This window comes from Vipera berus (genome assembly GCF_964194415.1).
Source record: "Vipera berus genome assembly, chromosome: 1".
In the NCBI taxonomy this organism is placed as follows: domain Eukaryota; kingdom Metazoa; phylum Chordata; class Lepidosauria; order Squamata; family Viperidae; genus Vipera; species Vipera berus.
In genome coordinates this window covers 264,681,345-264,825,523 of record NC_138202.1, presented here as the reverse complement: position 1 = coordinate 264,825,523, position 144,179 = coordinate 264,681,345, and the positions used below count along the sequence as shown (strand labels likewise).

General features: G+C 37.7%; 1 protein-coding gene across 2 annotated transcripts; it reads right to left on the bottom strand.

Annotated features, from left to right (window-relative positions):
• Positions 1 to 32,695: 32,695 nt before the first annotated feature.
• L3MBTL3 (L3MBTL histone methyl-lysine binding protein 3) lies at positions 32,696 to 123,105 on the bottom strand. 2 transcript variants are annotated; one of them, XM_081313819.1, is made up of 22 exons: positions 123,020 to 123,105; positions 102,116 to 102,226; positions 96,323 to 96,434; positions 91,832 to 91,991; positions 87,060 to 87,189; positions 86,129 to 86,213; positions 83,635 to 83,726; positions 80,037 to 80,141; positions 79,303 to 79,438; positions 76,884 to 76,975; positions 75,112 to 75,263; positions 72,660 to 72,736; positions 70,980 to 71,065; positions 69,278 to 69,388; positions 67,577 to 67,691; positions 66,490 to 66,592; positions 53,405 to 53,554; positions 50,796 to 50,924; positions 41,856 to 41,944; positions 39,882 to 40,045; positions 35,634 to 35,696; positions 32,696 to 34,120 (listed from the first exon to the last, which is right to left on the bottom strand). In XM_081313819.1, exons 2-22 carry the CDS (start codon positions 102,215 to 102,217, stop codon positions 33,977 to 33,979), a joined length of 2,397 nt encoding a protein of 798 aa, XP_081169945.1. In that variant the 5' UTR covers positions 102,218 to 102,226; positions 123,020 to 123,105; the 3' UTR covers positions 32,696 to 33,976. The 2 variants fall into 2 exon arrangements, with proteins under 2 accessions (XP_081169945.1, XP_081169946.1); XM_081313820.1 differs by lacking the exon at positions 123,020 to 123,105 and having other exon boundaries at positions 102,063 to 102,139.
• Positions 123,106 to 144,179: the final 21,074 nt, after the last annotated feature.

The following is a 144,179-nucleotide window of genomic DNA, read 5'->3' as shown; positions in this document are numbered from 1 at the left end:
GATACTTTAATTTTCACTTCCAATGATCCCAAATATCATCCCTAAGATTTCTTTGAATACTCTGAGGGAAGGCAGACTTGGTCCTTGAAATGGAGAACAAATTATTAGGGGAAGAATTTCTGAAAAGATTACTCAGTCCTAGAAACTCAAAATAACCAGGCCTGGTTTGGTTTGGTATAAGCTGTGGTACTGTGATACAAAGAAGCTGATCAACTTTCAAGATTCTATTATTTTATAGCCTCAATAATAAGCAGCCCATCATCTGAAATCCCTGCTCTTCCTGTTTCTTGACCTTGAAGGGACCTTTATCTGTAGCCTTCGGAGCTCAAGTGATATTAGAAAACCAAGAAATCCAAAACTAACAGAAGAATTCTCATTTGAAACCATCTTGTGAAAGATCTCAGAAGGTGGGAGAAGCCAGGGAAAGATTAGAGAAGAATGAAAATCTCCAAAGGTTAAGACAGAGCCAGCATTCTTATTCTTGTCTTTACCGAATCAGAAGCAGCATAAATGTCCAACTCTCTGAAGGATAAAGTGTGTTTGTACTTTCAACATATGCTTTGTGTTTGCATGGGAAATGTCAGCAAGCATCTGGAGCAGGTATGTGACATTAATTTTGACATACTGAGCGCTGTCAGTGAAAGAAATAAAGGTTTATCTTGCTTTTCTAGAAAAGGTAGAAAATGTATTGTGTGATTATTAATTTTTTTTACAACCATAACAACAGAATGCGCACACATCAAAAAGTCACGAGCAGTACAAAGTAGGTCTCTGTGAAGAAAAGAAAATCTATCAGGAGCTTCCAATTGGACTGATGAATTGAGAAAGAAGTGAAATATTTTCTCTCTGGGAATAGGTATTTCTTCATGAATTTGAGAAGCGTGGAGATTATTCTTCTCTTCTCTTAGTTCTTTATACCTAAATCATGTCATCGTATGGTATTTGTTCCTATTAACTCTTTCTGAGTGCAGTGCAGCAAATTACCTACAAAATTTGCACGACTCGAAATAATTCATAGTGTTAAGGTTTTTTTTAAAGTAAGAAATGCTGACTTCAGGCACTGATTTAGAACTGCGCTGTGACAGAAAAAGATGTTTTTGTTGTTGCTGTCATGAATATTATTTCCATAGCTAAACACTCCTCTTGAAATAAAACACTACAGTTTGCAGTTTTTTTAACGACAAGGTACTATTGCCATATGACGAAGCTCCCAATGCAAACATCTTTGAAGATGACTGCAAATACAGCCCATTCTGCCCAATTCATTTCATTTGGAGGTGTCATCCGACCATTACTAACAAGTCTCAGGATGATTCTAGATCCCACCAAGAAACAAGTTTTCCTGAAAAAAGTGAAGACCAGCTGATTTGAGCCCTACAAAACATACATTGAGAACTACAAATTAGAGTGTGGTGCGAAAATTGGGAAAGCATTTTGAATTAGGCATTTTTTTGGAATAAGAGAACCAAACACAGCTCACAATCCCTTTACACAAAATCGATTTCTGATTACTGCACGCTTTCTTTATCTCAGTGGTTCAATGGGATCATTTGTTGCTACTATACTTACTAACAATCAAATTCCTTGCTGATTTCCTAAGAATCACCCAGATCTCTGTCAACAGAATAAATAGCAACCAATAGATTTACCGTTTACTGGCCTTGTTCTAGAGTAGTTTGGCAGTTTGAAACATAGAATGGATCCCACTTGACAAAATGCATCCATGAAAGAGACCTAAAACAAGATGGATCAAGAACATCAGCAAGAATTGCGGGCCCAATTGGCAAAAGAAGGCTCAGGACTATTTTGTTTGGAAACATGCAGAAGAGTGGATAGACAATGGCTAAAATGATGGTGATGATGATGATGATGATGACAACATAATTGTTCTCAAAAACAAGTGTAGCACAAGTAAAGAACTTTTATAAAGTAATGGGTAATTGTTAATGAGAAGGAAGGACTCACTGGAGAAGAGCCTAATGCTGGGAAAGATTGAGGGCAAGAGAAGAACGGGACGACAGAGAATGAGGTGGCTGGATGGAGTCACTGAAGCAGTAGGCGTGAGCCTAAATGGACTCCAGAAGATGGTAGAGGACAGGAAGGCCTGGAGGAATGTTGTCCATGGAGTCGCAATGGGTCGGACACGACTTCGCAACTAACAACAACAATTGTTAATTGATTAAGTATGCCTAATATTGCAGTTTGTTTGTATATTCCCTCCCTTTATTAATATTACAAACAATCCAAGGTGGTGAACAAATCCAGCCCATCTTCCTCCTCCTATTTTCCCTACAAAAACAACCTTGTGAAGTGGGTTGAATTGAGAAAGTGACTAGCTCAAAGTCACCCAGCTGGCTTCCATAGCTAAGGCAGGACTTGAACTCACAGCTTCTCACTTTCTAGCCTGATGCCTTAACCACTGGACCAAACTGGCTCTATTTGTTGCTTGATTATCTTGGCTTGTTTGTATATTTTGTAATTTTCATAGCCACTTGGGGGTTAATTTTAGAAGTTTCAATAAAACAAACAAGAAAAAAGCTCCTCCAAATTATAGTGTCCTTTGTTTGATCAGTAAACAAGGCACAACATTTTCAGGCCTCCTGGCTCATTATAGAGATTAATCAAGAGGGAACAAGCCTGTTGTGATCACAGTCATCCCACTGTTGTAAATTTTTACATGAACAGGCTAAAAATCTGTGGTGCTGTTTTATTGGCCGACCTCCTGCTAGCACAATTCTGAAAATGCTTTTGATTACTTCATTTGTGTATAGACATACCAACTGGGCATGTGTTTGCTGCTGGCTAAATATTTTAGGTTTGGTAATCCAAATACATTTGGGGCAGGCAGGTAGAGATATATATGCTATTTGCCATAAGTTTAAGAGAGCAAAAATGTATAAAGTCAGCAGAGATAGATTATATATCTACTTCTAAAATCAATTACTATAGGAATAGCAAAACTATTTTAAATGTATTTCCCTCCAGTAAAGAGTCTAAAATGATTTTATTTTTTAAAAAAACTAATTAAACTGATTAAACAGTATAATATAGAAGCAGAAGAAGCATAGCCAGCACGGATCTGTTAAAAAGCTTTGCTCCAGCATCCAAACATGCAATATTAATATGTTGAAAGGCTTCAGAGAGTAGATAGAAGATAACCAGTTGGTGTCAGGCTAGGGAAAAGCATTCAAAACCGATGCACCAGCTGTTTGCCACACTCAGTCTGGGAGTGACAGAAAAGAGTGTTTTAGGATAGGGTTTCTCAAGTGCAGTTCAAAGTCCCCTGAAATCCCACAAGTCCCTCTCAAGGACCGACAAAATCAAAACTATTTCCCGGCCTATGTTGAAAAATAATTAAATATTAATATCCCTTCAAACAGTTGTGATAGGGGGGTAGCAGCAGAAGATGTGTCATTTTTTTAATTTTTAATATAGTAAATATTAATAAATATAACTCAAAAAAACAAAAGCCATTTGGGATCCTCCATAACTTTTAAAACTGGGATGAGAATCTGGGGGAAAAATATTTAAGAGAAGCTGTCTTAGGATATAGATAGGAGCATATGGGAGAAAGCATACACAGTGGTAGTTGGCTAAGAAGAGCTTTATGCCTTGAACTGGGGCAAAAAAAAGGTAACTTCAAAAAGAGCCTTGGTGGAGCAGTGGGCTAATGCCTCCTTAAGTAACACCAGCTAATTAGTGCAGGTTCACATCCCACCAGGCTCAAGGTTGGTTGACTCAGCCTTCCATCCTTCCGAGGTAGGTAAAATGAGGACCCAGATTGTTAGGGGCAATAAGCTGACTTTGTAATAATGCCGCTGGGGGGGGCGAAAGCCCTAATAAGCAGGCATATACATAGAATGAAGGCTATTGCTAAGCACATTGGTTTGTGCTTAAATTGTAAGCCGCCCTGAGTCTTTGGAGAAGGGCGGGATATAAATGGGATTAAAATAAAAAAAAATTAAAAAAAAGATTGTCATTCTGATGTCATGCAATTCTAATGCTCCATTCAAGTCAGTATGGGATGTACTTTTTTTTTCCAGAGTTCACGGCTGATGACCAGCAGTTTCTTGTTTCGTGTATTATTTTTGAGCTACCTTGAGAGAATCAGAAACTCAGTACTGTAAATGTCAGGTAACTTACTGCTGAGGAATTTTAAAACCAAAACACCAGAACATAGGCTGTGCCTCTAATTCCATCTGCTACTCACCCTCCTCATCCTTCCTTTCCTAGACTGGAGCTATAGCGCTTCATTAGATTTTTAATAGTGTTGATTTGTTGACAGCCCTAAATATAAGAAGTCGTAGCAATTTTCTTCCTTGTGGTGCCAAAGAAAATACTGAAACCCTGCCAGGACAGTCTTCAGTGATGCCACACTGAAGCGATGTGGGAGGTGAGGCGTCACAAATGTCTGCTTGTGTGGAGTGATTTCAAGTTCTTTCTTATAAGGTCTCTCTAGAGGTCTCAAGCAAATATCACTCTGCATAGGAACTTGCATAATTAACTGAACCAAATTGGAAATGTTGAACTCTTATGAACAAACTTTTTGAAAAGTCAACCCTACTTAGAGATATATTAATGCTCTTTGTCTTCCTATCAGAAAAGGTCATTAAAGCGAGTGCCTAGAGCAGGGCTTTTCAACCAGTGGTATGGGTACCACCTGTGGTACATTGGCACCTGGCCGGTGGTACACGACCATCCTAGGAAAGTGGTAACAGAGGAGGGGAATCAGCTGAACCGGTGGCAGCACCGCACCAGCCTGAGCGAGAGAAGGCTGGCGCTGCAGGGCTGTCAGGGCTCAGTGGAAGCACCAGGATCAGCGCTAGGCCCCAGCTGGAACTTGGTGCTGATCCTGGCGCTTCTGAGCCCAGAAGAAACACCAATCAGCTGGAATGTTGTAGCATCTCCAGGGTCTTGAGATTTACATTCAGATGCTTGGCAACTGATTCATATTTATGACGGTCGCAGTGTCCCAGGGTCATGTGAAGTGACCAAAACCTGCTGCAACTATCCAGCAGACGGGGAGAATAAAAACCAAAAACCCACACCCCACCCCGCTGCCAATCCTCAACAGAAATGCTCACAACAGTGAAAACCTCGGACAGGAGGAAGAGTGCCGCCGGGCGGGCAGGCAGGTGTCTTGCTCGGCTGTGGCTTGGGGGGCACTTTTTTCAGTGGCATTGTAACTTCAAACTGTCACTAGGCAAACTGTTGTAAGTCGAGGACTACCTGTACTTCATCACTTTTTTCCTTTTTTTTTTTTTGATCATCAAGTTTTTGACACCTTGCTAGGCGACTGGTGGTACTCCGATGTTGCCATATCCTAAAAGTGGTACAATGGGTGAAAAGGTTGAAAAGCCCTGGCCTAGAGAGCCATCCAGGTGTTGTAACTGGTATTGGTGGCTAGTATTTGGGACAAGAAGTATTAAATAAAGTAATTTGATTCATATTCTCAAATGTGGTATTATGAGTATAGCTGAACCCAAAGTTATTGTTTCTTTTGATGAGTATTCCATGGCTTAGGAGATTGCCCTCTCTATTTATTATTACATGTAGCAATAAATAAATCAGCCATTGCTTCTAACCATTCACCAACAGCAGCATCATATAAAAATAAAATGTCTATGAAACTAAGTAAAGGGTGTGTTTACATACAGATTACCTCTCCTCACTTATTTGTCATTGAAACACACTAGAATTTATAGGCTGCTATTTGGTCACCTACCATCTTTCCAAGCTGGTGTCTTCTCCCCAACACAAATGAAGGATGAGTGCTGTTAGCGTGTGGTCTCAGAAAAAGATCCCAAGTACCCAGGCAAATGAGTTTGTTTTATTGCCAAGGATAACCCCTTCTCTTTATTTAAGTTTAAATTAGTTAAAAATTCAAATGCACATCCCTGAAGAAAGTGTCTTTCAAATTCTCAGATTCCCAGCTTTAGTTTAGAGAATAAACTAAGACTTTGAATTGTATTGAAAGTCTATTTGCAATCAGTGTTATGTAAAATTGGCAGCTGTTATTTGTTTTGTACTAATTGCAGCTTCTGAGTAATCTTCAAAGGCAGCTCCATGTAAAGCACATGACAGTAGTCAAGGATAAGACAATGGTGGTGGTGGGGGGTTTGGTATTGAGAACTGTTGTCAGAGCATCATGGTCCAGGAAGGCTATAAATGATGCAATTGAAACAGGGAATTTTATCACTCTTCACGTTTCCTTTTCTTTCCCATCCTTAAGCAATAACAAAAGACACTCCAAGATTTTAGTTACCTTATCATGTTTTATTCTTTCGGGGGGGGGGGTGTCTTTTGGGGAGTTTAAGGATAAAAAATAAAACTGAGACATAAAGTGCTCCCACTCTTAAGCCCCTTAAAGCTCTGGAAAATATCCAAATGTCAATTTTAAAAATTGTAATTTTCAAGTCACTTTTTAAGGTTTTAATAGCGGAATGGAAGTGGTCTTACTTTTTTTCTCTACTATTAGTTTCCCCGCTCTTGTTTTCACCAGAAACCAAACATTATAATTCCAGCCACAATTCTCACAGTTACATTCATCTGTCAACCAATGGAAGCTTAGAGGTTTGAGCTTTTCCTCTTAATATTTATGATCCTCTCAAAAGTGACCCACCCATCGTAGGGGAACGTTACGAAGTTTTTACTGAGACCATATGTTGTAGAAGGGTAGGGCTTTACTTTTTGCTCCCTGAAACTTTCTTCAAAAAAGTTTGCTCATTTACTCTTAATAGCCAGAACTGCAATTCCAGCTGACATTTATGCCAATTTATCACTCTTTTTTTTTCTTCAAGAAGTGGGAGAAGCATCAGCTCCAAAAAGCATTTATTTTCAACTTTTAACTGTCAGAGGAAAATTCCTCCTGCAAATTGATGGATTAGTGACCTCTGCCATCCTTCTAATCTTTACCATCTCATCTAGGCAAATACTGGTGTATTGACTTTGGATTGCTGCTTAAACTCTTTGGGTAATTAAGCGTCACTCAGCAAGGTTTCATCAGTGATTTTAATTTGCTGGTGCTAACAGTTCAGCTCAGCATCTTATGTCATTGGAAGAAAAAAACATTTTTTTAGTAGAGTGGCTCAGTGGGTTAGGACGCTGAGCTTGTCGATCAGAAGGTCGGCAGTTTGGCGGGTCGAATCCCGAGTGCCGTGTAACAGAGTGAGCGCCTGTTACTCGTCCCAGCTTCTGCCAACCTAGCAGTTCGAAAGCATGTAAAAATGCAAGTAGAAAAATAGGGACCACTACGGTGGGAAGGTAACAGCATTCCGTGCGCCTTTGGCGTCTAGTCATGCCAGCCACATGACCACGGAGACGTCCTCGGACAAGCGCTGGCTCTTCGGCTTTGAAACGGAGATGAGCACCGGCCCCTAGAGTCAGAAACGACTAGCACGCATGTGCGGGGGAACCTTTACCTTTACCTATAGATATATAGGTAAATTATTGATCTTTCATTGTGTTACAAATGGCCCTCTGTACAGCAATGTTATATTGTCATTGAGCCCTATTGGCCTGCTTCATGATAAATTGAAGACAGGCATATAGCAATAGCACTTAGACTTATATATATAGACTTATATACTGCTTCAGAGTGCTTTTACAGCCCTCTCTAAGCGGTCTACAGAGTCAGCATATTGCTCCCAACAATCTGGGTCTCATTTTACCAACTTTGGAAGGATGGAAGGCTGAGTCACCCTTGAGCCGGTGAGACTTGAACTGCCGGCAGCCGGCATTCAGCAAAAGTAGCCTGCATTCTAACCACTTCACCACCATGGCGCTATAACCTGTAAGATCTTACAATGGTATGTTAGAAAAATCTTGGGAGACAGGGGGAAGAAATGCTGCCCAGGGAACAGTCAGATAAGAGAGGACATAGCCTGCAGCTGCATAATGGGTAGAGAAAGAGGCTTAAAAGGGATCCTCCCTAACTTCTCAGGCTATAAAGGAGATTTCAGGAGATCTGTACTTTCAGACTTTCAGCAAACGTCTGTTGAAGTAGCCTTAACCAGGTATCGTGATAATTTTAATACAGGTAAGTCCTTAACTTACGACCACAATTGAGTCCCAAATTTCTGTTGCTAAGTGAAATATATGTTAAGTGAATTTTGCCCCATTTTATGACCTTAATTGCCACAGTTGTTAAGTCAATCACTGCAGTTGTTAAGTTAATGACATGATTGTTAAGTGAATCTGGCTCCCCCCATTGACTTTGCTGGTCAGAAGGTTGCAAAAGGTGCTCAGTGACCCTAGGGCACTGCAAACGTCATAAATATGAGTCAGTTACCAAGTGTCTGAATTTTGATCACATGACCATGGGGATGCCACAACGGCTGCATGAAAAATAGTCATAAGGCACTATCTTCAGTGCCATTATAACTTCAAATGACCACTGAAGGAACTATTGTAAGTAGAGGACTACATATATAAGTAGAGGACTACATATATTCTCCCCCCCACTTTAACCATGTATTTGTCTGAAATGTTCTAAAAGCTGAAACGTTTTGAAAACATGTTAAATAAACACCAGAATCTTCAAAACATCACACATAGTTTGCCTTCCTAGGCATAAAATAGAATTAAGAAGTTATATAAACAAGTAGAGAGCCTGGATCCCATTGCGGTTATGAACAAAGCTATTTACAAGGCACTGTTACAGACCTTTCGTTATCCAATTTTGCTTCCTAGCAGGATAAAGGAATATATCATCCCCAAATGAGCAATACCATAATTTAATCAGGAGATCTGGCTGAAATGATATACAGTGCAAGGAGAGTTCAAATAATGTGCGACCAGCAGCAAATCCCTATGATTAAATATCAGGACCAGATGTCATGTGGGAAATGAATTTAACCCTCAAAATGTTTCTTTAATAATGAAAAGGAGGTATGAGAGAGACAGCAAATGGGGGCAGAATATTTAAAATCCATACAATGTGGGTTTTTTTAAAAAAGGTCAAGAAGCACATTTGTTTTTTATGGGAAAAGAGGATGGATCTGTTACACGCCTAGAGGACTTCTTATGAAACCAAAGGGCTAACTAATAAGAAACATAACTATTAGCTGATTGCAGGTCTGGCAGAATAGGCAGCAAGAGCAAGCTGAGTTTACAGGCTGACTATTAAATCAGGTAATTACATTGCTGAGTTACTAGAGGGGAATGTTAATGTGGACAAGATGGAACTTAAAAACTATTATTAATAATTTAGGATTCAGAAAAATTACATGGCAAACATGGTCGCACTGAACTTGGTTCTCCTAAGGACATATCTTTTGTGAGACCAAACTGCTTTAGGGTGTATTGTTGTTACTGTTGTTGTGTACTGGGTTTCTTGCAAGCAGGAGGCGAGGCGAGACGAGAGAGTTCAAACAGGAACATTGCTTTATTGAATAACAGGAACTGAATTGGTAACCAAGGCTTCTACGCAGCTACTTATACTGCTGGCCACTAGGTGGCGGCCAATAGGTTTGAAGGAACCTATTCCCGCCCTAGAGCCAACCAATGGTCATCCTGGAGACTGCCTGTCTGGGCAGCCTGCGACCGTTACACAGACTCCCTGATTAAGCATTCAAAGACACGTGGAACAGTTCAAGTAAATGGGCCCAATACATTACAACTGTATTAGAATTATGTTTAATCCAAGTATGGACAAAATGTGCTTCTAAGAGAGGCAGAAACATTTTTTGGCCTCAAGATTGCATTCTTTTGGGGTTAACTTGAAATGGGGAATACCAGCTGTTGATGGAGCCAAACATAATGTGGGAGGGTTCAAGTGGAAAGGATCAACCAGTGGTGGGATTCAAATACCTGAACAACCGGTTCTCTGCATGGATGCAGGCCTGGGCCTCCGAGGCCTAGAATGGACTTTCAGAAGTGACATCCACGCACTTCCTGTGGGCCGTTCTAGGCCTGGGAGGCCTCCTCCAGGCCTCTGAGGCCTAGAATGGACTTCCAGAAGCAACGTGGGTTCAGCTGGTTCTCCAAACTCAACAAAGTTTAGCTACCGGTTCTCCTGAACCGGTGCGAACCGGCTGAATCCCATCACTGGGATCAACCCACACTCTTTCCACAGGGCATAAGGAGGACTCTTTCTATTTCCAGTTCCTGCCATTTCCCTGAATATTTCCTCCTCCTACCTTATGTCTGACCTACATACTATCCAGGAGAGATTGCATCAGAGAATTGTGGGGCATTGGGAGGGAAGGATGATCTCATTAGATGATTTCTATTCCCCAGAACTATATATGCACACCACATAACCATCTGTTTCCACTTCCACTGTTGCTGATGAAGCTTTCAAAATATCCTCAATTGTTAAGGGAAACTGAAGGAAACTTCTTTCTTAATTAATAGGAGTGGTTGATGGAGAAGCTTCTAAACCAGAGGATGAGCTTCTCCTCCTCACCCCAAATCTACAGGAAAATGAGAGACTGAATGTATGTAGAGAAAACCCTTTCTCAAGTGATAAGACCAAACTTTGATCAGTATTGATGGCTAGGTTATTCACAGCCCAGTTTTTGATTGATGAAAGTTGTCTTAGTGGAGACTTTTTTTTTTACAAAGCTATCTTTCAGCTCTGGCAAAAACAGATTTTATTTTTGTATTTATAAGATTTGTATGGTGTAATTCTGGATGGCTAGCAACAATTGAGCAAATAAAACTCTCCCTTTTTGTGACCCCATAATCCAAGGGTCTTCAAAATCGGCCCTTTTATGACTCATGGACTTCAACTCCCAGAATTCCTCAGCCAGTGTGCCTGACTGAGGAATTTTGGGAGTTGAAGTCCATGAGTCATAAAAGGGCCGAGTTTGAAGACCCATGCCATAATCCCTTAATTCAGGGTAAAGTTGGGGCAACTGGATGGAGCTGAGCATTTACTAGCCAGATGCCCTTCCCGACACTGCATGGATTTTGCATATTTTTTTCTTTGTGCCCTAGGAGAGAAATATCTGCCTCTGCTTAGGATTGAAGTCTCAATCTTCCTAGTGGGAGGCAAGCATCTTTACCACTGGGCCACCATGCTATTCAGTAACAATTAAATAAATAACAAATGATAAAACAATTTTTAAAAATTTTTCAAACCATCAAGGGCTTAACAATCCCATCCTAGTACCAAAACCTCAGCTCCCCTCCTGACCCAGTCCTTGAAAGAAAAGTCTGATCTTAATGGAGGATGAGGGCTCTCCTTGCTTCAGCCGAGACTTGTTCCACAACGTAGCTGCAGTCATACTTTATGTATTTCTTCCTTTTTTCTCCTGCATTACCAATATTGTTTGTTTTAATGAGGCCAAAATACACCACGGTGGCATGTGGTGTGGGAACAAGCACTTAAGTATGTATGCTTGCAGCTTAGTGTCAAAATGTTGGTGCATCATGAGTATGTCCTTCTATGCGCTGAGTTGCATGGGGAAAATCTGCAGGTTAACTAGATGGCAGCTCTGATCTTACGGTTGTAAATCACCAGAAATCAAGCTTAACTTGAAGAAGATTTTGCTTTTAATGAGCCCTATGGCTTTAACATTCCATATTAATTGTATTGCACCTAATTCAGTGGTTCTTAAACTGCTTGACCCTTTCCCAGGTTTGAATAAGGTGATTATCCCACCAAAGGGGGGGGGAGTCTCTGCTGTTTTCTTGGGATGACAGTCCTAAACTAGATCTCAAATAAGCAATTGCCACTTGCTCTATTATGACCAGGAAATGCCCAAATAATCTTCTTTGAGAACCACTGACCTAGTTCCTTAAGTTCCTGATAAATATATCTTATGTCCTAAGAGCTAGAACAGAATTAAAGAGACATGTGAAGGATGTTCTGTGTGGACGGGATTTCACAATAATCGATATTAATACCCAGAATTATAACTATAACTACATGTGTTCTATGATACCACCAGTAATATAATAGTAGAATTGGCAGCTCCACCTGCTTAATCTTATCAGACTCAAGGTTTAATTTCATGAGTAAAATTCAAGAATTTCACTTCTGACATGGAGACTGATAGTGTAAATATAACCTTCAAAAATGAGAGGGTAGGGAGGAGGAATCCAATCTTTTTTTTAACCTTTTAAAACTCTTTTAAAAAGACCCTTAGCAAGGGTATCTTTAATTTTGTTGAGAAGACAACAAAAGTCTAATTAGATTGCCATCTAGTGGAACTTTTGCACTTGAAAGACAGAGTACTCCATGTGGCTGCTCTGTTGTTTTTTTCCTTATCAGGAGCAGGAACAGCTTAATTTTTTGATGCACTTAATAACCTACTTTGTGCTAGCTATCAATATTTTGCAAAAAAAAATTCTTGAGGTCTCCAAATTTGCCCATTTTAATAATTGCGAACTTCAACTCCCAGAATTCCCCAGCCAGTCATGACTGGCTGGGGAATTCTGGGAGTTAAAGTCCACAAGTCTTAAAGTGGCCAAGATTGGAGACCCCTGTCTTAATGCACTGGGAGGATTTTTCCAGTTCCATCTTAAGAGACACTCTCGGCAGTGTTTTAACTATTAAATCAGAGGGACCTCATCTACAGCTCCAGGATCAATGGGAGCTCTAAATGCCTGGGTGGAAGGTTCCAGAATCTCTCCAAACATTGTCTCCAAATGTTCAAAGAGGAAAGTTATAAATGTATGAGTAATTGAAAAAAATCTGTTAGTAGTTAATTAATATTGACTTTTTTTTTTAGACCCTGGCCTATACTCTTTTAAGGTGTAACCTCCAGTACCCAATTGAAAAGCCAAGGGACTCTTAGCTTGGGGGGGGGGAAATGTGAGGGCCCCTGTTTGTAGTTAATAATGCACGAATCCTTGTTAATTTGGATGGAACCAGTGAATCATTAAAAACAAAAACTGGACTAAACCATTTACCCAGAAATAGATCTATGTAGCAGTCTCGGCCAATTCTCAGAACTAAGTTCTAAGCCCAACCTATAATGTGTGTAGGACTTGCTACTTTGGGAAGAATCCAGAGAAAGAAATATTTTGGGAAATATTAAAAAGGCAGAATATATTTCCCCGAAGGATTTTAAAAGCAGAAACCAACCCTCCCCACGTCTTTCTGCCCCAAACAGAAATCATGTCTGCAGAAATGCAGATGTGATAATTTTGTCAGAAAGATTAGAGTCTGTAAGCTGGGATTAGAAAGAAAAATCCCTAGAAGCAACAATCCCTTACACCAAAAAATCCAACAGTCATCAGCCACAGCCCCAGGGAAGCAGGATATGACCTTTGGGACATAATAGGATTAACCCACCACCATCAGAATACCAGAAAGGCACATTCAGACTCAGGTCAAAGTTCATGCCATAGGAAAAACTCCGGAAAAAAACCTCAAGAAGGTATAAAAACCCACCACTCTGCTCCATGTGGTCAGTTTTTCCAGAACCATCTTTCTGTCTGGCTCTCCTCTTCAATAAACTACAACCTTCTTTCTAAAGCAGTCTCCATGTTGCTTATTCCCTGCTTGGACTGGACCCTGATGAAGATTTTTCATTCAACACTATCCATTGGGAAAGATATTTTTTTTTAATACGAGGCTTGAAGATGGATTTTGTGTTTTGCACATGGCTCTTTCTACGGAGGTTGCACTCAACAAGGCTTCCAGTCTCTCTAATCATAATAGTTGAATTGAATGTGGGACATTGCATTATCTGAAAAGCTCTCAGGGAAAATTAAATTAGCATTTAAGGCATTGGAAGCAGAATGGCTTCTGCTTTTGTAACGATATGCCCTCCTTTAGTTTTTATTCATACAAAAAGAGCTTCTTGTCATATAACAGCATCTGTAAGTAAATGTAAGACAAGAACTATGGTTGCTTCTCAGTGACTAGAAATGTAAATGTTGCTCTGACATTTTTCAGGAAGAATGATGAAAAGAAAATACATCACTGTATTATTTTATATTCATTTTTCATATATATTGCATTTTATTGTCATATCTAATTTACATTGCATTTATCTTTTGCATTTTTAACTAAAAACAAATACCAGTGGCTGATCTAATTTTCTTGGGGATGGAAAAAGAGAGAGGATGTTTCAATACCACACAATCAAAATGTTAATGTTGAAAAATCTCTCTTGTAAAGGCAACATTTTTTCTTCTTCTTTTAGTAATGGTGAGGCGGGAAACAGGGCCTCGGTAGAAGTCAAATACATACTGGAGAATGGTCTCCTTCAAATATTTTGTCTTTCAACTGTTGGGACCAAGGATACTATTTTGGGCAAAAGTCACATTTGGAGCTTTTAGAACATGTGGTGGATCACTCATAAGATGGATGCCTAGAAGTCTAAAGTATTCATGAAATACCTGCATGGACATCAAAATACTTCATCAAAATGTGAGCTAACTTCCTTATGTTCTGTCTGGTGTACCAATGGGATGTTTGAAGGCTCCAAAAGTCTTCTTATAGATCATTATGACATAATTTCTTTCTCATTTTGCATAATCTTGGTTATCCTGAACGGGATTAGCAACAGAACATGGATCTGTCTGTCTTTCTGTCTGTCTACCTGCCTGCCTGCCCACCTGCCTAAATGTCTAGCATAAATATTTGAGTTCTTTTTGCAATCAGAAGATATTATGAATATATATACCCATAGGTTTTTACCTGAAATTGTATAAACATTTCCACCTTTTCAGTGCTTTTGGAAGTAATGTCTCCATCATATTTATTTGTACACTTGACACTAAGTACATGTGGCATGCATTTTTTCATGGTTCAGCAAGAATATGTTGAGAAAAGAAATCAAGTAAAAATTGATGCAATTATGACATTTATCTTCATTAGTTCCAACGTATCTACAAAATTTACTGCAAATTGCTTTAGCGCATAATCAATTGAGGCAAATCTATTGATGATGGAGGCTGATCATATTCCAAGGATATGTTGGCATAAATATTTGTAAGGCTTCTTTTTAGAAATAACAGTCTGACAGTCACTTGTAATTATTCTGCTTCCATATAAGAATGTTTTGAACAGACTGACCACAATCCCATAAGAACGGAACACCATTTAAATTTCAATTTATTTGGGAGACAATTTGCAGAAGCATCAAAATCATATGGGTATAAATATTCTTGGCTGAACTGTGTCCTTGTAAGATAGATTTATAGCACGGGATATGTAAATCACAAGCAGGTTTTGAGATTCCATTTTAGTATTATTTTTGTGGAAATGCATAGAATAAGTTTTGATATCTTTTGAATTCCCTATGGATCTTTATGAAAACGTTTGAGCTAAAATTACTAAATGGGTGGGGGGGTTAGTTTAAATTTGGACTCTGTATTAACCATTCCATATCCCACGTCCCAATCCCAAATCAGAACACCCAGTTCTCCTACAACTATAGTTCATTTTGAAGTCACTTGCAGAAATGCTAACTGCTTACTCTTACTGCCATTTTCTGAATGGATGGCAAAACATTCTCTTAAAAAGAGTCATGAGTTCCACTAGATCAGAAGCACTTTTCCCGGCAGATAAAATAAGACATAAGAAGTTGCTTTAATTTCATTCCCAATGAGGCATCTTGACAACAGGAAGTGCAGTTCTAAGTACAATATCTTAGCAGGTACATCCTTTACTGACTATGTCTCATGTCAGAAGTGAAGTAGGCACACACCAGTGTCTGGATTTATTTTTATTTTTATATTTTTATTCCACCTTTATTATTTTTATAAATAAGTGAAGGTGGTAAAATACCTAATAGTCTTTCCTCCTCCTATTTTCCCCATAATAACAACAAGCTTGTGAGGTGGGTTGGGTTCAGAGAGAGTGACTGGCACAAAGTCCCCCAGACAACTGAAGAACCCTGTCTCCTAGTTTCTAAGCCAGCATTCACTACACCAAACTGGTTCTCTGGATGCGGTTGACATAAGAATTCCAAGGCTGTTGGCCCAACCAGGAAAATGAAAAATCCCCAGAAGAAGACAGTGACAAATCACTTCTATGTTCTTCTGAAGAAAGTTACATGGATGCAATCATGAAGAGTCAAATGCAAATAAAAACGATGAACTCTGGGATATAAGAAAAAAATCTTCTTTATTGCTGAGCTTTCATCAACAAGCTGTTGACATCATCAGATGTCATCATCATGCTCTGATGATGTCAACAGCTTGTTGACGAAAGCTCAGCGATAAAGAAGAATTTTTTCTTATATCCCAGAGTTCATCGTTTTTACTGATTTCAAATGTCTACACCTGGGATTCCAGTTTTTAAATTTATTAAATATATATATATATATATATATAAAATACCTTCTTGAACTTCTTAAATAGTTGTGTTGATGATCAAACCCATGTCAATGATCAGATCTGAGGCTTCTGAAATAAAAGACTTCAGATCAGTGTAGGGAAGTTGAGGACTCAGTGTAAAACATATTTTACTCCATTTTCAGATTGTTCTGTTTTGACCAGGTATAATTCTTGAGAAGGAAATTGAGCCTGCATTTGTTTCAGTGATGGCAGGGAGTAGAATTCCATCATGCTTATTTTTCCTCCCAGCTGTGAATATTAGGCTTCATGCCAAGGAATGTGCAAAGTTTGGGAAGAAGGGATAGAAGGGGAACTAGCCCCCAGCATTATGTAAAAAAGGTTATCCATGCAATTTATGTTTATTATCTGAATAAAAAGGAACAGTTTTCTCAGTTCAGCTTGACTTCTGATTACTATGTTGTATTCTTGGTTGAATGAGGAAGGTTGATTGCAAATACCTTCTGTGATTTGCTTTCCAACTATCCTGCCTAGCCTGAATTCCTGTAATTTCTTAGAGGCCTCCCATCTAATTGCTAACCAGATCTTGTCATTATTATTACTATTAGGGAACAGCCAAGATTAGTGAGTACTGCTACTTAGCTAGGCAGAATCAAGATGTAGAGAAGCAATAACCATGTAGGGGATCATTTATATAATAGCTTGCTAAATTAAAACAATAATCAGAAACATCAGAAAAACAGAACAAATTAGAAATTCAAACCAACTAGCATTATTTGTCCAATGTATTAGTATCTGCAAAAATAACAAAGCACTATAGCCCATTATAACTAGAATGTATGATTTTTTTAACAGAATAAGAAACAATATGTCATGAAGGGTAAATAATCACCAGATTTTCTTACAATTATCAGTTAGCCTAACCGTCAAAGTTATTATTTTCTTTACTTGTTAACATCTCTCCCCTCCAATTCAAGAATGGAAATCTTTTTTCTTCTGATTATCTTCTGTTATCTTGGCTGCAGATGGCAGCAAATACATATTGTCACCCCAGATGCCTTCACACAGGTGAAATAATGCAATACATTTCTCTGCCCACTTTTAAATGTGTACATACATCAAAATCAGTGGAATTTACTTGTAAATAATAAGCACATATAGGATGTTTCTGTATAGGCAGAATGTTGTGATGCATTGCTGATTGAGGACATTTTTGTGATGGCTTTTAAAGAGGATGCTTAATATTGGTTTGTTTTTCTTTAAAGAGAACAGCTGTTCTGGATCTCAAGATGTAATTGTGATTTGATATTTCCAACCACATATTTATGATAAATGCAGGTTTCCCACTTTTATTTTCCCCAATTCCATTTTCAGTGAATAGTATGTGGACGTTGATTTCCCTAACTGGAACCTCGAAGTTTTTAAAAGGATAATGGTTCTTCTGAAATTATCAGGTTTTCATCAGACTAGAAAATTTTCTCAAATCCCAGTAACAGAAAAATGAAAAATAGAGACACTGAGACAACTGTTTCAGGAATTGTAGTAACACAGAACAGTTAATACTCAGAAGATAACCCTTGTTTCTTAACCGGTATCAAGAGTCTTCCTGGTAGATAGATGAGAGAGGAGGGTGGGTGGGAAGGTCTTAACATGTTGATTTTCAAATTCTCTTATGAAGAATCCTCTTGAGCCATCACAGACGATGAGGGGGTTCCAGTGGTGGGATTCAGCCAGTTCACACCACTTTGGCAGAACCGGTAGCTAATTTTTTGTTGCCCAGGCCCACAATGGATTTCCAGAAGCAGCACTCACACAGAGAACTGGTCGTTCACATGTTTGAATCCCACCACTGGGGGGGTTCTTAATAGTAAATCAGCTAGAGTGATCTCACTTCTACAAGAGACAGCAATATGTCATTCCCCCCCAGTAAAATTTGGCTGTGGAAGATTTTCTGAGTCTTTATTCTGCAGGAGCTGTAATTAGCTTGCATATCATTCTTTACAATGCATATACATTGTAGAAAGACCACATCTCTATGTGGCTTATAATATCAGTGGATAGTATGGTATACATTATGGGTAGTTAAAGTGTATGCATGCACAGTTGCAGATTTGAGGTACCTTAGGGGTGATCCAGACAGATGTAAATCAACACAGATATGATAAACAGATAAGCAGAATGTAATTTTTATTGTAGAACTTGTTTTGGAAATAAAAACATGAAATATTTCTCTGTGCCCGTGTCATCCTTTTGCATCGTAAAAACACAGTGAAAGAAGTCTATGTAAACTTAAGGATACCGACATGAAAAAGTGCAGCTTTTAAGTAAATTTGCATCATGAGCAGAAATTTCAGATTATAGGAGTGCTTTTCTTTGCATATATGGCATTGCAAATTATTTTGTCAGTAATTACAAATAAAGGCACTGACAGATAATACAGTTATTGTCCAGGAACTGTAAAATTTTAAATTTAAATAAAAGGAATTTGAAATATACTTCAAAGCAGTCAGCTGAGTTCCTTGTTAAAATAGTGCCCTAATATATTGGTTTATTATTTATCAAACCTAGCAATGGAATTAGACTCTCAAAGGCAACAGGCTAAGTTAAATAGTCATACAGATAATGTGTCGCATGCAGCCTAATCATCCAAGAAAGGAAAGTGCAGAAGAAAAATATATACTGAATTACCGCTGTGCCTCCTAGCATTTGTCACTTGAGGTGGTTGCCACAACTGATCAGGTGAAGACTGTACAGGAATGACAAAGCTGCTACAGGCATGAGTTAGAAATGCGCTGGGTGCAGTGTTACATTTCCAAAATGTGCTAGATGGCTAAGAGATTATATTTGCAACATGGGGATGGAGCAGACCTGTTAGGTGGCATTTGTCAATTGACAGAATAATAAATACTGCACACTTATGACTTCAGCTTACCCTCTTTTGGGGATCTGTGTTGTAATATTAAATCTAGCCACTCTACTTTTAAGAATGAAGAATTAAAATATACAGTTACTGTATTGTCCCAGTAAAATGCTGTTTTATATAAGGGTTTGGGTGTTGTTGTTGTTGTTGTTGTTTTTAAAAAAATCATTACCTATTCAAGGTAGCAAAGGGTATATAACAGTGAAGTGTGATTTTTTTAATTTGCACTAACATTCCCAGCAAATAATGATTTCTCACACCTGTTACGGCTTGTTCCTTGCAGGGCAAGTGTTGGCTTCTGTTGTCCCAACTAGTCAAATAGGCTGCCACAATTTTTAAGAAAGATATTGCATTATTTTAGATTTATAAAAGAAAGTAGTAATGACAGAGCAGAAGTATACGGTGTCTTTATACCGTGGGCCAACTTCCCTTTGGAGTGGCATTCATTTCTAAAAGTCCCAGGGGCAGGATAAACCTACAGTTTGGTGGAATGTAGAATCACAAGAGGGAGGACATATTTCCCAGGGAGCAAAGAGACTTAGAATCTTTGGTATGCGGAAAAAGGCCCAAGGCAGACCCTCCTTAGCAGTTTACAGAGTAGATCTAGTAGTTATGCAGATGAGTGCTTTAGTCCGGCAAGATTTCTCTCTATGTGCAAGCAACAATAAAGAAACTACTCTGAAATAACTCGTTGTGTCATTGTCTACGGATATTCTCAGTCACCCAGGTCATGGTTGTCCCAAAGGTGCTTTTGCAAAAGGCAACTGGATTATGTTTTTTTCCACTGAGGAAGAAGAACATGTTTTGCTTGTCATCCAAGATGCTTCAACAGTTCTGGCTGGCTGGTGGTGGTGATGATGGGATGTGTGGGGAATGGAGGGATTAGTTTCTGACAGGGTTAGGGTCAGAACTAATCCTGCAGTCTCCTCCACCATCCAGCTAGCACTGATAAAACTTCTTGAGAAGCAAAACATCTACTTCTTCAAGGGGGAAAAAAAATAGTCCAACTGCCTTTTGAAAAAGCGCCTTTGAGACATCCTTCTGTTGTTCTTGATTCTTCAAGCCTGACAAAATATACTGTAACGTGAAGTAAGCCAACTTAAATTGCCTGAATTCAGTTAGAATGATTGCTTCCCTTGTGCTTAGTAATTTCCCTTTTTCATCACAATAAAAAAAATTAAAAAATATTAGTTCCTACTGTAATTTTTCACTAATATATCACCAAACATTTTTTTAAGATGAAGAACTCTAAACTTTTATGTTGTTTTGGTGGGCACCAAAAGCAAAATAAAAACATTGACTATCAAATTTATCAGTTCTTAAAAAAACTATAATTGGAATATATGGGGGGGAAGGGTTAATGCTGCTGCTCTTATTTTGAAAGAAGAGCATCCAATTTATTTACCCACGTTTCCCTGAAAATAAGACCGGGTCTTATATTAATTTTTGCTCCAAAAGATGCAATAGGGCATATTTTCTGGTTAGGGCTTATATTCGGGGAAATACAGTACTAAATGTGTCCATCTGGCTGGTGATCTAAACTGGGGCTTATTTTTGGGGTGCGGCTTATATTAGGAGCATCCTGAAAAATGCTAGGGCTTATTTTCTGGCTGGGTCTTATTTTCAGGGAAACACAGTATTTAAAAGATTTGTATGGCTGCCCACCGGTAGCTCGCAACAACAGTAAGCCACAGAACCATAAAAACCTAAAAGAAAAACCTGTCATAACTACCAGACATACTCAGTCTAACCCTGGTTAAAAACCAGGTCTTGATAACCTTTCAGGAAGCTAAAGTAGGGGTGGGTGGATTGCTGACTCAACAGGGAGAGGATATTCCCCCAAACAGGGCAGCCAAGAGAAAGGTGCATTTCTGAGGTTCCACTTGACTGGACAGCAAGGGAAGGATTGGAGTGCACCCAATCTATCCAATCTGAATAAATGGTAGATTCCCCAAGGAAGATGCAGTCCTGCAAATAACTTATTCCTGTGCCATTTAGGGTCTTCAAGCACCTTGAATTGCCTCTGGAAGGAAAATGAGAGCCAGTGCACTTCATGCAACAGAGGTGCAACATGGGCAGATCTAGATGCACCGAGCCACTGTGCATGCCACTGTATTCTGGAATGAATTGAAGTACGAGAGAATGATCTGCATTTACACAACAATTAACTGAAACACAATTTGCTGAATTAATATACCGTTCCGAGTGGGCCTGATGCTCTAACCCATAAAGTAATCCCCCAGGCTAGGTTTGCAGAAACCATCAGATAAACTACAATTAACTAGTCTATTGCCTGGGATCAGTGGTGGGATTCAAATATGTGAACAACCGGTTCTCTGTGTGGATGTCGCTTCTGGAAGTCCAATCTGGGCCTGGGCAACAAAAAAAAATTAGCTACCGGTTCTGACGAAGTGGTGCGAACTGGCTGAATCCAACCACTGTCTGGGATGCCACGCAACCCAGCCAAAGAAACATTAAATGAGATCTTCTCCTCCTCCTGAACCATCAGAAAAGTTTATTTTCTTGCCAAGAGGTCCTCCCTCCTTTTCTCCCTAAGGTAACAACTCCTCTGAGCTACAAACCAGATAAAAATCTACTGCTATTTTGTTTCACTCTCCTTTTCTACTTTATCAGGCCAAAAAGAATTAGGCTGAGAAAGCTTCCTGCATGCCAAAGACAAAAAACACCACTGTATATTTGTAGACAGTCTTTGGACAACTGGTCACAGGAGAGACAAGTACCTCTGAAATGGTATAGAATCTCCTGCTTGAGCCCCTGGGCCTCTGAGGTCCCTTCCAGCCCTCTTCTGAGGCCAGAATTGGGCCCCAACAGCTCAGTCCTTTAAGGAACAAAAAGGTTGCACACAAAGATCCTTGTTTTTTTGAAATAGATCGTGCAGAAGATTTCAGAAAAAGCGCATGTGACTCTTTGTGATTTCTCTTTAGACCAGGGGTCTTCAAACATGGCCCTTTTAAGACTTGTGGACTTCAGCTACTGCTAACCTTAAATCACATATACATTTGGTCTTCCAGTTTTGCTAATGATTCCTTTGGCCAATGCATATTAATGACAGATGTACACTTTGTGATGTTTTGATGCATTCCAAATACCGGGGAAGTAATCAAGCAGAACATACACATCAGAACATACACTTCCAGAATTCCTCAGCCAGGTATACTGGCTAAGGAATTCTGGGAGTTGAAGTCCACAAGTCATAAAAGGGCCAAGTTTGAAGACCCCTGCTTTAGACCATAGTCACTTGACTAACGTCTTTATGGAGCAGACAGGGTTACTGTGCTAAGATTGTTATAAAGCACTACTGTACTTGAAAGACTCTTTGCGTGCCCCCCCTCTCTCCTTCTTTCTGTAAAATGTCAGTCATTTCCTAATGAGTATGGTGAATTTCACGTGTTTCTCATTTCTGCATAGAAGCCTGGGTGCTAATGATGTGGGCTTTAGGAGTGCTCTGTATTATGAAGTATTATGCTTCCTGTCTGGAACAGGCAAAAACAAGACTGGAATATTAAGAGCAAGTGAAAAAGGCATCGTGAAACCAGCTGCTTTCAGTAGGCATGATTGTACCATATAAAAATGAATGGCATGAATTATGTTAATGTTGTAGGATAGAAGCTTTGATTAGCCTTGCAAAAAAGAGTTCTTATGCAGATCCCTTGGAGAAAGGGAGAACTGAGATACTCAGAATAATATATATTATTCTTCAAGCTACCACGAAACTATCTGAAGATGAAAGTTGATCACAGTTACCAAGTCTGCAGTGAGATGAATTTGGGATTCCTGGTTCCTAAATTTAACAGTAGATTGGTATATCCTATTTGTTTCTCTTTGTAAGCTTGTATTTATTCAAGAATAGGTAAAGAGCATATATGGATGTATCCATAAATCAAGGAGTTCAATAAAACAAGATTATTATATATATTTAATGATTCATTGTATATAATCCTGTTTGAAATTATTCATTTGGAAAGTAAATATTTGCCTCCTAGCTCTCCTGCTGAGAGAATTGGTTTCTGAATGTAGGAAAGACATTTGTGCTTCCAAACCTGAATGGCGAATTAAGCAGAGAAATTATCCCAAAACCTTATTTTCTTTGCCAAGACGCAGCCATAAAATATTAAAGGTAAAGGTAAAGGTTCCCCCACACATGAGTGCTAGTCGTTTCCGACTCTAGGGGCCGGTGCTCATCTCTGTTTCAAAGCCGAAGAGCCAGTGCTTGTCCGAGGACATCTCCGTGGTCATGTGGCCGGCATGACTAGACGCCAAAGGCGCACGGAATGCTGTTACCTTCCCACCATAGTGGCCCCTATTTTTCTACTTGCATTTTTTACGTGCTTTCGAACTGCTAGGTTGGCAGAAGCTGGGACGAATAACAGGTGCTCACTCTGTTACGCGGCACTCGGGATTCGACCCACCAAACTGCCGACCTTCTGATCGACAAGCTCAGCGTCCCAACCCACTGAGCCACCGCATAAACATGATATTCGCCTTCATATACTTTCACTTTCTTTAGATAAGTGGAGTCTAGTGGTTATGATTGGGAGGAAAGAGTTCTGCAAATACAAAACGGGACCTTTGCCAGATTTCTGCCTCCTGACTCAAATTGGCAATTATGCTCATATGTCTAAAAGCTAATAAGTTTAAGAACATTGATCAATCCTCTGATGTCATGAATGGGTGCAGTATGTGGTCCAAAACCAATAGATTATTGCAAAGTTTACAGAGCCCTGTTTCTGAATGGCTGCAAAAAGACTCTTAATGCCTTTTGGTCTGAAACATCTGCCTACTAGAAGCAAAAGTGAATAGAAGAGTAATTATTACTTGATTCTTTCCTCAAGGGAAGGTAGGAGCAGAGGTCTTCTCTTCTGGCATTCAGGGATAGGGTGGTCCAACAGCTGGTCAAGAAAATTGGGCATCAGGCAGTGCCAATGGGTATGATTAAAACAACATGCAAAGAACAGATGAAGGGAGGCTGTTGGCTCTGAGCAGCTTTGTCCTGAGTCACCAGGAGCACCCAGTGGGGAAGTTTCTTATAAACAGTAGCTGAAATAATGGCACTGCAGGCAAATCACTTCTGGACTGTAGTGCTTATTCATTTGCCCTCATGGAATCCTCCCAAAGCCATATGTTTGAAAGCTTAGTGAAACATGTAATGAATATTCTTTGCTTGATGTACTTGAACACAGAAAAAAAAAGTTTTAAAAAGCTCCTTTGGTTTATAAGCTACTTTAGTAATGCTTTGTCACTGTTGTGGGAAAATTGCTGTAGATGAACTCCAGTTTAATTGACACCCAGCATATTCCTGACCAATTCCTGTATCTCAGGCATGTCAAACTGCCAGCCCGCAGGCCGGATGCATCACACCAAAACCATACCCACCCCATTGCCAGCAATGGGGAAAAAGTCACAATATGTCACACAACATCACGTGACATTGCAAGTTTGACATGCCTGCTGTATCTAGATCAGAGCAAGCACATGCCACTCAATAAAGCTAACAATCATCTATATATCTATACCTACATCTACTTTATGTTTATTTATTAAATGACAGCAAAATTAAATGTTTTTCCTTCTCTGCTGGAGGAGTCCTAACTTTGTAAAGTCTACATACCTTTATAATATGCCTTTTCCTATTGCAGTTCTCTTTGCATCGCTCAAAACATGTTGATAAGCCTCCGGGTTGGCAATTATATTCTTAAGAGAAATTTTATGATAAAATTTGATTAACTTCAAAGTACATTGGTAGTTTTCTGATAAATAATTTAATAACAGTTCCTTGATAAATTTACCAGAAAGGTTCACACTTTTTTACTATCTTTCAAATAGAAAAATACTCTGACATATAACAGAATAATAGAATAATGGAATGGTGTTAAATTAAGCTTCCAGTTGCTGATAATTTCAGATTCACAAGTTTTCTGAACTTTGAAATTTTTCTCTACAAGGAATATAAAGTTGGTTTATTTAATCAGGGTTAGAATAGATATGTTGTTCTCTCTGGTAACATGTAATGGAACTTTTGTGGATATCAATACAGAAATAACCAGGTTTTATGGATTATGTTTATTGATAAAAGATGGGATTTGGGAAGAAGAGATTATTTGTTGCACTTTAAGAGAAGATAAGTTACTAAAATTGTCTGTACTTGTGATGAAATTACTATATAAAAAGGTATATGGACATCACCATAAAAAATTAATATAATTACATCCCTGTGCTTAACTAGAAGTTATAAACAATCAGTATTTTATTTTCTTATAGGACCCTTGGCATTCATCCAGCTGTAGAGCAAATAAACACATCCCTTATTAATGAAAACCACAAAACACCAAAGAAAAACAAAAGTGAATTAATGAGAAAAGTCTACATATGTTAGATAAAAGTATCTGAATATTTGTAATATTGTCAAGAGGATTAACTTATAAGACCTTATGTTTAAATTATTTTAAACTTTAAATATCTGATGTTGCTGATCACTGAATAGTGACTGTTGACTCTAAGACAGTATGTTCCCAGCAGAATGAAATATTTATATGCATATACTTTGGGAGATAAGAAAGGTGGGAAAAAGACTCATTATAGCATTGTGCCTTGAATCAAGAGATATATAGTTTGGAAGGAACAGTCCTGAAAGAGCATTCATTTAAAATAGCACAAATGTTGGAAATTAAGGCCATCTCTGCACTTGACTTTAACTCTGGATTAATGCCTTTATTCGATTAGATTATACTTTGACCTCTGTGTGGTTCTTCTGCTGAATACCATGCAGAATCCATAATATGAACACCACAGTGCTTAAATAACTTCATGTCCAAACTCTACATGACAGGAAAGCATGATTTCTTATGAAGAACATTAAATTGAAAAAGAAACCCATTGTGTATTCAGATGACTGGGTAGAATCTGTGGAATAACATTAGATGCAGCTTACCTTTCTGCAGAAAAAAATATGGTAACATAAAGACCTGGTTTTATAATCAAGGTTGGTTTGTCCTTGATTATAAAGAAGCAATTGATAGGACTAGTTTTTAAAAATCCTCAGGTTGTTAATATTGAAAGAGCTATTAAGAGTTGTGTCCTCTTCCCTTAATAGAAAAAAAAAATCATGTTTTAGCAAGATAGCAAATATTACACTGAACCCATTCACATATTCTTCCCATGTTTCCTTATGATGTCAAATGTATTAGCAGAGGGGAACTACCCTGACCATAATATGGGAATTTGAATAATTGAATTCTTGCCAGCTGACATGATGAAGTACTGTGATGGATCACTGTAAGTATGGCTGTTTTTAACATTCTGCCTTGTGGGAGAAGTCTGGTGTGAGGTGAATTTCTATAAGGATGATAATAAATTGACCTCTGCCAGCTGTGAACTTTGTCTTGAAAGATGCTTGGCGGTAAGATGTAATTAATGCATTAGGAGATGCCAAGAAATGAATCAAATGGGGAAGCCTGGAGGAAAGCCAGGATCTATTCTGTTTGTTACTTTTATTCTTTTGCAAAGCCACTTGATAAATTCTGGGAGTGGCAGCCTACAAATTTTGGCTTACCGTCCTAGTCCTCAATGTATGTTGGGGAGGAGAAACAGGATTATACATCCTGGGCAGAAAGAAGGTAAGAAGAAAATGTTTTTCTTCACCTGTAAAATGGACAAGATATAGGTGCTATTCATAAGACGGTTGAAGGCTTTTTGCCCCTAACAATGTGGTGAATACATTTGGTTTGTCTGTGGCACAGAGCAGCAAGATGGAATAAATGGACATAGATTAAGCTAAGAGATCCTGATCAATTTGGTCAGCTTAATACTAGCAGGTAGAATATATTCTCTTTCTTTGGAAATGGGAAAAGAGAAGATGAACGACTGAATCTTATTCACCATTGTGTTATCATACTGTATGCAATAATGCTTCATTGAAACTAAATTTTATTTTATTTCCTGTTTATAAGTATAATGTGATTTCTGCAGCCATGGTACAGCAAGCATTTATAACCTTATTGCCAGTTTTTACAGCAGTAGGGTTGGGGGGGGGAGTATGAACCAAGGATGTGAAGAAAGTTTTCAACTGCTTTCTCTTTTGGAAGTGCTGAGCCTCGAAACACAAGGGTTTCGTTTGTACCCCAGAATAGGGACCTGGCTGCTAATTCCCCAGTAACTACCACATGAGGTGACTGTATTTAGATTTTGTTTCATTTGTTCATTTATGCTATATACTTTGAGTAATATAGCATACCAAGGATAATATAAGAACATAAGGAACATAAGCTTACCAGTTCTAAATACGTACTGTAAACTCAAATTCTAACCAGGATCCTTCCTTTAGAGTAAAGATATCAAGCTAACAGCCAGGAAGACTGGAAGACTGACCTAACCATTATCTATCACAGATGTTGAGATAATTAGCATCCTGCATGACATTCTGTAAATGTTCCAATTTGCCCTATTTTTAAATTTAGTAATGTCTTCAAGAAGAAAGCTGAAGGGTAGTATCTAAAATATTTCTGAAGAAACATCTGGAAATGTATAAATAATGATTCCAGAAATCAGTGAAAGACATATAGCCCGATAGGCAATATCATACAGTAAGTTCAGTGATAACAAATTTTATTCACAAGTGTTTCAGTTGATACCAAGTGAACCATAGGTAGTAGGCCCTTAGCCCAATGTTTCTCACCTACTTTTAATATATGTGGACTTCAACTCCCAGAATTCCCCAGCCAATATCTTAAATCAGTATTCCAAATTTCATTTTGTAGGAGCAATGCAGGAGAAGGGGGAGGGCCTCAAAGAGAAGAGGACATTCTGCCCCATAAACTTGACTTGTAACATTTTCAACATTCTTTATTAACTCTGCATGGACAGTAATTGAAGATATGTCTACCTCAGTTGTTCTGAAGAGTTGCATTTGTCTCTGGTGAGTACTCCTATTGGACACAACCATGCAGTTTTCTTGGTCACAGTGATTTGCCATTCATCTTTCCTAGCATGTTTTTCAACTTCCCAGCATATCCTATATTCTGGCATTTTCTGGAGGATTCCCACTCAGACACCAACAAAACCAGACTCTGCTTAGTTTCAAGCTCAGATGAGATCTAGCAGGTGTTGCCACATTCTGTGACTCTTAAATGTTTCCCAGTAGATAGTCATTTATTTATCAATGGCCTGCCTGTGACCTCATTTTATTTATAAAGGTGCAAATAAGTAAAGTGTCTGATGAATACATTATCTCTGAGCTGAGGGATGGGGTGTCAATGCAACCAATTTGAATGTTTAGAAATGATGTCACTTTCATAGAAAGATATTCTATGGAATATGGTCTGGGGGATAACGAATAGAAGAGAACCTAGAATTCCTCTACCTACTGATTTCCAGGTATGTTGAAGCCATAACACAATACTTCCCAAACATTTTCCTTTATTACCCAAGGCTGCTTATTAGAAAGTCCTTTTTACCTAGTGTGGGTAAAACACTTTAAGAATTTAAATATCCCTGTTATGGTTGGGTAATGGGTTTGTATCCAATTTTGGGTAATTTACTCAAGTTTGGGAAGCATTGCCATAATGGTTAAAATAACAGGGAATTCTGGAAATTACAATCTCCATCTGGAAGATACCCAGATTCTGCTTAAATATTCCTAATATATCCTCAAATATTGCAATTTGATTTATACAAAGAAAGTATAATGAAATCATGTTAATCATGTTGGTTTTGAATGAAATGTTGCTTTTAATACATTTGATCAGTTGCAGTGTAGTCTAAGAATCTATCTAAAGTCTTAGTTTATCTTTTGTTTTTAAAGTTTCCTCTAGTTTGAAGGAACTTAATCCTGTTTTTTTTCATGTATGCTAATTCACCTTTAAAGCTACTGTTGATAATTATTAGTTGTATTATCCTGTAGTTACTGCTGAGATTAGACTTAGTTAGTAACACTATAATAATCTTTTTTTTAGTAGATTTATCAACTGCTCAAACCAATGTTTAAATTACTTAATTGTGGTGATTATAAGGAGGGATTCTTTCTCCAGATAATTAAATACATAATAGGCACTAAATTGGCACCAAATAAGGCATTTTTGGTCCAGGAGATAAGTTTTTAATTCTCTAGAATGTATTAAGGGTTCCAGTTTTCCAGTGATGCTATGGATAGAAAAAATGCTTACAAAGGGATGCCTTTGTCTGCTAAGGAACTACATTTGGCAGGACCCAAGAGATGGGCCTTTTCTGCTGTGGTGATGGTGCCAGCCGTTTGGAACATCACACTGCCTCCCTAGTGACACTGGCACCCTCCTTGATGTCAACAGATTTGGAGGTTTCACCAAAATGGGGATTTAATGAGGTGGCCACATTGAATGTAACATCTATGCTATCCCTACCTTTTAGGGTTTTTTTAATTACAATGTTTACTCTTAATATTTTTCCAATTATTTTTATTTTATTGTACATTGCCCAGCGTCATGTTTCTGTGAAATGGGCGGTGTGTAAATATGATAAATACATAAATAGTGGATTAGAAGGGCGTTTTGCAGGAGCATGATCCAACTTTAGCACCTGTCCCTCTCCATTGCTTAGAGCAGCTGTTACACTTCATTTCGTAGTAAAGCTGCCTTTGATTTAGGGTTACACTGCTATTTTCTCACTTGTGACCACTTTCAAAAAATGCACTTTGGTAAAATTAAGTAATGCACAGACCAGTAAATTAACCATGTTCCAAGTGAAGAAGCACTGGAATAAATGAAGCCTTGGGATGAAATCCATGGGATGAAAGAGAGATGTACAGATGTGGATAATAGAATGGCCAAAACTAGGAATAAAATGATACATCCTCAGACTATTCCAAGTCTGCAAGGTCCCCTTCTTAATTATTACTGTACATTGTTCATGCTTCAGCATGTTTATAAAAAAAAGCAGCATTTGTACTTATTAGAATAATGTAGACTCCAACTGGGATTTTCCTAGCAGAAAACTCCTATTTGTTGCCCTGACATTTTACCGTAGGCAACATACCGGTAAATAGTTTGGGTCAGTGACCATTGCTTCACACTTCCCATTGATTAATGTCATGCAAAAATAACTACACAGATAACACAATTAACAATTAACTGGATAAAGAACGTTCAAATTGATGTTGTTGTAAGAAAAAAACCCAAGTCTGATATAATACATTTGGAAATGTATGAAAACATTTGGAAATGCTATCAGCAGTTCGGAAGTTAAAACTTTAAATGAACTCATTATTTTAGAAAATCTAAAATTAACTTCATCTCCAAAAGGCTATTGAGAAATAGCTTTTCATCCCAGATTCATTGTATTGGCTTCTAAGTAGAATCTAAACTTGGTAACTTTTAAGATGTGTGGACTTAAAACTCTCAGAATGCTGGCTATGGCATTCTGGGAGCTGAGAAGCACACATCTTAAAAGTTGCCAAATCTGAAAAACCTGGATTCTTTAGAATTTTGAAAAGAAGTTTAATTTTTCATTCTAAAGATATTGTCATGTTAACAATGTATGGAAACAAACTCCCATCTTTTTATTATATCAAGCACTAAGGCGAAATTCCAAATTTATCCTGCTTTGGTCACACTCTTGAAAACTTTTGACTACTGGTATAATCCTGGAATCATCTCTTCCCTTCCTCCTGCAAAAATCGTTGCCAGGAATGTGGATGACAGGGATGCCTTCACTTCTGTCTAATGTATTGCAGATTTGCTTTTGATAGGTGGTAATAAAAAGGACGTATGTAAATAGCTGATTACTTGGTGGATAGCCTACAGCAGTGGTCCCCAACCAGTCCCCTGGCATCGGGGACGTTTTGTAGAAGACAATTTTTCCACAGACCAGGGAGGGGGTAGGAGCTTGCAACCTAGATTTCTTGCATGTTTGTGCAGTTTACAGTAGGGTTTGCACTCCTGTGAGAATCTAATGCTTGATGATCTGAGATGGAGCTGAGGCAGTAATGCTAGCACTGTGGAGCAACTGCAAATTCAAATGAAGCTTTGCTCACCTCTAGTTGTGTGTGGTTCTGGTCCATGGACTTGGGGGGGTTGGAGACCTTTGACCTAGAGAACAATACACTATTTTTTTTTCCTTAGATAACATCTTTGGGGAAAGATGACGGTGCTCTTTGACAATTACATTTCTGAAATTCTAAGCAGTACGGTAATTAATTGCTTAGTATTAAATACAAGGGCCAGCAATTCAGTCTCCTGTTTGGAAATGTTCTTATTACTTACCCTGCTTTTTCAATTTGAATTCTTGAGCTGTCATTGCTGGGTTAAATGATAAGCACCAAGGAAAGAGCTGCTTTCTCTTGACATAAAAACTGCTTTGGTGTTGACGTTTCAGAACATAATTGTTCTCTCAGGGATAGCAATAGTTCATTAAATACAAAGCGCCAAATACAGTGCATTCCGAAAGTATTCAGACCCCCTCCACTTTTGTCAATTTTGTTATGCTGCAGCCTGATTCTACAGTTGTTGAAATTCATTTTCCCCCCTCATTAATCTATTTTTTTTCATTCTTCTAACAGTGCTTAAGGCACAATGCTAGAAATTGGGAGACAGTGAGTTCTAGTCCTGCTTTAGGCATACAGGTAGCTGGGTGATCTTGGGCCAGTCACTCACTCTCAACCCTAGGAAGCAGGCAAGGAGAAACCACGCCTGAGAAACTTCACCAAGCAAACTGCAAGGGCCATCACTGACTCAAAGGCACACACACACACACACCCAAAAAAAGAAAGATTGTACAGTTTAGTGTAGCAGTTAATAGCATCAGTCTATAAACTGGGTGAGTATGAGTTCTGATCCTGCCTTAAGCATGGGGCAAATATTCTCTTAGCCCTAAGAAGGCGGCAAAGACATTTTCATTTCATTTTGCCATGAAAAATGCAGGTGGTTGCCAGGAGTTAAAAGTGACTTCAAGGCATGCATCCAATCGATAAATGAGTTGGGGGACAAAGGTTGGATCCTGAATCGGCTGCCTATTTTTGTAGGCTGAAAATTGGCAAAATGGCAGAAACAGCAATCTTCATGCTATGCCCCTTGCCCTGAATTGTCTCATGCCAGTAGTTTTCCAGACAGCAGGGCAGGAGAAAACTGTGACCAATTCACATATCTTTGCAGACACACAAAGTAAATAACATGGGCTAAAGGTTTTGTTGTTAGCTGCGAAGTTGTGTCCGAACCATCGCGACCCTATGGACAACGTTCCTCCAGGCCTTCCTGTCCTCTACCATCTTCTGGAGTCCATTTAAGCTCACGCCTACTGCTTCAGTGACTCCATCCAGCCACCTCATTCTCTGTCGTCCCTTTCTTCTCTTGCCCTCAATCTTTCCCAGCATTAGGCTCTTCTCCAGTGAGTCTAAAAGAGTCTAAAGGCTAAAGAAGGGGCAGGCAAATATCTTTCTAAGTTTTGAGAGACTGATGATGTTCATAATTTTTCATCTATGCAAGTCATGCCAGAATTTGTGTAAGCAGATGTTTACGGATACTTTTCTAAACCAGGTGAAAGTGTGAAAACTCCACGCTAGAAATAAAATGCCCATTTAATATAAATGCATGTAGTTCTTTGGAAGAAGGGAGAAGCTCTGCCACAGCTCTTGCTGGTCTTCTTGCTTCCAATTGGTCTTTGGGACTCCATTTCCCCAAAAACTGTGCAACACACAGTTTTGGCCTCTTTCATCTTTGGAGGAGATTGTTCACCACAACCTCCAGTGAAAACTAAGACAAGTGGAAAAAATATGACTGTACTAATATTGATACAAATCAACTGCATGAAAAATGAGTCATACAAAAATCTTCCACATTTTGGCAGTTATGAAGCATAACAATTTTAAATGCAATTTTAAGTGTAAAAAGTCCAAACAAAATATAAAAGATGCAACATTTATAAAAAAGACTGAACAGAACAATGCAATATAACCCTTGGTGATCTTGTTTCACACTGTTTTCTATTGCACGTGTCAAAGTCAAGGGACCTAACTTACAAATTCCTTTTAAATTGGATAGAACTGTTTTAACTTTTCCCTTACTGCTATTTTTACATTATTGAGTTAATATTTCTGCTCAACTAATTTAATTCCTTATGAAAAGGTGGGGTTTTTTTTTACACTGCAGGATTATTTTGTATTCTGCATATGCACATTTAATTGGTATCTATTTTAACAGAATGAACTAAAGTAATATAATGCAACATGAAATATAATTACATTAACTTTTTGTAGTTCTTATCAACTTCATACCAAATATGCTACTGGAAGTATTTCTTTTTCTTTTAACCATGCAAAAATAATTTTTAAAAATCAGCACTGATCTCCAGCAATGTTTTCTTAGAATAAACCAACCAGGGTCAATAGCAGTTTTCAATGTAGTGCAAAATTAAAGAGTTAACCATTTCCATTAACTAATTGCACCCAAACTATTTTTAAGTTGCGAAAAATTTCTTATGAAAATGGTCAAATAGGACAAAGAGATTAAATAAGCCCAATGGGTAAATTCACAAAGTACATATTTTGTGACTCCTTAAAAAGTCTAATATAACCATGATTCCAATATGTTCTCTTCTTTATTTGTTCCCCAATTAAATTAAGGTGGCTAATTGTAGGAAAATTAAAACCACCAGGTTGGCAAACTTTATGTACCTGCTCTACTAAATTTTTATCTTGCTAAAAATCTTAAGCACTTCTCAGAAGTGTCCAGTTGCCCTAATTTTTGGAAAGCATCTCTATTTCATGCACTTAAACTTTTTTTCTTTGAAATGTTCATCCTAGGCTCCTCTTTCTGGATCTTTGTGCTTTGGGTAAAACATTGGCTGCAGTGCAGAGGTTGTCCTGGAGACCTTTTATCAGAGTTCATTATGAGAGTTTTTATCAGCAGCTTTGAACATCAGGATGGAATTGAAGATTTTTAGAGCTGGTCCCAGTTTAATACTCATTATTTTGACAATGTCTGCTTGGGTCATTAGAAGAAAAGCTTCCCCATCGATTTGCTGAAAGGAAAAAAAAATCTACATGTGAATGACTTCACCCAGTTATGAATGTACTTTCAACTCTATAACAATAATTTAAAATGGGACCTAACTATTCACTTCAGATATATCAAAATGGAATTTGTTAATCTTAAAAGTGAATTGAATTCTCCTTTGCTCATTGCACGAGAAATATTCCTCAGTGATGCTTATCAACTTTCACCCCCAAGACTGCCTGCCACGTCTTCGGTCTCTCTAGTTTGCATAAGTTATTCAGCTATAAGAACAGAGGTCAGGATGGCTTTTGTAAAAAAAAAACACACACACACACACACCACAAAACACTATCCAGAATTGTTTGAGCACCTATTCAGCTCATGCCAATAAATATCTAGTTAAAAGTTTCCTTTAACTTGTATCAAAGGACTAAAGGGAATAGGAATAATTTATCTCCTAAAATACAGAAGCAAACAAGAAACATGTTGTTTGCTGTATGAAGAAGGTGGTCTGTGTAAAGGCTTCAGAAGAAGTGCTCTGGAATATGCTGGAATATGTACAAAGCTCTTTTCACGTTCTTTAAAAAAGCTGCATCATTGATGCTGAAACTGCCTGTAATTTCTTCTGCATGTCTATGTGGGCATAATCACTTCAAGCAAATTCAAGATGAGATATTTGTGTTGGTTCCAAAGCCTCTTTTCAAAGGATTATCACAGCCTTCACATTTAGCTTTTGAAATCTGTCACAATGATTATACGCAAATACCTGCATACCAATTCTAAGCCACTGGTTGAGTTAAAAAAATAGGATACGCAGTAAAGTTATTATATTATATTCCATCCTTCAGAGAAATCCTGGTATTTTAAATTACAGTGGTATAGAAATATTTTTGTTTTCTTAAACGTTCTCTTTATATTAATCAAGACAACAATGGCATCATAGTCACTGATTTAGTTTAGTCTTCCTCTTTTTTTCATTTCTTTACAAGCAATAAATAGGGATGGAGGGATGAAGTCTTCCTGATAGCACTGAATTACAATTCTAAACACTGCTTACCATGCTGGTTGGACTAGATTAGCAACATTTAAAAATTCATAAGTGTGTTGTGCATGCAGTAAATAACACCCCAATATATTAAATAGGCATAATTGATTTTTAAAAAGTTGGTTAGTATCATTGCCCAATTTCTTTTTACTGAATCCCTTGCTTCCAAGAATAATTATACTGTCACATAATTTAAAGTAATACTTTAAATATTCTAACAAACAAAGCCTTTAAAAATGCAGCCTTGATTCGAGAAAGAAAAATTCCAATTCCACCTGGATTTCTAGGGCAAAATTAATTACACATTTTATTTCACTGAAGTCAGTTTTAAGACAATTTGGTGAAAACCATGCTGAGAGACTGTCTTCAGAAATGAAATTAAAAACAGGGCTGATTTAATGTACACATGTTATCTTTTGCCAGTTAAACATTACATGAAACCCTGTAAGAATACTGAACCTTGATTACCAAAGGACTGATCTGTTATACTCACCTCATCTTTGAATACTTTTCCATGCTCCTCACAACCTGGCAAACTCCGAATAAACTCTGAGACCTGCCAATCAACAAAATAAGAGAGTAAGAATAATAGAATAAATGTCCATTTAGCACATTATCTTGCTTCTAAGTGATAGGAATTGGGGGGGGGGGAATCAGCAAATGCTTGTTTCAAAATTGGCAAGGGAACTATGCCTTCTTCCAATTTTATAAATAGCAATGATCAAGTTCTCTAAATCCTATATTCCACTTAACCTTTATTAGTCCTGTATAAAGCCCTTGATTTTTAACTACTTTTTAGTGACCATTTGAAGTCACAACGGCAGTGAAAAACGTGACCTGTGACTAGTTTTCTCACTTTTAACCACTGCAGCTTCATGGTCATGTGATTGGTTCGGTTGGCAATTGGCATGTATTTATGACAGCTACGCTGTCCCAGGGTCATGTGATCACCATCTATAACCTTCCCAGCCGGCTTCTGACAAGCCAGGTCTATGGGGGAAGCCAGATTTGCTTAATGACCGCATGTTTCACTTACTTGTGGCAAAAGAGTCATAAAATGGGACACAAATCACTTAAAAATTACCTTGCTTAGTAACAGAAATGTTGGGCTCAGTTATGGTCTTAAAATGTTACTTACGACCAAGGCTTTTTTTTTGTCATAGAACACACCGGAATGGAGTTCTGGCACCTTTTTTTGATGGATTTTCTAGAGTTGCATTCTTTTCCTATTGTTTCTTTCCTATTGTTTTTTTTTTGAAAATGCCCTGCTGGTGGTATGGTGCAAGTGGGGTCCACTCCGGCACTGTCTGCCTCCTCTAGGAGGAGCCATGAGGCGCCGGAGCACCACAGCCAGAGTGTGGCTTGATTGGCTGGGTCAGACCATGTGGTGTGAAGCCAATGGTGGCGCTAGGAGACATATAAACATGGAGGCCTTCTTTCATGAGAGGCTGAGTGAGCCTTTTGATTTCCCTTACAGAAGGTGGGGTGTGAGGTTAAAAAGAGGGCGAAGCGAGAGGAAAGGAAGGCGGCTGGCGTGGAAGTTTGTCCAACAGCGAAACTTTGCTTTTTCAGTTCCCTGGGTAGTTCAAAGGCTGGGATGTCTACGAAAATCTCTTTTTAGTCTTTTATACTTTATATTCGAACTGCACAGGGGAAGAATAAGAATAAAGCCTATGTCTTGTGACTTGGAGGTATTATTATTATTATTAATAATATATATTAATTATGTATTGGTCAGATGTACAGGTAGACCTAAAGTATGATGTTTAATCAGATATATTTGGGTTTAACTTAAAGATAAATTAAAAGTAATATGTTCACTGACAAAGTTTCAACTTTAATTTGTTCCAAGTCAATATCCATATTAAACTCCAAATGTAAATTTTTCCACCTTGTTTGACAACTTCTTAAAAATAATTCAATCTTTTACAAGCAACTGAATTTTGTTTTATTGGGCCAATTTCATTCCACATAGAAAGCTGACATTTCCACTCATTAAACTAAATGGGTATATCAATGGTAAATGTCCCAAAAGATTAATAAAATGCCTTCTTGTAATTTAAAGCCACACAATGCATGGTAACATTAATAGTATTAGCTTACCTTGAACAAATCCTAGTCTTTTAGATACACTAAAAATTGAAGGGTGGTTTTACAACAGTAAACCTTGTAGGGTGGACAAGGCGGGTTGTATGACGTGTGTGAGTTCCAGCACTTTTTTTTTTTTACACAAACAAAGGACTGCTTACAACCATAATTGGCGAGCTGTAGATGAGCTAACTGTAACAGCATTTCATCTACAAATCATGCATTCTGCCTCTTCAATTTTACTGGCTGATGTAAATGATGTCAGTGAAGCAAAGATTGCTTAGCATTTAGACTCTAAGTCCCTCCCTGCTCCATCTATGCTGCTTCACTGCAGCGTGGTGGTATTCTTGGGACGAATGAGCAAAGAACAGTGGGAGTATATATTAAAAGTAAATTCTTAGCTAAAAGATATAAGGAACGGTTGCTGGAATTGGGTATGTCTAGTTTAATGAAGGACGAGGGTGACATGATAGCAGTGTTCCAATATCTCAGGGGTTGCCACAAAGAAGAGGGAGTCAAGCTATTCTCCAAAGCACCTGAAAGCAGGACAAGAAGCAATGGATGGAAACTAACCAAAGAGAGAAGCAACCTAGAACTAAGAAGAAATTCCCTGACAGAACAATTAATCAGTGGAACAATCTGCCTCCAGAAGCTGTGAATGCTCCAACACTGAAAGTTTTTAAGAAGAGACTGGACAGCCATTTGTCTGAAATGGTACAGGTTCTCCTGCCTGAGCAGGGGTTTGGACTAGAAGACCTCCAAGGTCCCTTCCAACTCTGTTATTCTATTCTTCTAGTGGGATCAGTCAAGCCATGAAGGTCATCCCTGCTGTCCAACTAAGACAAACAGGCACCTATATCAAATAACAGCAATATAGGAAGATGTTGGATATGGAGGCTCACTTTAGTGACAATAGCAAAGTCATAGTGAATGGGAGAAAGCAATAATAGACCAACCTGTATTTTACCAAGAATATTAAATTGATACACAAAATAAAGTGATTGATGAGATAATGCAGGATGGTGGCCTCCCAGGTTGGATGGCCCTCTCAACACACTATTGAGGAAGTGCTGAGGATCTTTTCAAGAATTAATGTTGATTGGTACATAGCTAGAATAAAGCCTTCAGGACTCTAGTTGCTGATGTTGACATCCAGGAAAAGAAAATTCAAAGTTGCAAAAAACTGTGGTGGGAATATGGAATTTAAGACGCAAGAACATAAGAAACCTGAATGCAATGAAAGGTGAAATGAATGGACTATATATATTGACATCTATGGCATCAGCAAATTGAAATGAACTTTCAGTCAGAAGATCATACGGTTTACTACTCGGAACATGAAAAAAAGAAGGAAATGTGTTGCTTTCATAGACAGGAAGGGAAACCTGAGTAAGTCTGGGAACAGAACACTGCAGAGAAACCAGCAACAAAACAGGCCTGTTTTGTCCAGAACACCACGTAGAGAATAGTCTGCATTGCTTCCAATTTGCAGGATTAACACATTCAGAGTAAAATAGTCTGGAGGAGAAATAGATCATTCCCATGTTCCCTAAAATATCTCTTAGAATTGTAAATGTTAGACAAACCTATAAAGAAGTTTGAATCTCCTGAAGAAGATACTTAATCTTTCTGATGTGTACTAAAATTATCCCAAGGAAAGGTACAAGATGAGAAGCGAAACATCTTCAAAGAAAAACAAGAAAGTCCAGTTGCCTCTTGAAAAAGCACCTTTGGGACAATCTTGACCTGGATGACTGAGAATCTTCATAGACACTTCTATGGCAGTAACAGATGGGGGGGGGAAATAGGAACAAGCTATCTTGAAAGCATATTTAGAAAGCTGGTGTGGTTGCAGAGGTTCTAGGAGGAGAGGGACACCATAGAAGATCAGTAGTGGAGTTGAGTGTGCTTGCTCACTCTCAGCCTGATCTAGTTCACTGGGCTGTATCTGAATGGGGGGGTGGGAACGGGAAATGCTATCTATGCCATCTTGACTGTCGAGAAGTAAATCTAGCAAATAAATAAAAAGAATAATACAAAATACCTTTCTCCTGACAAAGATAGAAAAAATACCCTATCAACAGATCAGTTTTCATTTTCACTAGCCTACATTATTAGATAGTTCTAAACAGCCAGACCTCAAAATCACTACTAAAATATAAAAAGTCAAAATTGAAATGGAAATATGAAATGAAATATATCATCACAATAATTACAATATATTTTGTTCTAATAGAACTCTATCAAACAATATTAGCTGATGGTGAATGATAATTCTATTTTTAAAAATAATTTTTATTAAAGATTTAAAAACATTTAAGAAAGAAGAAAGGAAGAGAAGGAAGGAAGGAAGGAAGGAAGGAAGGAAGGAAGGAAGGAAGGAAGGAAGGAAGGAAGGAAGGAAGGGAAACATCTAAAGAAACTAAAATAGATGACTTTTAACTGTCTCTTCAAAAGTTATTAAGAAACCCACTGTCTCCCCTGCCTCTTAAATCTTCCAGAAACCCCTTCAGTCCCATTATTTAATTCTTACTTTTCTCAGTAATTAAATCCATAAATCATTGTTTCGGGGTGGGGGTGGGGGGTTCTTTAGCAAAAAGTCTATAAAAGTTTTCCAGTTTTTTAATATGACAAATTCTATTTTAAGTCATACCTCATCTGTGCTCCATTTAGAAACTTTACTAGCAGGAATCCCAGCCACTGTAGGAAGGAGCTTACTGTGCTGTTCCCACCGCAATGGAAATGCAGGAATTGTGAGCTTGGAAGATAAAATGACTGGCTGCAGATGGGAAATTCTGCTGTTGGTTTCCTTGCTATCTGCAAGCAATAATGAAACAAGCTTTATTATTGTACACACAACATGACCACATGTGTAAAGAAAAGACATGTTCAATATAACTTATTTGGCCCATTTGACATTATTACTAAATAGCATTAAATAAGAAATACTCTAATGTGTACTAGTTATTTCTGGGCTAGATACATAACTATATTTTCTTGGGCACAAGTTTAAGCTACTTTATGTGGTTACCTGCCATGAAAAACAATGGGAAACGTTGAGCCATTATTTTCCCTGGCATTTTAAAGAAACTATACCATTGCTTCAGCCCCCAATGGCGGATGAGATGCTCCTAGTCCCTTCCCTTAAACATTGCCATCTTATGTCTTTTCGTTTCCTGCACTATGGAACACTCTGCTCCCTGAAGTCCTATCCTCCCAGTCTTTTGGAAAGCACTAAAAAGCTGGGTTGGTTCCCAAACTCTGGAATAAGATGACGAACTGTATATCGGAAGCTGGACTTGGTTCCACAATTTTATTGTTGTTTTTTGGTGGGTTTTTTTTTTAGACAGATAACTTTATTGTCATTTTTTACTGTGAACACATTGGCACACATTAAAAATGAAATTTAGTTGCTTGCACTCAAGTGTACACATACATAACACACATTTAAACATGCTATATACAACATATATAAACTTTCACTTTGCATATAAATAACATACGGTATAACTATTAATCACTGTCCATCTTGAATACATAACGGAAAGAGCAAGCTTTAGAGTTCACAAGGTTAATACTGTATGGAACAAAACTGTGACTGAATCTGGATGTCCTGCTTCGGATACTATGAAGCCTCCTCCCAGAAGGTAACACGGAAAACAGGTCGTGAAGAGGATGTGCCGTGTCCCAGACAATCTTATGGACTCTGCTCAGGCCACGCTTATGTGCTATGTCCTGGATGGAAGGGAGGGAACTGCCAATGATCTTTTCAGCCATCCTCACCACTCTCTGCACCGCCTTCTTTTCTGAAGCAGTGATGCTACCAATGGTTTTAATAGTTTTAATATGGCTTTTGTGTTATTTTAATTTTGGGGGGGAGGGAAGCCACCCAGAGTTTATTATAAGATGGGCGGCTATATAAATGCTGTGATTGTCACTGTTGTTTTTAAAAAAAACCAAACCTGAAATTTCTCACTGGGTAATCCAGTGTAATGTTTTCTTCGATTTATCTCTTTTTATGGTTGCCTATAAATGCCAGTTTCACAAACCCATCACAAAACCTTAGTCCTGGCTGAAAAATTCACTGCAACTTGTAGCTGGTCACTCACAACCCATCTAACACAAATGAAAGCTTTACTTCTACATTCTCCTATGTGAGACTGCTTTTCCTTCCATTTTTACAGATTGAACCTGCATTCTTTCTTTGTCTACAACTACTAGTTTGATGATGATAGCAATGATGATGACAATCAAACACTATTTTGTTAGCATGTCTTCTAATCTGTAAATTGCATAGAGTCCCTTGGGATTTTTTTAAAAAAAAACCCCTCTTAAAATAATAAATAAGTAAATGCCACCTTTAGTCACTTAGTTTTAATCATTATTTGTATGTTTACTTATATCTTGGGGTTTGTTTGTTTTTTGCCATTGGGAACTGCATAGTAGAATTCAGGGGGATATGGCCTATCCCCTGAAGGCAATTTAAAACAAAAAAGTTCTATGAAAGCAATCTAGTGTGGCTCTAGATTTTTCATAGAATGAAATTATTCCATAAAGCCAATTTAAAGTATTAATTTGTAGCCTTAGAAACTTTTGTACAGCACATATAGCATGAAATAACAGCTACCTTTGGTTTCGTTTATAGACAATACTTCATTTTCCGTTTTTCTTTCTTCACAGTCATCTTTCCCAGTGAGCTCCTTGGTCTGCTCTCCCCTAAGTAATACAAAACCTTCACATTTAATTATCTGGTAATGATAATAATACAGGATTTTTTTTACCTCTAGCTAAACATTTTATAAGATGTATAATACAAATTGTACTGTATCATATATAAAATAAATTATAGAAATTGAAATCAAATTATTTCTCAAAACAAAATGATAAGAAGTCTGGTTTCATAAACTAATACTAGCTTGTATAATCAACTTTCCTGTCTACTATATAAAATGGTAAAAAACCAAAAACCATCATAATATTTCCATCACCATTGTCTTCCATAAATAAAAAACCTGAAAACAATGATATTTTTAGATCTCTAGAAGGTGAGATGTTTTCTTTAGAGTGGAGCATCATATAAAGTTATTTTGAACTCCTACATTTTTTAAAATAACAATCTTTAGTGCTTAGTAAACAGCATGTTGTCTGGGTCCATATATTTAAAAACAATCAATAGTGATTAATTGCCATAATTCCATAATCAATGTATTAATAATATATTTCCTTGATCTTCTCTTCTTCCAATATTATTCTCCTTTGTCAACATTAAAGAAATATAATTCTTAATATTTTTGATACATAAGGTTGGATATAAACATTTTTTGTGTTTGTACAAATAACAATAGCATCCACATATAAAACATATTTTCTGGTTGGCTTATGTTTCAATTGTATTTGTAAAAGTCATCTTATTAAGTCACTATGTGTCCTGTTTTTAAAATTCTTATTTAAGCTTAATTTCCTCTCAGTCATAATTTTCTCAAAATTGATTACCTTTAAATATCCAAACTTTTCATTTACACCATCCTAATATTTTCACGTCATATATTACAAAAATACTATACTACTTATATATCTTATAACATCCACGTATAACACCGTTTCTGGTAATCATAATTTTCTCCAAATTAGCTACCTTTAAGTATCCAAGCTTTTCATTCACATACATCATCACAGTATTTTTACATTTCAGGTATTATAAAAATACTATACTACTTATATATCTTATCCCTCTTTATACACAAAATTTATCTATTCTTTTAATCATATTTAAACAAGTGTTTAATCATATAGTACTCCATCTGGTAGGTAGAATCAAATCTCTTGAATCTAGCTCTAGCCTTCTTCTTTTGCCAAGCAGCTTTCCAAATCAGTATGTTCCGCTTGCCAGAGGATTCCTGTAGTTTTGTAAATGTTGTTGGGAATAAGAGAAACAAGTACGCTTTTTATCTCCCAGACTCTAATGATTTCCCTGGCAGATCTACAATCCATTTTGTTAGTTCTTTCTTATCCTCGAATTTGTTTTGAAGTCCTGAAAGAAAATATCTTTTCCATTTTCATTGTTGTTGTGAAATATTGTAGATTTTCTTCTGTTTGTGTTAAGTTGTAATTCTTTTCATTGTAGCTTCCTTATTTAAGTCACTTTCTGCTGGTTTGCATTCTATTATCTGATTTGTTTGTACATTCTTTATCATCATTTCTGAGTTTTTTTTAATTGTAAGTTCAAGTTGAGAATATGCTCATTTATGTCATCAAAGTTGTTTTTAATCTCATCATGGTTTAAAATCATTGTCATTTGAATCTATCGCAGCATTGCATAAATTTCGTCCTGGAAAGTATTTGCCTTGTCTTGGGAGTCTTGGAGTATTGCTCCTGCAGATCTCTGATGTTCCAGGTTAGGGAGTATTAGGTGTGGTTTCTTGTCACTTTTAGGTAGGTATGCAACATCAATTTGGTCTCCCCCCCTCCAGACAGTCTTTTACTGATACCATAGTCTCTGTGATTAGCCTTATCAACCAGCCAAATCCAAGCAACCAAATTTTATGTGGTTCTTATCTTTATATATGGCTTTTGTAGTCTAGTGCATTTCCAATTGTCAAGGCATCATTGAAAGCAGTGTTTTATAACAGTTCTTCCGTTCAGGAATCTTAGAATTATCAACAATCCAAAATTGCAGTCCAGAATGTTTATCCAACTAAAAGCTTTTCAGTAAATTCCCCCCTAGAAGATTAGCCAAGAGTCAAGATATTTCTTTCTCTGTAAACAATTTTTGGGCTTAGAAATCACAGCTCAGTGAGTATTTATAATCCCAGAGGGTCAACAATTTTTAAAGCCAATGTTGTTCTCACTCTGTAGTAGATGGCCTTGTTTTTTCTTTCCTCTGTTCCCAGCTGTTATTTAGCTGTTCACTGGGATTCAAAGGAACAGGTTTTTTTCTATTTCTGGGCGTCTTGCCAATTTCTGAGAATGCAGCTATAGTTATGTTCTGATCCTCTACTCGGTGTCAGTGTCTATTCATTTTTCAACTTTTAAGACAAAGAATTATTTTCTTTTAGTTTCATCAGTACTGTTTCAGATGTGAAATCTTAACAGTTTTCATAATCTTCAGATTTATCCAGACTGTAGTATTATTAACTTCCTTTCAGTATATTTCTGTCCCCCATAAACATTAATTCGCCGCTTCCGTCTATAGAAGAGTGGAGGTATAGTCCCCTCCCTTCTCACTTTTGGAGGATTTTTTGCTTCTTTTCCAGGAAATCAATTATAAAATAGGAGAGAAGATCGATATTCTCATCCAGTTCCAAGCACACAGTTCACCATTGTTCTGGTTAGTGCTTTTGGACTTTGGTTGCCTGTAACTTGGGCTAGTCAGCAAGGTATGGCTAGCCTTTCTCCTGTTGGGTTGGAGGGCTTCCCCTGGATTAAGCAGATTGAATGCAGTCATTCTGTGATCAGCGGGGGGGCCCTCCTTCGTCGCCTCTTAGACCCATTTAGGGTCCCCTGGCAGTGCAAAACCAGCTGTGGGGTGCAGAGCCCTGCAATCCTTTGGCCACGTTGCTACGACACCAGAAAGGACATCTGAACTCCTTCTACAATTTTATTAAGTGTTAAATGATGAGTCCAAAGACAATTGATTCCACAGAATGCACACCAGGCATAAAAAAACCCCAAAATGTGATATCATGTTTCTATCAAGTAGAATTGACACCTTCTGATCTATAAACCATATTACTTGCTTAGGCATATAAGACATTTTAAAAAGCCTGAAGCCACCAAGTGATATGACTACATTTGAAGCCAATGGAGAGACTATCTGAAAAGATGCAGTTGTTCAATAAAAGTGGGAGCTGTAGATGTAACATAATCAGGATGTGAAAAAGCTGTTCTCTGTAGTAAAAAACTAAAAGCTTTGTATATTCCCAATCTAGAAATTATACAAAATTTATTCATCCATCCATCCAATATATATGGCCTCCCATCCACCTAAAAAAACCCAACAAATTCTGGGCAGTGAACAAAGTAAAATCTAGCATTCTATTAAAACTAAAAAGAAACCAATTGAGGCCTCAATAAAAATCTTAATTCCACTTATCACATACATTCACACCAGAACTTCAGAATTAACATCCGATTCCAATGCTTGGACAGAGTCTTCAAGGCCTTCTGAAAGGCCAACAGTCAAGACCATCTATATATCAGGGGAAGTTGTTTCATACAGCTGGTGCCATGACAGAGGAAAACATAGTTTTTGGGATCCAGCAGTGACACTTCTTCACCAGGGACCCAGAACATATTCCCTGTGCCAGATATTGTGAGATGAGTAGAAACCAGTGGAATGGGGGATCCTGCAATCACTCTGGTCACATGCCATTAGATCTTTAAAGGCGACCATTAGCATCTTGAATGGCACCCAGAAGCCTACTGGAACCACTGGAATCCATATAGTAGCAGTGTCATATGGGCGTACATGGTGTGCCCAAAATGACATCAGTGGCTACGTTCTGGACCAGCTGAAGCTTCTAAATGGCCTTCAAAGGCAGCCCCATGTGGAATACATTGTAACAGTTCTTCCAAAAAAACATCTAAAACATGAGTGGCTGTGAGCAATGCTTCTCAATGTAGGAACAGATGCAACAAGTGAACGATATGTAATTATACCAATGCTCCTCAAGCTGGAGGCATGAATCTGGTAGAAACTTCTCACTGTGCATCAACTCTGCCTATGGCAGTGTAAACCCATTCAGAATTAATGATGGAAAATCACTGATTTGAGGGATTGTACAGCCAGGGTTGATCTGAAGCCAAGATTTCCACAACCAGACGAATACTTCCTCCAGGTACTAGGAAAATGCCTCATCTGGATATGGGATAGAGGTGTACAATTAAGTATCATCCTTGTACTGATGACATTTATCCCCATGCTGAGGAATGACCTTGATGGATGACAGTTTCAGGTGAAAATAAAACAGGAGTGGAGAATGACTTGAGTCCTGTGGCACCCTACAAAGTAGAAAGTTAGAACTGGATGTCTCTTCACCCTATCACCACTAACTGGAATTGGTTTCAGAGGGAGGAACCACTGAAGAACTATGACTTAGTAGGATATTTTATCATTCTCTGAATGAGTAACTTCATAAGAACTAAAGTCACACAGAATTCTTTGCTGTCTGACTACTAAAGATGCAGAAGTTGACAACCTTGAAAACAAGCCAGGAAAAACTAGTGTTTTTTAGGATAATTTGCACATAGTTTTTCTGCCACCTTTACATAATATATTTTACTACACAGCTGTCAAATGTAGGACGTTTCAGATCCTCCAGTTTACAGTATTCCATTATACTCCATAAAAATTACTGAACTATTTTCAGGGCTAGGAAATTATGCATACCGAAGCATCATTCCTTTTTAATTAGCATGCAGATGAAATAAGAATGTGGGCAAAAGGCAGTTTCTTGCCAGCATTTGCTGGCAGGTGATAAATTTAGATGTTTATCTGGGAAAAAAATATATTGTATCAAGCAAAAAGGCAAGCTATATTGGAATTCTATATCTGCTATCAATACTGTAGTTTTGGTGACACATCACACTAAGTCATAAAGCAATGTTTATCTTTATAGGTGAGCCTAGGGTATTATATTAAATCAGAACCAGACCATTATTTTTTCTTTAACAATTTTGGCTTAGCATTGCTATGTGAGCAGGGAGGCTCAGCTAATCTCAATGTACACATAGTTGTACTTTGACAATAAAGGTTCATTTCATTTCAACTATCATATTTATTTGCAAGCTCCACATATGAGACTATAGAAGGTGTCATTAGATAAAGAAACCATTTGCTGCTCAAACTGAAAGGAGAATGCCCTAAAGATTCTGTGTCCTTCATTTAATATGGAAATGCATTAAATTAAAATATGCTGAAAAAGAAGACATTTTTATCTCAATAGCAGGCTATCCAGCTGTACAACAGCAGGACTCTTCACCAACTCACTTATGTCATGCATGATATCAACATAAATGTGTCTTAGATTTTTAAATGTTAATTGTGATAAAAGCAAGTAAGGAGTATGAAATGCATTGGGACATGAATTGCTTGTATAAAAAATGTTGTTCATCAGATTCATTTACTTCATTTTCCTGTGTTTGTAAGTAAAAATAAAACTGGTTAGCTATATCTCTTTTTTGCAACTGCAATTATGTGAAAAAAGCAAGCATGATTAAATGGCAGATTAACCAACAATTCTATAATTTAACAAATAAATTTTAATTATTAAATGCTACATGTTAAAATGTAGAAGATAATAATTATCTAATGTCAGTAATAAACTAATCAGATGAGTGTTTATTGGAAAAAACATGCATGTGACTGTCAATAAATCCACTGTCAATAAATCCGCTATTTAAATTTAGAATCATCAGTATGATGCAGTTTTGAAATCTGCAACATTGAAAAATATGAAACAGACAGTCCTTAACTAACGGCTGATCATTTTATGAAAGTCTGCAATTACGAGAACCTCAGAATGGGTGCTTTATGGCTATATGTCACACACACCTCCCAGTGGATACATAACTGCAGGTTATAGTGTCCCACCGTTACAAGACTACAATTTGTGATGTTTTTCTGGCAAAAAACCCTGCCTGTTCAAAAGAATGGATTTGCCTAACTTTTTAAAATCACTGCGAAAAATGTCAGAAAAATGAGTCCAGCCAGATGGGTGTTTTAATTTATGGCTTTCCTTTAAGTTGAGCAACATCTATATTCTGGAGCAATGAAAACAGTAGAGAAACTGGACAAAACAAAATGCAGATTCACATACATAAAGACCGTTAGCTATGACACCTTATCATTTGTGGCAATGCAAAATCAAATTCATTCTTAATATTTAATTCAATAATGTTCAGAATACAGTGAAGGAAACTTTAATATTAATTCACTGACTTTGATTTTTGCTTAATGTGCTGCATGAAGTTGGCTACTGTGAACTATAAATCACTGTTTATGGCTTAATGTGTTGTGAACCTACCTAATTGTTAAGTGTGGTTTAGTACAATAGCTCCCAATCTTTTCTATACCCCACACCCCTAATTGCTTCTGATATATTCTCGCATCCCTTACAAAAGTTCAAAATAACTGCAACTAATTATGCATATACACTATAATTTTGAAAACTCAAGTTTTTGCACCCTCTGGAATATCGTTTCGCACCCCTGGTTGGGAATCCCTGATTTAGACTGATCTATGAATGAAGTCACACATGAACCGCCACTCACATTTACATATTCCAGTTTCAGGGAAGCAGTTTCTGGTTATGCATGTATGAAACGGATTAAGTGCATCCTTGTGTCTTGGGAAGGGCAAGGAAATTTGGAATCATCTGTAAAAACTCTAGTACTCAGGCATGAAATAGGGCTGGGCACTTGCTTTATCTGTAGCTCAAAGAACTGCAATTAAAGCATCTCTCTTCATCCCTCCAAAGTAGTTAATACTTTTGTAAGACTCATGTGGCTGCTTCTGTTTCTGATGCTTCACTTTCTCAGCAGCACATGAACCTGTCAAAAGTTTTGGCTGCTTCAACTAATAAAAAGAAGTGTTTGGGTTCTGGAGACCAAGACACTCATTCCAGGAAAATATAGTTGTTGTTGAATCATTGGATTAATCAAGATTCTATTGATTAAAACAAAGTGCTACTACTTTAGGTGCTAATTAATCCCTAAAACCTTTCTTCTTTCTAGGTATGTTGTATCTTTCAAAGATATTTGATGTTCATTTATAAACAGTCTGGATTCAAGAAACAAATGCAGTAGGAAGAATGAGATACTGTACATTCTGAATATGGAAAATGCAAAAATAAATGGGAAATATAAATAGAATATAAACATTAAAATGGTAAAGACAATTTTAATGAAGCTTTAAAATGGATATAGAATTTCTGTGACAGTACTTGCCATTGGTCTTCAGAATTTCCTAATAATTAGGAAAAGACTGAATATTTGTCTTCCGTTATTCTGTTCTCCTTTCTAGGAAGACACTAATATTGAAAAATAAGCTTCTAGACATTATAATTAATGAAAATAATTTGATCCAGGTTTCAAGGGTTTGAATTGTTTTTTAATTAAATAGGATGCTATAGTAATCCAGACACTGCTGTGAAATATGAACTGCATTCAATTAACTTTCCCAACGCAATGTTTTCTCCCTAGTCAGTCATAGGTTGTTATAACTAGTTAACACTATGGATGTTATGAATATGGTATGTTTTAATATTAACTTTGGGATATTTCATTATGCTATGTGTAGCATAATAATATCAAATTCTCAAACATGATTTTCCTCTGTCTTTCTTACTACTAGTGCTGGGATACTATTTTCTTTTTTCTTTTGTACACAAGTATTCTTTTTTAAAAAATAAACATCTATACCTGCAGAAAAAAGGCAGAAGAATTTCTATAGGTAAGTGAAGGACTACCATTAATTTCTTTTAAGAATATACACGGTGATAATATTGCTCAAACCTAGGGGAGCCCATGGTCAACAAAGTGAAGGTGGCACTCACAATCTAGAAAGTGAAGCCCCACTTTTTTAACATTACATTACATGTGCAATGAACATAAAATAGGATGAGGCTTAAATTATGAAGTCATAAATACCAAATTGATTATTTTGCCAATATGACTGACTGAAAGGTCAGAGCTGCACTCTTGACTTTTATGAGCCTCTCTGTGATTGCTCCTGCTTGCTAAACTGATGATAATGACACTACAGTGGTACTTTGGGACTCATCGTTACTTGGTTCCAAGGGACTCAATGAGTACCAAAAATGATGAGTATCAAACAAATTTTTCCCATAAGAAATAATGTGTTGAGTTACAAAGCAACCAACACTGACATATTATAGCTTGTGCATTGAGTACCAAACAAACAATGAGTACCAGGACAAAATTTTAAAATTTTCACGTCAAAATGTATTGAGTACCAAATTCAATTATTTTCAAAGTAGTTAAGTACCTAAGTGACCCTAGGCAGTTTACAATAAAAATATATCACGATATAAAAGCATAAATAAGAACAAAGTTTAAAACAGTACTAAAGGTTAAAATATTAAAAGTTAGAATTAAACAGGTGGAGAAAACATCCTCATGACACCAACATCCCCAAGGTTACACACCAGTCTTTGACTTCTATGCCAATTGGCAGAATCAGAATACTCTCTTCTGAAGACCAACAATGTGGGGGCCCGCTTCACCTCTGGGGGCCAAGGTGTTCCAAAAGGCAATGGCAGAGAAGGCTCTCTCTTCCTAGATCCCTCTAATCAAAATTCTTTTAACCTTGTGTACTAACCAGAAATACTACAATTATCTGGAAGCGAATGATACCATCCTTATTTATAAGCCTATAGCAAAATGTCTAGGAACAACTTTCAAGAATTTAGCAAATGGATTTGTTGGCTGCATCATTGATATGATACAATTAAGGGCCTGAATAAAAGATTTTGCAATAAATAATGGTATTCAGATTACACAAATTAGAGACACAGTAGCCAATATTTGAAACAAATCTGAAAGATACCTGTAGTTTTCTTCTTTGACATCACACATTAAAGGCTTTTTGCAAGGAAGTTTCACATCTGTATACGAAGACTGTATATGAGGTGCAGGCTTAACTCCAGTGTGACTGGGACTGGGACATTTTCTGTTACTGTTAATTTTTTTAAAAAGAGCAATTATTTCAAATCCTGCATTGATGGAAACCTAAAATTGAATATTACTGAGTATCTTTTATTTATTAATTAAAGATAATTAGCATAAACCTGGTGATTTAGTTAAAGCATTTATATATCTAAGATCTCAGATCTTACGGCTATTTTTTTGAGTAAGGACAACTGTAGTAGTAGTTATTTATAACATTCATTCATTGAGTTGTATAGCCACCCATATCTAACCAGTGACTCTGGGTGACAATCATACAAACAATTAAAAAAGTTAAAAACACAATACAAAAACAGAAATTAAACACAGATAGCAGCCAGGAGATATTATAACACATTCATGGCAATATAAGCAGAAAATGGAGCCCCAGACCTGGCCACGCAGTCAGATTTCCAAGACCTTATGTATCATTTTTCACTTTTTCATTTGCATCTCAAAATTATTTTATTTAAAAACAAATGCAAGTAATAAAATTCAGTCCAGGTTAAGAAATGCCTGTCAACTAAATGTTAAAGAAAATAATAAAAGCAAACTGAAATACAGATAACAAAAACAAATTCAGTGAAAAAAAGATAAAAGAGAACAAAGTAAAACAAGGCAAAATAGAACCATTTGTCCAATATCGACAAAGAGAAAAGGCTAAGCGAAGAAATTTATCTCCAAAACCACTTAAATGCAAATACAAATGAGGAACATCGCACAGATGGAGAGCATTTCAGAAAACAGGAGCCACCACTGAGAAGACCTACCCACCAGGAAGCACAATGGCCCACTGACAATCTTGGAATATGCAGTAGGACCCTCTCTGCTTAATAGCAAAGCCAACATGTCAGGTACAATCTTCAACTCACAGTGCTTTAAATCGTAAGTACACGATGCGATATCTGACTAACAATTGGTGCAGTTACTTCAACTAAGATTTAACACTGTATGTCTGATGTCCCCACTCAGAGATGTTGCAGCCACATTTGTATCTGTTGCAACTTTTAGATCAATGGCAAAGTTAGTCCCACAAAAAGGAGCATTACAGTAATCTAAAGGTACCTTTCCAGGGTGGGTGAACAATAGTATCTAGGCTGTCCCTGTTTCCCTAAGCAGATCATCCGTGGGAGGTTGAAAGGGGGAGCAGATGGTAAAATTATTGCTCAAATGAAATGCAAACTCTACCTCTGTTATTTCTGAAATGGATTAGATTATTATTGAATTCTATTTAAAACCAAACTATTAAAAACTGATAAAATGTTGAATTTTACGATTATTTCGGAAAGTTTAGTTTAAAACGTTCTCCTCTATACAAACATCCAAAGGTATCTATTTTTTCTACTGCTTACTGAATATGTTAATAATATAAATAATGCGTGCAAATGTCATTTTCAGGTGTTTGATAGCAATAGCACTTAAGACTTATATACTGATTCACATCCCTCTCTTAAGAGGTTTACAGAGTCAGCATATTGCCCCCAACCAGTGCTTTTTTTGTAAAAGAAAAAGGTGCTGGAACTCACACACGTCATACAACCCACCTTGCCTACCCTACAAGGTTCCATCCAAAAAAGGTGCCGGAACTCCGTTCTGAGCGTTCTGTGACAAAAAAAGCCCTGCCCCCAACAATCTGGCTCATTTTATCAACCTCAGAAGGATGGAAGGCTCAGTCAATCTTGAGCCGGTGAGAATTGAACTGCCAATCTGCTGGCAGTAGGAAGTCAGAAGAATTAGCCTGCAGTACTGCATTCTAATCCCTGCACCACCATGGCTCTTTCTACTGTTTCTCTATTTTAACATACTGGTTCTCAACCTGAGGTCTGTGGACTCCTGGGGGTCCACAATGTCTTCACAGGGGGGATCACGAAGACTTGAAGAAATGTTATGATTTATATCTTGAGTTAAGTCTTGGTGGTCCATGGCCACAAAAGGTATTTAAGGAGGGTCCATGGTAAAGAAAAGATTGTCTTAACACATACATTTACTCTCGCAAAAAGATAATATGTGTAACCTAATTCCCCAGCTTTGTGTGCCTCTGGTTGAAGGATTTGTCTTCAATAAAATCATGCATTATAAATATAAGCATGTATTTAATTGATATATTAATCTGCAATTTGTTCCCAATGGAATTTGGGTTTTTTATTTCTTGAATAACAATTTCCCGTGTTTTTTTAAAAAACGTAGAAAGATTCAAACACATGTTTAGCTGTTGAAAAGGAAGAAAAAAGCAGAAATCCTCTGGGAATAACTACAGCCTTACTACAGAGACCTGATGAGTCAAAAGAACTTCCAAGTTCTTCTTACAAGTACCAAATGAACTCACTTAAAGAATTCACATTTTTTTTAAAAAAAATTAATCAAAGCCTTTTCAGTTTGCCCCTGTATCCTGAAACAAACACTACACAGACAACGTAAGTTCTTCAGGTTCAGTCACAGTAAAACACATAGTACTATAAAGTCTGACCATAATTTCATTGACATAATTACTTGATTATAGGAGAGGTTGATCTTTCACTTATTTCTGACTTTCGATTCCAATGCATAGGTGGATTATTTGGAGGGGTCTCTCCACTTAAACGGTCTGAAAGAATATGCTCTTTGTTCAGGTTTATTTCAGAATATGGGCAATTGACCACACTGAAAATAAGAGACAGAGAAGGAAAAACAGATTAGACACCAAAGCACTTCCCAGTTGAAACAAATATCATGCTGGTTGCAATTTCTCTGCATTTACTTGGAATTCATTAACAGACAGAAGCATAAATGCCTTGTGTTCCTAATGGCAACATCGCTTTCTACCAAGTTATGTTGAAGCATACAATGTTTATTTTCAGGGAAGCTTGTTATGAAGCACATTAATTTGTGATGGATATTTATTTTATATATAGAAATAAGAAAGACATATTCTCAATAGGTTAAGGCAGACATGTCAAACACAAGGCCCGGGGGCCAGATCCGGCCCGCGAAGTGGTTTCATGCGGCCCGCGAAGCCATCCTGGAAACAGTGAGGGAACGGCCCCCACTGCCTTGGCCCTGGCCCAGAGACCCTCCTTCTGCCAGAGACCCTCAGATCTGTCCCACTCCTGCCCAGGCCCCCATAGGCACCCTTGATGCGAACGATGTAGAGCTGGCCATGCCCACCCAGTAGGCCATACGCACTCTAGCCACACCCACCCAGTAGACCACACCCACCCAGGCCACACCCACCCGGCCCCCTGAGGGCAACCGCAATGCTGATGCGGCCCTCAATGAAATTGAGTTTGACACCCCTGGGTTAAGGGAATGAGCAAAATAATGCAGTACTCTGAAAGGATAGCAAAAATTATGACTAAAAATGGGTTGTTTCTCCTTTTCCGCTTTTCTCTTTTTCCGCTTTCTTTTTCGATGGAGCATTAACGCTATTGAGAGTATATAGTAGCTTGTTATTTTAGCCAAATGTTATTGCCCTGTTGTACCATCTGGCAAGAAAAACATATGAAGCAGAAGTCTTGCATTTTGTAAGTTTTCCTAAGAGGAAAGAAAAGTAATTACAAATATCAGTGTGAGGATCATAATCTTATCGCAGGTTTTTCAAACTTTCAGGTTGTGGACCCGTACATTTTAAAAAAAAACCACACCACTTTAATCTCTGATCAAGAGGCAAAGCTCTATAATAGAAAACTGCCAGTGTTGAAGTGAATACTTTTTTTTAGTCTTTCATGGAAGGAACCTCATCAACGGCTCGAGAAATCTGAAGGTATCCCAAGACAATTTAAAAATCTCAACTCCATCCTATCGTTCCATGAGATACTAATCTTCAGTATCTGTGTTCTTCAATTTAGTTTCATCAGATAAAAGCCGCCAGCTTTATTTTCCCCGGACTTTTGAAAAGATAACGAATAGCATAATATTACCGAATCCAAAGATTTTACTCTTGCCTATTTGCCTTCCTTCAATATTGTTTTCTGAAGTCAGAACACTATAAAATGAGCACAAATTTGCTTACGGTCAGTGTCATAAAGGCTGGAAGCCAATTCTTTATTATTGTCCTTGCTGTTTTTTTTCTTTTCTCCTTTTTTCTTTTTCTTTTTTCCGGAGCTTTTCCCAGTTTAGTTTGCATTAGTTTTTACTGTGTTTATTAAAAATTTCAGTAAGAATTTTCTTGTCAATAAACTGAAGCACCTGACTTCATGACATATGCTAATTCTTTTCCACCCAAGGTCTTTCTTCATAGAAGTTAAAAAAAAAACCCTCCTAACATTTTATCTGCTGTTTCTTTTTCTCCCAAAACCATTGACATTTTCCCACATACTATCTCACATTTCACTCATTGTGACAAAATTATCACAAACCTCTTGAGACCCCTAACCAAATGCCCATTCATTATGAAATGTTAGCCACAGAAACAGTCGAGTTTGTGTAATGTTTAGCTCATTTTTAATAGTCCATAACACCAGGCTTTTTGAGGTTTAAATTAAATTAAAGAAACTGCATTCCAAAAAACCCTCATTCTCATATTAATCTATTTTTGTTCATACCATTTCTCTGCAACTATTTGAAGATTTAAGCATTGTGTCTTCTTTTCAAATACGACACATTTATCATTTCACTGACTTTCATCAACCACAAAGAGTCAGTATATTTTGTCACTTTCTTATTAGGCAGTGGATCCTTTTCATCATGATCTGTTCATGCTCATAAAGAGGTATGCCCATTTATTTAAGTTCAATACTATGAATGAGGGCATGGAAATCACTGGTAGAAAAGTAGTTGCATGCAGTAAGTCTGATGTTCAATTCCTAACTCCTAAGTCAGCAGGCCTGTGAGCCTTAGGACTCAGAAAGTGGTGTCCCCCTCCCTTTGGTGCATCATCCCTTCCGAAATGAGACTGGACCCCACTTTGACACTCTTTCATAAGGCCCTGAAGAGTTGGTTTTGCCAGCGGGCCTGGGGAACCCAAAGAAGGATGGAGCCCATCAAGTAGCTCATTTGACTCTGTGTTGTTGTGTGTGTGTGTGTGTGTGTGTGTGTGTGTGTGTGTGTGCTTATGTGTGTGCATTGTTTTTATTGTTTTTAAAATGTATTTTCTATACTGTGTTTTTATTGCTTGTAAACCACCTAGAGTCATTCGGAGCAAGTAGGGAGCCATATAAATTTCTTGAATGAATGAATGAAGTATATTTTTGAAAGATCCTGAAGCACTGGGGAACTACCAGAGGACTGGAAAAGAGCTGATGTAGTTCCCATCTTCAAAAAAGGAGAAAAATAGATCAAGGAAACCACAAACCTATCAGCCTGACCTCAATACCTGGGAAGATTCTGGAAAAGATAATCAAACAATGAATTAGCGAACACCTTGAGGCAAACAAGGCCAACATCTTGATAAGATAGAAAAAGCGGGTTAGACAGCATCACCATCAGATGGATTCGTAGCTGGCTGACCAGCCATAACTCAGTGTGTGGTCCCCAATGGAACTGCATCTACATGGAGGGAAGTGTGCAGTGGGGTGCCCCAGGGCTCTGTTCTAGGCCCAGTGCTCTTCAACATCTTCATCAACAATTTGGATGAGGGGATAGATGGGGAACTCATCAAATTTGCAGACGACACCAAGCTGGCCAACACTCCAGAAGATAGGCTTAAGATAGAGGAGGATCTGGACAGACTTGAACACTGGGCGCTATGTAACAAAATGAAATTCAATGGTGAAAAAAGTAAGGTGCTACATTTAGGCAAGAAAAAACAAATGTACAGGTATAGTATAGGTGATACCTTGCTCAACAATAGCAACTGTGAAAAGGATCTTGGAGTCCTAGTGGACAATCACTTAAATATTTATTTATTTTATTTTATTAGATCTATGAGCCAGCAGTGTGCTGCAGCTGCCAAAAAAGCCAACACAGTGTTAGGCTGCATTAACAGAGGGATAGAATCAAGATCACGTGAAGTATTAATACCACTTGGCCACACTTGGAATACTGCATCCAGTTTTGGTCACCACGATGTAAAAAAAATGTTGAGTCTAGAACATCTAGAAAGAGTACAGAGAAGAACAACAAAGATGATTAGGTGACTTTAGGCTAAAACATATAATGAACGGTTGCTGGAATTGGGTATGTCTAGATTAATGAAGAGAAGGACGAGGGGGGACATGATAGCAATGTTCCAACAGCTCAGAGGCTGCCACAAAGAAGAGGGAGTCAAGCTATTCTCCAAAGCGCCTGAAGGCAGGACAAGGAGCAACTGATAGAAACTAATCAAAGAGAGAAGCAACCTAGAACTAAGGAGAAATTTCCTGACAGTTACAACAATTAACCAATGGTGTTCAAGTGGTGTTCCAGTTGTTTTGGGATTGCACCCATGGCGCCTATTACTATTGGTACTACCCCTGCTTGCCTTTGCCACAGTCTTTCTATTTCTATTTGTAAGTCTTTGTATTTTGTTATCTTCTCCAGTTCATTCTAGTCTATTCTGCTGTCTCCAGGCATTGCCACGTCCACTATCCAGACTTGTTTGTCTTTCTCATCGACAAAAAAGTCTGGATAGTGGATGTGGCAGTGCCCGGAGACAGCAGAATAGACAAGAAAGAACTGGAGAAGATAACAAAATGCATATTATTATTGTTGTTGTTGTTATTATTAAGTTCATGGCAAAAAAATCAATATTGTATCACAGGTCTGGAAGGAATAAAGACTAGACTTGGGAACTTTCTTTGCACTGTTGAACTAGCTTTTGTCATGAGGTGTAAAACCAACATGATAAGCATGAATACAACAATTCAGCCCACTGCATGTTGGGAAGTTCCGTGGGATTCACATGTCTATATGAACAAGCATGTAGGCAGTCTTGAGTATATTTAATAAATTTAAAAACTGGAATCCTGGGTGTAGACATTTATAAAAATAAAAACGATGAACTCTGGGATATAAGAGAAAATTCTTCTTTATTGCTGAGCTTTCGTCAACAAACTGTTGACATCATCAGACTTGAGTATACATATCCTCAGACCAGGGTATTAGAGACCTGCTATAATATAATATAATGGTAAAGGTTCCCCCGCACATGCGTGGCTCAGTGGGTTAAGACGCTGAACTTGTCGATCAGAAGGTCGGCAGTTTGGCGGGTCGAATCCTGAGTGCCGCGTAACAGAGTGAGCGCCTGTTACTCGTCCCAGCTTCTGCCAACCTAGCAGTTCTAAAGCACGTAAAAATGCAAGTAGAAAAATAGGGACCACTCCGGTGGGAAGGTAACAGCGTTCCGTGCGCCTTTGGCATCTAGTCACGCCGGCCACATGACCACGGAGACGTCCTCGGACAAACGCTGGCTCTTCAGCTTAGAAACGGAGATGAGTACCAGCCCCTAGAGTCGGAAACGACTAGCACACATGTGCGGGGAAACCTTTACCTTTATAATATAATATGCATTATGTGATGGGGTTCAATTAGCAAACCAGTATAGAAGTTACCAAAATCATTAATTCTTTTTCCCATAGTTCCCTGCTGACCCATGCATCAGTAATAGGTTTTTTACCTCCACTAACTATAATGGTTAAGGTGGGATTTTCTTCACTCAATGAATATGCTTTTTTCAATCCTTTCTATTCTATTCAGATAAAAGCCTCATTGTGAAAAAGAGAATTACAGTATATTCATATTATGGTATATAAAAATTTGCAGCCCTGAAGGATAAAAGCAACATTTGAAATAAAGGCCTTCAGTTTTGACTGCATATACATAGGAAAGTTCTTAATGATTTTGCAATGATGCAGAATAGAAAGAAAAGTAGAATTAATTAGTTCCGTCTACTTCTGAGTGAGCGCCTGTTACTCGTCCCAGCTTCTGCCAACCTAGCAGTTCGAAAGCACGTAAAAATGCAAGTAGAAAAATAGGGACCACTACGGTGGGAAGGTAACAGTGTTCCGTGCGCCTTTGGTGTCTTGTCATGCCAGCCACATGACCACGGAGATGTCCTCGGACAAGTGCTGGCTCTTCGGCTTTGAAACGGAGATGAGCACCGGCCCCTAGAGTCAGAAACGACTAGCACGCATGTGCAGGGGAACCTTTACCTTTACTTCTGACTTTGCTTATCTTAATCCCTGACTATTAGCTCAATCGCCTGTTAGCCATCAATTACCTTTTCCAAACCTCTATATAACAAGCCTATTATTAATGAGTGAATCTTAATTGATTTACTCCATAAATTGTGGCAGAGCTTTTGAACGCAATGGGATTGGATATCCCCTTAAAGTAAAAGGTGAACATTGGATGTTTGTGAAGAATAAGAAATTATACAATTCGCTTGACAGCAACTTTGCTAAAGAAGGGATTTTTTCAGGATTTAAATTTAAGTATTACACAGATCATAAGCATGCTTAATAGAATAACAGAGCTCTCAATGTTATCTCCTAGTTTCAATGCAATACACAGCAAAAGAAACAGAGTATTTCTGTATTAACTCTTTGAGAACATTATTGCAGTGTACATGCACTGTACATTTCTAAGAGCACTAAGCAAAACTAAGAAACTCTAGAAAAATGGGGAATGAATGGATTAATCCTTCCAAATGAAAATAGAGCAATAGGAACAAATGTGAGGGAAAAACAAACCTCTTAAAATTGTATCAGAATCTTGTGCATCAGCCTTTCTCCCGTACCTGTTCCTGACCCATCCAACCTCACTGAAATGCAGATTTAATTTCTCAAAACAAAGTGAAATTTTAACATCTACATGAAATTACTGGAAAGATGTTTTCTAGTGATTATGGTAAGGGGTCACCAACATGTTGATTACGCCCAGATGGATGGAGGACAAAAAGAAAGGAAATTAACTCACTATTTTAGAAATACCGATTACGGTGCTTTGTCCATTGTCTGCCTGCTTTGGACTGAATGGCTTTCTTCTAAAGGGTCATATTTGCATTTTGAAAGATTCTTGTCACTTGATGCACAGATAGTCTTTTGATTTACTCAGATTAACAGAATACCTAGAAGTCTACCAGATGAAGTCTTGCTATAGTCAGTCATGCTCTGCTAGTTTACTGTTGGGGAATTCCCTTAAAACATAATACAGGGATAGAACCAAAACAAGAAGTTGGAGGGAATAATGAGAAAAATAAAGATCAATATATAATTTGGCAGAAACATTCACAAGGGCTGTGGGCATTCAAGAACTGAAGAGCACTATGTGAGTTGCACCTTTTTGTGCCTGAATTCTAACAAATTTCTGTGGTTGAACCCTTACCTTGGAATATACTTTTCCAAAACGTTATTTCCTGAAGGGAAACCCTCTTAGTCTAACTTTCTTCACTGTGTGTTCTCAGTAAATGACTTGACTGAACATTTGCCTGTGTGACTTGTCAGCTGACCACTTATCTGACTATCTTTTACATTAAAAGGCTAGGAGGAACATGCCAATTCATGACAGCGACTGGTCAGAAATGAATTATACTCAAGAGATTGATGTATTTCATGCTTCAGGCAGAAGCTGAGATTTTTTCCTCTTGTCTGGGCTTATAATATGTAGAGTTGAGACAGTTCTTATCTTTGAAAATATCTTGCTCTCTCCCTTAATTATTGGCTGACTATTGGACGGAAAAGTGCATTTTTTTATGGTTTTGGTGATCTGCAGAGAAGCAGTCCCCAACCTTTCCGGCTCTGCAGACCAATGGTGGCAGAGAGGAGATGGTTTTGTGCATGTCCCACTTGCACAAAGGCAGCTTTGCGTGCTCGCCTGCTGCTTGCATGGCCCTGGTTCCCAACAGGCCATGGCCTGGCACCAGGCCACAGACTGGGGATTGAGGACCCCTGCTACAGAGCAAAAGCCAAAAATCTGGAATAAAATCAATGCTTTTATAACAATAGCAAACCAAGCAAGTAAGTTCTACCAGTCAGACAAAAGTCCTATGTAATACTTTTTCTTAGAAATAGTTTTTTCTTTAGAAAACTGCAGAAGACTAGCAGAAAGTATCTATGAATAGTGACTGGCAATCAAAAGATAATGCGAGAAATCCTTCATCTCACAACACATGGACACACTCAATCACAGTTTCAACTGGTAAACTGTTAGCTTGCAAGATCAAGCCAAATTAAAAAAAGAGCTAGGGAATTCCTAAAGCTTGGCATTCAGACAAATGACCATCAACAGGTACATAGAAATAAATCATATTTACACGCCATTCAAAAGACACCGTAAAAAAAGCTAACAAGCAAACCAAAAAACCAGAATACTTCCTCTCCATCAGCCAACACCCAGATAAGCAGGGGCTAATACCAGACACACAATTAGGCAGAAAACAATTCCCTAATGAAGGAACCACACCCCCATCCAAACTGGCAGGGCAAGTGGCTGCATATAAGCACAGAGCAACATTCCATACCCACTAGCACTGATGATGTTACCAAGTTGGGTAATGAAACATCTGCAAGCAAACAAGCTTAGAAAACACCAAGAACACCACAATTCAACCCTGAGCTACATACTGTCAAGGTTGAATCGCTAAGATGCCTGCTAACTTCTATCGCTACTCAACTTGCCATAGAAATGGGGGCAGAGTAGAAAGCTTAGGAAGTAAATAGGATTCTAAGAAGTCGTCCATGGACCATGACAGCCTACAAGAATGCCAAGGTCAGTAACGCAGGTGTCTGGTCGACCATTCCCATAACAAACCAAAGATATGATTGGGGAACGTGAACATCCGGTGGGTGGGGGTTAAGGGAAACTATTAACTAGGCAAATTTTCGCGCAGGAAGACCAGAGCTGGTTTTCCTTCTTCAGTTCTGAGATGTGTACTCTACACTTTAAAGCCTTGAAGATTTCTTGATTTTGAGTTTTCTAATCGGAACTCATTGAGGTAGTCTTTGCCTTACAACCATTAGTTTAGTGACCAAAATTACAATGGGACTAAAAAATTGACTTATGACCATTTTTCACATGATGGTCCCATGGTCCTGTGATCAATATTTGGGCACTTGGCAACTGGCATGTATTTATGGTTGTTGCAGTGTCTTGGAGTCATGTGATCATCTCTTGTGTTGTGATTCAGGGTCAGCCTGTGGGTTCAGCAGTTGGGTCGGACGACTCAGAGGAGGAGGGGGGTGTTGAAGATCTTGCTGATGAGAGCCCTCAGCCAGGCCCCTCCCACCTGGTCACGACGGAGACCCAGCTGTGTGAGCCTGACAGCGTGGATGAAAATGACCCACAGCTGGCCCTGTTCAAGGACGCCCGACGCAGGAGGCAGTCAATCAGGAGTAAACAGAGGAAGGCAATGGGGCACCTCGGAAGGAGGCAGAGAGAAGCCACGCCCTGAACTGTATAAAAGGGGAATGCGTGGGAGGGCTGGTTTGCTCAAGGCAACCGCTTGATTAGTTCCTGTTTCATAGCTCCTGTTTCATGGTTGGTGTTTTGTTTTGCTCTGCTTTATGTTAATAAATTTGGCAGGCTTAATTCCAGCCTCTTGCCGTTTGTAAAGGGGTTGTCCCTGCCTTTTCTGCAGGGCCGGTAGCAGGCTGGTACAGAACATCTTGCAACCTGAGAAGCAGAGTCAATGGGGAAGCCAGATTCACTTAACAACTGTGGCGAGAAAGATCATAAAATGGTGCGAAACTTACTTAACATCTATCTTGCTTAGCAATTGAAATGTTATGCTCAATTGTGGTTGTAAGTCGAGAACTATCGGTATACTCTTGTCTATCCTTTTATTTCCAAATACAAATATTTTTACCCAACAGGTAAAGCAATGAAAAAGCACAAACTTAATTTATTGATTATTAGTCTGTGCGATTTTCACTCATGATTGATCAAGGCACTTAAGGTGCACTGGCAATTATCTTGACAGAAGCTTATGGAAGGCCAGTGCTCCTGAGATTTTTCAGTCACCGTGTGGTCAGGTCTACCCTGTTAAGATTCTGGTTCGACCTTTTTTTGCTCAGTATGTGCAATATGGCAACTCTCCCTGGTGTTCATCAGTCAAGGTCATCATCTTTGCCTCTCGCCCACTGCCCCATTACTGTCTGATATGCAATTATTTTGGCTCCCAAACTAGCATTACTGGAGTGCCTTTCCAACTAAGCTAAATAATAAATTATATAATTAAGGCCTACCTACTGAGCTTATCGATCAGAAGGTCGGCAGTTTGGCAGGTCGAATCCTGAATGCTGCATAACAGAGTGAGCGCCTGTTACTCGTCCCAGCTTCTGCCAACCTAGCAGTTCAAAAGCACGTAAAAAATGCAAGTAGAAAAATAGGGACCACTACGGTGGGAAGGTAACAGCGTTCCGTGCCCCTTTGGCGTCTAGTCATGCCGGCCACATGAACATGGAGACGTCCTTGAACAAGGGCTGGCTCTTCGGCTTTGAAACAGAGATGAGCACCGCCCCCTAGAGTTGGAAACGACTAGCATGCATGTGCGGGGGAACCTTTACCTTTACCTTTACTGTTATGTCTTGCTGAAGTCTCGAGCAATGTTCAGTGAATGTCCTTTTCCTCATGCCTCCATCAAATAAGGTGAGGAAAGTAGCAATTAAATGATGTTTTATTAATGAACTTTTATAGGTGGTTTGTCCTCCCAAGAGAGACTTGCTTGGCATCTATAATATGGCCCATTCTTTCTCTAAAATATTTTAAACTAAGTCATTGTCTTACAACTGGTTGCTTAATAACTGTTCAAAGTTACAACAAACTTGAAAAAATTTACTGGACTCAAGAGTAAAGATTGATGTATCACTCTGAGGTCATGTGATCATATTTGAGGTACTTAGCAACTGGCTTACATATGCAACCAATTGCAGCATCCTGCAACTATGTTTTATGGGGCATTTTACAGTTTTTTGGCAAAAAACATTGGATAAGCTGGATTTGGAGTTACAACCACGTGACTCACTTAGCAACCATTGTAAAAATGATTGTAAAGCTTAATCTGGTCACATGGCAACTCGACTTACAACTGCAATGACTTATGACCAAAATTCCGAGCTCAATACAAGGGCAACCTGTATTCCACCTTGTAATATGGATTTGTATATGTTATTGTTTACTATTGGTGGCCTAGCCAACTGAAAGTATTTAATTCTTTTTGTCATTTTCTCTCTGTGAAAATTTACACATACATATGGTTTAGAAGATTAGCAGAGTATATTCCCAAGAGTGTATGCCATTTAATAACCTGGATATATGAGTTACAAAACAATTGGCAAGTCTACTCCATATAGCATACAATATGGAAACTCATAAAGAAACACAAGATACTCAGATAAGGCTCGCAATTTGGGTGTCCTCTTAGATTCACAGCTCTCCTTAGAAGATCATATAGGAGCTGTGACTAGAGGGGCCTTCGCCCAGGTTCGTCTGGTGTGCCAGTTGCGACCCTATCTGGACCTGGATGCCTTGCGTACAGTCACTCATGCACTTGTGACCTCTCGTCTAGACTACTGCAATGCTCTTTACATGGGGCTGCCCTTGAGAACCACTCGGAAGCTTAGCTGGTACAGAGTGCAGCTGCACGAGTTCTTTTGGGGGTCTCCCGATGCTCCCATATTACACCTCTGCTCCGTGAGCTGCACTGGCTTCCAGTTGCCTTCCGGGTGAAATTCAAGGTGCTGGTGATGACATACAAAGCCCTACATGGCATGGGTCCGGATTACATACGGGAGCACATACTGCCGGCGTCAACTTCCCTCCGTCCTGTACGTTCCCACAGAGAGGGCCTCCTCAGGGTACCACCGGTCAGAGAATGTCGGCTGGTGACCCCCAGGGGGAGAGAATTCTCAGTGGGTGCACCAATCCTTTGGAACCGCTTACCGGCTGAACTCCGGATGGCCCCCGACCTTCGCTCCTTCCGGCGTGATCTAAAAACTTATCTATTCGAACAAGCCGGCCTGGCCTGATGGATTTGGGTTTTAATATTATTTTAACTAATGTATTCCTATTTTATTGCCCTGTACACCGCCCTGAGTCCTTCAGGAGAAGGGCGGTATATAAATCAAATAAATAAATAAATAAATAAATTTATTTGTATGCAAATCTGAACTGTTTTTTTATCACTATAGAAGCCCAAGGTCCTTATTAACATTTTGCATTTTAAAAAGGGATTCATTTTAGCCCTGTCATACTTTGTCACTGAAAGTTTTCATCCAGCTTAAGCATTGTGCTATCAGAAAATGACTAATCAACCTGCTTTCAGACATTTACTTGACAACATAAATGCATCTTGTCATGAACATTTCCAAAAGTGTATTTAAGTAAAGTTTCAACGGAGAGTATAAAAACAGTGGACTGAAGCCAGATGTGAATAACTATACCCATTTTATACTGCCTCTGTTAATTCAAATGGAATTTCAATTTGAGAGTTTGGGGACAATACGGATTTGCTCAGGGAGAGATATCAATATTATGTTAGTTCCCTGAGTGTTACTTACACTCTTATATTTCAATGCTTTTCATATAGCAAATTTGTAACCATTTTAAATTACAAACCTCAGTAGCAGCAAATACAAGTTATTACAACTATTTTTGTTGTTTAAATAAAAGCATGCTTTTAATAGTTTAGTTCCTTATTCTTAGTCATAGTAGCCATCTAGATGCTGACAGGAAGCCCATAAGATAATAGCACCTTTCTGCTAATGTTTCCCAGAACCGGTAATCAAAAAATACAATAATAAAAGTAGTATATATATTTATTGACTCCTTCTACACGTACTATTTTCCACTCCATCTTAAGGAAAATATTTAAGGACACAATTTATTAAGAGGCAAAAATGAAACCAACTAAGCCTAATTCCTAAAAACTACTAATTTAGCCAAGTGGGTATTAGAATCAATATAATGCCTGGTGATTTGGATGTACATTTGTTAGTTATTGGTCGACTAGCATTCATTATACAAAGACAAATAAACAAGTGTTTGACGCAAAAGGTAAAATCTGTGTTCTAGTCAGGATCAGTCCAAAGACAAAGAAAAGCAAGTGTGATAGAATAAAAAAGGTATTCTTTCTGATATTCTATGTAGATAAGATCATTGCAGATGAGAGGATCTGAAAAACTGAAGGCTAAAGAATATTAGCTTCCCCATTCATTGTAAAATATTAAAACTGGATAAATAATTGATTTAGTGACAAATACCTAACGTTTACTGATCAATTTCAATGCAACTGAAACATTTGGTTGAAGTTTGATTTATAGTAACATATAGACTTCAAATATTTGGTTTATAACTTAGAGCAAAAATGAAAAAATAGCAGGTTGTGGGGCTACAAGATTAAAGTTTTATGCCAATACGGACTGAGTTCTTGATTTTCATTAAGGAATCTCATTAATAGTTCCACAGAGAAGAAGGGCCATATTCAACAGGCAAATATACCTAAGGAGAAATCTCTTTCTAAAGGGCGTCATATTTGAAAAGTTAAAACATTATTGATCAATGGTGAGCGCTCTCTTAATTAATTGCTATATTCAGGTTGCAATGAAGTCACCAAAACAATCTAAATAAATGAATACCTGTCTTTTTCTTTGTCTCATGGACAACAATTACATCAGATTCATAGCCTTATTCTAATGGGGCACCTCTGCTGAGCTACTGAAGCACCAGTTCTTCATAACACATACCTGTGATGGCCCACATGCCTGGCTCTTTTTATGTGTCCAACTCCCCTGCAGCCTGCTGTGGGGCACCCTCCTTGTTCTAAAGCTTCTACTAATTCCAGTGGACCTAGACAAATAATACAAAAACCAACTTCAGCATTAGCTTCATATTTACTCAAATCACGGGGGTGGGCAACTAGTTTTCCTAAGATGACACGGGAAACGGACTGATGTGGAGGGCTGTCACCACTCTGTTCCCCCCCCCAGGTGAAGGGCCAGATGTCATAAAATGCCCAAATCTGCACTAGAATGTAAATGATGACCCACCCCTATGATCTCTTTTTAAATGCTAAATAGTGTTCAAGTTAACATAAAATATTTGAATTACACTGCAACAATGTTATTGGCTCTTCAATCAAATCATGTGAATATTGATAAAACAATGATTTCTATAGCTTTGAAGAAATCCACCTGCAACATGTACACATTTTCTCTTCTTGAAAATCAGAATACCCACAATTATAAGAGGCTTCAATTGTCAGGCTTTCCCAAGGTATCCATTGGTTTCCATAGATCTTGCAAGCATTCACTCTATGACAGTGGTGGCAAACCTATGGCACGCATGTCAGAGATGGCACGCAGAGCCCTCTCTGTGGGCATGCGCGCCGTCACCCCAGCCCTGCCTCCCCCCTGGCCACCTCCTCACCAGCAGCTGCCCCGGAGGAGAGTTGCCCCCGGGCACAGCCTGCGCAGAGCAGCGCAGTCAAGGACAGCGGGGACAAGACACTGCCCTCGCGCCCCATCATGCGCAGATGATGCTGCCGGGCACAAACGGAGGGCGTGGCCACCATGGTGCTGCAGGGCTGCCTGGGCAATCTGCTGCAGTGGGCCGTGGAGGCGGTGGGTGGCCCTGCAGGGGGGGAGGGGCATGGGGGGAAGAGCAGGTGCAGAGGGGGGCAGTTTTTGGGTACTCAGTGTCTAAGATTCGCCATCACTGCTCTATGAATTATTAATAAACAATTTGGCTCTGCCACAGCACATTATTTTGTCAACACAGAAGAAAACAGACTGGTTAAGTATTTATTGTATTTTTTGCATTTTTATATCTTACTAAGAGGGGGCTGAAGAGGATGTCCTGTTTTTCCACACCAGCCTGCAGGATGTATGTCCGGGCTATCTGCATCAATCCAATAGTCATAAATACTATCCCAGCCATCAAAGTGGATCTAAAACATAAAGATATAGAATGTTGAGACTAAAAAGATTTCCCTTGTAGTCTCAGATTACTTCCTTTTTCTTATAAAAAAATAATTAGTGGATTATTTATGAAAAACCGTGTCAAATGATACAAAAGCACATCATGTTTGTACTAATTATGGTGGTTTTATATTTACCTTACCAAGATAACAATTTCAGTTATATTTTAACAGGTCCTTTAAATTATTAATACATGTCTCAAGCTTCAAAACATTTCCAAATTCAATCTTCACATGATGTTTGGCTTCCAATGCTAAATGCAGCTCAGTTCATTTCTTTTCTGGAGCCTGCCAAATGCTTATCAAAAATGGTATAAGGTTCACTATGGGTTGTTTTGGCCAAACCCCAGAACTAAATGCTTGTTTTTGGCAATAACATAGTAAAACATGGTCATGTGACTGCAGGATGCTGCAAATGGCTGTAAATACAGGTACCCCAAAAACCACGACCCAGAACTTCAAAACCTATCATAAATACCTCTTGGGTAGTCAGTTGTAATTTTGAACACTAAGTTACCAGTGGTAAATTAAGGACTACTTGTAATTTCTCTTAACTAAGCTGTTCCAAATTGTTCTCAAATTATTCCAAAGTAAAGCATCAAATGTTTAGATCCTGAAATCCCTGTATCCTAATCACTGTGATCTGTCATCATGATTTATCCTAATCATAATACCGTAATTATGAGCTAAGTACTCAAGAAATTAAATTCTGGTTATCACCCCCCAGAAAATCAAGATGATGTTGATTGACTTTGTAGGTCTGAAATCACAAACCATGGTTAATTTACCAAATTAACAAGCCAAGGTGTCACTTCCTTCACTTTAGTATAACAGCGGAAACAGCTGGTACAATCATCTGGATTAACACTGAAAAGAGTTGATTCTTTCTTCAACTACTGACAGCACAAATTAACAGTGCAATTAGGAGTAAAGTGTAATGTGTATCTCCACAGGATGCAAACCTCACAATCCATGCAAACTGACAAAGATGGAAAGTGATTTTGTTTTGATTATGTGTTTATAGGAGATTTTGGATGCAAATTTATAGGGTGCCTTGGGAATGTGTGAGAGCATCATGTCTAATCACAGCTTGTAGTCCCCTCACATGCTGCTTACTGTTATATGATACAACTCTTTGTTGCAAAAAGATTGCCCATAATACAGATACCCATAAAGTTAAACATCAATGTTGACTGAAAGCCTATCAAAATTAAACAGAACTGAAATAAGATCTTACGTTGGTGCACTTTAGGGAATCTACCATACTATACTCCAGATAATTTTTTTTGTTAAAACTGGTGAGTATATATCATTAGCACACCACAAATAAAAAAAACCACTTTCATATCTAATCATGGAACTTAAAATTGTTAGACTTTTAACTGAATAGGGATGAATTCAATAGGATAAAGATATGTTCCTCCTATTCAATGAAGTGAATAGAGAAACCAGAGAAATGTTATATGTAATAAGGTATTATCCATTTATAGTTGTTCAGCAGGTAATAGATGTTCCCATTTAAAAATCAAGAGATTAAGAAAAAGAATATAAATTACTTTAATTCTGTGGTCTTCTGTTTCAACCACAGTAGCTACTCTAATAAGCGCAGGATTCCTCTTGTCAACAGCTTCAAGTTTCATATTCTTCTGAAATCCATGAGAAAGTTTCTACAACAGAAGAAAGTACTTTTAGTTTAAATTGTATCTATTATTTATACCACAATGTTCTATGCCCAGGATAGGATTCATTGGAAGAACTTGCTCTCACATGCACTTCACACAAAAGGAACCAATGCTGATATTCTATAAAATGTTAACTAACTGTATAAAATTATTAAGTTGGTTGACAATTTGGGATCCTTTGGACTCTTAAAAAACAGGTAGTAACTATGGCCAAGGGGGCCCTGGCAGTTTAACCTTGTGTCCCAATTGGGACCTTTTCTGAAATGGGAGTTATTACTCATTGTCACTCATGTATTAGTGAGTTCTCAATTGGACTACAATATTGGAATACACTCTACGTGCCCATGAAGCATTTCGAAACTACAATTGTTCCAAAATACATAGGTCAAGCAATTATAGAATAAATCAAGCAATGGCACCCATATAACACCTTTACTCCTGGTTAGTTTCCGGTTGTGGCTTGTCACCTTCTCCTAGTAACAACTGTCTGCCTGATAAGATGTAGTAGATTGTGTCCCTCTATCAAAGGCTACCATGTTCAGGGACCATCAATTATGCCTTCTCAGTTGTTGTTCTCTTCCCATCAATAACTATCAGCTCCAACACCAAAGTAGCCACTCCCTCATGGCTTTCAGGAAATTAGTGAAAATTTTGATTGTCAAGCCATCAAGCCATGGAGCCTGGTTCACTGTAAGTATCCCTCAGGAGTAAGAAACTGTTTTATTCTTTTGAATATTTCTCCCAGTTTTATGTTAATATTTATGCAATTATAATATACATTTTTTTTAAAAAAATATTGCTTTTAATCCTTTAAACCAAGTAAATAAATAAAAATAAAATAAACTATGTATCTAGTATTTAACAAATCTTCTTTTTTCTTGTATTGGTTCAGAAAGCAAAATGGCACAAGTAATCTTCAACTTACAAACATTCATTTAGTGACCAAAGTTACGATGACACTGAAAAAAGTGACTTATGACTGTTTTTGGCACTTAAGACTGTTGCAGAATCCCCATGGTTACAATTGGCAATTAGCATGTATTTATGACCATTGCTGTGTCCCAGGGTCATGTGATCACCTTTTGCAACTTTCTATCAAGCAAAGTCAATGGGGAAGCCAGATTCACTTAATAACCGTGTTATTAACTTAATAATTGGAATGATTCACTTAACAACAGTAGCAGGAAAGGTCATATAGTGGGGCAAACCTCACTTAACAACTGTTTTGCTTAGCAACAGAAATTTGGGGCTCAATTGTGGTCATAATCAAGAACTACCTGTACACTGAAAATGAGCCATGTTTAGGTAGTGAATTTCCTCAACTCTCCTTTCATGAAATATCATTAAAGGATAAAAAGGGAAGAAATAATAGTTAAGATATTGTCTTATATCTTAAATATCTAGGTATTGTCAAGGTGTTGGATCTGGCTTGAAGATCAATTACGGCTCAATTCTAAAAATGAAAAAATATATCTAAAGTCAAAGCAACAAGATCATAAGCTTAGATATTAACATCAATCACCGCAGCAATAGTGGCGGTAGATAATAAGCAGAGTAAGTATGAAATGCTTCTTACCACTTTAAAAGCCCTAGCAGGTGCAGGTAAGGAACTGGTTTCTTCCAAATACTTTTCCCAAGAAAAATGTTTGCCATGAGGATAGTCTAATTGATAAATAATGATACAAAATTTAAATATATCATGCATCAGATTTATTAAAAGCACTGTGCATCAGACTTCATTCAGTTAAAAGGAATAAAAGGTCCCCAACCTTTTGAGTAACAAGGACCGATTCCATGGAGAGAGGGTTCTTCGCGGACCGGAAGGGGTGTTTTTTTTTGCGTGCTGCCTGCCATTATAGCATTTATTACAAACTTATATTAACTTTTATATACAGTCTTCACAGAAATTTTGTTCAGTTGAGCTTTGCCAGGAAATTGCTTTACCTATGGATACCTGTATTTAAAAGACATGTATCTGTGCGGATGGCCTCCACCTACAGACTGCGGTTGAGACCTGCAGATGGGGCTTCACTTGTTTGCACGGACCAGTTTCTGGCATGCCGCGGACTGGTGTCGGTCCACGAACCGGGGGTTGGAGATCCCTGGCCTAAACAATGCCACCCTGCCTTGTAGTGGGTGTTCCACAACTCCTTGCACAGTCAGTCAATGCAGAGGAGCACTAGGAATTGCCATCTACTAACCTCTGGAGGGAGAAATATTCTCACTGCAAAGTACTCTACAAAGTTTTTTTTTAAGTGGAGTCAATTAAGATTTTCAAATCTGGACTGCAAAATTCTGTACAACCATTAGATAGTTTTACAATTTTTTGACCTGCTGGCTTCTCATAAGCAAAGTCAATGGGCAAACTAGCCGGAAGTCACAAGCCATGATCACTTAATGATCAATGATAATTTGCTTAATGACCTGTGTGGGACTGACACCGTAAGTTGGTATGATCACATGACATGTCACTTTGCAACTGAGTCTCTTAGCAACAAGTTGCAGGTCCCAACCGCAGTCTGTAGGTGGAGGCCATCCGCACAGATACATGTCTTTTAAATACAGGTATCCATAGGTAAAGCAATTTCCTAGCAAAGCTCAACTGAACAAAATTTCTGTGAAGACTGTATATAAATGTTAATATAAGTTTGCAATAAATGCTATAATGGGAGAAAAGTTGTTAATGCTAGAAGGCAGATTTTAATTTTCCTCTGTTGATAAAATGTCTCTTGTTAATAGATAACACTTTTCAATGTATTACCTTTCCAAGTGACTCATAGTATGGCAATGAATTCCACCACTGAGTGGGCTAAATTATAGAGTTGGTTCCTGAGAAACTACAATTATTTCACTTACAGGTTAAATATTTATAGCTTATGTAAAGGTTGTTCAACAAGTAGATTTGCATTCTAATTTTATAGCTACAAAATGTTATTCAAAATCTATATTGTTTGTAATTACTAGTATTTGCCTGGTAACTTTTTCCCTTTTTTCATATATCATTTGTTCATATGAACTTCTCATTCATGTAAGTTCTGCATGGAATTAAAAATCATTTCTTTTTTACTGAACCTTTATCCAAAATGCATGTGAAACTACCTTGTCCAATCGTAAAATCCAATCATAAATTCGTATTTGTTTTTACCTAACTCAGTCTTAAATTGAGAGATTTTAAATTTTGGCACACTAATAATTTCTCATTATAAATATTAAACAAGTGAAATAAATAAGTAAAGTTATACTATCTTATACAGACCTGGAGGAATTACAAGTGTTTTTCTATGTTCTTTACACCATCCAACGGGATGAATATGTGGACTAGCTGCTTCACACCTGCAGGAAAGATATTGTATTAATTGTGTACCTCTCCTATAAATATCTTAACTGCAATTAAGATTTTTTTCTATTACAATTCAAGGCCAGTGGGGGCACACATGAACATCTGGACTGCTTGTTAAATGAGGACACTGAATACCGGTAAATTCATTATGCTATTCAAATGCTTTTTTCAGAGAGAGAGAGAGAGAGAGTGTGTGAACATATTTAGGAAAAGCTGAAATATATATTTTCTAATAAAAACATTTGGCCTAAGACAATTTAACAAACAAAATTATACTTTTAAAGTTTCTAATCCAGAAAGAATGCCCTGTATGGATGCTTAATACATTACTGGATGCATCTGAATATTTTTATTATTTAAAACTAATTTATAGTTATTTTATTGTTACTGAATTTTGTTACTATATTTATTGTATTACATAAACATCTTTTAGACACTAGTAATTACCTTAAGTATACAGAGAGGTGAAAAATGAATATTAAAATTGCATTATGTTACCTGTCTTTGTTCTATAAAAAGCTATGTCCTAGGGTAGATACAAGTTAATAAAATAATGAGACATAGAAATAAATACAATAAAATAGTAAACTATATGCAAAATACTAATTCTAATAGTTTGCTTTTTAAAAAAAATATTATTACTGTATTAGTAAACAAAAAAATTCTGCTTGTGTTTTTCTATTACCCATGCTACTGTTCATTTTTAAAAATTGGGATAGTTCAACTAAATATTTTTGTTAGTTTCTATTTAATAGGATCAGATATCCATCTTATAATATACCGATCATCTTATAGCCCCATCTAGCGTTCAGATGAGGAACTTTGTAAGTCATACATGTTTTGTGTTAATGGAAGCAGTCTGATTAGCAATCCACTTTTTATCTCCCAAAGGTTAAAAGAAAAATCCTTGACAAAGGTTTTCTTTTTTGTTTTTGCCTCTCTCTGACTTATGGGAGATATTGCCTTAAAAATAAAATGCCTATTTGTTGAATATTCTGTAGGCTGCACCCAAGAGAGAAAGCTCTCTTCTCTTGCAGCCTGCAAAGAAGCAGAGTAAGTTGGAACAGGACAAATGACCCTTGACTTTGGAGATCTATATATTCACAATCAGGAATATAGTTATATGCAAGATTGAATTAAACTCATACATTAATTACAAATTATGAACAGGCAGTTATTTTCTGGCAGCTATTTTTTATTTGTGTCCAAGTCACCAAAATCTAAAGGTTCTTTTCGTTAGTTTGAGGGAGAGAATTGTGGCAGAATAAAAGGAATTTGAATGGATAAACTACAGAAAAAGTACTCGTAGATAGGGAGAAGAATGTGAAGAAGAGAATAGGAAGGCTATTCGCAAATATAAATTTAAGCATTAATGGCACAATATGAATATTTTCTGTTGAGTTCATTCATGGTGCCATTGCAGTTTTTAAAGAGCCAGCTTATCAGGTTTACTGCCATAATAGGGTTCTCCTAAAGCAGGGGTGTCAAACTGCCGGCCCGCAGGCCAGATACATCACGGCAAAGCCGCGCCCACCCCATTGCTGGCAATGGCAAAACTATCCCGATACGTGTCGCGAGTTTGACATGTCTGTCCTAGAGAAATAAGCATGGTTCTATTTATCCTAGATTTTAATTGGCTCTTGAAAATAATTCTATTTCTCTCCTCATTCATTAAGGGTGCAGGGCTTAGTCTTTAAATTATAAGCTAGTTGTTTGTATTTTTGGAGTTACAATATAGTTACAATATAGTTTTCCATGAAGTCTTTGTCCTTTCAAAGCTTTACCTTGGAAGCCTCTCAAGAGTTCTCCAGCTATCACAATGTTATATTAAGGACTTGTGAGACTGTGCCAACCCATGAGTTACCAGGTGGATCTGAACTTGAGCAGAAACGACTCTAAGTTGTTGTCTACCCATCATATTCAAGAAGGCTCTGTGGGTCTCACCACTTTTCACATAACAATGAAGGAGGCTTCATTGGCAGACTGCAGAAGTCAGCGGCTTCATTATTTTTATGTTTCTGCCTTTCCACACCTTAATTCCTAACCCAAGGAGGACCACATAAAGGTTTTCAAAAACTTTCCTCTGACCTCAAGTATATTTTCTTGTATTCTAGCCTGTAACTTTTTTTCTCACTTTCAGATTATTTTTCTTTCTGAGTTTCACTTTATTATCACTTTTATTCTTTACACTGCTACCAACAGCTACATCTCTTTAAGGGGGTCTGTAACATATAAAATTATTCTAGAGGAGAAATGATTTTTTTTAAAAAAAATCTGATCATCCTAATTAAATAGAAAAATGACAATGTAAGCCAGAGGGGGGAAAAAGAGTAGTATCTCTAAAATTCTATCATCAAAACACTCCTACCAGTAGTCATAGCTTTCATCCCAGTTGTCAAAATGAACCAGGAAACGGTTGTCCACAATGTCAGTTACTGTAGCAACACATATGAAAGCAGGGTTCTTTTTGTCTACTGCTTCAAGCTTCATCCCTACTCGAAATCCTGATGGGATCACAGTCTAATCAAAGAGAAGTTCAAAAATAATGTTGAGTAGAAAGTTGGTTATTGAACCGCATAAGGCGAGACAGCGTAAAACAAAAGAAAACAGGAAACTGCAGATCAATAGAAAACCAAACACAAAACATAACACTGCAGATTAATTTTTTAAAAAAACTCTATCTACATCAGGGATCCCCAATCCCTGGGCTGTGAGCCATTTTGAATTGGACCACAGAAGCACGCACATCTCCATTTGCACGAGTAGCGGGTGAGCATATGTGTGCAAGCTCCATTTGTGCAGACTTGCAGGCCGTTTGTCCGTAACCAGCCCCTCTCCACACCCAGCAGGTCCACAAAGCTGGAAAAGTTGGAGAACTCTGCTCTACATCCTCAAATTCTTCTGACATTGCATAATTTTGAACTTTTTTTTAAAAAAAGTTCTAAATTATCTATTTTATTTCATTATTTTATTTTACTGACTGCCCATCTTACCACACGATATACTGTTAAAACTGAGTAACTTTTCACAGACTTTTCAAAATAAATTGGTCTTTCCTAGCTTATTATGACATAAAACATACAATCATTACATTCCCATAAGGGAGCTCAATCCAGCCTTCTGTGAATTCTGCCGGTCTTTATCTAGTGCCAAATTGGTAGATCAGATTCTTGTATATAGGTGGAATAAAATAAAATTTTAGTGTTTTGAACTCTACTCCTGTTCCTGGCTTCTTGTGCCTGACAGCGAATATGTAATCACTCAGTCACATTAGGACTTCTGTGAAGTCAGTGATGTGTGACCATGTATTAAAGGTGTATCTTATATCTTGTATCACATTGTCTTGGGAATAAGATAAACTCTTATTTCCTAAAACAAATGGCTGGATTATTTCAAAACAAATTTGAATTCAGACTTCTTTTATTTCTGTCTCATCCATTTTGTAATCCCCTACACCAACTTTTTTTAACATTTAATTTACATCAATACTGAAAGAAACACAGCGGGTGTCATCCAGTCAAAAAAGGATGTGGAAAAACCTTTGATAATGTTTCCTTCACGTAAACCTTACAAGATCACATTAATTCTTACTCAGACTTGATATTATTAAAATTATTCACCTAGCCATTTTCATATCTAAGGCAGGATTAGAACTCGCAGTCTCTGTTTTCTAGCTTGATACCTTAGATCAAGCTGGCAAATTCTGCACTTTCCTCTTTTTTCCTTTACTTTATAATAGTTTTTCTTAGATTTCATATTCTTTTAAAAATTTTAATAAAAAGGCATGCAAATCAGAATTTAGTGGCTACCCTCTTCTACCCATATAGGAAAATACTATTGTAATGAGTTTTTTTAAAAAAAAAATAACCAAAATTTAAAGCTTTTAACAAACACTTTCAAATAATTAAATTAACATTAAGAGGCAAAGAAAAAAGATATAGAAAATAGAAAAAATATCTCCTGAAAATAAGTAAAGAGATAGGTACTGAACATGTACAAATTTATTATATAAATTTACTATAAGGAGTTGATTTATTACATTGATAAAATCCATTACATTTTTTAACTAGATTGGGTATATCAATATATTACACAAATGCTAATGTGAACACAAGAGATAAATATAAGGAAAAAACTTACTGCGTTTTGGTTTTCAAACAAGGATTTAGGAGCAGCCTGAGCTTTACATTTTTTCAGATATGCAGGCCAATTAAATTCATCTTCTTTATAACCTGGAAACCATAAAGAAGAATAAAGCATTTTTTAAAATTTGAAGTGCACTTAACTTTAATTGCACCTGTTTCTGTCAGTATCACCATTCAGTGTCTGCCAAACTGTCCATTTCAAGAACAAACAGAAGACATTTAACTTTTGAAAGCCCCTTGAGAATATAATTACAGGCACCATAGTAATTTAAAAACAAGATCAGTCAGTAAAAACTGAAAATTCCAAAAGCACTAGCCCGCCTTCAGAAGTTACGAATATCTCTTTTCTAACACAAGTGAGGTACAAAAGCAGTATTTGCCAATAATACACACTGAAAGTTGGCTAGTTCTTGTAACTAGCAAGTCTAATATTTTATCATTTATGAAGTGAAAATAGCAAAAGTCTGCAATCCTAAATTATAAAGGTACAATATGAACTATATTTGATAATTTCATTGGAACTATGTCCACAAAAGCAAAAAAAGAAAAGGGGGGATAAACAGCTTGCCAACAAAAAAATTCTGAATTAGTGCAAGGTTGAATATAGTGACATAACATAGCTTAAGCATTACATGTAAAAAAAATATCTATGATATCCAAACAATTTTTAAAGATCAATAACAAACTATTGCATGCTGTTACCAAACACCCCTCTATTTTTCTGGTTTTGATTTTGTGATCTGTCCTAGAGAAACCTGTTTGCATTAAGAGAAATAAAGAAGTATCTCTAACCAGTATGGAAGTATGGACCAAATGTATTCAAAGTTGAAGTTGTCCTCTTGCTAAAGATGACATTGCACCTAATATGCTTATTTTCCTCAATTAAATCCAAGCTTTTTTGGGATATTACTTGCAAAAACATTTCCAATGGAAGTAATGTACAAAGAACCAGATGCTTACCCGACTGTGGTGTTTTTTTAAAATGAATTCTATGAGTGTTATGCCTACGCTGTAGCCTTCTCTAGAACATTCTACAGTTATAAAAATGTTGGTGGCAATCTGCACAAAGACATCTGCATTCCCATCTAGTATTGGACTTACAGTAGGAATGTAAACACCTGCAGAAAGGATGGTTCAAGGATGCTGTGAATGCAGAGGTGACCTATTTTTAGGGATGGCAATTACAGGTAAGCAACTGTAGATGAACAGCAAATCTTACTTGGAGCTGGTGCCAATGTCTCACTCTCCAACCAGAATGGATAATACAGTGACTCCATAAACATTAACAAGCAAGAGGGTTGCCAGTTAATAATTGATGTCCTTAATCCAGTGATAAAATTGCTAAGAGGAAATAGAAATCTTTCTTTTTCCCAAAGAGTAAACAAATAACTACAATGTTGTGTGAGAAGTTATTATGAGTGCACAAAAAGCCAAGACGTGACAGACAAAAGTGAAAAGAACAATCCAATTCCAAATTCAGTATAGAATAGGAGAGAAAGAATAGTTTCACTGAGGCAAAAGTAAGATGCCACTTTAGGGAGCAAGGTGAGAGATCACAATGCAGGCTTACCTTCTTGAGATAAAACATAGGATCTATACGAATAGAGGAGATGAGTGCAACCAAAAATTCCTCTGTGTGTGTTTTACACACACACACACACACACACACACACACACACACAGAAATATTTGTCAGTTATCATGAAAGCAATACCAAGCAAGAACAGGGAATTATATCAATATTAGAAATACACCTCAGAAAATGTCTTTTGCAGTGGCAAAAGAAAATGGAATTGCTATCAATGCTAGAATTAGATGCTAAAAATTGAAGAGCGTCATAGAAGGAGAAAGCATTCATTTATGAGTCTTGTGTGATCTATCACATATCTATGGAGTTTCTCAATCATCCAGGTCATAGTTATCCCAAAGGTGCTTTTTCACAAGGCAACTAGACTTTCTTGTTTTTCTTTGAAGACATTTCGCTTCTCATCCAAGAAGCTTCTTCAGCTCTGACTGGATGGTGGGGAATGGAAGGGTTTCTGCAAGGAGTATAAATCCTTCCATTCTTCACCATCCAGTCAGAGCTGAAGAATTAAACTGATGTAGTTATTAAAAGTTCTTCATGAGGTTTCCTTTCGAGAATACAGTGTAATTCAACCATTAAACTATTGGTCAAAGCATAAAAAACATTAAAAAAATACAGATTTTTTTCAGATCCTGGAATTTAAATGTTTCGGAATTCACTTATAATCTATAATGTAAGAAAACATGAAATGAAAATATATACTACTTTTTTTACTATAGCCACTATAAATTTTTACTTGTAGATTCCTAAGTCTCTCACTAAAAAAGTGTAACTATGCTGCCTTAACACAATAAAAAAGGACATAAAATGTTTATGGATAATGTAGTACCTTTTGGTGGATGAAGTTTATGCCCGGTTTTCTCACACCACCCAACAGGGTGAATATCTGAAGAATCAGCATTCAGCCAAAAATCGTAACAGTCTGGATATTCATCAAAATGAAGTCGAATTCTGTAGCCACAAATCTAAAATCATAGTATATAAAAATAGAAGTATATCTAATCATGGGCCTTAGAGATTCAATTATTGAATAGGGGGACAATTCTCAAACAAACTTTAGACTGCATAATCATTCAATAAAGTAGTGCAAACCTATCACATCTTTATCAAGTTTCATTCAACATATACATAGTTTATAAGTAAAAATCCAATATTTCTTTCCAGCTATAATCCAAAGGAACATTGTAAGTAAATATTAGAACCTAGGTCTAATCAATGAAGTTGAATCGTGCAACATTTAATAAAAGATGCAATGGTTACAAATTTAGAAAAATTTAGAAAAATTAAAAAGCTTTACAGAAGTACCAGAAAGTATGACTTTGAAGGTACCTAAGCAAAACAATAGCCATTATCATTATTACAGGGACATGAATCTCAAACAGTTCCCCATTGTGGGAAACAAGATGTTGGACTACACTCAATGTTTGATTTGGCGCAACGAAGCTCTTCTTATATTTATAGTTTATAATTCTATGTTACCTGGCTCTAAATGATGGGGTGCAGTTATTTTCTTATTGCTTACTATAATTTGTTTTCAATACAAATGGATCACCTGTCACTCACCTCTCCTACTGTAAGCACACAGTACATTGACTGATGCTCAGGATCCACTCCTTCTAGTTTCATTCCAACTTTGAATCCATTTTTGTTGTATGGGAAGGACTGGTACTAGAAGTAAAACATCAAGTTTTATTTAACATAAGCATTTCTAAACTACACCAAGATATCTAGATACCTTATTTTTTTCATTTAAGAAGAAAATCCAGATCTTCCATATTGATGCCAGCTAATGAAACTTTTTTCCCCACCTCCATTTTTCAAGAAAAGCTATATGGGTATAAATTAGATCAAAATCTTCAATATAAAGTACATTATGCATTTCCTAAGTAATAAATATGTTAATATATTTCCAGATTAATGGCTCTGTGTAATTCCTCTCTCATCTTTTACATTCCTGCAGTGCGAGTTGTATTTTGAACTTAGGTTAAGTAATTATGTCATCATATGCTTCATTATACAATACAATATTGCATATATGTCTTTGCATGACCTTTAAGAATGGGGTTTTCTTTACTATGTCAGTTACACCTTTTAGTTTCTAATTGATTTTAGAGTTTGTGCCTTAAGCAGAGACTGTAAATACAAGGATGAGTAGAGCTGTGCTTCCTTATCTCTCTCTGCAGCAAAGCTTAGGAATTGCTTGTTGGAATAACAATTAAGAGACTTCGTGTAAGTCATATATAAGTAAGCTTCCTTTCAAAAAATGCATCTCTATGTTTTCATACAATGAAGGATACTAATTGTCTTCCTTTCTGTTATCATTTCCTTTAATCGTTGTAAAGTAATTCTATTGACATCTCCTATTAACAAATACACCTTGTCAAACTGTTGGTAATCAACATTCTCTTTTAAGACCTATGTAACCTAGTAGTTCTTATTCTTAGTTCATCAGGATACCAAAAAAAAACCCCTAATGACTGATAGTAACCTGCTAGCTTTGAAAAGTAATTGACTTTTTGGATCCTCTTCAGTGGCTGGTATTTATTGCGAAGGTTTTTCTACCACTGTGCTAATTTTAATACCAAGAGTTTGACAAATTTCTTATATGAAGTTCAAAAATTCTGGTTTGTGAAAAGTATCTGCTTCTTCCACAATGATTTTTCTAGTTATGCCATGAAGATATAACCATGCAAAAATCAATTATCTATACATTTACTTTAAAGAATAATTTTACGAGCAGGATTTTGCATTACTGCTTGTACTAAAACAAGTGTAAGAATGAAAGGATTTGCGAGTTTTCAACAGGCGTATTGTTTTACTCTTTGAAACTGCTTGACATACAGCAAAACAAGTCAATGCTCCAGGCAAAAGAAACCACAATTAAGAAGCAATGTGTGTCTATGAATGTCAGGGAGGGGAGGGGGCAGAGGAAGTACTGTTAAGATTATACACAACTTTTATGTTAATCCTTTCCTAGGAACCCAAGTCTCACCACTCCTTTTTGTCTACTTTAATGACTATTATTAACAACAATAACTGTGGTTAATTAGGATTACTCCAATAAAATTATTGATGTACAGTTACATCAACTGAAGCTTCTCACCAGAGGTTGCTAGTAATCAAGACTATAACCACTGATCCTGTCAAAGTACACAGGATCCATATGCATTCAACTTAAGCGGTATACAGTATTGTAGATTTTTGTGCAGTCCTTCTTGTAATTCTTATTAAATTTGCTCCATAATAACTTACTATTTTCACAGCATCCACACTGTAGGTGTGAAAGCCCTAATAAGCAGGCATATACATAGAATGAAGGCTACTGCTAAGCTTGTAAGCCGCCCTGAGTCTTCGGAGAAGGGCGGGATATAAATGGAATTAAAATAAAATAAAATAATAAAAATAACAGCATCTACTGCAGGGGTGTCAAACTCAATTTCATTGAGGGCCGCATCAGCATTGCGGTTGCCCTCAGGGGGCCGGGTGGGTATGGTCTGGGTGGGTGTGGCCTGCTGGGTGGGCGTGGCTAGAGTGCGTATGGCCTACTGGATGGGCATGGCCAGCTCTACATCAGTCGCATCAAAGGTGCCTATGGGGGCCTGGGCAGGAGTGGGACAGATCTGAGGGTCTCTGGCAGGAGGAGGGTCTCTGGGCCAGGGCCAAGGCAGTGGGAGCCGTTCCCTCACTGTTTCCAGGATGGCTTCGCGGGCCGCATGAAACCACTTCGCGGGCCGCATCCGGCCCCCAGGCCTTGTGTTTGACATGTCTGATCTACTGTATATATACATTGGAAGAATACCAGGAATGGATTCAGTGTGAAAAAAAGAGGCAAAGAAATGTTGCATATAAAGAGCACTGTTTTTGTATGCCAGAATGACATCTAGAATGATTTAACTCCCTGTAAAATTATGAGATTTATGTTTGTTTCACTGACACAATCTTTAATTTTAGTCTATACAAAAATATTTTACATAATGTCAATTTGAAAAGCCATTAACTATTATCTATTACAACTATTGAAAGGTTTCTTTTCTATTTAGGATTGTTCATATTATGTGCTCCAATTATTTTTGTATATATTTTAGATATATAAGTCCCTCCTCTAACTCATTACTGACTCTAAGCTGCATGCATTTTTTTTTTAAAAAAAAACCAATTGCTAAAATAAAGCAAAAAAGAATAAACAATGTGTGAACCAAAAAACCTATAACCAAAAGAGACAATTTATTCCAAATGGACATACCTAACCCTATCCCAGAATTTGGAGTGCGGAAAACAGGTTAAAAACGTATCTTCACCAGTGTACAAACCGAAACCAAGCACAAATACATACAGCTAGCGCTCACATTTCAGGCTGCCAGCAGTAATACCAACGAATTCTTATTGCAATGTTTTGGAATTGGGCACTTAGTAGCATACAGAGCCTTGGGGGAGCAGTGGGCTAATGCCTCCTTAAGTAACACCAGCTGCCTGCAATTAGTGCAGGTTCGCATCCCACCAGGCTCAAGGTTGACTCAGCCTTCCATCCTTCCCAGGTAGGTAAAATGAGGACCCAGATTGTTGGGGGCAATTAAGCTGACTTTGTAATAATGCCGCTTGGGGTGTGTGTGAAAGCCCTAATAAGCAGGCATATACATAGAATGAAGGCTACTGCTAAGCTTGTAAGCCGCCCTGAGTCTTCGGAGAAGGGCGGGATATAAATGGAATTAAAATAAATAAATAAATCTTAAAATATATCAATCAGTATAAAAAAATACAAGGAAATATGAAATAACAATTCAAACAATTCAGTTTTAAACTGAGGCAGAAGCATGCTTAGCTAAATTAACATCAACATTCCTGCTGGGAAAAACAAGTTTTCCGCTGCTTTTAAAAAAAAATGTTTAGAAGGGTTAAAATATAATTCAACTAGAACTCCAGAACTACATTGTCACTATGAAAACCTGCCCACTTATATGCAGGTATCTATAACAGAACAACATCTGGGGTGATATCTACATCAGTTATTATATATAAACATAGTAACATCTGTAAACTGCCTTTCATAAGTAAGGGAACCAACATAACCTTTATCAGCCATGTCAAAATTTTAAGTTCACATTTATTTAAAAGACGCTTAGCTAGCAAAGTTAATCAGTTAGGAATTTACAGGGGAGCTTACCTCTTTAAAAATCTTAGGAGGTGCTGCTGTAGCCTTTTCTTCTTCCAAATATGAAGACCAACTCCACGCTTTCTTTCCCTTTGACATTAAAGCTGAAATTAGAAATCGAAGCAGTTAAAGAAATTAGAAAATAAAATCTAGTCACAGCTTGTGTAAGCTGTTATCTGCACTCAGGTAACTGTCCATTTTTTGGCTTTCAAACTACTGAAAAACATCTTATCAGCAAGTATAGGATGATTCTCTTCCCTGCCCCATTCATAGGTAATAAGTTTCTTGTATTACTACTGGGTAAATATGGTAATATCATCCCATACAGTTCAAATCTAGTAACACAATGTTACTATACAGGTAGTCCACGACTTACAGCAGTTCATTTAGTGACTGTTCAAAGTTACAACGCCACTGACAAATGTGACTCATGATTGTTTTTCACATGACCGCTGCAGCATCCCCATGGTCTTGTGATCAAAATTCAGATGCCTGGCAACTGACTCACACTTATGACCGTTGCTGTGTCCCAAGGTTATGTGATCACCTTTTGCAACCTTTTGACAAACAAAATCCATGGGGAAAGCCAGATTTACTTAACAACCGTGTTACTAACTTATCAACCGTGGTGATTCACTTAACAACTGTGGCAAGAGAAGTTGTAAAATGGAACAAAATATACTTAACAAATGTCTCAACAACAGAAATTTTGGGTTCAATTGTGGTTGTAAATTGAGGACTACCTCTATCTGTGTGAACAGCATGGCAACAGCTTGCTGTTAATTAAGACAGCAGAGATAGTAGATGGTTACCATCAAAGTGAAAATTAGAGATCAGCTTACAGGTAACTAATACTGCCTAATCTTATTATTTTCCTTAAAGAAGCATATTCACTCTTTTAGGAAACTAGCTCCACAGTGATACGGTAGCATTTTACTACTTGGTTAACACTCTGGATCTGTCACTTTTTAAAATATGCAATACTTAATTTTCTACATGTTCCCAAAAATTAGTTGAACAATTTCATCTATGCGGAACAAAAAACCCCGTCAGTGTTCAGGGAAGAGTATTGTCTTAATTTTGTTTATACATCTGCTTTAAACTCTCCTATGGAATGGGGAACATTAAAGACAGAATATTTGAAGCTTTTAATAAAACAATAAAATGTAAGCACTTGAAGGATGATGCTCTTCCATTTTTTTCTTTTACAAAATACTGAATGTTTTGCCATGTACAGCATAGCTATTATAATAAGGTGATATTATTAACTTAATATAAAATAATAGTACATTCATTTAATTACTTATTTAATTTAGTATTTGCATAGCTGTCCATTCCAGTGGTGGAATTTAGCCAGTTTGTACCACTTTGACAGAACTGTTAGCTAATTTTTTGTTGCCCAGGCCCAGAATGGACTTCCAGAAGCGGCATCCACACAGAGAACCGGTTGTTCACATATTTGAATCCCACCACTGGTCCATCCCATTTAGTGACGCTGAGCAGCATATGTAATAATCACAAATGTATAAAAACTGATTGAAAACAATCAATTTAAATTAAAATAAAAACAAGATAAATTAAATTTAAAAAAGCAATGGCATAATGCCTCCTTAAGTAACACCAGCTGCCTGCAATTAGTGCAGGTTCGCATCCCACCAGGCTCAAGGTTGACTCAGCCTTCCATCCTTCCGAGGTAGGTAAAATGAGGACCCAGATTGTTGGGGGCAATAAGCTGACTTTGTAATAATGCCGCTTGGGGTGTGTGTGAAAGCCCTAATAAGCAGGCATATACATAGAATGAAGGCTACTGCTAAACTTGTAAGCCGCCCTGAGTCTTCGGAGAAGGGCGGGATATAAATGGAATTAAAATAAAATAAAAAATAAAAATAAATAAAACCAGAGTGCATCCATTAATTGTCATATAGCTATCCAACAGGTTCCCCTCTATCATAGTATCACTAAACTAGTTGATAAAGCTATGTCTGAAGGCAGGGGTGGGCAAATATGGCAACTTTCTACAAATTGTGGCCTTCAATTCCCCGAATTCCTATGCCAGCAAGGGAGTTGAAGTTCACAGGTCATAAAGTTGTCACAGTTGCCGTCCCCTATTTTAAGGGCTTTCTGGAAAACAGAGTTGGGACCAACCTCACCTCAGGATGGGGAGGGAATGATGTTCCAGAGGATGGGGGCTATATCAATTTTATTGACCAAACATACAATGGAAATGTTCACATGTGGCATTATGAAAAATCAATGACCAGAAGATATTTGCAAACTGTATAAATTATATACTGTATAAAATTCACACATTCATATAATATGGTTGTTCACTTCTGATCATACATTTAATCAATCCATTTACCTCAAGACAAATTTTAAGTTTTTTGAGGAACTGAAGGAAAACTTTATTCTGCTACGGAGATGAGCACCGGCCCCTAGAGTCGGAAACGACTAGCATGCATGTGCGGGGGAACCTTTACCTTTACCTTTTTATATATCAACTTACTTTGTTTTAAAATTGCTACCTCTCGTTTCCTTTTCCTTGTGGCTCTTTGAGATACTCTCAGTATTCTTCCTTCAGAGTTCTCTTCCTAAATTGCAAAATTAAATATTGTGGCAGACATAATTATCATTTATAATGATCAAACACAGAAGTTTCTGTTCTGATTCTATTTTGAATACTTAAATATGAATTCAGTTCATGTAAAAATCAATGGAGAATGAAGTTCCAGCTTGCAGAGTGGTGTTAAACTAGGAAGATGGTATGATGAACAATTTAAGTACACCGGAAACTAAATGTATGAATAAACTTCAATTTTGATTTGCAATATTAACAGTGAACTACAATACGAGACTTTCCTAATTATTCTCTCAGTACAAGAGAGAATATTAATATACTCTCTATAAGACTCTGTAAGAAAATGACTACACTGTAAAACAGATATACAGTGTACTATTCTTTCATTCTGTCTACATGAAAATAAATGCAATAGTCAGAAGAGTATATATATAACCAGCCCAGCTCCAACATCCAATTCAGCAAGAATTCACAATATTTGTCAATGGCAAAATTAAATGAATGTTGCTCTATCAATCAAATGATTGGAATGCCATGATATTGTTGAAATTTACAAGATTTCAATATACTTACATCTTATAAGATTTCAAATAAAAAAACAAGTTCATAAAATTGGGAGAAGAATGATTTGAGACTGCTGAAATATCACGTAGTCTAGAAATCTCATGAGACAAGGCAAATCAGTTAAATTTAGATTAAAACATAGTATTCCATTTATGATTTGTTCAATCTACCTCTGAACAAATTATGATTGGCAACAGGCTTAAAGTACACAGGTTTTACAAGCAAGGATTACTGAACAGTTATTAAAACTACAAGAAATTGCCTAATCTAGAACTATTAACTGAAAAATACTAACTGTTTCCTTGTCTTTATCCTTTTCTTCAATAACCTCTCCTTTGGATGGCAATTTGCTTTTTCTCTTTTGAATGCCCTTAGAATAGTCTTCATCACTGCATTCGGACACATCTTTTTCCTCCTTTGATTCCCTAGAATGAGAATTAAATTGCATTAATTAATACAAGGAAAAAGTTATGATTCACAAAACAGACTTCACATCTTTCAAACGTTTCCTTTCCTATTTCTCCTCAAAGCACATACTTTAAAAGGGCATTTTAAAAGAAAGAAGTAGCAAATTTGAATGCTGTCAAGTGGAATAATAGAAAGACTGCAATCAAATCTCATTAGACTTATGAAAAAAAAACTTCCTCTGCACCCTCTGTTGGAAAATCTAGCCCAGGGGGTAGGCAACCTTGGCTCCTTTATGACTCGTGGACTTCAACTCCCAGACTTCAACTCCTGAGCCGGCTGGCTCAGGAATTCTGGGAGTTGAAGTCCATGAGTCATAAAAAAGCCAAGGTTGCCTACCCCTGGGCTCGCCCAACAAGCCAAGGATCTATTGAAACAATGTTGCAGTGTGACAAAATAAGCACTGCCAAAAATGAGATGCAAACCACATTGAAATTAATTCAAGAATCAATACAAAGAAACCATGAAGAGACAAAAAGTAATTTTGATAAATTAAATGAACAAATGTTGGATATAGACAATTTGAAGCCCACCAACAAATGATTATTAAAAATGAACAAAAAATTCAGAAAATGGAGGGTAAATCAGATTATATTGACAAAAAAATGGAAATACTAATACAAGAAAATGAAAAATTAGAACAAGCAAATCAAAACCTAGAAGGAGTGGTGGAAATATGGAAATAACAGAGGCCATAAGAAGACAAAAACACAAGAAAATGACGGGGCCAGATGGACTACCAGCAGAGCTATATAAATCTTTACAAGATATATTAAGTGAACCGTTGAAACATGCTTGTAATGAATTTTGTTGGAGGCTAAGCTCCCAAATACATGGATAGAAGCAAATATTACCTTAATATCAAAAGAAGGTTCAGACTTGACACAGATAAAAAATTGCAGAACTATATAGTTATTAAATGTGGATTATAAAATTTTTACTTCAATAATGGCAGAGACTGAAAAGATTCTTAACTGAATTTATACATTCAGATCAAAATGGTGTTGTTGTTGTTTTTTTACCAAAGAGACAAATTAAAAATAATTTAAGAATAACAATGGATGTATTGGAATATTATGAATAACATTCAGGGAAACGATTGGCACTAATATTTTTAGATGCCCAAAAGGCATTTGATAAGGTTTCCTGGCAATTTATGATTCAGCAACTAAAATTAATGGACTTTGCACAAAACTTTATAAATATGATTAAAACAATATACAATAAACAAACAGCGAAAGTGATTGTGAATGGAGATTATACAGAGAATTTTGAGATAAGAAAAGGTACAAGGCAAGGATGTCCATTATCTCCACTGTTATTTATTCTGACCTTGGAAGTTTTAAATAGAAATATTAGACAAGATACAGAAATTAAAGGACTAGAAATAAAAGGTGAACTATACAAGTTACAAGCATTTGCTGATGATTTGATATTTATTTTAGAAGAACCTCTGGAGATGATTCTTAAACTACTGGGAAAGATAGAACAGTATGGAGAATTAGCAGGACTGAAAATAAACAGAAAAAACTAAAGTAATAGTCAAAAATCTTTCAGATAAACAAAAAAAATGTCAGAAAAAATAGAATTACAAATAGTTTAAAAGGTCAAATATCTGTGAATATACTTAACAGCAAGATGTTCAACAATGAATGAATGAACCTTTATTGTCAAAGTACAACCATGTATACATTGAGATTGGCTGAGCCTCCCTTCGTGCCCCCACCCCCAACTTACAGTGACACAAACCCTCCATCTTATTACACCATGTGAGCTAATTGCACAATGCACCGGCCTTGCAAGTCAATTATGCATAAAGTTTATAAAATTATTTCCCATTCAAAAGCCTAATAGCCCATGGAGAAAAGCTGTTCTTCAGCCTGTTGGTACGGCCGGCTATACTCCTATATCTCCTACCCGATGGTAGGAGAGTAAAGAGATACTGTCCAGGGTGTGATAACTATACAAAGCTATTGAATCAAATAAGAGTGGAATTGGAAAAATGGAAAAACTTGCAATTGCTATTATTAGGAAGAATTGCTACAGTGAAAATGAATATATTACTGAAAATCTTATTTTTATTCAAACAGAGAAGAAATTCTTTGAAGATTTAAATTCATTAATTTTGAAATTTGGCAAGGAAAGAAAGCTAGAACTAAGATGAAAATGTTACAAGATGCCAAGGAAAATGGAGGTTTGGGTTTACCAGAGTGCGTTTCATATTACCAAGCAACTGTTTTAACATGGGTAAAAGAATGGATAATTCTTAGAAACAAAAGGTTGTTGTATCTGGAGGGGCATGATTTACAATTCACAATTCTTATGGTACGGGGAAAATAAAATTCATAAATACTTCCAAAATTACTATATAAGAAATGCATTATTAACAACATGGGGGAAAATAAAATGTAAAATATATCTGAAAATTCCAGGGTGGTTGTCAACAATGGAAGCATTTGTACACCCAAATTTAGTTGACTTTGAAAAAATCTGGACATACAGAGATATTCTAAATTCTGAAGGGAATTTAAAATCTAAACAAGAAATAGAAAATCAGGGAATCAATTTATCATGATGGGCACATTTACAAATGCAAACTAGATATGATAAAGATGTTAAATTGTATAATTTCTTAAGGAGCAAACTTTGTTTGATAAGATATTGTTAACTTCTGATGAGAAACTAATAATTTTTTTAATTTTTTATTAACTTTGAAAATGGAAAGCGAACAAGTTAAAGAAACAATTATAAGATGGGCAAAAAAATTGGATATAAAATAGAATTTGAAAAATGGCAAAATTTATGGGAAAGAAATTATAAACTGACAGTGTCAACTTCCTACAAAGAAAATTTATATAAAACGTTTTATAGATGGCATTTGCCACCAGCAAGACTAGCAAAAATGTTTAAAAATATGTGAGACAGATGTTGGAAATGCAAACAGAAGTCAGGCACTTATTACCATGTTTGGTGGACATGTGCCAAAGCAAAGAGTTATTGGAAAAAGATACATGCCTGGCTAGAAAAGATGTTGGGAGAACACGTAGATTTTAAACCTGAACTTTTTTTTATTAGGTATAATGCCAGAAAAGACTGGTAAACAAAGCATATATTTGACTTTGCATATTACAACAGCGGCAAGAATTATATATGCGCAATATTGGAAAAATGAAGGAATACCATCAGATGAAGAAATAATTTTAAAATATCAGAATGCGCGGAGATGGATAGACACTCTGAGACTGAAAAAAAAAAGAAGAAACGGAATATTATCAAACTTGGGACTTAGTTTATCGATGGCTAGAGGAAAAAATAAAGGGTTAGGAACTAAATATGTATTGGCAAATGTAAACTCAGACAGCACATTTGTTGAATAAATACTACTGAATGTATGGAAAAATAATAATAAAAACCTTTTTTAAAAAAGAAGAAAGACTGGAGATTATTATGTAAGAATGAGTCCAATCCCAGCAAAACAAATTTCTCAAATGAACAAACACAGTAAAAGCAACTATGCAATAACTATTTGCATTAGGAATAAACTGAACTATACTATTATTGACAGAGAGTGAAACAGTTAATGCATGGTCCTGAACAAAAACACATGACTTCCCTTCTGTAAATTCCAATATATTTGATTGCATTTAAATAGAACCTTTATAAAATCAAAGTGAATAATGCAAACTTTTTTTTATCACAAGCTGATATAATAAGCAAAATTCTATAAATATATACTGATGTTGCAATCTTTAACTAGAAGTCAAACCTACTGGGATTTATTTCTTAATAGATATGTATCAGAACTGTTCCAATTCTTGCAGCATGCAGGAATGTGAATGAAGCACCTATCTTTGACAGCCATGTGTTTTTTGCAGGTTTATTTCTTTTAAGACTGCTTCTGAATATCTTATGCTCCTGTTCTCTTTCAAAGAATATGGCTGTCCTAATGTGCACAAGACTCCACCCAAGGCTGCATCCTACTGACACTTAGCTATGAATTATACTGAACGGTAATCAAATATATGACTATTCTGGCAGATTTATATTATGCTCACAAACAAACAGTGGTAATTACTGAGAAAATATGGCTTCTCCGAGGTGTAAGGTCAATTCTGTTTCAAGCTCTTGGGAATTCTTTTATTTATAAACTTATTTAAACAACTGTAGAAAATATCTGCCTTGTTTTATCTAACTGAACAGGGGTCAATAATGCAGCATCAAAAGCACTACACTATCTACAGTATCCCCAAATGGCATCACCAAACTCACATAGAATCATTCTTAACAAATAAATGTTTGAATTTTTGTAAGGTCGTTTGTGTTCTAGTCCTGGAATTTCTTAAGGGTGGATGAATTGCACCTGCAACCATTATAAGTCTTGCATAATAGCACCTAGTGCCTCTAATATCCCTGTACTTTTTCTCCTTTGCTTCAGAAAACCCCCCCAGCAGTAATTAGCACAGTAATACAACACAGATTTCATTTTTTAAAAATCAACTGACAGCTCAGCAAGTATTTTTAATCAGTGTTCTCTTAGGTGACAGCAGAATTTGCAATGCACTTGCAACGATATTGTGTTGTATGTATTACATTAACTCTTACTTGTTTTTAAACAGATGGGCACATTTTTGGCTGCACATTCTTTCTCCAGCTACAAACTCCACTGATGTTCCAGACTGAAAACAATTTTCACAAAAATGAAGCCCATCTGCCTTGGCAGTTTCCTTCAATTTTGGTGGTACGTCTGTTTTTTCAGAGAATGCTACACAGAAGAAAGAAAGCAGTGAATACTCAATATGACATATGCAGGTGAGAAAAAAAAGATATCAATAAATCATGTCAAACAAAATGACCAAGACTTTCAGCTGGGAAACACACCTAGAACATGTCTAACATTCCTTAAAGTAGCTGTATCTTTACCCAGGATTTTGTGGCTGCTTTTGCAGCTGTTGTTGTTGTTGTTAGTTGCGAAGTCATGTCCGACCCATCGCGACCCTATGGACAATGTTCCTCCAGGCCTTCCTGTCCTCTACCATCTTCTGGAGTCCATTTAAGCTCACGCCTACTGCTTCAGTGACTCCATCCAGCCACCTCATTCTCTGTCGTCCCCTTCTTCTATTGCCCTCAATCTTTCCCAGCATTAGGCTCTTCTCCAGTGAGTCCTTCCTTCTCATTAGATGGCCAAAGTATTTGAGTTTTAGCTTCAGGATCTGGCCTTCTAAAGAGCAGTCAGGGTTGATCTCCTCTAGGACTGACCGGTTTGATCGCCTTGCAGTCCAAGGGACTCGCAGGAGTCTTCTCCAGCACCATAGTTCAAAGGCTTCAATTCTTTGGCGCTCAGCCTTTCTTATGGTCCAGCTTTCACTGCCATACATTGCAACTGGGAAGACCATAGCCTTGACTATACGTACTTTTGTTGACAGGGTGATGTCTCTGCTTTTTAGTGTGCTGTCTAGATTTGCCATGGCTTTCCTCCCCAGGAGCAAGCGTCTTTTAATTTCTTGGCTACAGTCCCCATCTGCAGTGATATTGGAGCCCAGGAAAATAAAATCTGTCACTACCTCCATTTCTTCCCCATCTATTTGCCAGGAATTGAGAGGGCCAGATGCCATGATCTTGGTTTTCTTAATGTTTAGTTTCAACCCACATTTTGCACTCTCCTTCTTCACTCGCAACAAGAGGCTCTTTAGTTCCTCTTCACTTTCTGCCATTAGAGTGGTATCATCTGCATATCTTAGGTTGTTGATGTTTCTTCCGGCAATCTTAATTCCAACTTTTGATTCATCTAGCCCTGCCTTTCTCATGATGTGCTCTGCATATAAGTTAAATAGGCAAGGCGACAGTATGCAGCCTTGCCGGACTCCTTTCCCAATTTTGAACCAATCAGTGGTTCCGTGTCCAGTTCTCACTGTTGCTTCTTGGCCTACATATAGGTTTTTCAAGAGACAAATAAGATGGTCTGGTATGCCCATCTCTTTAAGAACTTGCCAGAGTTTGTTATGATCCACACAATCAAAGGCTTTAGCATAGTCAATGAAGCAGAAGTAGATGTTTTTCTGGAACTCTCTAGCTTTCTCCATGATCCAGCGTATGTTAGCAATTTGATCTCTAGTTCCTCTGCCTCTTCGAAATCCTGCCTGTACTTCTGGTAGTTCTCGATCCACATACTGCTGGAGTCTAGCTTGTAGAATTTTAAGCATAACTTTACTAGCATGAGAAATGAGTGCAATGGTGCGATAGTTTGAACATTCTTTGGCACTGCCTTTCTTTGGAATTGGAATGTAAACTGATCTTTTCCAATCCTGTGGCCACTGTTGAGTTTTCCAAATTTGCTGGCAAATTGAGTGTAGCACTTTTACTGCATCGTCTTTTAAGATTTTGAATAGCTCAGCTGGAATACTGTCACCTCCACTAGCTTTGTTGTTGCTCAGCTTTTCTAAGGCCCACTTCACTTCACATTCTAGGATGTCTGGCTCAAGGTCAGTGACCACCTCATTGTGATTATCAGGGACATTAAGCTCATTCTTGTATAGTTCTTCTGTGTAATTTTGCCACCTCTTCTTAATCTCTTCTGCCTCTACTACAACATGCATGCTACAAAGCATCTTTTTGCTTTTGAGTTCAACCTCCTGCACCTCTTTAATTACCAATACACATTTTGAAAAGGGATTTCAGGCTTCCCACAAGCTATCAGTGCTGACACTTTAGAAAAATCTTATTGGCTTCATCTATACCAGGGGTAGGCAACCTTGGCTCTTTTATGACTCGTGGACTTCAACTCCCAGAATTCCTGAGCCAGCCATGCTGAGGGGAAAGGGAGAGTTTCCAAGCTGAGCCATGCTGGCTCAGGAATTCTGGGAGTTGAAGTCCACGAGTCATAAAAGAGCCAAGGTTGCCTACCCCTGATCTGAACTATTTACTCAACAACAACCTTATTTTTCAGAGTGATGGTGAGCAATTCGATGAAGATATCAGTACAGCATCCATCTGCTGTAAAAGTCAACAGCGTGTCAGGGATAATAAAAAATTCATACTGAAAATAGAGAAGCCAATATCATAAAACCATGGTTTTGTTTTTTTGTGTAGTTTTAAATTTTTAAATATGTCTTGTTTTAATAGTTTAATAATTTTAATTATTTTTCTATTTGTTTTATAATCTGTAAACTACCTAGAGTCGCCTTGTAGTGGAGATGGGAGGAATAAAATTTTAATAAACAAACAAACAATTAAATAAATAATAACTGTATATAAATCAATGTTGCAGCCACATCTAGAATATAGTGGGTAGTTTTGGTTACCACATCTTCAAGAGTGTATAGTGGAACTAGAGAAAGTCCAGAGGAAAGAAAGTAAGATGATAAAAGGACTGCATCTTACAAGGAAATGTTGCAACTTTGGGGGCATTTATTTTAGAAAGGAACAAGAGAGAACATGACTAAGGTGTATAAAACTATAGGAAGTAACAAAAGGAAGTATTTTTACACCATAAATAATTAAACTCTGAAATTTGGAGCCATGAGATATAATACTGGCTACCAACTTAGCTGGGTTCAAAAAAAGGGTTGGCCAAATTCATGGAAGAATTCTTGCTTGTATAACTGGTTGGCCACTGTGAGATCAGATGGATTAGATTGACCAACAGTTGAATCCAGCAAGACACTTCTTAAGTCCTTACTAATCAACATTTAAATTACTGTTTATATCAGGTGGTTTGCAAGCTTAAGAACTTTGGAAAAATATTCCATCAAACAGATTTCAATATATAAAAGCTATTGGACTGGATCCCAGATGAGCAAACTTCTGCTCACTGGAACTCACAAGAGAAATAAGGACAAGTGATTTTTGATGAATTTGCCATCTTCCTGCAGGGATGTTCCAGAGGACTGCAGATCAGCATGTTAGCTGCAAGGCAATGAAAGAATTCACAAATGAAATCTCCTTTACTCTCCCTATTGCTAAGTTTGTTGAACCTGGTCTCTTTCATAAATGAAAGATAAGCTCCTTTTCCTGGAAGCACAAGTCTGTATATCTCCAGCCTCTAGAGCAGGAATGGGCAATCTTCTGGTTATTGGGGAATCAAATATAAAATCTGGGGGAGGGTGAAACCATAGTGAGCAGGGAAATGAGTGGGCAGAGCTTAAGCAGATGAAGTAATTTGTCTTTTTTTCCTAAACTGGGTTATGGCCACTTTGGGGCTTACAAAACAATTTCCAAGTCTTCCCACACAGCCTTATACATCCCTGAGGCCAGAAACTGCCTACTTCAGCCCAGAACGCAATTTAATTCAGTAGCTCTTTTCTGAAATATTCAGAATACTATCACCTAGTTCTTAATTGCTTCTTATTAGTTTTCCATGGGCACAAGAAGATTGTTTTAGTTTTACCACAGACAAATATATAGGAACCCCAAAAACCTTAAACAATCTATGGAACTGCCTTCTCTGATCCTGCTTTTGTTTTATTTTTGTTCTGTCTTCGAATCATGGCTTAATTATTTCAAGAGACAAAATGTGATTCTGTGAGCTGAGAGATGGTGTTGTATATTACAAGAAAGCAGAACCTGCAACCTTCTTCTAAGCAAAATTCATTAACAGTAACTTTTTTTACTTTTAACATAAATCCTGCTGATTTGGAGCCAATGTTTATGTGAATGTTTTAACTGCATTTAACATGACTATTGTTTCCAGGCCAAGAGAGCAAGCACTTGATTGGGGCCCCATCCAGCAGACAAACAGGTCTAATCCTTTCTTTCCCTTATGGCAGTAGCAGGGAAGGTAGAACAGCAAGGTTTTTTTTAGGTGGAATGCTTAGATTATGCCAAATGCCTATTTCTGATGTCGGTCTTCACTTTCTCCCTCCTCCCCCCCCCCCGCTCCATTACTTGCTGCCCCAAACTGTTTAAAAATGGGAATTTACGATAGCACAAATTGAAACAAATTTTAGAGTATTCGTAGAACAATTCTGCTTAGATTCCATCTCTTCATATTTAAATATATGCACATCAGAAATTATAACCTTGCCTAGGAAGCTAGACACACTGATATCCATGTGAAATTGGGATGCCAAGAAACACAATTAAAATCAATACACTGACCTTCTTGGACAGTTGGCACCATCCAGGTTGTGGTAGCTGTAGCCTTCTTAACACTTTCCATCTCTGTTACATCGGTGATCACTTCTAGAGCACCAAATTCATTCACACAAAACTGATTTTAAAATGTAAAAAAACAATATGAACAGGTAAGTTTTAGTATCAACTGTAGTTTGTATATTACATATACACACACACACACACATACACACAAACGTACATGGTGATATTTATTATTCTTCACCATACTGGCTCCTTAATTATCTCATTACTTATTTAAAATACCAATGGACTTGATTTTAGACAGTAAAATCAAAAGTAGCTTTTATATTGCTATATGTAGAGCCAGCCTTTGACTTATAACCCTTGTTTACGGACAAGTTGCAATGGCACTGAAAAAAGTGACTTACAACAATTCCTCCCTAACATCTACTGCAGCATCCTCATGGTCACATGTTCAAAATTCAGACACTTGGCAATTAGTACATTATTTATACCATGGTTGCAGCATCCTAGTGTCACATGATTGCCATCTGCAACCTTCCCAGCCATTTTCCAGCAAGCAAAGTCAATGGGGGAATCGACTGATTCAGTTATGGTGCTATATCCCACTCAGTATCTAATTTATATATTATCTTCTGAATTTTTTTAAAAAATATCAGTCTCTCCCACATGAACTGAAATGACAGGCAAAGGCTGCTTATCCCTGAGTACATTTGTCTCGGTGAACATATTCCCGAGTTCAGAGTTTTCTATATATTCTTTTAAACATCTGTTCCAGTTTTAGACTGAACAAGGATCAGAATTCTCAGGATAGCATGCATATCAAAAATGAAAACGTTGGGGAAAATTACAGAAAGTGTGAACATAAAATAAACAAGGGTATATAATTAAATGATAGTAAAATTAAGGGAGGCTATTGAAAGAAAAAAATAGTAGAATGCCAGTACCATCTAGTGGTCACGTATAATTCCACTGAAAATACATTTGAGAATGAACTTTCTGAATGGGACCAAATGGCTTTATGCAGTTTCATTTTTCAACAACAAAAAAGACAACATCAATTTTTCTAGATACCAGCACTTTCACAAAGACAAGTGCATACAGTAAACTCCTGTCTCTGGTAGCCACTCCTTTCTCTCGTTTCCCCTGCAGTGAATTTTGACTGTAAACACGGAGGTAGGGGCTACTTTTTTTCTGCTCTGCACATACATATTAGCACTTTTATCTAGTTCAAAAATGAACTGTATACATAGAGTTTAGTCTAAAATCTTTTATGTGCTATTCGCTCATGTGACATGTAACACCCCAGAATGAAAATTAATATGTCATTTCAGCACGTGCTAGATTACATAAACATTCTTGATATTATGTTTCTTCACTATTGTGCCAAATTTTATTGCTTCCCTGATAAAATTTCTACTTGCATTGTACTTATGCTCTTAAGAGAGGGCCAAATGAAATTAAATGTGTGTTTCTAGGGCAGGGGTGTCAAATTGCCGGCCCACGGGCCAGATGCATCATGCCGAAACCCCGCCCATGCCATTGCCGGCAATGGAAAAAAAACTCACGATACGTTGCGACACATCACATGGCGATGCGAGTTTGACACCCCTGTTCCAGGGATATGGAAAGCAGATCTACTCCATTAGTCTTTCATAAAGAAAAGTCTTGCTTTGTAAGTTGCAAAGCATGGATATGGGGCTAATCAAACTGGTGCCTTTGCCTTGAAGAAAGTGGCTTCTGTGCATGTGCAAAAATCACTTTAATCAGTCAAGAAAAAAATAACACAGCCACTTTGCTCCACTACACCTTGTCCTCAACATATGACAACTTGTTTAACAACCAGTTGAAGATGCAACAGCACTGAAAAAAGTGACTTATGACCAGTCCTCACACTTACAATCACCACAGGTTCCCTGCAGTCACTTGATTAATAAATACCAGGGTGCTTGGCAACCGGCATGTATTTACAAAAGTTGTAGCATCCCAGGATCATGTGATCACCATCTGCAACTTTCCCAGGGCGCTTCTGACAAGCAAAGTCAACGGGTGAAGCCAACCTTGCTTAATGACCATGGTGACTTACTTAATAACCATGGCAAAAAAAGTCAGAAAATCGCTTTGTGACAGAGGAGGCTGTGATTCTGTGTTTGTAAGCTGAGGACTACCTGTCAATTTGTGGTTTTGCTTCAAAGCACTGCACTCTCAAAGCAAGGCATATCTGTGACAACTGCACACTTAACATGCAGGTGGTTAAAAATGGAAATAGCAGCAGCTGGGAGAATGGATTAGGACAGCAGCAGAAATAGATGGAGAATTTAATTATTTTCTCTCCTGCTGTGGTCCTGAAGAGAATCCATCCTCTGATATTTGCTCTGAGGGACAGAATCCTCTGGGACTCAGCCTTCTAAGAGCTTTTTGCAGTTGGCTCCTGTTCACTACCTTAGGTTCTACATATAATCAAAATAGCACCCCCCAGCTTTAAATCTCTTCACTCCTGCATCACACAATGACAATGGGAACTGCTTGTAAATGGAATGTATTGATACAGTTTCCAAGTAAGGAAATGGAATAATTTAAGGCACTTTCAGATGCTTGCAAACCAGATTTGATAATAGATTTATTCCTGGCTAGCTCTTTTTTGGCCATTAGGTTTTGGCACATGCCCGTTCTGAATATATTCCCAGGCTCAGCTATATCTATTTTCAGAATGCTTTTTTTAAAATAGATACATTCACTTGTTCAGTTAGCAATAACAATGTACTAGGCATACTTGCAACGTCACTTTGAAAGCAGGGCACTTGAAAAAGCACACAAGTACAAAAAAATAAAAAAATGTTCCACATACTGCTACTTTACCAGGAAGCAATTTTAAATTATTGCAGCTTGTCCAATTTGATTGGAGCACTTGAATCCAAAGGTGACGGTGACTGTATGTACTCATCAGAATGATTCAGAAAAGCAGGGTCCTTCACTTTTATATATGCTCTTCAGTTTGGAAAATATCAACTTTTAAGTCCTCTACCCAGTTCACAGCAATTGTAATATACTGAAGTGTTTCTGATTTGAACATACTGCTTTGCCTGACAAATGGAAAACTCCTAAACCTTGAAATTCTACAGCAGATGAAAGTTACTTATTGCATTAAATGCCAGACTGCTGCAGCATTTTTATTTCATTTTGTCTGAACATTTTACTAACAGATTTGGGATATTGAAATAATTTGCAACATACAATGTTTGAAGCAAATCTGAATAATGAATGAAAGACCCATTTTCTTGCAGGCAGTCTTCACTTGGAAAAAATGGCTCATATATGAAATTGCTTTCTATAAATAATCCACCATTTTATACTAAAAACAAGAAAAATAACCGTGCAGTGTGATATTTTTTAGATAATTCAAAGGATCTGTATTTTAATGCACTATAATAAATATTTTTTTCTGGAACGATCCTTTGTTTGATCTTTCTTCTTTTGAGGCTAGGAAGAAGTTTCCCATGCCGACTAGGATTGTTGTTGGTGTAATTCTAAGCCTTCTCACTTAATAAAAATTTTAATTCACTATTTGAATTATCAAAAACAATCTGTTCTGGATCAAGTTGAAGAATTAAAGTTCATAGAATTGCCTTAAGATCCACCCCCAACTATTCATTTTCAAAGTCCTACCCTGAAAACTGCCCCGGCATTTTGCAATGTGAGGCTATCCACATAAAACTGATCCACTTCCTTGAGTATATAAGTAATGATACCTTTACCACTTAAAAATGGGCAACCTCTTTCATCTAATATCATTACAAATAAGATTGCACTAAACTACTGTTATTCCAAAGCAGGAGAGTTCTTCCCACATTTTCCTAGTTAAAGAACCATTATCAACTATAACAGAGGGATTATGCATGATTAGTACAGTATGAGTAAAGTATGAAGTGTATTTAGGTGGGAAGAATAAGTTGAATACAAATGCTGGAGACAGAGAAGAATGAGTAATGAACGACCGTAGGTGCTGTAGAAAAATAAAAAAAATCTAACGCTTAAGTAAGACACTTTCTATGCACTGAAGGTGGGGGAGGGGTGTTGGAAAAAATGTATATTTGGCTTAAACAACTTAAAGAAATAATAAATTAATAATAAAAATCTTCTGGCATTATTGCTGCATTAATCTTTTTTCCAATGGAAACCCCAAGTCATTTTAGTTAGAAAGCCACTTTCCAAAATGTAAGCAAGCAGATAGGAGGAAAAGTCATCTCCTCAGCACAAGGAATGCAATGAAGAACAAAATGCCTGTGTTTAAAAGCCTGTATTTAAAGTGTGCCCTTTCTGCACAGAAGGAAGCGGATGAGCCCAAGCTTTCTCCTCACACACCTATACCTTATTTAAAAATTATGCTTCAAGAATAAAACATAGATGTTAAACATCCTCTATTTATTTATTCAGAAATTCAAAAGGACTTACTCTAAACTTAAGTTTCAATCTAGAAAGAAGAGAAAAAAGATAGGAGAGAAGATGAAAGCACCAGAGGCAAAACAGCATGGTCCTTGAAAACTTAATAGGACACATTTCATTTCCCTCAATTAAACGTTCTGAACACTGAGGAGATAATTTGGAATCAAATCTCCATTCAGCTCCACAGAACTACACACTGGAATTGCTTTAAGGTATTTGTGTATACCCCCAAATAAATATGAAAAAAATGTATTTCTTTGTCACTATTTGTGATCAAATGATACATTTGACAAGTTTTTCTCTTTGAAGTATTTATTGGAGATGATTCTTTATATAAGCATACTCATACAGAGATGTGACTTTTAGGGTTTAGCCCTCAGAATTACGGGTAACCCTCAATTAATGATCATTTGTTCAGCAACCATTAGAAATTATGATGGCACTGAGGTTTATGGACAATCCTCAATGTTGCAACCACATGACTCAATGTTGCAGTCATGTGATTGTGATTCAAGTACTTAGCAGATGGCTTTCAATTACAAGGTCGCAGTGTCCCATGGTCACGTGATCACAATTTGCAGCCTTCACTGCCAGCTTCCAACAAAGAAAATCACTTAGAAAGCTGGTAGGAGACTGCAAATGGCAATCACATGACATCACATCTGATGACCATGCAGGATTCACCTAACGACTGCAACTGGAACTGCCAGAATTGCTGTCATAAGTCAGTATTCATATGACTTTGCGTTTTACAACCATGCCATTTTACAATCAAGTTCCCTGTCCCATTTATCATCATTTTCCCAATGACTTCTTGCTCAGTGTTTTCATTCATAGAACAGTTCCTTAATCCATGAAATAACAATGAATGCCTTTATGGTGGGTTGAAGCTTGCATATAACTACAATTCAATCTTCCAAAACCATGTTCATATTACTGGCTCAGCAAACTTTCTATTGAGGTGGTGGTCACATGAGTCCAGGATGCTGCAACCACTGTAAATAAATGCCAGTTGCCAAGTGCCAGATCATATGATGTGGAGATGCTGTGACAGTTGCAGTTGTGTGGGGATATCCCAACTATCAGAGGAGTTTCTTTCCAAAGCTCCTTACTTTTAAGACTTTGTAGTTAAGATGTTAAAGTTAAAATCTAAGATTAATATGCTGCTCTTGTTTTTACTAGGTCATTTAATACTTCTTTTCTATTATGCAGATACCTTTATTGTTACTTTACTGCTATGTAATATTTTACAATTAAAAATAACATACGTTTTGTTCTTTAACTAAAATAATCACACCTTTTTATAAAACATTACACATCGCTCTGTGTACATCTCTGCAATTACAGTACCTTCAAATCACTTCCAGGCAAGGTACCAATTCCATCTTTCCAGTCCATTACACTAAATACATCAAAGTCTTGCCCATTTCCACTACAAGCTGGTTCATTCATGGTGATACCCTGTAAAATAAATCAGGAAGCTTATATATCTAATTCAATTTCATGTTTATCTAAAACACTGTATTATCAGATAATTTTTTAAAAATGCATTTGTTTGGTATTATTTTAATAACAAGTTTTACATGATTCCAAAATGCACAAAACCCTTTTAGAATCAAGGAAAATGTCACAGATCAGGGTGACACTTCTCAGTTGACTGGGATTCTTCACCATCTTGGACCCAGAAAAGTCTGTGTTCACAAAGACGATTAAAATATAATGCAAAGGATATAGAACATGCATACTTACTCAGAGGTAAGCCCCACTGAATTTAATGGAAATTATCCAAGTTAAGCTTACCTATCACTGCCAGAATAAAGGAGCTAACATTATCCACCATGTGTATATTTTCAAGATATAAAAATCTTCCTTGATCAATAAGCAAAATGATTCCCATACAATGAAAATTAATTTCCAGCTTTGGTAATATAAAAATTGCTAATTTATCAAGGAATCTAAATTTTTTAAAGCTGGAAAACAAGTAGTAAGAATAGCAATGGCAATAGCACTTAGACTTATATACCGCTTCATAGTGTTTTACAGCCCTCTCTGAGCGGTTTCCAGAGTCAGCATATTGCCCCCAACAATCTGGGTCCTCATTTTACTGACTTCGGAAGGATGGAAGGCTGAGTCAACCTTGAGTCAGACAAGATCGAACTTCTGAAGTGAGCAGTGAGTTAGCCTGTTGTACTGCATTCTAACCACAGCACCACCATGGTTCATTATAAAAAACAACTTAATTTTTTTAAAATTTAAATTTTATTAAACATTGCAATTAAAAAGCAAATAATTCAGAAAAAAAGAGAGTAAAACGAAACTTTTATTTTCACTTCCAAATTAGTTTCAGTCTTGCCCAGTAAAACTTCTTGTTCTTCCATAACTTTTTTTTAAAAACTCAGTCTATTTGTAATGGCAGATACTCTTGAAATTAACTTCTGGGTCCATTATTTACAAATATCTCACAATGCATCCAAAGTATTTTGTTCCACGTTGTTTTAGTAAGTCAAATTTAAGTATTCTCGTCCTTTAATTGTACTATTTATTTGTGTTTAGGTCCCTCAAATGTATCCAACTTTGAAAGTTCCATCTTTTTTAAAGAATTCAAAACAATATTTTTTTCTCATGGGAAGAATTCTTATAATTAATTCCAAAATTTTATTTCAAATCCATATCAACTTAGTCCATTTGTAATTTTCCAAAATCAATGTTGTAATTGCCCTTTTGCAGCATATTCCAAAAAGAGAATTTTTTAAAAAGTCCTTAAACTTATATTTAAAGGTTCTTTCTCTAAGAATTAAAGGAAGCTCCTCCAATGCTGAAACTCAGGGGTCTTTCAAACATGGCCCTTTTATGACTTGTGGACTTCAACTCCCAGAATTCCTCAGCCAGGCATAAAAGGGCTAAGTTTGAAGACCCCTGCTGTAACTTGTCATTTCAAAGGTTCCTAAAAGCTGAAAAGCAGTCAACAATCAATTTCAAAAAGTTATTGGGATAGGAAGTATGAAAATCCTAGGTCCGTAAAGGCACAGACCATGGTTTGGGCAAAGGTGGCATTCTCTCATCTCCCAGAGGTCTAAACCTGCTGGAGACCACTGCCCTATGGGCTGCTCGTGAGGAGCCCTTGTGTGCGATCCCAAGTCATCTCCCTGACTGTAGAAGAATTCTGAAGAGCCAGTCCACTCACCGGCTCTTCATTCTACTGCAGTCACTGGCTCTGTTCTGTCTTCGTTTTGCTGTTTCCTCCCCAGAAATCCTGGAGCTACCTAATATTATTTGGGAATTTTTTAAACAGTAAAAACATTTACCCTGGCATTTGATGCCTTCTAATAGCGCTGCTACAATAATAGCCTTTTTATATACTTTACAAAGTTTACGCTTTTAAATTGCTTTATGCGGTTTATTGGAAACACAGCATTTTAATGCACACAGAGCTGGCAGATGCTTGGAATGGGAAGTACTATAAAAATATTTAAAAGATTTTTTTTAAAAAAACATGATAAATCCTAGTGATATTCTTAATTCCAAACTCTCCATTTTAATTTTTGCCTCGTAACTAGAGGATGCTAATTATGCAACTGCTTAATTTATAAATTCAGATGCTGTAAGAACAAGAGAGGGGAAAACAACTCAAGAAGCTTGGGAAATTTTGAAAAGTGAGATAATAAAGGCCCAGTCTAGTACAATACCAACAAAGAAGAAAAATAACAGCTCTCAAAAGAAACCAGCTTGGCTGCATAAAGAACTCTCTGATAAATTGAAAGATAAAAAGGACAAGTATAAGAATTGGAAAGAGGGGCACATTACTAAGTCAGAATATCAGCAAATAGCCCGTGCCTGCAAAGATGAAGTGAGGAAAGCTAAGGCTCAAAATGAACTAAGGCTTGCGACCAAAGTCAAAAATAACAAAAAAAGCTTCTTTCAACATATAAAAAACAAGAAAAAAGTTAAGGAAATGATTGGTCCATTAGTGGGGGAAAGTGGCAAGAAGGTGACAAGCAGAACTATTTAATTCGTTTTTTGCATCTGTCTTTACACAAAGGGAAAAAACAGTCCAACCTACCCAAACCAGTGCCATAAAAAACAGAATAGAAACGCAAGTTAAGATAGGCAAGAAAATGGTAAGTGAGCACCTGTCCAGCCTAGACGAGTTCAAATCACCAGGACCAGATGGATTACACCCCAAGGTTCTCAAGGAACTGGCAGACGTGATCTCAGAACCACTGAACTATATTTTTCAAAGATCCTGGAGCACTGGGGAACTACCAGAGGACTGGAAGAGAGCTGATGTAGTTCCCATCTTCAAAAAAGGGGAAAAAATAGATCCAGGAAACTACAGACCTATCAGCCTGACCTCAATACCTGGGAAGATTCTGGAAAAGATAATCAAACAACAAATCAGCGAACACCTTGATGCAAACAAAGTCATCACTAAAAGTCAACATGGGTTTGTCAAAAACAGATCATGCCAGACAAATCTTATTACATTCTTTGACCAAGTGACAAAATTAGTGGACCAGAGGAACGCTGTAGATATAATTTACTTGGACTTCAGTAAGGCATTTGATAAAGTAGATCACAACCTACTACTTGATAAGATAGAAAAATGTGGGTTAGATAGCATTACCACCAGATGGATTCGTAGCTGGCTGACAGGCCGTACTCAGCGTGTGGTCCTCAATGGAACCGCATCTACATGGAAGGAAGTGTGTAGTGGGGTGCCCCAGGGCTCTGTTCTGGGCCCAGTGCTCTTCAATATCTTCATTAATGATTTGGATGAGGGGATAGATGGGGAACTCATCAAATTTGCAGACGACACCAAGCTGGCAGGAATAGCCAATACTCCAGAAGATAGGCTTAAGATACAGAAGGATCTGGACAGACTCGAACACTGGGCACTATCTAACAAAATGAAATTCAATGGTGAAAAAAGTAAGGTTCTACATTTAGGCAGGAAAAATCAAATGCATAGGTATAGTATAGGTGGTACCTTGCTCAATAGTAGTAACTGTGAGAGGGATCTCGGAGTCTTAGTAGACAATCACTTCAATATGAGCCAGCAGTGTGCTGCAGCTGCCAAAAAAGCCAACACAGTGCTAGGCTGCATTAACAGCGTGATAGAATCAAGATCAAGTGAAGTACTAATACCACTTTACAATGCTTTGGTAAGGCCACACCTGGAATACTGCATCCAGTTTTGGTCACCACGATGTAAAAAAGATGTCGAGACTCTAGAAAGGTTACAGAGAAGAGCAACCAAGATGATTAGGGGGCTGGAGGCTAAAACATATAGGGAACGGTTGCTGGAATTGGGTATGTGTAGTTTAATGAAGAGAAGGGTGAGGGGTGACATGATAGCAGTGTTCCAATATCTCAGGGGCTGCCACAAAGAAGAGGGAGTCAAGCTATTCTCCAAAGCACCTGAAAGCAGGACAAGAAGCAACGGATGGAAACTAGTCAAGGAGAGAAGCAACCTAGAACTAAGGAGAAACTTCCTGACAGTTAGAACAATTAACCAGTGGAACAACCTGCCTCCATAGGTGGTGAATGCTCCAACACTGGAGGTTTTTAAGAAGAGACTGGACAGCCATTTGCCTGAAATGGTATAGGGTTTCCTGCCTGAGCAGTGGGTTGGACTAGATGACCTCCAAGGTCCCTTCCAACTTTATATTATTATTATTATTAGAGATAAATGTAGATTTAATCTACTTTATTTTTATTTATTTCAGTCAGATCCAAAAGATATAGACTTAATATAATTGAAATAATGGAACTGAGATAGAATAAACCTTACTTGTAAGAATAGATTTCACTAAAATTTTATAAGGACATATCCTTTAGCTATGAATCCATCATTATGATGAATTCACTGGTTTCAACAAGAACAAAAATATATTTTTTTTAATCTAGGATATAGTTCAAAATTGAAGACATTTATGATAATTACATAAATCAAATTAAATGTTGGTGTTTATTGATGTTTACAATTCAAATCATAAACAAATATTTATTCTGTTGTATGGTCACAAAAGCAGTGATTTTAACAACTTCAGTTTGCCATGATTTCAAAGATTTAAAATGAAAACTGACTCTAAATTGTAGAACTTGTCATAATTAATTCCATGATCAACCAAATTTACCTCCGTGAAGCAATTTGCCAAAAAAACAAAAGAGCTAACACCCTTCAAAACAATATCAACTGGCTCTTACACTAGGGAAACTAACAACACTTGCAGGGAAATAAACCTTAACGTTCAGAGGAAAACAAAGCTGCATCAGATAAAAACACTGTCAGTCCAGGATTCTGCTTTCAAAGTATTTTACTATTTCACGTATAATTGCATGTATAACACTAGTTTTAGACTAACAACCCAGAAGAAACCGACAAGAGTATTCCACATAACATTAACATCTGTAATATTAAAATATTATTATTACATTTTTATCCCACCAGCCAGCAATCTACAATCTCTCTGCCCCTCTCTCTCTCTCTCTCTCTCTCTCTCTCTCTCTCTCTCTCTCTCTCTCTCTCTCTCTCTCTCTCTCTCACACACACACACACACACACACACACACACACACAGGTAAACTTATCTAATAAAGTATTCCTCCCTATTTTCCCATAATTATAAACTTATATATACATTAAATATTGTTCCAAAAAGATATCGATAATTCACAAGAACAAATCATGCAATTTAATGACCTCTCACATTTCTTTCATTGCCAACAAACAAAATATGACACCCACCCAAACCATTAACACACAAAAGCTCTCCCAATCACTTTTATGTGTGATTAGTGTTTTAGGTCATAATGGCTAATAGAGTGTATAGAAACAGTTTGACCTAATATTCAAGATCAATAAGTGGATGTGAATAATACTTAGTTCCTGCCTTAGAAATCTGTGGTGCCCTAGTTCCCTTTTATGTTCTCAAATTTTGGGCCCAGGATTCTAAGATGAGGAATGCACTCTGTATAGTTACAGGTATAAACAGCATTAGGTGAATCCGTATATGTGGGCATCCAACCCAAATGTGTTCTAATAAATGCCACTGTAAAATGTTAAAAAAAACACCATTCATCCTTCAGTTTAGTATCATTTCTGCATATAGTGCATATAATAGCAATAGAAGTATCAACAGCACTTAGCGTTATATACTGCCCCATAGTTCTCTTGGGGCAATTTAAAATGTCGGCGTATTGCCCCAACAATCTGGGACATCATTTTACTGACCTTGGAATGATGGAAAGCTGAGTCAACCTTGAGCCCATCAGGTTCAAACTCCTGGCTGTGGGCAAAATCAGCCTGCAATACTGCATTCTAACCACTGTACCACCAAGGCTCATAATAACTTCCTGCAACACTGAAAATCCAGTAGTTCAAAATCAACATCCTTTAAAAGCACTGAAACTTGCTTTCATTGTGAATGAGGAAATAGTGTCACAGACAGCCATCACAGATGGGCTCTACCACCTATGTTTTCCCCCTTTTTTTAAGGGCACACAGGCATACCTTAAATTAAATATGCTCAAATATAATACTCAAAAACATTTACCGTATTTATTTTTTATTTTTTTATTTTTTTAATTCCATTTATATCCCGCCCTTCTCCGAAGACTCAGGGCGGCTTACAAGCTTAGCAGTAGCCTTCATTCTATGTATATGCCTGCTTATTAGGGCTTTCATACACCCCCCAAGCGGCATTTTTACAAAGTCAGCTTATTGCCCCCAACAATCTGGGTCCTCATTTTACCTACCTCGGAAGGATGGAAGGCTGAGTCAACCTTGAGCCTGGTGGGACTCGAACCTGCACTAATTGCAGGCAGCTGGTGTTACTTAAGGAGGCATTAGCCCACTGCTTTTTGATGCTTTTTGATGCTCTTCAAAATTTCAGTTTAAAGTAGTAAGTGGAAATGAGACATGATGGTGCCCCAATGAACCATAGGGCTTACCAAAACTATCCATGTTGGTTCCATTTTGATTTTTAATTATACTTTTGTTTTATTCTTACACTGTAGGAGTCATTTCAATTTCTACAAGTGCTAAATAGTTGCCAACCTTCATTCCAAAAACATATGGATAAAACACTGAGTAAATGAAAGAAATCTGTAAGGAATATATATTCTAAAATATTGCAAGTACAGAAATGTTAAAGATAATAAATTACATAATTTGGCTGGTGTCATATGCTCAGATGAGTGTCCAGATATAGTAAATAATACGTATTGTACAAATATAAAATAATGAAATAGATTTGTCAACCAAAGAATTTGCTCTTTAAAGTTCATGCACCAAATCGGCATTTCTTGCTAAACTATACAGTTGCATTAATTATGAATGCAAATGATTACGGTAAACAAGGTACAGTACCTGTGTCCTGAACAGGTGAGCTAAGCTTGATTGCAAATGCAGAATTCTGGTGCCATTCGTTTGGAAGTAGCCAGAGAACAAAGAAAAAATCCTTATCAATTAAAAATGAAGTGAGAATTCTGGGACTCATAGCCCAATGCATCTTCCCCAGTGAGGAAGGTTGTTTTAATATGCCAACTTCAAAAACTCAATATGAAAGCAATGAGATTCCTAAGTGAGATACTGAAATATAGTGTTATTACCAAGGAACAGGATTCCAAGGAATGAAAAGTCATTCTCATTAGCCAAGGCCCTCGTCAATTTCAGCCACTGCTATTATGTTTTAGAGAAAAACATTATCAGTAAGTATTTAAGCTTAAAGAAAAAAACCATCTGAAACTCAATTGTGTGAATCAGAAGGCTCTAACTATGGCACACTGGACTTAGCCATATCTTCAAGTGCAAGGCAGGAAAGTGGAGAGACAGGGCCAGCCTTATCTATGAAAGAAAATCTTGCTTACTAGGTAACATGTCTACGATGTGATCAAGCATATTATTTAATACTTGCTACTAACCAACATCATGGCATCCGGCCCTCTCAATTCTTCCTGGGCTCCAAGATCACTGCAGATGGGGACTGTAGCCAAGAAATTAAAAGACGCTTGCTCCTCAGGAGGAAAGCCATGACAAATCTAGACAGCACACTAAAAAGCAGAGACATCACCCTGCCAACAAAAGTGTCTATAGTCAAGGCTATGGTCTTCCCAGTTGCAATGTATGGCAGTGAAAGCTGGACCATAAAAAAGGCTGAACGCCAAAGAATTGAGGCCTTTGAACTATGGTGCTGGAGAAGACTCCTGCGAGTCCCTTGGACTGCAAGGCGATCAAACCGGTCATTCCTGGAGGAGATCAACCCTGACTGCTCTTTAGAAGGCCAGATCCTGAAGTTGAAACTCAAATACTTTGGCCACCTAATGAGAAGGAAGGACTCACTGGAGAAGAGCCTAATGCTGGGAAAGATTGAGGGCAAGAGAAGAATGGGATGACAGAGAATGAGGTGGCTGGATGGAGTCACTGAAGCAGTAGGCGTGAGCTTAAATGGACTCCAGAAGATGGTAGAGGACAGGAAGGCCTGGAGGAACATTGTCTATAGGGTCGCGATGGGTCGGACACAACTTCGCAGCTAACTACAACATAGAATAGGTGAGGAATTTTGTTAGCATCACCACCTAAAGGATTCCTTGACTAAACTGTATTTAATCTGCTCTTTAACCACCTTAGAGGTTCCCAGGCCTGTCAGAGAATAAAAGCAATGTTTAAGTAAAACGTGCAAGTCGATCAAAAAATGTATTAAAACATCCCCCCTAAAATCAAATAGGTAAGCAGCTGAATTAAAAGGTCAAGCCACAGTACATCCTCCAATGGGCCAATATAGTGTGGAGTCTGGATCCGAGACGTGAGCTCATTCCAAGGCCTTGAACTGACTGAGATGGAAGCTATTTGCTCAGCGCTATTTTATTTTGCCTAGAGATTAGGTTGGAAGGTAAACTTAAGCTTAAGCTTGGAAGGTAAAACAAGACTGATAGCTATTCTTGAAAATATTTGAGAATCAGATTATGAAAGGCATTACTAGTAGTCCTCAGTTTACAACCATTTGTTTAGTGACAATTCAAAGTTACGACGACACTGAAAAGAGTACCGGTAACTTAGCACCGGTTTTCACACTTACGACCACTGTGGCATCCCCTGTGGTCACATGATCAAAATTCGGATGCTTGGCAACAGGCATGTACATCCTGGGATCATGCGATCACCATTTGTAACCTTCCCAGCTGGCTTCCGACAACCAAAGTCAATGGGGGAAGCGAGATTCACTTAACAACTGCATGATTTACTTGTGGCAAAAGGGTCATAAAATGGGACACACCTCGCTTGACAACTGTCTTGCTTAGCAGTGGAAATTTTGAGCGTTGTGGTTGTACATGAAGGACCAGCTATATAAGGTTACACCAATAACCCAATTTAAGCCTGTATTACAAAAATCATTCAAATGTATTTGTGAAATTTTACTTCCATAAGGGATTCATAGCAATATTTGCACTAGTTACAATTCCACACGGTTTTCCAGTGCAATTCCACATACGTATTTATGTGTACCGTATGTACACACACCGAAAAATATGTTGCCGTGGCACAATTTTATCTTTAAGAAATGACTGGGCTTGAACTGAATTAACTAATTGCTCTAGCCCAGGGATCTTCAAACTTGACACTTTTATGACTTATTGACCAACTCCCAGAATTCCTCAGCCAGGCACTCCCCAGTGTGGCTGGCTGAGGAATTCTGGGAGTTGAAGTCCACAAGTCATAAAAGGGCCAAGTCTGAAGATCCCTGCTCTAGCCACTTGTTCATCAAAAGAACCAATGAGTTAAAAACAACTTCCATACAGATCATTATATGCTATCCAGTGTTGACTGTGAGCAACAACTGAAATACAGGTAATCTTCAACTTACAACAGTTCATTTAGTGACCATTTGAAGTTACAACGGCAGTGAAAAAAGTGACTTACGGCCATTTTCCCACATTTATGACAGTTGCAATATTCCCATGGTCACGTAATCAAAATTCAGACACTTGGCTACTGACTCATATTTATGATGATTGCAGTGTTCTGGAGTCATGTGATTGGCTTTTGTGACTTTCTGACAAGCGAAGTCAATAGGGCAGCCAGATTCACTTAACAACACTGTTACTAACTTAACTACAGCGACTCGCTTAATAACTGTGGCAAGGAAGGTTGTAAAATGAGGCAAAAACTCCTTTAACAACAAATCTTGGGCTCAGCCTGCACATAGTTTTTCTCCATGACAATCCACTAATCTGATCTGTCAGATTTTCAAACTTTGTATCAATCACTATTGTAACTGAGTTCATTTATTTTACTGTTGATTGTCTTCTCTTTCTTTCCACTTTTCCAACCATTAGAGCAGGGGTGTCCAACTGCTGGCCCGCGGGCCAGACGCATCACGAAGAAATCATGCCCACCCCATTACCGGCAATGGGAAAAAAGTTCCAACACGTCGCACAACGTCGCGAGTTTGACATGTCTGCATTAGAGCCTTCTCCAGAAACCTAGGTCTTACCATAATGCATCTGAAGTAGAATATTTTGAGCCTGGTCATTTTTGCCTCAAGTGACAACTGGCAGATGACTAGTTCGTGATCTGTTCCACTATCAGCAGATACATATATTACAATACAATTGATTGATTTTTTAAAAAATCTTTACAACAAAAAGCTGATTGGACAGTTAACACTATATAGACATATTCTCATTGTTAATAGAAATTCAGCAAAGAACTGTAAGCATCAAGGCTGTAAAAATAATACCTTGGCTGCATGCACTCTGATTCTAATGGTGCAGGAGCTCAAATCCCCTGTTGTGTTTCTCAGGGCTAAAATGGCAATTTACAGGAGGAGCTAAGTTTAATCCTCCATGGCCCAATTATCTTCCTTGGGCTTAACTGCAAGCCCAAATACTCACTTCATGGTCACACTGGCCAGGCTCAAGTCCAGTCTGTTAAGGAGATATAGCTTTTCTGAGCAAAGTTTCCTGGCATACAGAAAGGTTTGCCAGAAGGATGAAAGATCAGAGCTGGACAGTTTCCCTTGAATAATGGAGAGAGAAAAATCACAATGTCTTTTTATTTTTCCTTCCCTTACAGGCTGGTTCAAAAGTCAAGTTTTTATACTGTCTGTCTAGTCCACAGGCAATTATACAAAAGCCTCCCAGTATTGATTGTCTTGTAGGCTTCTTGTAGAATTATTCCTTTCTTCTTAATTCAAGATAATCAGCACTAAATAGAGTTTTAATTCAATCAATCATTTAACCATAGGCCTTTGTCCTTCCTTTTATTACTACAGGGGTGGAGAGGGGACCAAAACTGTGGAATGAAATCAAAGAAATTGATAACGATGGACGTGAAAGAGAGACTGCCAAAGAAAAGAACAGAAAACCAGATTTCAGAATAAAGGGTGGAAATTGCTAAGAAGATAAAAGAAGTCAAAGCCAAGAAAGACAAAGATCTCAGGAATTTCAGAGAATTACTCGAAGAGACAACATGCAGCATTACAATGACATCTATAAAAACATCAAGGATGGAAATAGAGGTTGGTGGGGGAGGGAAGTCTTCCAGAAGGAATTCCAACCTCAAATTGTATACTGTAGGATAGGACGGGTAGTAGCTGATTCAAAGAAGACTAAGCAAAGGTGGAACAAATATACTAAAATTCTGCACAATAGAAATATCCAACCCAGATACCTTAGCAGATAATTCCTGCAGTATTTACAAAAACTTCGAGTACTAGAAGATATAGTTTGAACGTTTAGATCATGGGTCAGCAACCTAAAACAGTGAAAGAGCCACTCGGAACCAGTTCCCTCACACAAGGAAAAACTGGGAGCCGCAAAAAATGTGTGCGCATGCGCGTACATGCACAGAACAGGGTTTGACTGAAGAGTGGAGCCACGGCGAGATATGCACCTACCCTGCATATTTGAATTGATTGGTTGAACTTTTTTAATCCCACCTTTTTTTTTTGGACTACACATAGCAGAAGACTGGGAGCCGCAGGAGACAGCTGAAAGAGCCGCATGTGGCTCCGGAGCCGCGGGTTGCAGACCTGTGGTTTAGATAGTTATTACTCTCATAAGACTACAGGAATTGATGGAATATCTATAGATATATGGCAGGTCACAAAAGAAGAATCTGTAAAACTTCTAATCAAACTATGGAAGCAAATCTGTAGAACAATGTAACAGCTAAAAGATCTGAAGACATGGGAAGGCACCAATATAAAAAATAAGATTTTAAAGCGTGTGCAGACTATCATACAATATTCCTTAGTGTCCCGTGTTAGTAAAATAATGCTCAGGATCATTTAATGCAGATTAAAGTCCTAAATGGGAAGGGAAGCGCCAGATGTTCAAGCTGGCTTTAGAAAAGGCAAGGAATAAAAGATATGATTGCTGATTCAGACCGGAGGACTCAGAAAGCTAAAGAATTCAATAAAAGAAAAAGAAAAAAAGAAGTCAATATATGCTTTATTGATTATAGAAATCATGGTTGATGTGTCAACCATGTCACGCTCTATAGAATGTGCTTAGGAAAATGGGAATCCCAGAACATCTCATTATCATTGTGTAAAACCTATATGCAGGACAGGAAACCTGACTCCAGATGGAAAATGGCAATACAGCCTGGCTCCAGATCAGAAAAGGAGTGAGACGAGGCCATGAGTTCTCCCCTTATTTATTCAACCTGATGGAGGCTGGACTCGAAAAAGATTAGCGTGATTTAAAATTGGAGGAAGAAACAGTAAACTGTACTATGCTGATAGCTGTAAAGGATCTGCCAGATCTACTACTGAAAGTCAAGGAGCAAAGTGAAAACATGGGACTAAAATCACATTTGATGTAGATACTGAAGCTCCTGCTTTTTCAGGCTAACTACAGTCAAAGTCCCAGCAGTCGAGAAATAAACCTCAGACTAGCACGTTCAATGAAGGCCTTGAAAAGATATTCAGATACCAGGATGATGTAGAAAGTAAGGAAGATGACCTTGATCTGCTCCTAGTGTACTGAGGCAAAAAGCTCAAGTTCATAACAATCTTCAAAACCTCCTCAGCTTCACGTGGCCAATTCATTCATTGCGAGACAACGCAATGAGTTACACTAATATCAAAGAAATAGTGGATTAGAATCATTAGAATCATCAAGGGTGCAAAAGGAGGGACAGAATGAAATGTGAACTGCAAAAATTAGAATATTTTTTTTATTTATTTTAAATAATTAAAATAGAATTGCTAAATTGTCCCAGGGTGAGTTGGCCGCAGAGAGTTGATTGTGGCAAGCTGTCCCATTCCGAGTTTCACAGCACTGCAGGGGGAGGGGCGGAAATAAAGCACACTTAAGACTTGCAAGATTTTGTTACTATTGGCCAAATAATTAAGTACTTTTAACTAGTCTTTGGATTTACTTTTTTGATGTGATGTACTGTACCTAGTGGAGCTGACCTAGGTCTAGACCAGGGGTAGGCAACCTCGGCTCTTTTATGACTCATGGACTTCAACTCCCAGAATTCCTGAGCTCAGGTCTAGACCTATAAAGATCAGAATTGTGCAGGCAGTGGTTTTCCCTGGGGCACTCTATGAAAGTTGGACTTTGAAGAAACAGGGTAAAAATAGTATTGATATTTTGGAGCTGCAGGGAAGTCAAGAAAACAAACAGATGAATCATTAAACAAATCAGCCCAGAGTTCTGACTTGAGGCACAAATGAACAGGCTCATATTATCATATTTGGACAAATTAGGCAGAGACCTAACTTTCTTGTCTGTCTAAAGTTGGGAAAGGCAGAATGAAAGGCAGAACAAGAGGGTAATCAAGACGACAGCAGCAGTGGGTACCTTGTTAGAAGATTAGAAAGATCAGATTGGGAACAATCATCCTGGAGAAAAGCGATCTACAGTACGTCATCGCACAAGTTGATGGCACATAATCGTCATGAGTTTCATTATTTTTGGCAGTCTAGTTTAGGCAAACTCCTACAACTATCTGTTTAGCAATAAGATCAGTGGCATTCAATAGTATTTACTTTCAAAGCAGCCTGCACAGAATCATGCTGTACGCATAATCCAAAACTTTTGGTCCTAGTCAACTGAGAAGCTATAACTCTGGCCCTCAGAGCCTACAGTACGTTTGGCTTTGGTGTATTTTATTTCAACCATAAATGCCATTAATTTTCTTTTCACTGTATCCTGCATGAGTCGTAGAGAAGAGTATTGGATGGATATATATTTATATATAAGGTAAAGGTTCTCCCGCACATGCGTGCTAGTCGTTTCCGACTCTAGGGGCCGGTGCTCATCTCCATTTCAAAGCCGAAGAGCCAGCGCTTGTCTGAGGACATCTCCGTGGTCATGTGGCCAGCATGACTAGACGCCAAAGGCACATGGAACGCTGTTACCTTCCCACCGTAGTGGTCCCTATTTTTCTACTTGCATTTTTACGTGCTTTCGAACTGCTAGGTTGGCAGAAGATGGGATGAGTAACAGGCGCTCACTCTGTTATGTGGCACTCGGGATTCGACCCACCAAACTGCCATCTGATCGACAAGCTCAGCGTCCTAACCCACTGAGCCACCGCGTCCCATAGATAGATGGATAGATAGATAGATAGATAGATAGATAGATAGATAGATAGATAGATAGATAGATAGATAGGCCGAGGAGGTGCTCAAAACACTCAAGACATATCTCTTCCCCTCGTCTCTTCCTTCCCTAATGCAGCTGACTAAGTGAGAAAGAGCCTGTGGCCTAGAAGTTAAAACAACTGCCTAACATGCAAAGCAGCCCAGGTTCGAATCTCAGAAGGGTTTGGCTGACTGATGAGAACAAAGAAGCTTGAAATAGCTATATCAGTCTCCCTTTAATTCTTTGTCAGCATTCCAAATTATATTATATAATATTATATATATATATATATATATATATATATATATATATATATATATATATATATATATATATATATATATATATACATTTTCATAGCACTTATAGAGTAGCAGAAAATTGTCTCATTCTGAAGCTGAACCAAGGTCTCTACTGCAATAACAATTTCAGTTCAGCAAGCCAGCTAATACACAATCCAATTCATCCTAGCGCAAAAATACAATAACTAGATAGTCCCTCAAGCTATGGACAGGAGTTCAGGACAGTATGTTACTGCAATCACAAGTAGTTTTGTCAAGACTGAAAATTCACATTTGGAAAAAGAAAAGAAAAAAGATTCTCAATGAACATTCAAGACTTTTTGATAGATCATGTATTATGCTATGGAATCTCCTCCACTTATCCTATGCTGTTACATATGTCTGGCTTTCAGCATAAATCTTATAAACTCAGTTTATTTGGAAATATATTGATAAAACAATTCTAGCATTAAAGTCATTTTGTTCTTAAACATCTAATTTACTGAATTACTATGGCACTTACATATTTGTTCTACAGTTTATTAGCTTGTTCTTCAAGTTTTAAATGAGATAGCATTGCTTAACCTTTCAACAGTAATCAATACAGTATGTTTTGCAATAGCTCTACTCAGACTACCTATTCTGACAGTGTAAAATAAGCAATGTGTAGAAATGCATTCTTACTATCAATCAGAAAACTGTTTTTGTCAACATGCATCAGAAGAAGCCTATTAATTTCAACTCAAGAACAGCTTAAAGCCAAGCTCTTAAATAAAACATAATAAACGCTATCTTGCATTCAAGTAATCTGTTTCCAAAACTGATCACGACTTAGTGTATTGAAATGTACTGTTTGAATCAGAGTGATTCAATGAGACAAATTTTAAAATAACGACATAAAACTTCCTAACACATACATCAGATTATGTGAAAAAGCTATCCTAATGTAATTTATTTAATTGATTTAGTAATGAGCTAAGTGGAGAGTAAATGAAGTCATACTACTTGTCAGGGACTAGCAATATTCCCAGCACTGTCAAGTGTTACAATAAACTAAAAGGCATCTCATGCAAAATGGAGGAAGAAAATATACCTATATTCTATCACCCCCATGAGAATATACCATCCTTACAAATGAAAGGCTACCTCTCCCAATTAAGAGTGAATACGTAAAAAATGAGATTACTAACTCCAAATCATTAGCTGCTTAACAGCATTCTTTGGTTTAGAGCAGCATATAAATTTAAATAAATAAATGCATCTGAAGAAATTGTGCTTAAAAAAAAGTCCTTCTAATAACCAAATTTGAAATGTTTCCAGCTTTTTATATTAATTTATAAGATTATTTATGATTTGTCTTTTTTCACCAAAAAGTTCCCAAGACATTATTCAGTTTAAAAGTGTTTAAAATGTCCTCTCAAAAAGCAATAGCAAAAAGAAATAAAATACTCATTATCAAGGAGTAAAACTAATCATATTTCAAATCACTGAATAGCCAAAAGAAAAAAAATAAAATCCTTTAGCCAGTGCTTTTTTTGTAAAAGAAAAAGGTGCTGGAACTCACACATGTCATACAACCCACCTTGCCTACCCTACAATGTTCCATCCAAAAAAGGTGCCGGAACTCCGTTCTGAGCGTTCTATGAGAAAAAAAGCCCTGCCTTTAGCATACACACAAAACTAAACAAAATTGAGGCTATCTGTACTTTTTACAGACATAATTCCACAAACTGATTGCAGCCATTGAAAAGGCCTTCTTTTATATCCCCATTGGACTAGATTTCTGCATAGCGAAACATACCAAATTTTAAACTAGTGTCATGTTCATATAATTGGTTGCAATAGTAATGATATTTTGCTAGTAACTGCACTTTATGGACACTCATCAACCGCAATCTCACAAAAGATTATTCTGCCATGGACGCCTATATTGGACCATGGATCCCTATATTGCTAAAACCAACCCTTTTCAGCCTTAATTTTCTTCAATTTCTGCACCAACCAAGGCACTGCTAGGCACAACAACCTTCACAAAGCGTGAACTAGATCCCTTCCAACTAGAACAAAATGTTCCTCTAATCTCTATTTGGTCTATCAATGGAAAGAATAGTTTCACCTGAACTCACCCTCAATAGCCAGCCCATTTAGCAGGTTCAAGATTTCAAAACTTAGCATTAGTTGGAAGAAGGTTAGACCTAGGTATAATCAACTATAGCAGTCTCCAACCTCCGGTCCGTGGACCAGTACTGGTCCGTGGCATGTCAGCAACTGGTCACACAAACAAGTAAAGACCCATCCGGGGGATGCAGGCAGCACACAAAACCACATCCCCTCCAGTCCACGGAAAAGGTCCCTGGTGCCCAAAAGGTTGGGGACCTCTGAACTATAGTGACATGAACCAGGTGACCTCCTCAATCATCTTTAAGAATATGTTAAATCACAAAGACCAGAATCCCATAAGCAGCTGAGCAGCAGGTCTGCAGTGCCATCTCATGGGAGTATTCATTCAGTTGCCCTGTTTTCCACTATCCCATCAGATTTTTTGCATGTACAATTACTGAAAATGCCCAAGTAGAATGAAACAAACTCTGCTGAGTAAAATGAACAACTGGAAGGATGGTGAGTAACATTATAAGAAGATCAGAGACTAAATGTTTTTATGATTCTGGCTTTTTACAACAATCTCATAAAATTTCTTTATAAGGGATGGGGGGAGGAGTCTTTCAACACCAACGAAATAGCTAGCTTTAATCAACCAGTTGAGTAAATCTGTATCTTCAGTATAGAACTCATCAAGGACAGGCTTTATATTATGTCAAAGATAGCTGATTGGTGCTTGAAGGTACTAAGTAGTTACTGAGGAAATGGCCTGAGAACAGCTTTTTCGCAGCCATTATATCAGGGGTGTCAAACTGCAGGCCCACAGGCCGGATGCATCATGCGGAAGCTGTGCCAATGGCAAAACCGTCCTGATACCTTGCACGTGCCAATGGCAAAACCGTCCTGATACCTTGTGCAACGTCATATGATGTCGCGAGTTTGACATATCTGCATTATATCCATAGAACAGGACTTGAAAAGAATTACATTCCACACATGATTAGCTTTGTCACAAATATTCCTACTAATTTTCTAGTTTTCTGTCGTACAGAATTTCATTGCTCTAAGCTTTTCACCAAACCAGCTTTTAGTTTCAGCATTTCTACCAATGCCACTTTCAAAATATACAGAAGACATAACTTCAGCTTACTTCCAAGTTTTATAAGGAAATCTACCGGTAAGTTTCAGTTCATAAATACCTTTGCGCATTTGCAGTGAGCATCGCAGAATATTGCCTACATTTATATCAATAAACAGAACAAAGTTGTTTTAGGGTTTTTTCCCATCACTATTCACAATGGAAACAAAGGTGAAATTGACCAACTCTAACAAGGAACTTAAAATAGGGAATATAAACTCATAGTTACAATTGTATCCAACTGCCAGATATATTTACCCGTTAAGCCTTTAGCGGTGTAAGTTCTTAAATAACAATCACTCTTCCTTACTTTTAATCCTTGAAATATGAAACAGATATATGGAAACAACCGTTAGCAAGAGAAGATATAGATATGCCTTTCAAACTCTTTGCCTAGTCCTCTGCCGGTTCATACCCAGCGAAAAAAACAGTCTCTGTAAAACTTGAGGATTAAATTTGAACTTTGCTCCCCAGGGTGAATGCCTACGTCTGACCAGTAGGGGTCCCTCCTTGGCCAGTTTTGAACTAAATTTTTGCTGCACTTGAAACTTTCCCGAAGAAATACTGTGATCAGCCCGTCAGACACCTCCCCCCCCCGACTTTTTCCAAAATTAAGAGCGGCGGGGGAGGGGGGGAGTCGAAAAAGTGTGGTCTTTTGCGTACATCTTCTCCTAGCGTCCCTCCCCCACCCCCAAACCTGCCTTCAGGCTGCAGCGGGATTTGTTTGCCTTCCCCACGCCGAATCTGCCTCTTTCCTTCTCGTTAGAAATTAAAAGTAGCTTGGATTCAGGCTCGCCCTTGGGACGCCCGAAATAAAACTTTTACCATCGCCTCCCCTCCATCGTTCAGGGAAATGCCCGAAAAGAGCGGTACGATTGTTTTGCACGGCGGTCCAAAAAAAAAAAAAAGGTGTACGCGGGGCAGGAGCGAGAGGAAAGGAACCGGGCGCTCGACTGAGGAAGTTGCATAATGAAAGGCTCTTGTTTGTCAATCGAGTCCCGTTTTTCTTAGGGCGGCTGCTGCGACGGAAACCGGGAAGGGGAGGCTGCCTTTAAAGCAAGCTCCGGAGCCTTTTGTCCCCTCCTCATTTTGGAAACCCTCTTCCACATTCCCCATCCTCGGAGGGGAGGGGGGGAAAACCCAGGGCCCTTTTCGACTCCCAAGGAGAAAAAAGGGGTCAAGGGTTTCTTTCCACTTGATCCAGGCTTCTCCTTGGCGGGCTCCAGATCTCCTCCTGGAGGGGAAACGGCTCGCTCTCTCCTTGGTCTCCTAAAGCCCGGCCCCAAACCTGAGGCCGAAGAGGGGGGGGGGGTCTCCCTCTGGGGACCGCTGGCTCCTCTCAAACTTTTCCCGTCGTTACTCCCTTCTCTCGCCACAGGCGACTGCGAAGAAAACAAGAGGGGGCCGCAGGAGCGCCCACGCACAAGACACCCATTTCTGTTATTTTATTTTTTTTCTCTACCCCTACGCACCACAGCTCAGGCCTCTCGGTTCTCACACTCTCGCAGCCAGCCTCAGACGTGCCCCCCCCTGCCCACCCACCCACCCCAAACGAGCGCCGAACAAGTGGGCAGGCAGCTCCCGTTTCATTCATAGGCTTCCCGGGAAGCGCAGACTCCCAAGGAGAGACGGGCAAGCAAAGTTGAAGAGCGCGCGGGGGGGGGGGCACCCAGGTGTGGAAGTGGCGAGCCGAATTCAGCCAAGGCATCCTTCTCGTTGCCCTGAAAATACGCAGCGATCGCCTGAGCTTTCGCCGGCCGGGGGGGTTGTGTGTGCCTTTGCTGACAACCTTCGAATTGCACGCTTCTCCCTCGGGAAGAGCCCCGCTCCCCACCACACACATACGCACGCACACACATGTTTACACTTAGTGAAAGACAAGCACAGAAACCCAAGAGGCTTTTCTCTCTTCGCCTCTCTCTCTCTCTCCCCCCCCCCAACACCACCGCCGCCGCTCCGCGCGCCCGCGCGCTCCCTCCCACTACAAACTGCTAGGCGCGTCTCTCTGCGCGTGTGGTGTGTGCGTGCGTGTGCAAAGTTTGCCCAAAATGGCGGAATTGGGGAGCTCGGTATTATATTTCTATAGCTCGAGACACGCGCGCACGGGTGCACCGCCACGCGCGCACTCACGCCACAAAGTCCATAAGCTGCACAACAAGGGAGACGAGGAGGCGAAATGACCACAATTCGCGAACAAATACTCCCTTTCCGAAGCTGGCGGCGGCTGCTAACGCGCTGATCGGAACAGGCCTTTTTTTTTCTTTCCCTTTCCCTCCCTTCTGCAAAGGAGACACACACAACACATGCTACACATTCAACCGGTATATCCCGCTGCAGCCAAACCTGGGTGCTTCCTTCGCAAGCCATTATCCTCTCTCCCCAGGGATCCCCTTAAACAAAACAAGAGTGAGCGCTGGGATGGATTGTCCCCGTCCGCCCCTCTCGCCCGGCACCCCGAATCTTTGCTGCGGTACCCCTTTTCCTCCCTTCCCCGACATTCCTGGGGAAGTGTCAAGAATTCCCTGGCTCCGGCTCACCAGCGGTGGGGCAGGACGCCGCAAATCGCTCACCCACCCCCACCACCACCACCCCGGCTCATCAATATGTGGGCGACTGTGAATTGCCCTCCTTATTTCCCGGCCACTTCGGTCTCGTTCTTGCCCCCTTCCGCCCCCGATGCCGGTCAAGAATTCGGGGGGAAAAGCAGAGCCCGAGCGGAGGGGGGGGGCGCAGAAGGCGAAGGCACCCTCTCCTTCGCTCGCTCTTTTGTTCCTCTTTCACTCTCACGCACTTAAAGGATTTTAGGAAAGATTCCCCCACGACCCACCCACTCCTCGGCCACTTCAGAGTCATCTGGCCACTTTCCCCAGATTACTTCCATTTCCTTCGCTTGATGTTTTAAGGGGGAAGACCTTCCCTCCCTATCCCTTACCCCAAAAAATAAAAATCCCCCCCCTTTGCCCGTTTCTTGAGGGAGGCAGAGGAGGTGCGCTTGCCTTCCTTTATCTCCTTCTCTCTCTCTCTCAACTTTCATCCCTAGCGAAGGAACGGAAGCAATTTTAAAGCCATCCTGAGCATTGTGCATTGCAGTTAATGGGTTAGCAATCATATCCGAACCAAGCGCTTCCTTACCCCCCCAAATCCTCTCTCTCTCTCTTTATTTTTTTTCTCCGTCTCTCGAGTAGTCCTGACAAATATGGTCCAGGGCTGCGGGCACAAGTGAGCATGCGCCCGTAGAGTCAGGGCTGGGGAAAGGGAAACTGCTGCTGCCGCCGCTGCTGTAGCTGCCGCCGCCGCCGCCGCCGCCGAAGTGGCTTTTCTTCCCTTCGCTTTTATGTCTCAGACTCTGGGAAAAGCAGGCAGGCGATAGCCGTAATCGTGGGTATTTTTCTTCCCCACGCCGCGTCGCCGCTCCGATCCGCCAAGATCACATCTTCAAGATGCATCGGGAGCTCTAGGAATAGAATGGAAACCGGGGAAGAGAAACACAAGGAAACGTCTGAGTCGCAGCAGCCTTGAACTCTCTCCTCATTTTGAGCGGTGGATTGTATTATTTATTTATTTTGCTCGTACTGATGGGATACCAAAAATAAATAAATAAGAGGAAGAAAAAGAAACAGTCCACAAAGTTAGAAAGAAAACGCAAGAAAACAAAAACAAGAGAAATAAAAACAGCACATATTCGTGGAGTCATGCATAAAAGTTCTAACCAGGCATTCCCATAAATGGTAGCCATATTTTGTTACACTATTTATTTATTTATTAGATTTTTTTTACCCTCTTTTTATTACTTTATAACTTAAGTCAAGGCCTCAAATGTACATAATACTCCATCCTCCTATTTTCCGCCAAACAACAACCCTAACAGTAGTGATGATATTGACTACAGTCCATTGTGTAGTTGGGGTTATATATTTATCTTTCCTGTGCTGAAGTTCTTTTAGCTATAAATTCAGCATGGAGAATCCACTTTTTTTTGTCCAGATGTCAAAGTTTCATGCGTAAGATCTGAACATATGGACATATGAAAATGCTAAATCTTGTTTCAAAGGTTATACATGTAATAACTTCCTCCCAAAATGAAACACTAATAGGACACTGTACAAAGATTTTTTAAATGAAACATCAGTTTCACTACATCTTCAAAGAACAATTTTCATATGTCTTTTCTACATAAACAGTGCCCAATAAATCCAAAACACTATTTTGTTGATTGAGACACATTCTAAGATCTACTTCAGTTCTTACTATTAAAATTAACCTTTCTCATTGTCTAGGCAAAATAGAATCTTTAACTCTATTGCATTTTGCCATTAAACTTTTCATATGAAATTGATTAGACTCCCAACAGAATTTTATAAAGAGAAATTTGTATGAAATATTGCACCTTTGGATGTAAACATTAATTGTAGTAGTTTAGATGTTTCAGAGGTTGAAAATGACATATGTTCAAACTGAGATAGCAATGCAGGTAGCCCTCAACTTACAACCACAATGGAGCCCAGAATTTATGTTGCTAAGTGAGAAATTTGTTAAGTGAGTTTTGCCCCATTTTATGACTTTTCTTGCCACATTTGTTGAGTGAATCACTGCAGTTGATAAATGAGTAACATAGTTGTTAAGTGATTTTGCTTGTCAGAACATTGCAAAAGGGGATCTCATGATCCCTAGGACACTGCAACTGTCATAAATATGAATCAGTTGTCAATGTAAATCACATGACCAAGAGGATGCTGCAATGGTCATAAGTGTGAAAAATGGTCATAAATCACTTTTTCCAGTACCGGTCATGCTTCGCATGATCACTAAATGAACTGGTGTGAGTCGAGGACTAGGTGTAGAACCATATACTACTACTATACTGTGCCATACCAGACAAATAATACTTGTCCTTTAGAGTGGAAAAGTATAAAAAGCCCATCTTCACCTACTATTTCATCCAAAGTATAAAACCTAGCTTCCATTTAAACTTTCCATGTGATAAGTTATTTATTAGATCTGAAATCTGAATTACTTCGTAGCATCAAAGAAAAAAAGGATCAAAACACTGTTTCCTAGAAATAATGGGTGGAGTTTTAATAGCATGATTTACTTCTAGACACAGTAGAATCAGAGTTATTAATCTTCTCATCAAAGATTATAGTGCAGTCTGTCAGCACTGTATCTGATTTAAAAAGCATAAACAGAAATGCCAGAATGTGTGTATATTTTTAAAGGCGAAAAGGTATCTATATATAATAAACTGTATTTTTAAATGTGTGTTATTAAGATATATATTTAACACATTGCCAAATTATGTGAACGTGTGTGCACAAATAAACTCATATTATTGAAAAGATTTAAAAATCTATTCATTTTAGTGCATGATACCACATATTAATAATGTTCACAAAAAAGTATACAGGTAGTCCTTGACTTACGACCACAACTGAGCCCAAAATTTCTGTTGTTAACAAAACAACCTTTAAATCAATTTTGCCCCATTTTATGAGCTTTCTTACCACAGTTGTTAAGTGAACCACTGCAGTTAAGTTAGTAGTACAGTTTTTATTTTTATTTTTATTTTTTTATTTTAATTCCATTTATATCCTGCCCTTCTCCGAAGACTCAGGGTGGCTTACAAGCTTAGCAGTTGTTAAGTGAATCTGGCTTTCCCATTGACTTCACTTGTCAGAAGGTCACAAAAGGTGATCCCATGACCCTGGGACACTGCAACTCTCATAAACCCTGCAACTGTTGCCGAATTTTGATCCGAATTTTGATCATGTGACCATAAGGATGCTACAATGGTTATAAGTGTGAAAAACAGTCATAAGTCACTTTTTCAGTGCCATTGTAACTTCAGTCACTAAACAAATAGTTGTAAGTCGAGGACTACCTGTACTTAGTATTATATGTAAAAATGCCCTAAAACAGGGGTCCCTAACCTGTGGTCCGTGGCCCACTACCGGGCCGTGGCCTACTGGTCACTGGGCCGCGGAACAGGCTGGTCAGTTCATGCACTCACCCCCACTCGTGCTAGCACCGTTGCTGTGGTAAAAACAGGGCACTTTGCACTAAAAACGGGGTGCCGTGTGGCAAAAATGAGGCAATGCGTGGCAACAACAAGGTGATGCTAGTGAGTGTCACGCGGGCACTAGCACTGCTTCATTTGCATCATGCGTGCTTGCGGTCCTGTTTGCTGTCTGTGCACATCTGAGGGTGTAAAATGCTTCCCCCTCCCTTTTTCTCCGGTCCACCAACTGAGAAAGGTTGGAGACCTCAGCCCTAAAACAGATTGTCTCAAATTCATTCCCAAGAGTCCTTTAGCTGGGTTCACACAAGATATGATACTATATGTTAGAAAAGAGTTGCCTAACATTTCTGGCTTTGTGAACCATCTGGGGGTTGGCAGAGGGGATGGTTCTGTGTGAATGGTGGGCATGGTGGGCAAGCAGCACAAATGTGCAACTCCATTTGTGCAAGTGATGGCCATATGCACCCACCGCTTATGCAAATGGGGTGCGCATGCACTTGTCTGCCACTCGCGCAAGTGGGGAATGCGCACGCATGTGCACCTACCCACCACTTCCGCGGCCTGGTTCCAAACAGCTCAAGGCCCAGTAGTGGGCCGGGTTTGGGGACGCCTGTGTTAGAAGGTGATTTAAAACCTCATGCAAATCCAGTCATTTGGACTAAGAAGAAAGTTGGCCATTCATGGTCTACTAATTCTTGGCATGTATCCCATTCCTTCACAGTTCTTCTTGGAAGGAAATAAATAGGCCTAAACAAGAATTTTGTGTGTTATATACGAGTTTCTTATGTTCACAAACATGGGCTTTACAAATTACTGTTGAGGAAGTTAGCTGAATATTAAGAACAAACATATTAAACAGAACTCCTAGGAAAGATTGCTTTTTATATAAAACTGTAATGCAAACAAAAAGAGGTCATAAATGAGCAATTAGTCATGAGAGGGATATTAGAATAATGAAATTTTGATTACAACAACTGGAATATTTTTCTGAATCTTACTGGACACTCAGTCACCATTCTCACCTTTCTAACTTTGAACCTCATAACAAGATTTAGCCCTCTGTCTTTAAAGCCACCAAACTCAACCTATATATTTATAATATTTTGGCTACCATATGGGATGACTCTTTTGTTGGATACCCTGTTGGATAACATGCATGCACGAAACACAGAATAATACTTCTGTAAGAATGATGCCATCGTAATTCTTGTTCTTTAAAATCGGTTAGTTCTTGTGTACTAACACCTGTAATAAAACACAATTGTTCTTGCAAAGATACGGTACAATCTTAGCCAAAAGGCCAAGCTGAAATATGTCCTATCTTTTTAAATTCAAATCTTGAAAAGCATGTATGTACTCCGCTGCATCTCAAACTCTGGTCACTCTGATGAATTAAGCTCTGATCACGTTGTTTCTTCATAAAGTTAGTTCTCCAGTTAGGAAAAAAAGCAAGGCTAGATAGAATCTTTGCTTCAGGCCTTCTCTGTCAGTGTTGAAAACAGATCCAAAACACAATTCTGAAGCTGTGAACTGAAGTAAATATGCTGGTCAAAATGGATGTTATTTGAGCAAGATAAATAAAAAAGTAGCTTTTAACAACCAGGGGAATATTTTGTTACAGGACTGCAAATCCAACTTCACCATTTATCTCACACGTGTACTTGGATATAAATGAAAGTCCCAAAATGCTGACAGTATTGAATCTTAGCCATGTATTGTCTACCTCTTTATAAATGTTTTAAAGTGGCATGGGAACATGCATACATTTTTTAGAAATATACATTCATCATTTATTTTACCTCTTCGCTATAGAAAAAATTGACAAAACGTGAAAAATTTGCAAGAGAAAAGAAGAAGAGCAAGGCTGGGAGTGTCAGTGATGTTGGCCACTCAGCAGCCTAACTTTACTGCAGAATGCTAATGCTTTTTGGAGGTCTTTGTCTTTTCAGGCTAGTAAAAGAGATTTTATATGCTGAATGCTGCAGGTGGATTGGGGTCATACCCAGTGGTGGGATTCAGCCGTTTCACTCCACTTTAGCAGAACCGGTAGCTAATTTTTTGTTGCCCAGGCCCAGAATGGACTTCCAGAAGCGACATCCACACAGAGAACTGGTTGTTCACTGCTCACACCTCATGCTACCTCCTTAGCCCTGCTTTATTGAACACATTACAATTAATTTTTGTAAGCCACTAAGATTGTTTTTCAAAAGGGGGTAAACAAAAATCTCAAGATGGCAGCCACAACCATGCCACAATTGTTCATGCATGTAAACATGCAGGGCTTTAGTCACATGGTTGTGACCACCATTTTGAAGGTTGTTTTATTTCCTCCATGGACACTGCTATAAGCATCTTAACAGTTTATATAAATAAAAAGGCAGGATATACATTTAATATGAATAAATATTTTAAATAAATGAATGGCTTCAGACAAAATACTAAATCATAAATCACATTTTAATAGCTGTTATGTAATGGCAAACTTCACTCTGCAAGACAGGACAACCAAATTGCATTATAGCATGGCATGAATACACATACTAGGCCTTAAAGTTAACTATATCACATTATTATATGGAATGTTTCTTTTTCTCAAGATACAGAATCTGATGTAAACTGGATAAAATGACTTTCAGAGTATTTTGTTTCTATGCTACCAGATTTAACAAAAATGACTTCTATCAATTTACAACCTAAAACATCAAAGCACAGTTAAAATTATAAAAGCCAATAAAAACTTAAACAAAAAGAATAAACCAGGAGAATCCAAAGATGTCTCTCCAATCTGTCTGTCACATAAATAAGACATATAATACTGTTTTATACTGACAGGTTTGCTTACCCAGTTTAAAGAGTAAGTCATAATTGATTGAGTTTACGCATCAAACCAAGCCATAATGAGATAGTGCCTAGTTTGACTTGGGATATTGTATGAGCCCCACTAACAATGGCTTTTTCATAAACCAAATCTTGACTTTAAAATATTGTGTGACCATAGTTGAAGTTGTAAGCCATGGTTTTCTAATCACAAAGGCTGGGATCATACAACATACTAGATCAAAACCAACAAGCTCATACTAGGACTTACCGTATGGGTGAGGGGGCAGTGTAAGTAACATCATGCACGCTAAAATATCAAGAAAATGATGCTAATTACTAAATTCACATTAATTATACAATGGCATGATGATGTGCAGGACATTCCCATGGCTGGCAAGAGATGCTTATGTTTAGCATAGAATGTGAATCCAGTTTCTATTTCAGAAAATGCAGTTTTATGAATACACCTCCGTCAAGGAAGCAGAATGAAATCCTCACAATGAATAGCAAGGGGGATTTGAAATAAATGTAATGGAAAAGACCAGGAATGGTAGACAAACCATTAAAAAAAGCATGACAATCATTTCTTTTTCATCAGGAAACTGCTCAATTGGTTGTGAGGAATTCCATGCTCTCTTGCTACAAAATTTTAAAACCAATAAGCAAATGTTCTTCCTGCAATCCACAACCAGTTGCAAAAACTGGCACTTTAGTTTGTGATAACGAGGTAGCCACAAAAACTTGATGGGGTTAATAGTGAGATGAATGTATGTTTTCTCCTTTTTTCTACCACTTAGCAAACTTGGTTGTGGTTGAATTTAAGAGCCCTTTTTCCAATTTCACCAATCTACATGAACTGCTGAAATAAAGCCCATACTTTATTTAAAGAGTTTCAAAACCACACGGTTCCAATAAAGGTGAAAAACATGGTTATGCCAATGAAGCACATTCTTCTTTCAGTAACAAGTGACTAATATTTGACAGAGTGGGAGTCATGAATGCTGACAAAAAGCAAACTAGAAGCTGAACAGAAATGGATAGAAATATTAATAGGAATTGTTTTTATGCTTTTATAGAAACTGTGCTTGCATGACACAACCGATGAAGACATTCCCTTTTTCCATTTTTTTTATCTCACTTCCATGCACTGGTACTTCACTATCAAATATGTCCCAATTGTGTTCAGCTTTATTTAAGGTCATCCCAACTGCCATAGGGAAGGCTCGGGGATTGGTTCCTTTCTCACATTCTTCTACTAGGAAAAAAAACAGGTATGGGGATCAACAACATTAAGAAAGGATTGGCAGATGTTTGCCCATTTCTACAAGTTTCTGCCTCTTCCCCCCTTCCCCCAGACATGCACAACAAAAACAGCCACAGAAATGAGATGCCTAGAGAGGCTGCATTTTTTGTAGGTCCTATCTAGGTCATTTTCTCTCCTCCTGGCAGGCAGAGAAGGCACCACCCATCTTCCCCAGCAATATGGGCAATTTAGCTGACCACATGGAATTACTGTATCTCTCTCTGGTTACTTTCCTGAAACCTTTGGCTGGATTGGAATAAATTCATGATACTATCTCTCCACATCCTCACCTCAATTAAAGATGTCAAATAACTAAACAGAGCAGCCCTTTGAAGACAGGAACAAATATCTTACAGTTTTTCTTTGTTATATACAATTTAGAGGTTGCCTGACTCCATATATTACACTTATTATTTTAAAAAATCAAGAAATCATAAAAATAAAAAACAGATCATGTATAATATCTTAAAAAGACCATATATATTAAACAAAAACATTTTATACCTTGTCAGTAAACATTACATTAAATAGAGGGAAGGCAGATAAATTATAGAGAAAAAGGAACTCAGAAATAATTGACTACTGTCTGATTCTTATAAAACTATATGTCTGAAAGGGCAAAACGGACCTTCCAGATGTTAGTGAATTGGTCCTGGAGGGCCTACAGTTCCTTATTCCTGTTGCATACAAAAACACAATAGCAACTATATATATATATATATATATATATATATATATATATATATATATATATATATATATATATATATATATATATATATATATATATATATATATATATATATATATATATATATATATATATATATATATTAACTATTTAACACTGCCTTGTATGCAATCAGCCCAGGTTCGAATCTCAGAAGGGTATAGCTGGCTGAGGACGACTAAGGAGTCAGAAATGCATCTCAGTTTCCCTTTAATTCTTTGTTAGTAATTTACACAAATATATATATATATATATATATATATATATATATATATATATATATATATATATATATATATATATATATATATATATATATATATATATATATATATATATATATATATATATATATATATATATATATGTCAAACGCTTGTTAACTATTTTTTTAGATTACCTTGCTAGGCCCCAAACATGGGACAAATCTTTATTTCCTGTGTCAGCCTATCCTGAAGGCCATCGACAGGCAGTAGTCACACCGGTGACAGTTCATATTTGTGTAAATTTTAAATTGCTAACAAAGAATTAAGGGAGACTGATATGCATTTCAAACTTATTAGTTTTCATCAGTCAGCCATACCCTTCTGAGATTCGAACCTGGGCTGATTACACATTAGGCAGTTGTTTTCACCTCTAAGCCACAGGATCTCTCTCGCTTTGTTAGCTGAGAAGCAAGGGGAGATATATATGTCAAACGCTTGTTAACTATTTTTTAGATTACGTTGCTAGGCCCCAAACATGGGACAAATCTTTATTTCCTGTGTCAGCCTATCCTGAAGGCCATCGACAGGCAGTAGTCACACCGGTGACAGTGTGTGACACACATATACATACATATACAAGAGAACAGAATATCTGTAGCTTAAGGTTGAACTATGGAATCATTGGTGGTCTGTGAGCTTAATTGTTTGTTTGGCAATGTCTCATTATCCAACTAGATAACATCATCAGTGCAAGCAGATGTGGGCTTAGACACAATGAAATAGACATAGAGAAATAAACCTTTCAAAAGAAATAATAAAAAGCTAAGAAAGAAATTAAAAAGACCAGGGTTATTTATTTATTAGTGTCAGAAGCACGTTATTAAATTTTATGTGTCAAATATAAGTACAAACATACAAACTTAAAATTTAGAATGTATAAAAGCCTAATTTAGGTAGTGCTTACCCAGCAGCGTGCAACGTTGATTTCATTCTGTTGTGCGATCATAAGGTCCTCAAGAGTACATTGGGTAGGGCACAGGGAGCAGGTGTACATAAGTGTGGTAGTCTGCAGGTCTCCACATTCACTGTAGGCAGAAGTCACCAAGTATCTCCATTTATTCAAGGTACCCCTTGATCTTGCTGTACCTATGCACAATCTATTTAGCGATTGCCAAACTGCCCAGATTTCTTTGTGGTCAGGTGCCAACTCCTCTGCAGGTTTCAGCCAGTATTGATCTTTTGTAGCTTTCCATAAGTCCACTCTACTACTAAATTTATTAAATTCTTCCTGTGATCTAAGGAAGCTTCTCCTAGATTTTAATCTCTGAGCAGCTGGTTGGAGTTGTAGAGGGGATATCTTCAGCAATCAACATCTAAATAAGCAGGGGTTAATCCCAGTCAAACAATGAAGAAAAAACATCAATATCCTGATCAAGGAATTACCAAGAAGAAAACCACACACCCCCTAACCCTGACTGGGAAAACTACTGTGTATGTACGGGTATATGTATATGTATACATTTCTATATTTATTCTATAAATATATAGTGTAGTGGAATCTGGCACTGGGTTATGGTAGAGAGGAACAAAGAGACACATTAGCCCTTGAATCATTGCTATGCGGAAAGAGACATAGAAAGGATCCTCCCTAATTCTTCACAGCACTTATCAGATATTTATGCAGAGTTTGATTTAGATTGGCAAGATTCTGTTTATTAAGAAACTACTTTGCACAATTACTCATCTCTCTTTTATTTTTCCTGTGACTAGCATATATGGGACTAGCATAAACAGGGAGTAAATCCCACACTCACCACTACTGATGATATTACCTAGTTGGGTAATGAATCATCTGCAAGCAAACAAGTTCAGAGAGCACCAAGGACTTCACAGTCTAATGTATATGTTTACTATTCCCAATGTAGATATTTAATTTAAAATGTGGATTTAAAAGTGACCTAATATTTGCTGCTGTGCTGGAAACAGAAGGAAATACAGGTAGAAAGTGTTTTCAGATTCAGTCTGTGACAAAAAAAATAAAAAAATAAAATCCAGGAGGCAGGAAAACTTTCTGAGCTCAATATCTTCTAAAAGGACAATGCTGTAAAAGAGAATATTCACACTGTACATACATACCTTCTCTATACAATTCTGGGCCAGCTATGAGGTCACCTCAAACCATTTGATACTTGCAATCAATAAAATTAACCTCAGACCTCCAGGCTATGCACTTTAAGATGGGGAATCATAATATTCTAAATGATTAGCTTTTATTTTTATCATTATTGGGCTATCAAAGCATTTCATTCATTAGAGCAGTGTTTTTCAACCTTGGCATCTTTTAAGTTATGAGAATTTCAACTCCCAGAATTGCCCAGCCAGCACTGTCCACATATCTTAAAAGTAACCAAGTTTGAGAAACACGGCATTAGAGGCAGATGGCTGATGTCTGAACAAGGTGTGACAGGCAGACTGCCCCATACTCAACTCCTGCAACTCAACAACATCTGCTATCTTCAAATATGATACAGTAAAGCACAGGTGTCAAACTCGATCATGTTACCTGACGTATCGTGATGTTTTTCCCCGCTGTGGAGCTGGGGCGGGCATGGCCTGCACGTGACGCATCCAGCCCACAGGCCGCCAGTTTGACACCCCTGCATAAAGGATATTTTCCTATCCTCAGGATTGAACTATGATTCAACTACTACAGCAGTTGCTTTTGTAAAGTGAGAGAGAAAGCGATATTTCGTCCTTTGTCTCAGTCAGAAATGTTTTGAAACAGCCTTGAAAATGTATTTTTTTAAAAGCTTAGCTTTTTTGTATAGATTTTTGCTGCTTTAAAGAAGCAAGCTCTTTAGACTTGTTAAGTGGACATTTCACGTTTGTTTCAAGAGTTTCCATTCAAAGTTTACGCAGTCAGAATTGGGGAGAAAATTCAGATTTGAAATTGTGCTGTATGGCAAACACCCTTAGAAACACTGCCATTGTGCTAGAAAAAAAAATAGGAAGAACTGTAGCAAGTACTTACTCAGTTAACTGTGTAACATCACAACTTCTGATACTGTTCAAGCATTTTGCACTGTGGCTTTCTACCTTTAGTTTTACTAGCAGTCTCTGAATTTTTTTCCACTTAGGTCCAAGTAGAATCTAAGTGGATGGGCTTATATAGCTCTTAATCTCTTCAATTTTATCCACCCATGCTTCCCTCTAACCACGTAAGATTCTTAATGTCTTCTCAGTAAATGCCCTTCTATTCAGTAAACATCCTTTCAAATGCTAAATGAAAGCTTCTTGTTTGTGCTTCAGTCCTTTTTTATTTCTTCCCTTGATCAGGTGAGAATTAGAGAATGAATGAGCAATAGCCTCTCATTTGCCACCTGCAAATTGTCTCATCCAGATTTTCTTCCTAGCAGGGAGGCAAAATTAATCATTTCCTCTGTTTTCCTTTAAGATGGTTATTTACTGTTTTTATTACACTGTTTTGCCATTAAAAAGGGGGGAAAGATAAATAAGTCAGTAATTAAAGCAGCTGCCACCACAGTAACTGCCACTGACATTGTGACAATAAAAAGACTTTTCAGGGGCAAATCACCACTAATTCACATTTACTAGGATCAACAGCAAATAACGCATGGGCTGTGAGCTTGAAAATAAGAAGTGCTTGATTTGACATGAGCCTTGAAAATCTCAGCACAGGTTGCAGCTGCAGCTGTATCTTATCAAAAAAGATTGCTACAAATAAAGACTGAAACAACAAAGGCAAAATATTTAGAAGAATGGAACTGCAAGAGAGTAACAATAAGATCCTGTGGATTCTGCATAAAGGAAGAAAAAAAATGAAAAAAGAGAATTTCCAGAGGAGAAAAAAAATATATAGGAACACTCCAGCCTGGAACTGTATGTTAATACAATGGAAGCATCTCAGTATGTTGTATATGGGGTCCTTTTTAAACATGGTCTGGAAACTATACTTGCCCCAGAACAGGACCACCAGATCAATAGATTACCAGATCTGATCTGCAAAAAATCCAGCTGATCATTAGATGGTGTGAAAGACATGAGTGAGGAAGGAGTTACCTATCTCTAGTAGTCGTCTGGAATTCTGCAACTCCAACTGATAGTTGTAATATTACTCCTGAGCTTTTTCAGATGCACTAGTTCAGAAATCTGATCAGCTTGAGACCAGGTTTCAAGAAACATGCCTTCTGCCTTATCTTAACTTCCTGAGTGGTAAGAATTCTTTCAGAGTTTCTACTCTAGCTGTGGTTGTTGAAGGAACAAAGGTGAGAAACAACTTCAGGTAGAGCTTTTCAGTAGTAGACTAGATACGAGTAAGACTTGTCTAGATGTTTTTAATTTTTTTCTTCTACAGCTAGGCACAAATGACCTTTTGAAGATCTCCACCAAATTTTGGGGCAGAATGATTTCATGGATAAATTCTTCCTGTTTCCAAAGGGGAAAAAGCATTCAACAATTTACCAGTGATTGAACTATGTCTTAATGATCCAGACAATAACATTACTATACTATATATAATAGTTACCTTGGAAGGAGGTGCCCCATGAATGATCTCTTGGGATTAATTGACATGTTGTGGCGGGTGGGGGGAGGAATCAGGGAGGCTGCAAACTACTGTGGAAATGATTATATAACTAGTTCATATGCATTTCTTACCAAGTTATAGCTAAAAGTGAAAGAATACCATATTCTGGTCATGTGATTTCTCCAAAACTCTCTTTTCCTTAGAAACATAATCGCTGAAACATGCTGTCTAATAAAATTTAATGAGGATTGGAGATGGGGAGGAGGAGGAAGAGGAGGATGCAGGAAAATTTCTCTGCCTGGTCTAAGCTTTTGTAGGAGATGACCAGGCTGAGCCCGAGGGAAGGATCAAACACGTCATAAGTTATGAATGCCTGTGTGCCTGCAAGAGATTTAAGTCCAGCCCACCTTGAATGCCTTTCTTATCTCCCGCTCATTTCCTTTGACTGATAGTTGGTCAGATTCTTGTAGAGAGCTTAAGCTTGCAATAAATCTTTATACTCATTTGAGCTGCCTGGATCTCCTAATTTCCCAGGCACTTGGCAGCTTTTTTGAAAACTAGGTGAAGAGTTGACTGTCACTGAAACGTTTTGAACAACTCATACAGTATATTCTGGGCCTCTCAGGTTTTGTTTTGTTTTTAAATGTAGGTGGTGCTTTATGGGTTTGTTTGGGGATGGGAATTGGTACTTTTTGTTGGTTTTTATAGTCTGCTGTAGATTGAATTCAAATTGTCTTTACTCAAAGTAAATTATTCAGGAAACCTTTTAATGTAGTGATATATAAAAATAATGTAGCGACATACAAACAATAAAATGCAAGTGGAGGACAATGTGCCACACTGATGAAAACCCAATCTCTTTTCTAAATGTATCACAATATCTCACGCCTATCCAAAAGTGGTGTATTTTTCAGCATTACACTGTAATGCTGCTTTTATCATCCTGAAGATTTTATATGTAAGTACCGGTAGCTAATAAATAAAATATATCATTCACATTAGAACTATTGAAGCTCAAGGCTATAGCATTGACTCAAATATAGACAACAATAGTTGTATGGGGTCATAATAGAGGGAACAATGCTTGCCGGGACTGAATTCTTAGTGACTATTGCATTGTTTAAAGGACTTATCATCTATTATAAAAAATAACAATCAAAACTGATTGTAATTAGTATCACAGGCTGGATCCATATATTACTGCAATACAAGTTATTCCTGAGTTGCAGTGTTTACATAAATCTATAGGTTTGGTACCAGAATTTCCTAAAGATGCAAATGGTATTCTAAGAGTCTTTTCACAAAGCATACGATCATCGCTTGTTCTCTCAGCTGGGATATTAGTTATTTCCATTCACTTCTTTCAGAAGTGAAGGATTTTTTTCTTTACCAAAGAGTTCTTTGTCCCTATCAGCTAGAAAGGGAAAGAACTCCACTATGCTTTCAGGATAATTAGTTTATATACAGTAGCCCAACCCTGGAATGGAAAACCAATCATTTCTTCAGGTAGGTCATCACAAGTGACTTTTACAATATATGAATGTGAAGTTTTGCTTTCGCTATTCTGTTCAGCCTCAATTACATTCATTTTGAAGCATTCAAAATAGCATCAAACTGCTTCTTTGTCATATTCACACACATTGTGTAAAAACGTTCACCGGCATCTTAATTAGTAAGCATGAGAAAGTTCAGAGTCCTGGCAAACATTTTTCTACAAAACTGCTGATTATGTAGTTTTCTCAGTTTCAGATATTAGTATGTACATCATGTTTTAATGTGCATACAGTCAAGCCTGTTTTATTCAGTATTAATAATTTATTATGAACACGAGTTTCCTTCAATAGCTAGTGATAATGTAAGTGTTTTTATACTCTGTATCCTAATTAGTTCAAAGACAACAGCCACAATTTATCATCAAATTAACATGTATATCTGCCTGATATAATTTTTCTCACTCTTTTTCAAAACAGCATAATATTTCCTCCAGTTTAATTTTGTAACAAAAACATTAGGATACTCTAAAAAACAACAAACATTAGAAACTGGAGTAAACTCTGTGTTTTTGAACCCCTACTGTCACACTATAGTACAGAGCTTCTCAAAGTTTGTGGGATAATATCTCCCTAAAAAGGATAAAAGAATATGTGCCAACTCCCCTCACCCTCCTCCAAATTTAACTAATGATTTTATTGAGCTTAGGGCTAAGCAAAATAAAATACACAATTTACTTTTAATAGTTACATTTATTCTGTTTCAAATAACAACAATAGAATCTTATTATTTTGGCATGAACCTGTTTCTATGTATTGTTTTGGTCTGTTTGGCTTCATATTGCCATATTTTTTGTTGTTGTTTCGACAAATAATACACTAAGGTTGTTCTTCTGCTGTGGCAAAAACACTTGTGGAATAAAAAGATAAATGATTTTATTCTTATTGTTTTGACTTAGCCTTAGTTTTATTGTCACTATTGATGATACTTGTCCTATTTTTTTTCTTTTACTACCCTACAGAACCTTTTTCATTTAAAACTAGAAATACAAAAAATAATGGATGGAAATGCTGATCTTCAGTTATATAGATATGTCTACACTTTTCAAAAGATTATGGATATATTCCTGTATGCCACAACAGAAGAGATACTTAAAGCACACAAATAACATTGTGATAATGTGGCTGGTTATAGTCATTTTAGTAAGAAAGGCTGGTAGGTGGAAAACCAATACTTTAACTTAGCAATACTTAAAAGTCCAGTTTCAATTACCATGCCTGAGGCAAAACTAGCCTTCCAATCTTACTACCCCCCCTGTGGGGTCATAACCTAAAGTTTTAAAACCCCTACTTATTAACAAATACGGTAAATGGGGAAGTGAAACACTGCTTTCTTTCTTCTAACCCAAATGCCACAGGGAAACCATATCCTTGAATTAAAAACTCCATACATTTTTGCAGGGCTTTTTTTGTCATAGAACTCCCAGAACGGAGTTCCGGCACCTTATTTGGATGGAACCTTGTAGGGTAAGCAAGACGGGTTGTATGACATGTGTGAGTTCCGGCACCTTTTTATTTTACAAAAAAACCACTGCATTATTGTATGACGTTAGCTTCAATGTACAGTACATAGTGTTGAAAACAGCATTCATGCATTTTGCTTTCTTCCAATGAAACTATTTGAGACATTTTAACCCACTTTTCCATAAATCGGTCTCAAAGAAGGAAACCATTTACAATAAATTAAATACAATTAAAATATAAATAATTCAATAAAGAGTCCTTAAAATACCATGCTTGAGGCCCTGAGCTGCTTAAAAGCTATGATGCAAGAGAATACCAAACTTCTTCCGAAGTACAGTAGGGCAGTATAACTGAACACTTGGGAGACTGGATAGGTTTTAAAGAGGAACCAAAAGATATCTCAACAGGGAGGAAATGTCTCAGATAGGTGGATTGAAGGCTTGCACTGAAAATGTCCACAGTCAAGTTGTTACATATGGTAGAAGTTCATTGGCAGATGCAGCATTCGTAATAGAAGTATCACCAATAAATCTCTGTCAATGGGCAAGAACATGCAGGAAAAGGACTCTATTTGTTGTCCAAGTGGTTATTTTTTTTAAAAAAATGTATGTTATTATGGTGAAAAAAGTAAGGTTCTACATTTAGGCAAGAAAAAACAAATGCACAGGTATAGTATAGGTGGTACCTTGCTCAATAGTAGTAACTGTGAGAGGGATCTTGGAGTCCTAGTGGACAATCACTTAAATATGAGCCAGCAGTGTGCTGCAGCTGCCAAAAAAGCCAACACAGTACTAGGCTGCATTAACAGAGGGATAAAATCAAGATCATGTGAAGTGTTAATACCACTTTACAATGCCTTGGTAAGGCCACACTTGCAATATTGCATCCAGTTTTGGTCACCACAATATAAAAAAGAGACTCTAGAAAGAGTACAGAGAAGAGCAACAAAGATGATCAGCAGACTGGAGGCTAAAACATATAAGGAATGGTTGCTGGAGTTGGGTATGTCTAGTTTAATGAAGAGAAGGACGAGGGGTGACATGATAGTTAAGCTATTCTCCAAAGCACCTGAAGGCAGGACAAGAAGAAACAGATGGAAACTATAACCAAAGAGAGAAGCAACCTAGAACTAAGAAGAAATTTTCTGACAATTAATCAGTGGAACAACCTGCCTGCAGAAGCTGTGAATGCTCCAACGCTGGAAGTTTTTAAGAACAGACTAGACAGCCATTTGTTTGAAATGGTATAGGGTATAGGGCCCTTCCAACTACTACTACTTCTACTATTACTATTACTACTACTACTATTACTACTACTAATAATTATTATTATTAACAACAACAACAACAACATAACTAGGGAGCAAATCACCAACCAGGACAATATCTTTAGAATAGGTACTGTATTTACTTGCAACAGAGTGCCTTCTTTAAAACTTTGCATTGCATTTTACATTGCATACAATTCTCAGGCTAACCCATATATAGAAGAAAGCAATAAACCAGGAGGAAGACTTCCAGTGTATAGACCACTGAGAGCAAGTTATATAGCTGATGAACAGTCTTACCTGGAAGAAGGCCATTTAAACCCACATCAATAGAGTTCCTCCAGATAAAACTCCTGGTCTTTCAAGGAGAGTGCAATCCTATGTAGGTGACCTTCCCAAATATTGGAAAAAAGAAGATGAAAAAAGTCTAGTTGATCAAATCTCAGATTCAATTTATTGTCCCTATCACAATGTCCAAGAATGCATAACATTTCCTTATTCAGATGATATAGAAAAATACATGGGGAATCTTCAACATACTGCTGAAACCTCCCTCAGCAATGTCATGTGGATATGACAACTTTGGGAACAAATTGGAATCCAATTGCCATGGGGATCAGGTACAATCACCTTGCATTATCCTCTGAATACTGTCATATGGGTAGGAGCAGAAGCATTGTGAAAATCATGCTTTTCACAGAGCTGGTCTAGGAAGCTATTGTAGTCATCAAGTTATCAAGAGATTAAGGAAAATCAATATGGTCATATTCTTTCTGCCTTCCTCCCTAAAAAGGTTATAAGAGTGACTGGTTTTATTCCAAAGCCAAGCCTTAACTCTGATTAAGTCCAAAGAACTTCTTTTTATCAAATGTGTTTCAGCTGTGCCTTCCTCTTTATCAGCAACCTTCAAAATAAGAGAGAACAGAATTAAGTATTAAAAAATATGGAACCGAATATCGATATAATTAATTCAAGTAAAGAAATGTAATTTTAAAATCAGGAATCGTGATCTTACACCTACACAAATTTAATTGACAATTCAATTTATTGACTACTCTTCCAGAAATTAATTGACTGTGGCTGCAATTTTAAATTCAGTGGGGATTCATTCCTGAACAGACACATATGCAAGTATACTCTATGCCTTTTTAAAAATCGAGCAATACACAATTTTACAAATTCTGTGACCAGAATACATTTGCAGCAAATTCTAAGAATCAATAATCAGTTTTCTCATAGCCACCACAATAGGGCTTGCAGAAAACACAGCCCTAATAACACTCACTAATGAATGTTAGAAGATGTATTCCCACACACACACACACACACTGTCGGAACAAAGTAACAGCAACCTTATTTATTGCATCAACATTGATTTAAATGGTTTGCATATGCATGTAAAGACTGAACATATTTTCTATTAACTGAAGCTATTGCAAAGGGCCATCTTAATGCTTGTGCTATCCAATGAGAATGATTAATATATTGTAAACTGGCCAGGATTCCTAAGTAGCTAATGTTCTGGAACTACTCTGGAGGTAGGTGTCCATCAGTTAGTAGTATCATCTCCTCCAGATTCCTTTTCTTCAGCCCTTTTCAGTGAGTCATTCCTGTAATTGTACCATTTACTGATGCGTTGACTTCTTTCAGGGCTATAGCTATTTTGCTCTTGATTGCTTTTAAAACATCCATTCATGGATGGAAAGCTCTAGACTACCCCTGATAAGAATACTAAGGATTTTTCTCACATTGCCAAACACTGAGCACTTTAAAAGACATTGATTCAGGCATCCTAACTTACTACATATACATAAAAGCAATAACCATATCCCTTGATTCCTGCATTAGATTCTCAATATAGGTAGTTCCTCAACAGGGCCAGAATTCCCATTGCTGTCCAAGATGGCTCTTAAGTCAGTTGCACCAACTTTACGACCCTTTTTGCCCCAGTCATTAAGTGCATTGTTGCAGTTGTTACGTGAATCATTAAGTGTCATTAAGTGAATGCAGCTCCCCCCATTAACTTTGCTTATCAGAAGCCATCTGGGAAGGTCACGAATGGTGATCACATGACCCTAGGATGCTGCAAGTATCAGAAATATATGCCGGTTTCCCAGTATCCAAATTTTGATCACATGACTTTGGTGATGCTGCGACAGTCACGAGGACAGTCGTAAGTCACTTTTTTTCAATGCCATTGTAACTTGAACAGTTGTAAATGAATGGTTGTAAGCTGAGGACTATCTGTAGTTTATAAAAAAAATACAACTGTTGGATAGTACTTTCATTAGGATCCAAAATCAGACAAAGTATGGGCAGTCTTTCAAGTTCTCAAGAACTCCTCTTCATGTAAATTGTGATAAAAAGAATACAACTCATGTTCTGAAAATGGGCTGGATGATGGGTCAAAGGGTCTAAGATTGTTATTATAAACAATCTCAATAAAAGTGATTTTGGCTTTCATATGAAGCTGATTTCTCAATCTAGTCTATCTAGTGGGGCTGACACAATTGAAAGGGGGGGGTGATGTGCAAGGTAAAGATGAAGAGATTGATAATCATCTTTTTCTTTGCTGCTTCCTAGTGCAAGTCTTCTTGCATGTGTCAAATGTTGTTCAGGCCGTAATTAAACATGGGTTTAGCCCTCTAAAGAGGCATAGCACTAAGCCTCTTTTAAAAAGCTAGAGACACTCATCTTGGCCTTCTGCATAGATTTCCTAGATAGGTCGTTTTTCTGTTCTCTGAGTATTTATTTTCAGCTTTATAGAGTAAGTGAAAGGGATAAGGGAAAGTCAGCCTTTAGGGGGAGACTTTGTACAGTTAAGTCTAATGTTTCATCTGTGATGTTCTGGATCAAACCAGCAAAGAGGAAGTTACCTAAGAGCTATGGTGAAGAGACCCTGGTGAAGATAGAAAAACAAAATCAGTTTTGCCTTTGTATAAATGGCTTCCAGAGGAGAAGCTCTTTTGAGAAGCAAAACCTGAGTTGCATCTATTCCCTTATCAGCAAAGTGTCTTTCAAAACCTTGTTGTGACATCACATATGTCCACAATGAAGTCTAGTTTTTTTAAATAGTAATTTTATTAATACTAATCATTTCCTAACAGAGCTACGATACAAAAAGAATCCATAAGTAAGATAGCTCTAAACTAAGCATATAGTATGAAATTAGACTGCTCCCTTTGGAAATTAATTTCAAGCTCAAGAGGGTAAGGAAAGAACCTTAGAAACAAGAAGGTGCTGGCAATGAGTGATTAGGGAGCAAAAGTAGTCTATGGAGAAGATAAAATGTTGCAAGAATAGACAAAAAGAGTACCTTGAAATAATAGAAAATAAGCATGGCCTGTAATGTATTGGGCCTGTTTTACTTGAACTGTTCCACGTGTCTTTGAATGCTGTTTGAGATTGCTTAATCAGGGAGTCTGTGTAACGGTCGCTGGCTCTCAGACAGGCAGTCTCCCAGACGACCATTGGTTGGCTCTAGGGCGGCAATAGGCTCCTTCAAACCTATTGGCCGCCACCTAGTGGCCAGCAGTATAAATAGCTACGTAGAAGTCTTGGTTACTAGTTCAGTTCCTGTATTCAATAAAGCATGTTCCTGCCTGAACTCTCTTGCCTCATCTCCTGCTTGCAACAAAGAACCCAGTACACAACAGCCATTGTAAAACGTGGAATTAAAGAATCAAAAATATGCTCCTGGGTAACAGAACCAGCCGGCATCACCTTCCTAGTTTAGGTTGACCTCTTCTCCCTCGCAGGATAATTCATCTCACAAAAAAAAAAGCATAAGTCTAATTTTATAAACACAAGTACAGAACTTTTTAAAACCACACTAGGCAGATATTTAAAAACAAATGTAGCACTTGTTCAGAAGGTTAGAGGGAACCCATAAAATGGGTGATCAGCATGTTTTAATGTTGTCTGAGTTTGACGTGGACTGATGCCTCAGAAGTCCGGAGTCAGGTGTGGGTCTCTGCTGCAGTTTATGGCTACAGGGATAATGGCCAGTGAAAAAAGGGCACAGTGGTGGGATTCAAATACCTTAACATCTGGTTCTCTGTGTGGATGCAGGTCTGGGCCTCCAAGGCCTAAAATGGACTTCCAGAATTGACATCAACACACTTCCTGTGGACTGTTCTAGGCCTGGGAGGCCTCCTCCAGGCCTCCGAGGCCTAGAACAGACTTCCAGAAGTGACATCAACACACTTCTGGCAGGCCGTTCTAGGCCTCGGAGGCCTTTACCAGACCTAGAATGGACTTCTGGAAGTGACATCAACGCACTTCCGGCAGGCAGTTCTAGGCCTGGGAGACCTCCTCCAGGCCTCTGAGGCCTAGAACGGTCTTCCAGAAGCAGCATAGGTTCAGCCAGTTCTCCAAATTCAACAAAATT

Bases quoted from the DNA above. Each gene is read 5' to 3' on its own strand.
- L3MBTL3 (XM_081313819.1), bottom strand. From the start codon at position 102,217: ATGAATGAACCAGCTTGTAGTGGAAATGGGCAAGACTTTGATGTATTT. The intron at 86,214-87,059 runs GTTAGTATTTTT...TTTGCAATTTAG, and splicing joins AGGATAAAGACAAGGAAACA to GAAGAGAACTCTGAAGGAAG. The intron at 40,046-41,855 runs GTAGCTGTTATT...TATTGCTTGCAG, and splicing joins GTCTATAAACGAAACCAAAG to ATAGCAAGGAAACCAACAGC.